Source organism: Dendrobates tinctorius, unplaced genomic scaffold (assembly GCF_039654945.1).
Source record: "Dendrobates tinctorius isolate UK_male_01 unplaced genomic scaffold, ASM3965494v1 ptg000065l, whole genome shotgun sequence".
In the NCBI taxonomy this organism is placed as follows: Eukaryota; Metazoa; Chordata; class Amphibia; order Anura; family Dendrobatidae; genus Dendrobates; species Dendrobates tinctorius.
The window spans coordinates 4,493,953-4,638,131 of record NW_027361733.1 but is presented as its reverse complement, the minus strand read 5'-3'; the positions used below and the strand labels follow the sequence as shown (position 1 = coordinate 4,638,131).

The following is a 144,179-nucleotide window of genomic DNA, read 5'->3' as shown; positions in this document are numbered from 1 at the left end:
CTGGATAAACCTGGCCACCCACCTATTGTTTGTCAGGTCACAGCTGAATAAGGCTGCCAGGGCTGAGACGTGTACTTTGAGGGTACTGACAGCTAACCCCAATCCTAAACCTTTCTGCAGAAAATTCCAGTATTGCCACTATTGGGACTTTCCCTTCCCGTATTGGGTCTGAGGTAGATAAGAATTTTCACATGTCCTCCTACAAAAATTTTTTGTAGTCACTGGTTTTCAGCTACTGAGTAAGGTGGATATTAACGCTACTGAGAATCCCTTTTCCTCTAGTAGTGACCTTTTAAATTTCAGGCTGTCAACTGCAGCCTAGATCTCTGAGGGACGCTGTGTTAGAGGGTCTTAGACCTCTGTCACTGACATTACTCTCAGCCAATAGAACCATGGCCTTATTGGCCAAAAAAAAAAGGCTATCAAAATCACTCTGGCTCTGTCCTCCCTGGTCTTCCTCAGAACCGCTGGTATGAGGCATATTGGAGGGAAGGCATACAGGAGACCTGATGTCCACTCTATCCTGAAGGCGTGTACTGCCAATGGTCTGTCCGCTGGACTTAGGGAGCAGAATTTCTGAACCTTCCTGTTGGCTTTTTTGAGGCAGAGAGATCTATACTGGGATTTTCCCACGTGTCCTATCCGTTGAAAAACGGATTCTTTTTGGTACTATTTTCCTTGCCTCAAGTGGTTCCTGCTCCGATAGTCAGCCTTCAGGTCGTGTATACCTTGGATCTGCAGGGCCGATAATGAGAGGGACTGGTGTTCTGCCAGAGACATGATCCGGCCTCAAGCTGTTTAGCGGAGGCCCTTTGACAAGAGCAGTCACCTTTAGCCTGAAAGAATGGGTGTCTCCCTGGTGGTTTATCTATACAACCACTGCTTAGTTGTTCTGATAGAACTCTCACGTGGTGTCCACTTTAAGTGTGGTAACAATTCCTCTGGCTGTCTTTTGATTGCTAGAAGTTCTCAATCGTTCGAGGATAGATTCTTTTCCTCCTGGGCCCAGGGGTCCTGGAGCCATAATGTGTCTAGATGGGCTCCACACCGCCAAGGACCAGTGTCCGTTGTGACCACCTTGGAGGCAGTGTGTGTGTGTGTGTGCCGAGTACTCCCCTCAGAGAGGACTATCTGTAACCACCACCTGAGTGACTGGAGTACAGCGTCCGGAAGGGTGACCTTTTGCTCTAACCTTCCCTGCAGTTCCCTGTTCTGCAGCACGCACCTTTACAGTTCCTTTTTGTGGAACTGGGCCCATTTCACTGTTGGTATACAGGAGGTGAGGGACCCCAACACGGTCCTCTACAGAGCTATCTCTAGCTTTTTTATCTCCCTTGTCTTCCTCTGGGAGGTGATGCTCCTGCTCCACTGAGTTCATTGTTAACCTCAAAAATTTCTAGATCATTGCTGGTTCCAGTTTGAATTTTTTTTTTTTTGAGGTCCAGTTGCCTTCCTAACATCTATAGTGTTTTTATCACTATTCTGACTTGATCTTGACAGTAAGGGAGATTTTTTTCCCCATTATCAAGAAGTTGTCCCGATAGGGTATCATCAGAGCATCTTTCCCTCTGAGGTGCGCTGTGATTTCTGCAATTAGCCCTGTGAAAACTTGAGGGCTATCACTACTACACAGGGCAGGGCCCTGTATTGGAAGTGACACTACTGAGACCCATCCGGACTGTCACTCTGAGACGTATATGGCCTTATTGCCGGATCTGGCGATAAGTCTTCATGAGATCTCGGAACTGTTATATAACATTCGAGGAAGGAGGAATTCTACTGCTGGCCTTATCGTCTCCACCGGGATTATCAGATACCTATTGAGGTCTTTTCAGAATTATAATTCACCTCCAGGAACTTATCTGGGGCTTCTATCAAAATCTTTTCCAGGACATGTTTGTCTAGGAGTGAGGTTGTTTCCCCTTTCAGACCGTCTTTTTTTGAGAGAATTGCATATGTCCTCTTGGAAGCCAGTGGTGGAACCTTAACTCCAGACCTGATCCCACAATTTGCCGGATCCAGGTGCTGGACGAGAACCTCTCCCATGCTGGGAGGAAGTGCACCTGAGAATGCCCGTCACTGGAAGGGTTTTTTGGTGTCTTTGGAGGGTTTGCTAAAGTAGAAGCCTCTCCCCACTATGGATCATTTGTCAGAGCTCTTTCTGTCTCGATCCTTATATTGCCATCTCCTGGATTTCCGGCCCTTCCCAAAGAATTGCCGAAAGAGGCCTGAAGATGGCTGTTTTTTGGGAAAATTTTCTTTTTTGTTGTCGGTTTTCCCTCATACGTCATCCAATGTCTGACCAAAATAGTAAATTTCCTTCACACGGTAAAGGGCAGAGTTACATCTTTGCCTGTGTGTCTCCCAGCCAACATTTAAGCCATCCTGCACAGCGTCCTATATTAGCTAAAGTTCTTTGCGCTTGCGGGCTGGTCTCCCCTTCCGGTCCCAGCCCAGCCTCAAGCTGCATTGTGGACGCCACCTGACGTATGCAGTCTCGCTCAGCCTAGAATGGCCAGTGGCCTAATTTGCTGTATAGCCTTGCTGAATCCTGCTGAAGTTTCAGCTAGGAATACTGCCGCTGCTCTTATGGCTGGTATTGCCTCTAGGATAGTTTCCCTGGGGATTCTTTGCTCTAGCTGATCCTCTAGGTTATTGATTCATATCTTAAGGGATTTAACCACACCAGTGGCCGCGATGGCCGGTCTAAGTGTTTCAGCTGAGGTCTCCCAGGCTGTTTTAAGACAATATCTGTCTTTCTATCAGAGGTTCTTTCAGGGAACCTAAATCCTTTAAGGAGCAGGGAGGACTTTCTGGCAACCTTTGATATCGCTACATCAATTTCGAAGCCTCATCCCAGGATGAGGATGCCTCTTCATCAAAAGGGTACCTCCTTTACAGGGAATTGATTATGGGACTTCCTCTCTGGTTTTTCTCATTCCCTTTTAATGAGTCATTGCCAAAAATAGGGAAGGCTTTACATTTTTCCTCATAGCAAGCTTGTCGAACATAAGTTCTATGGCTTTTGCATCTACCTGCCTCACGGTAGGTCAGACTGCTTTAATAAGCTTGTCCGTACTGTATCCTCTACTATGAACGCATCTTTCTCATCTGAGCTACCTTCTCAGTAGCGAGATTTAACAGGGTCCTCCTCTGATCCCTATGGTCTTCCTGAGAGATCAATGAGGGGCTGGTTTATCCCTTGCTTTGCTATCCATGTTTGTTGACTGCAAAGCCCTTCCTGATTGTAGACTTCTTACAATCAGGGATCTCCAGCTCTTAGCAGAGCGGGTGTCTCTTCCGCTACTGTTCTAACAGTACAGGTCTGACACAACCCCTTATTCCTAAGGGACTTTTTTTTTCTTTTTTTTTTTACATAAGGAATATTCCTTATTTCTAGCTTTTAATTTTCTGTATTTTTCGGACTATAAGACGCACCCCAATTTTAAGAAGGAAAATAGGGAAAAAAATAATGTGTCAAATGGGGGTCTGTCTTACAGTCCGAATTCAGCTTACCTGGGAAGGGATCCGGCACATGTGGAGGAGTGGTCACAGAGGTCATTCAGTGCTCCAGGCTGGTGCGGTGGTGGCGGCTCTGTGCTGGGGCAGGTGGGCTGTGCTGGGGCAGCTGGGCTGTGCTGGGGCAAGTGGGCTGTGCTGGGGCAAGTGGGCTGTGCTGGGGCAAGTGGGCTGTGCTGGGGCAAGTGGGCTGTGCTGGGGAAGGTGGGCTGTGCTGGGGCAGGTGGGCTGTGCTGGGGAAGGTGGGCTGGGGAAGGTGGGCTGTGCTGGGCTGGGGCAGGTGGGCTGTACTGGGGCAAGTGGGCTGTGCTGGGGCAGCTGTGCTGGGGCAGGTGGGCTGTGCTGGGGCAAGTGGGCTGTGCTGGGGCAAGTGGGCTGGGGCAGGTGGGCTGTGCTGGGCTGGGGCAAGTGGGCTGTACTGGGCTGCGGCACGTGGGCTGTGCTGGGCTGGGGCAGCTGGGCTCTGCGGGGTGAGGTTGCCGAGATTTGAATCTCTTCTCCCGAGATCTCGGGATGAGATCTGAACCCGCACATGCGCCGTCCCCGGACCGGCGGCCATCTTCCCGGCGTCCATGTTCCCGGAGGCCACCGCAACATGGCGGCGGCCAGCAACGGATATGCGGAGGCCTCCGGGCTGCGAGGAAATGCTGGCAGAGCCACCGCCCCTGCAGCGGAGCCCCGCCCGCTGCCACCACCGCACCGCAGAGCCCCGCCCGCTGCCACCACCGCACCGCAGAGCCCCGCGGCACCCGCACCAGCCTCCAGCCATGATTGGAGGTTAGTATATTGCGACCATAAGACGCACCCCCCACTTTCCCCAAAAATTTTGGGGGAAAAAAGTGCGTCTTATGGTCGGAAAAATACGGTACCCCTCTCTCGTGGTGCCATCATGTAGAATGGAAAAAATCCTCCTAAGGCCCCAGAGAAAAAAAATATATTAAAAAAATTCTGACACTTTTTTTTTTTTTTTTAACAATTCTTCTTCTTTTGAGTACCCTAGAATCTGCGGTTAGGCTGGTGATTATGTTATGATTGGGTCACCGAGGAGAGCAAGCCCAAGCTAAGCCACAGAAAACCAGAGAGGTTGGTAACTAAGCGGATTGCAGACCCCTGATCCTATCCACACATCTAGCAGTAGCCGTGGAGTGTGCCTACGATGATCCTAGATGCTTCGTCACAGCCGGAAAGCTAACTAAGCCCAAAGCAAGAAGGGGGAAATCTAAACTACCCCAGAGCAGACCCCAAAGGAATAGGTAGCTCCCAAACATATTGTCAGTGAGACAAGATGAAAACACAAACGCAGCTAGGAAAATAGACTGAGCAATCGATGGGGCCCACACTGACTAGACAGGACAGGAAAGGAAAGACACTGTCTGCAATCACACAAAAAACCCTGCAAAAAAGTCCAACACGTCTGCCGCAAAAAATACTGAAGTTGCACGACTTCGCCCACTATATCAGCACTCTGATATATTCTGAAAGCAGAGCAAAAAGAAGCCAATCTAATAAGGGACAAACAAAACTGGCACAAGCAGTAACATATGGATGGTGATTCAGCACAGCCCCAGCCGGAGCTGGCTGACCCACACAAAACTGAAATAGACAAAACCAGATCAAATGTAAACAGAATAGCAAATGAACATTTAGCTGAACATGCAGGGACTGAGCTGGAAATTAAGACCTCAGGAAGCAGGAAGAAAATCACCAGCAGGGATAGAGGGAGTCGGCTGTCTTAAATCCCAGTCAGAAACCCCAGATCTCCAATCGTCCTCCTCATTATCAGGTGGCAAGCCTCTATTAATCAGATCAGCTCCATTACCTCCAGTAACCACCAGAGGGAGCCCAGAGAGAACTCGCAACCCCTCTGTCCATTTGACCAGCTCCACTTCCTTCAGTAGTAACCAGAGGTAGGCCAGAAAGCGAATTCACAACAGCAGGGATTGACCAGCATCACCCCATCCTTCCGTAAGCAGGGCTTACTGCTAGAGTCAGGCAGTGTTTAGTGATAGGTGCAGAACCTATAAAGGGACGGTTAGGCAAACAGGGTGATTTTAGATCTGCCTAGAGGTCTCCACTCCCCACTTCCCTAGTGTTGGGCTCCCTTCCCCTCACCCGTTTGTGTTGCACTTAAGGCCCTTTTACATTTAGCGATGCACCAGCGATCAGACCAACGATATGACCCGGTCAGGATCGCTGATGCATCGCTAAATGATCGCTAGTGAGCTTTCATACAGAAAGATCTCACAGCGATGCAGCAGCGACACAGCGCACGATACTCACCTTTCACACACAGCGATCCTGACGTCCTCCCGCCCGCCTCCACGCGTCGCTCGTCGTCACAGCAGGAAGCCCCAGCAGGAAGCTGACGACGAGAAATGGAGCCGGACAATCTCGCACAATCAGCGATGGACAGCGGGGGAGCCGGTCGTTGGTAAGTATCACACATAGCGATATCGCTAGCAATATCGCTATAACGTCACAAAACCAGTGACGTTTTAGCGATATTGCTAGCGATATCGCTTAGTGTAAAACCCCCTTTAGTCTTTCCTACACTGTGCTAGACAGATCCTTTATCTGATCCTTGTAGGACATACTTTCCAGTCCGCTCACCATCATGGTCGCTCGTCTATGAACTTGCTCCAGCTTTTAATGTCTTTTTTAAAATGTGCTGCCCAGAACTGGACACAGTATTCCAGATGAGGCCTGACCAAGGAGTATAATTATTAATTACTTCACATGATCAAGACTTCAAGATACTTCACTCATTACATTCTAGAACTATTTGGAGAATTAAAGCAAGTAGGTAGTGATGAGGCATTAACTAAATACAGAAGATTAAATAAATTCTGTAAAAAGCAAATCAAGGCAGCAAAGATTGAGACAGAGAGGCTCATTGCCAGAGAAAGTAAAAATAATCCCAAAATATTCTTTAACTACATAAATAGTAAAAAGCTAAAAAATGATAGTGTTGGTCCCCTTAAAAATAGTCTGGGTGAAATGGATGAGGATGAGGAAAAAGCCAATATGCTAAATGACTTTTTGTCAACAGTATTTACACAAGAAAATCCCATGACGGATAACATGATCAGGGATAAAAATTCTCCGTTAAATGTCACCTGCTTAACCCAGCAGGAAGTACGGCGGCGTCTACAAATCACTAAAATTGACAAATCCCCGGGCCCGGATGGGATACACGCCCAAGTACTGCAGGAATTAAGCACAGTCATAGATAGACCATTATTTTTAATCTTTAACGATTCCATAATAACCGGGTCTGTACCACAGGACTGGCATATAGCAAATGTGGTGCCAATATTCAAAAAGGGGACAAAAACTGAACTTGGAAATTATAGGCCAGTAAGTTTAACCTCAACTGTGGGTAAAATCCTGGAGGGTTTTCTAAGAGATACTATACTGGAGTATCTGGAGAAGAATAACCTTATGACCCAATATTAACCCCTTACCTACAATTGACGTAATATTCCATCCATGTGACCATGGACCTAATTACCATGGACGGAATATTACGTCATCGCGATCAGCGGCGCCCACGTGGTGAGCGCCGCTGATCGCGGCCGAGTGTCAGCTAATTATCATAGCTGACACCCGGCACAATGTGTCAGGGGCGGTCACGGACCGCCCCCGACACGTTAACCCCTTGCACACCGCGATCAAACGCGATCGCGGTGTACCGGGGGTTAAAGGGAAGCATCGGCAGGGAGGGGGCTCCCTCCGTGCTTCCCTGAGCCCCCCACGGCAGCGCAATGTGCAGCGCTGCTGCGGGGGGCTCTTTCCCTACAGGCCCCCGGATCCAAGATGGCGACGGGGGCCTGCAGGGAGCTGACTTCCTCACTGCCTGCAAAGCGCAGGCATGAGGAAGTCTGCAGCAGTGCCTGTGACAGATCGCTGATCTGTCACAGTGATCTGTGATGTGACAGATCAGCGATCTGTCACAGGACAGTGATGTCCCACCTGGGACAAGGAAAAATCGCTAAATAAATCAGTAAAAAAAAAAAAATATTCCCCAATAAATCCATCTTTTCAAAATAAAAAAAAACAAAAACAATAAAAGTACACATATTTGGTATCGCCGCGTCCGTAATGACCTGCCCTATAAAACTGTCCCATTAGTTAACCCCTTTAGCGAACCCCTTAAAAAATAAAAATAAAAAACGAAGCAAAAAATAATGATTTATTATCATACCACCGAACAAAAAGTGCAATAACTCGCGATCAAAAAGACGCATATAAATATGCATGGTACCGCTGAAAACGTCATCTTGTCCCGCAAAAAACGATCCACCATACAGCATCATCCGCAAAAAAATAAAAAAGTTATAGCTCGCAGAATAAAGCGATACAAAAATAATTATTTTTTATATAAAATAGTTTTCATTGCAAAAAACCGACAAAACATAAAAAAACGACCTAAATGAGGTATCGCTGTAACCGTACTGACCCGAAGAATAAAACCGCTTTATCAATTTTACCGCACGCGGAACGGTGTAAACGCACCCCCCCAAAAGAAATTCATGAAACGCTGGTTTTTGTTCATTCTGCATCCCAAAAATCGGAATAAAAAGCGATCAAAAAATGTCACGTGCCCGAAAATGGTACCAATAAAAACGTCAACTCGTCCCGCAAAAAATAAGACCTCACATGACTCGGTGGGTCAAAATACGGAAAAATTATAGCTCACAATATGTGGTGATGCAAAAACTATTTTTACAATAAAAAGCGTCTTTTAGCGTGCGACAGCCGCCAAACATAAAAACCGCCATAAATCGTAAATCAAACCCCCCGTTATCACCCCCTTAGTTAGGGAAAAATAATAAAACTAAAAGAAAATGTATTTATTTCCATTTTCCCGCTAGGGTTAGGGTAGGGTTAGGGCTAGGGTTAGGGCTAGGGTTAGGGCTAGGGCTCAGATTAGGGTTAGGGGTGTGTTGAGGTTCGGGTTGGAGTTATAATTGGGGGTTTCCACTGTTTGGGCACATCAGGTGCTCTCCAAAGGCAACATGGCATCTGATCTCAATTCCAGCCAATTCTGCGTTGAAAAAGTCAAATGGTGCTCCTTCCCTTCCAAGCTCTGCCATGTGCCCAAACAGTGTTTTACCCCCACATGTAGGGTATCAGCCTACTCAGGAGAAATTACAAAACAACTTTTGGGGTCCAATTTCTCCTGTTACCCTTAGGAAAATAAAAAATTGGGGGCAAAAATATAATTTTGCGGAAAAAAATGTTTTTTTTTATTTTCACGCCCAGGCGTTATAAACTTCTGTGAAGCACTTGGGGGTTCAAAGTGCTCTCCACACATCTAGATAAGCTCCGTGGGGGGTCTAGTTTCCAAAATGGGGTCACTTGTGGGGAGTTTCAATAGTTTAGGTACATTAGGGGCTCTCCAAACGCAACATGACACCCGCAGACCATTCCATCAAAGTCTGCATTCCAAAACGTCACTACTTCCCTTCCGAGCCCCGACGTGTGCCCATACAGTAGTTTTCTCCCACATATGAGGTATCAGCGTACTCAGGACAAATTGGACAACAACTTTTGGGGTCCAATTTCTCCTGTTACCCTTGGGAAAATAAAAAAATGGGGACTAAAAGATGATGTTTGTTGAAAAAATACGATATTTTTATTTTCACGCCCGGACGTTATAAACTTCAGTGAAGCACTGGGGGGTTCAAAGTGCTCACCACACATCTAGATAAGTTCCTTGGGGGGTCTAGTTTCCAAAATGGTGTCATTTGTGGGGGGTTTCTACTGTTTTGGTACATCAGGGGCTTTCCTAACGCGACATGGTGTCCGATCTCAATTCCAGCCAAAAACGTCAAATGGCGCTGCTTCCCTTCCGAGCTCTGCCATACGCCCAAATAGTGGTTTACCCCCACATGTGGGGTATCAGCGTACTCAGGATAAATTGCACAATATCTTTTAGGGTCCTGTTACTTTTGGAAAAATAAGAATTGAGGGTGAAAAGATCATTTTTGTGGAAAAAATATGATTTTTTAATTGTACTGCTGTACGATATAAACTTCTGTGAAGCCCTTGGGGGTTCAAAGTTCTCACCACACATCTAGATAAGTTCCTTGGGGGGTCTAGATTCCAAAATGGTGTCATTTGTGGGGGGTTTCCACTGTTTTGGTACATCAGGGGTTTTCCAATCGCGACATGGTGTCCGATCTCAATTCTAGCCAAAAACGTCAAATGGCGCTGCTTCCCTTCCGAGCTCTGCTATGCGCCCAAATAGTCATTTACACCCACATATGGGGTATCAGCGTACTCAGGACAAATTGCACAATAACTTTTAGGGTCCTGTTACCCTTGGAAAAATAAAAATTGGGGGTGAAAAGATCATTTTTGTGGAAAAAATATGATTTTTTAATTGTACCGCTGTACGTTATAAACTTCTGTGAAGCCCTTGTGGGTTCAAAGTTCTCACCACATATCTAGATAAGTTCCTTGGGGGGTCTAGTTTCCAAAATGGGGTCACTTGGGGGGGTTTCCACTGTTTAGGTACATCAGGGGCTCGCCAAACGTGACATGGCGTCCGATCTGAATTCCAGCCAATTTTGCATTGAAAAAGTCAAACGGCGCTCCTTCCATTCTGAGCTCTGCCATGCGCCGAAACAGTGGTTCCCCCCCACATATCAGGTATCAGCGTACTCAGGACAAATTGCACAATAAGTCTTGCAGTCCAATTTCTCCTGTTACCTTTGGTAAAATAAAGAAAATTGAACCTGAATTATTTTTTTTGTGAAAAAAAGTTAAATGTTCATTTTTTTTTTAATATTCAAAAAATTCCTGTGACGCACCTAAAGGGTTAATAAACTTCTTGAATGTGGTTTTAAGCACCTTAAGGGGTGCAGTTTTTAGAATGGTGTCACTTTTGGGTATTTTCTATCATATAGACCCCTCAAAGTGGCTTCAAATGTGAAGTGGTCCCTAAAAATAAAATGGTGTTACAAAAATGAGAAATCGCTGGTCAATTTTTAACCCTTATAACTTCCTAACAAAAAAAAATTTGGTTCCAAAACTGTGCTGATGTAAAGTAAACATGTGGGAAATGTTATGTATTAAGTTTTTTGTGTGCCGTATCGCTGTGATTTAAGGGCATAAAAATTCAAAGTTGGAAAATTGCGAAATTTTCAAAATTTTCGCCAAATTTCCGTTTTTTTCACAAATAAACGCAAGTTATTTGAATGCAATTTTACCACTAACATGAAGTACAATATGTCACGAGAAAACAATGTCAGAATCGCCGGGATCCATGAAAGCGTTCCAGAGTTATGACCTCATAAAGGTACAGTGGTCAGAATTGTAAAAATTGGCCCGGTAGTTAACGTGCAAACCACCCTTGGTAGTGAAGGGGTTAACATGGGTTTACAAGAGACCGTTCCTGTCAGACTAATCTGATAAGCTTTTATGAAGAGGTAAGTTCCGGACTGGACCAAGGGAATGCAGTGGACGTCGTGTACATGGACTTTTCAAAAGCTTTTGATATGGTGCCACACAAAAGGTTGATACATAAAATGAGAGCAATGGGGATAGGGGAAAATATGTGTAGGTGGGTTAAGAGCTGGCTCAGAGATAGGAAACAAAGGGTGGTTATTAATGGAGCACAATCGGACTGTGTCACTGTTAGCAGTGGGGTACCACAGGGGTCAGTTTTGGGCCCGCTTCTTTTTAACATATTTATTAATGACCTTGTAGGGGGCATAGAGAGTAGAATTTCAATATTTGCAGATGACACTAAACTCTGCAGGGTAATTAATACAGAGGAGGACAATTTTATATTACAGGAGGATTTATGTAAACTAGAAGCTTGGGCTGATAAATGGCAAATGAGCTTTAATGGGGATAAATGTAAGGTCATGCACTTGGGTAGAACGAACAAGTTGTATAATTATGTGCTTAATTGTAAAACACTGGGCAAAACAGTCACTGAAAAAGACCTGGGTGTATGGGTGGACGACAAACTCACATTTAGCGGCCAGTGTCAGGCAGCTGCTGCAAAGGCAAATAAAATAATGGGATGCATTAAAAGAGGCATAGATGCTCATGAGGAGAACATAATTTTACCTCTATATAAGTCACTAGTGCGACCACACTTAGAATACTGCGTACAGTTCTGGTCTCCGGTGTATAAGAAAGACATAGCTGAACTGGAGCGGGTGCAGAGAAGAGCGACCAAGGTTATTAGGGAACTAGGGGGTCTGCAATACCAAGACAGGTTATTACACTTGGGGTTATTTAGTTTGGAGAATCGAAGGCATAGGGGTGATCTTATTACAATGTATAAATATATGCGGGGACAATACCAAGACCTTTCTAATGATCTTTTTACTCTTAGACCTGTGACGGGGACAAGGGGGCATCCTCTACGTCTGGAGGAAAGAAGGTTTAAGCATACTCACAGACGCGGATTCTTTACTGTAAGAGCAGTGAGACTATGGAACTCTCTGCCATATGATGTTGTAATGAGTGATTCCCTACTAAAATTTAAGAAGGGACTGGATGCCTTTCTTGAAAAGTATAATATTACAGGGTATATACACTAGTTTCCTTAATATTGCGTTGATCCATGGAGCTAGTCTGATTGCCGTATGTGGAGTCGGGAAGGAATTTTTTTCCCCAATGTGAAGCTTACTGTTTGCCACATGGGTTTTTTTTGCCTTCCTCTGGATCAACATGTTAGGGCAAGTTAGGATAGGATATGGGTTGAACTAGATGGACTTAAAGTCTCCCCTTCAACCTTAATAACTATGTTACTATGTTACTATTTGCCTTTTTAGCTGCTGCACCACACTGTTGACTCATGTGCAGTCTGTTATCTATTAGTATACCCAAGTCTTTTTCACACTTGATTTTGCTTTGTCTATTCCTCACATTTTATAGATGTAATTTTCGTTTTTCTTACCTAGATGTAGAATCTTGCATTTCTCCCTGTTAAATACCATTCTATTAGTCACTGCCCATTGTTCAAGCTTATCTAGATCCTTCTGAATACTTTTGCTTTCTTTAGTGTTCGCTATCCCTCCTAGCTTTGCATTGCCTGCAAATTTGATTTACTTTACCTAATCTATATAATTTTTAAAGATGTTGAACAACACTGAAGCCAGGACAGAGCCTTGAAACACTTTTTCCAATTGGATATGCAACCATTTATTACTACTCTTTGAGTACGATCACTGAGCCAGTTATAAATCCACCTAACCATAGCCTTGTCAATCCCGTACATGATCATTTTTTCAATAAGGATAGTATGAGATATTTTATCAAATGCTTTGCCTGAAGTTGATATAGTATATCTACCGCATTTCCCTGATCTACCCAGTCAGTGAGTCCAGCATAGAAGGAAACTAGATTAATCTGGCATGACTTATTTGCTGCAAACCCATGCTGGATCTGGTTAATTACTGTATTCTTATCAAAGCACTTCTATACATGCTGTTTAATAATTTGTTCAAATATCTTTCCTGGTATAGAAGTAAGGCTCACTGGCTGGTAAGCTCCAGGCTCCGTCTTCTTTCCTTTTTAAAGACAGTCACAACATTTGCCCTTCTCCAATCTTATGGGACTTCTCCTGTTCTCATGATTTTTCAAAGATTCTGCCTTGTGGTTCTGCAATTTCCTCTGCTAACTCTTTCAGTACCCTAGGATGTAATTCATCTGGATCAGGAGATTTAAATTCATTTAAAATTAGCTAAGTGTTCCCTCACCATAATAATAATAATAATCGTTATTTATATAGCGCCAACATATTCCGCAGCGCTTTACTGTTTAACAGTTTCAAAACACAACTTATAAGTAACATTAACAATACAATAATTAAAGCACAATAAGATGACCCTGCTTGTGAGAGCTTACAATCTACAATGAGGTGGGGGAGATACAAAGTACAGGTGTGTATTTACAATGGTGTATTTACAATAATGGTCCAGCCATCTTGAGGGAGTGAGGGATGGATGTAGATAGTGAATGGGCTACTCATGCACACTTACAAATAAAATGATTTTGATTAGTGAACGTCATAGGTCGCCCTGAACAAATGTGTTTTGAGGGAGCGCCTAAAACTATGCAAATTGTGGATAGTCCTAATTTCTTGGGGTAGAGCATTGCAGAGGATTGGCGCAGCGCGGGAGAAGTCTTGGAGTCGGGAGAGGGAGGTACGGATTAGTGCAGAGGTTAGTCAAAAGTTGTTTGCAGAGTGCAGCGGTCGGTTAGGCCGAGACAGAAATGAGGGAGGAGATGTAGGGGGGTGCTGCACTGTGGAGAGCTTTGTGGCTGAGAACAAGTACTTTGAATTGGATCCTATAATGAATGGGCAGCCAATGTAAGGACTGGTGAAGAGCAGACGCGTCCGAGTACCGATTAGCCAGATAGATAACCCTGGCTGCTGCATTAAGTATGGACTGGAGAGGGGATAGTCGAGTAATGGGGGGGCCAATTAATAGAGCGTTGCAGTAATCCAGGCAGGAGTGGATCAATGCTACGGTGAGGGTTTTTGTTGTTTCCATGGTGAGAAAAGGGCAGATTCTAGAGATGTTCTTTAGGTGTAAGCAGCAAGAGCGGGCAAGAGATTGTATATAGGATGTGAAGGAGAGATTGGTGTCAAGCATAACACCCAGACAGCACGCCTGCTGCCAGGGTGTTATTATAGTGCCACCCACGGAGAGGGAAATGTCAGATTTAGGGAGGTTAGTAGACGGCGGGAGCAGAAGTTCAAATTTGAAGAGTTTGCGTTTCAGATAGAGAGCAGACATGATGTTGGAGACTGCGGACAGACAGTCACTGGCGTTCTGTAGTACAGCGGGGGTAAAGTCGAGGAATGACGTATATAGTTGTGTGTCATTAGCATAAAGATGGTACTGAAAGCTAAATCTGTCTGCTGATAGTCTGTCCAATTGGGGCCGTGTAGAGAGAGAAGAGAAGGGGGCCAAGGAAAAAGCCCGGAGGTACCCCGACAGCGAGAGGAAGAGGAGATGACGTGGAGCCATCTCACCATCTCTTTTTATGAATAGAGTGGATTCTATTATTCCTTCGATGGTGCCGTGAAGATCTGTTATGTTACATTTGCTTTCTTAGATAACTCAGATGCAAAATAGGAATTTAAAAGTTAAGCCTTCTCAACATTTTTGACAACTTCACCCTTTTAATCCTGTACCACTCCTATAGCATCTTTAATATTTTTTTTTTTTGCTTTTGACATACCCCCAAAATCCTTTTTTGCTGCTTTTGGTCTCCCTTGCAAGCCTCACTTCGTTACTGGCTCTAGCTCTTCTAACTCTTGCCCTGCATTCCCAGCAAACAGCATTATCTTCTTCTTTAGATATGTACCCCCTCTTTGCATTTGATATACATTTCTTTTTTCCTTTTTAACAAGTGATTAAGTTCTATACTCATCCACCCCGATTTCCTTAAATGCTTCCAATTTTTGGGAGGATTGAGACTGATGCGGTGAGAATTTTATTTAGCAAAATCTCCCTTCCTTTTGGACATTTCTGTCCTTTAGAACGTCAAGCCATTGGACCTTCCCTATCCTCTTTCTGAGTCCATTAAAGTCTGCCTGTCTGAGTCCCTGTTGGTCTTCCTCCTCTTGTAATCCAAAATTCAAGGATAGCATGATCTCTGCCTCCTAAATTCCCAGCCACCTCAACCATTTCCTCCCTGTTGGTAAGAATTAGGTTCAAGATTGCAGATCCTCTTATTCTCTCTTCTACCTTTTGAAAGATAAAGTCAGCAAGAGAAGAACATTTTCTGGACCCAGTACTTTTGCCTGAGTGTCCCAACAAATAGCTGGATACTTAAAATCTCTCATGATCACTATGTTATACTTTTTTGAAAACAGACATATGATTTATAAAAGTCTTAGAAATGACTTTTCCTATAACCATCAACACATTTCTTACACCTTAGCTTAAATTTTGGACCACTCTTTTGCAAACTGCTCTAGATCTCTCATATTTTAAGGGTGCTTTCTCCCAACAGCAATTTTAAGTTCTCTCCACCGATGTCCAATGGGATTTATTTCCGGAATCATTGCTGGCCAATTCAGAACTCTCCAGCGCTTGGTGGTTTCCATCCATTTCTGGGTACTTCTTGAAGTGCCATATTTTTCATATTAAAAGATGCACTTTTTTTCCCCCAAATTTGCGAATATACCTTACCGGCCGCGGTGGAGCAGGGTCCCAGGGTTACTGCTGGAGGAGGCAAGAGTGGAGCGTTGCTGCAGACCACAGGCTGGGATGAGGGCATGCGCAGATGGAGATCTCGGCACCAAGATCTCGAGAGATGAGTTCTCAGCGCCAAGACCTTTATCTGCGCATGCGCCGCCTGGCAGCTATTTTCCCGGAGTCCACTGCATAGTAAACCATGGAAGTACAGGGGTTCCGGTTTTTCACAAAATGTCGGTGGTGCCTCCACACCACCGAACACCCCTTTTTCCCAGTCTGGGGTCCACAGCATCGCCCCACTCCTGCCTCCGCCAGCAGCGACCCTGGGACCCCGCTTCACCACAGCCACCACCCCGGTAAGCAATAAGATGCTAGGATTGCAAGAAGCACCGTTTTATTTAAAAAAGTTTTTTCCTATTTTCTCCTCAAATTTGGGATGTGTCTTCTAATCCAGTGCATCTTATAGACCACAAAATACGGTATGTTTGAGGTCACTATCCTGCTGGAAGACTCATGACTTAGGACACAAACCCAACTTTCTGTCACTGGGCACTACATTGTGACCCAAAATCCTTTTGGTAATCTTAAGATTTCATGATGCCTTGCACACAGTCATGGCACCCAGTGCCAGAGGCAGGAAAACATCTCTAAACTTCCACCATATTTGACTAGATAACAGCAGTATATTGAATAAGGAAAGTCCACTTGCCACATTCAGATGCACTCTGGTTAGACAGGGATCATCGCATGGAGCTTCTAGCTGAAACCTGTCGGTTATGTATTGTGGACTTTCATGTTGACCAGTGCATTTTTTCATTTTTTACTACAGGTTTTTTCACTTTTAATTGTATTTGTCTTCACTGGAGAACCACCCTCTTTTCTTTTGTATATTTGACTGCAGGTATTGTGTGCTTTGATTTTCAGGACTCATTCTGTTTTCAGTAAACAGTAGAATGATGTCCTTTACCAAACAGCTATGTCCATGTCTCATCTTTCCACAAGATGCTTTCTCTGAAGGACTGTGGCTTACTCACATTTTGGTAAACTGCAGTTGTAATGGTAATGTAGAATATGACGCAAGATTCCCCTGATTATCGCTATTTCTGGTACATTCCAGAATCTTCCATTCTCTACGCTCTCTAGAATGATTCATAGCAGCACAGAGCCAAGCGACCCCCCCTCTTCCCCCCTTGTCACCCATTGCAGCCTTGTGTTCTCTGCCTGCAGCATCATTTACAGCTTGTAACACTACACTCAATCCTTCCTGCTCTTTCCTCCTCCCTTCCAAAAGGAATGCTCGTGTCTAAGCACATGTGGTCGTATATATATATATGGGAGATAGCAAAATGGGCATAACTCGGACCCAATCAATGACAATAAAATGAAAATTACATTTCTGCCACGTGCGCCGACTCAGCTTCTTAGCCCATGTTTTCCGCAGTTCCAGCACCAACAGAACCAGAGAAATGGATTTTTCCTGAACAGTGTGGAATAACTAGTTTGAGTTTGGTTTTGGATGAATGCCAGCGACAGGTTTGAAAAGATGCTACTATGTGCATTTCTATATGAGGTACCCTCTGCATCACCAGACAGCCCCTTTGGTGATGTCACAAGCCCAGACTTATATGTCTGTAACTGAGCCCCCCCTAGGGAGTTGCTGCTTGGGAGCCGTTGCCACCGGCAATGACTGAGCGGGTTTTATAAGCTGATTGTGTGGCTGCGGCCAAAGCATTTATAACTCCCTCACTGCAAGCGGACCTAATACCCATTGCACAAGTAGCCGTCCGGTGTAGTTCTCTTACTGACCTGAGGGTAAGGGGGACGCTGGAGAGCTGCAAGTTCCAAAGGGGAACTGGAAACTGGGATATCCATAAATCCCAACAATTTGTAACATATTGTGACAGTGGTGGGATAACTAAAATAAACCCCCATGTGGTAAATTGTTAGGGAAAGACTAGATTGCTGTTTTTATCACATGGTGCCAGCGGTGGGATAACTAAGATAAGCCCCCTGTGCCTGTGATACCCGTGTACGGCCAAAGGTCACATCCCCGGTCCGTGACAGCAGTCTAACTTTTTAATTGTCTCTGTATCAGAAGTGGGCTTCTCCTGGGTGTCCTGCCATAGCTTGTCATTTAACCTCTTAACGACCGCCGATATGCCTTTTAACAGCGGCAGTTCAGTGTACAGTCATGGCCAAAAGTTTTGAGAATGACACAAATATATTTTTACATGATCTGCTGGCCTCTGGTTTTTATGTGTGTTTGTCAGATGTTTTTATCACATACAGAAATATAATTGCAAACATATTATGAGTAGCAAAAGGTTATATTGACAGTTGAATGAGTTAATGCAGCAAGTCAATATTTGCAGTGTTGACCCTTCTTCTTCAGGACCTCAGCAATTCTCCCTGGCATGCTCTCAATCAACTTCTGGATCAAATCCTGACTGATAGCAGTCCATTCTTGCAAAATCAATGCTTTTATTTTGTCTGAATTTGAAGGTTTTTGTTTGTCCACCTATCTCTTGATGATTGACCACAAGTTCTCAATGGGATTATGATCTGGGGAGTTTCCAGGCCATGGTCCCAAAATCTCTATGTTTTGTTCCCTGAGCCATTTAGTTATCACCTTTGCTTTATGGCAAGGTGCTCCATCATGTTGAAAAAGGCATTGGCGATCGCCAAACTGCTCTTGGATGGTTGGGAGAAGTTGCTCTTGGAGGACATTCTGGTACCATTCTTTATTCATGGCTGTGTTTTTAGGCAAGACTGAGAGAGAGCCCATTCCCTTGGCTGAGAAGCAACCCCACACATGAATGGTTTCAGGATGCTTGACAGTTGGCATGAGACAAGACTGGTGGTAGCGCTCACCTGGTCTTCTCCGAATAAGCCGTTTTCCAGATGTCACAAACAATCGAAAAGGGGATTCATCAGAGAAAATGACTTTACCCCAGTCCTCAGCAGTCCACTCCCTGTACCTCTTGCAGAATATCAGTCTGTCCATGATGTTTTTCCTGGAGAGACGTGGCTTCTTTGCTGCCCTCCTTGAAACCAGGCCTTGCTCCAAGAGTCTCCGCCTCACAGTGCGTGCAGATGCACTCACACCTGCCTGCTGCCATTCCTGAGCAAGCTCTGCACTGCTGGTAGCCCGATCCCGCAGCTGAAACACTTTTGAGACGGTCCTGGCGCTTGCTGGTCTTTCTTGGGCGCCCTGGAGCCTTTTTGGCAACAAGGGAACCTCTCTCCTTGACATTCTTGATGATGCGATAGATTGTTGACTGAGGTGCAATCTTTCTAGCTGCAATACTCTTCCCTGTTAGGCCATTTTTGTGCAGTGCAATGATGACTGCACGTGTTTCTTTAGGGATAACCATGGCTAACAGAAGAGAAACAATGATGCCAAGCACCAGCCTCCTTTTAAAGTGTCCAGTGGTGTCATTCTTACTTAATCATGATAGATTGATCTCCAGCCCTGTCCTCATCAACACCCACACCTGTGTTAATGGAGCAATCACTGAAACGATGTTAGCTGGTCCTTTTAAGGCAGGGCTGCAATGATGTTGAAATGTGTTTTGGGGGATAAAGTTCATTTTCTAGGCAAATATTGACTTTGCAAGTAATTGCTGCTAAGCTGATCACTCTTTATAACATTCTGGAGTATATGCAAATTGCCATTAGAAAAAATGAAGCAGTAGACTTTGTAAAAATTAATATACGGGCGGCACGGTGGCTCAGTGGCTAGCGCTGCAGCCTTGCAGCGCTGGAGTCCTGGGTTTGAATCCCACCAAGGACAACATCTGCAAGGAGTTTGTATGTTCTCCCCGTGTTTGCGTGGGTTTCCTCCCACATTCTAAAGACATACTGATAGGGAATTTAGATTGTGAGCCCCATCGGGGACAGTGATGATAATATGTGCAAAATTGTAAAGCGCTGCGGAATATGTTAGCGCTATATAAAAATAAAGATTATTATTATTATTATTATTATATTTGCGTCATTCTCAAAACTTTTGGCCATGACTGTACTTATGTCTCAGTGCCGCTTTTTATCGGCGATGAGAAATAAGTGCATAGTGCCCCCCATAGTCGGAATTTCTCTGGGGTCTTGGCTACTGGGGGTAGCTGAGACCCCAGAGAACAGGATTCGGGTCAGTTTTTACTGACCCCAGTGTTACGATCGCCGGCGCCCATACATCAGAGGAGAGAGAAATAGGGTCCCCCTATCCCCGCCTAGTAACTCGTGTCCCTGCATAATAATAATCTTTATTTTTATATACCGTTAACATATTCTGCAGCACTTTACAGTTTGCACACATTATCATCACTGTCCCCGATGGCGCTCACAATCTAGATTCCCTATCCCCCCATGAAGTCCCCTGGGCCCCCGGCGTCTTCTTCAGGAAGAAAATGGTAGGTTCATGTGCAGTACGCCCACTGAGATCTGCCGGCTGGCACCAGGCAACCATAGAAAATTTTTCCTATTGGTTCATTTTGTTCACGGTGCTAGACCCCATCACAGTGATCAAAATAAAAAATAGTAAATCAAACCCCCTTTATCACCCTCTTAGTTCGGTAAAAATAAATAAAATAAAATGTATTTATTTCCATTTTTCCGTTAGGATAAGAGTGGGGCTAAAGTTAGGTCCGCCCCTGCACAACCCTATCGCCACTGCAGCCGGTTCATTGAACGGGGGCCCCGGAGGAGAAGGCTAATTATTCAATTTACAAATTTGCCATGTGGAGCGCAGGAGAAGAGGAGAGCAGCGCCGAAGCGTTGGAGGACCTGTGGTGACATCATCATGTGACCAGGGGGCGGAGCTGATCACAGGCCTTCACCATTGATCAGCTTCGCCCCTGATCACATGACGATGACATCACCACAGGTCCTTTTAGCTGAGCTCACACAGGAGCTGCATCTTCCAGCAGGAGCGCAGCCAGGTAAGAAGAAAGTTTTATTTTTTTTATTTAATTATGTTTCCCCGCAGGATGGAGACACATGGACCATGTGTCTCCATCCTGCCAGGGCAGATTGGAGACATTGGGGTCAGGATGGAGACCGGACAGGATTGGAGGCAGGGGCAGGATGGAGATGGGGGCAGGATGGAGACATTGGGGGGCAGGATTGGAGACATTTGGGGGGCAGGATTGGAGACATTGGGGGGCAGGATTGGAGACATTGGGGGGGCAGGATTGGAGACATTGGGGGGGCAGGATTGGAGACATTGGGGGGGCAGGATTGGAGACATTGGGGGGGCAGGATTGGAGACATTGGGGGGGCAGGATTGGAGACATTGGGGGGGCAGGATTGGAGACATTGGGGGCAAGATGGAGATGGGGCAGGATTGAAGATGGGACAGGATGGGGGCAGGATTGGAGACAGGGCAGGATTGGAGACGGGGCAGGATTGGAGACATTGGGGCAGGACTGGAGACAAGGGGGGCAGGATTGCAGGTACAGGGGGAATGATTGAAGACAAAGGGGGCAGGATGAAAGACATGGGGGCAGGATTGCAGACACAGGGGGAATGATTGGAGACAAAGGGGGCAGGATTGCAGACACAGGGAGAATGATTGGAGACAAAGGGGGCAGGATGAAAGACACAAGAGCATGATTGGAAACAGGGCAAAATGGAGACATGGGGCAGGATTGGAGACACAGGGGGCAGGATCATGGGGCAGGATGGATACGATGGAGATGGGGATCATATATGGCACAAAGGATACTCATGAGGGTGAGATGGGAGAACATATGGCTGAAGCCAGGAATGACACACAAGGGGGGGCAGGATGGGGGATATTATTACCATAGGGGCTAATTAAAGGATATTACTGCAGTGATGTATTTATTTCATTTTTTTGAGTATACAGTTTTAAATGGGGGGACAGTCCTGTTACTGTCTAGAGTGATACTATGTTGCCTTTTTTTCTTCATGTGATGTAATGTATAAGTTGGGAAAAAAATAAGTAATGTGTTCTGCAAGTGGAGCGCTAGATAACTGTTATTTCCTGCAGAGACGAGCCCTGGCTGGAAGAAGTGATGGTGATCTGTGCTGGATGAAAGATGAAAAGCAAGGATGAAGGACTTTACCTAGAGGCCTCACTGGTGAGTTAGTGTGTTACCTTTACACTGACACTATATACTGTATACTATATACAGAGGTCATGTGTATAATGTCACCAGTGATCACTATTACCTGTATGTTATATACAGAGCTCCTGTGTATAATTTCAATAATCACTGTATTACCAGTACACAGACACTGGATAGTAAGTACAGATTCCCCTGTGTATAATGGCACTTATGGCGATAGTATTGTTTTTTTTATTACTGATAGTAGTAGTATTCAGTCACTATGTGGTGGTAATATGTGGTCTGGACATGGTGTTGTATTTGTCCCTTATATGTGCTATTATTTGGTCACTTTGTGGTGGTAATATGTGGTCTGGTCATGGTGCGGTGGTATTTGTTCCTTGTATGTGATATTATTCGGTCACGGTGGTAGTAATATATAGTCTTGTCCTGGTGTGGCGGTATTTGTTCCTTGTATGTGGTATTAATTATAGGTCACTATGTGGTGGGAATATTGTGTCTGGTCATGGTGCGGTGGTATTTGTCCATTGTATGTGATATTAATGGTCATTTTAAAAATTGAAAAAAAATGCAAATGTACCTAAATTGTATTGCATATTAACAAATATTTAATAGGTTACAGTAGAGTAGAGCTCGGCCAAAAGTGTCTACAGTGTTGTGATGGCGGCTTAAAAAATATTTTGGCGGAAAAAAAAAATCTGCCGGCTATATGTGTGATCTGGTGATGGGAACTGTTAATGTATGATTGGTCAGAAGTGGAGTTTTCCAAGAGAGGGCGGTGGGACTGTGGACAGTTTGAAGAGTGGAGGCGGGGCTGGAGTGGAGCCTGGGCGGAGTCTTACAGGGGCCCCAAAAATATTCCCAGTATGGGGCCCCGAAATTCATAGTGGCAGCCCTGCCCCTGCCCATATGCTGCAGCAGTTCAGGAATGTGCGGAGTGCGGACACTGTGGAATGGATGGATCCTCTTGGTCTGGCCTGCCCTGCCTGCTCCAGGTAACAGTACTACCAGAGCTGAGCAGGACTGAGGGACTGGGACCGAGGTGCAGGCATAATTTTGGGGGGCTCCTGGGGTGGGGGAGAACTGAACATGGCAAGCATGATTTTGGGGGCTCCGTCCAGGGGGAGAACTGAAGCATGATGGCCTGGCTGCTCATGAATGGGGGCCCCTGGCCTGGGGAGAAGGGAAGCATGGCCTTGGCTGCTCATGAATGGGGGGGCCCCTGGGGAGAAGCATGGCTGCTCATGAATGGGGGGGCCCCTGGGGAGAAGCCTGACTGCTCATGAATAGGTGGGGCCCTTGGGGGAGATGCTTGGCTGCTCATGAATGGGACGGCTCATGGGGGGTAGAAGAAACATGAATCGGGTGGCCCACATAGGGGGAGAAGCAGCATAAACTGGGGGGGCCACATGGGGAGAAGCAGCATAAACTGGGGGGGCCACATGGGGCGAGAAGCACTATGCCAAAAGTAGACCGCATATGGGGGAGAGCATTATGAAACAAAGGGAAACGGGGGTGCCTATATATATTACCTATCTATATGTTTACATAATTGTTTCCCTATGAAGGACGGGGGGGGGCCCGAAAAATTTCTTGTACAGGGGCCCACTACAGTCTGTCTCCGCCCCTGGGGTTGTGGTTATGGTTGTGATTACAGTTAGGGTTGGGATTAGGGGTGTGTTATGGTTGGGATTAGGGTGGGAGTCAGAACTGGGAGGGGGGGGGGTTCTACTGTTTTGGTACATCAGGGAGTCTCCAAAACGCAACATGGCGCCACCACTAATTCCAGCCAATTTTGCGTTCAAAAAGTAAAATGGTGCTCCTTCCCTTATGAGCCCTGCAATGCACCCAAACAGTGGTTTTTCCCCACATATGGGGTATTATAGAAAATCACACACAGAAGGTAAATCGGGGGGAGGACCAGCAATCAAAAAGTGTTTTTCCCAAACCAAGTGGTATTTACTGCTAGTACACGCACAGACTATATAATAAAACTATTAGGACAGTCAAATCGCTAAACAGAACGCAACACCAAAGAACACATTGACCATAAGTCGAAAGAATAAAAGTATATATTTTGTTTATAAAAAATTGGTTTAAAAACAGCAAAGCGTCAGTGTAAACAGAAAAACCTCAAGTATAGACGAAGGCTACGTGCCGAAATGCGCGTTGGGGAGGGCGTCTATCCAGGGAGACCAGGAGCAGTGTATTTTGTAAGTTATTACTTCATACTTACCTTACTTTGATGTCTTATGCTGTACTTTATATCTTTCCTTTTCTGTGGCATAAGTAATCCATATACTGACACCTTCTGGTGTCGTTGGGTATTACCCCTAGTGGTTTATGTGGCATACCTATGCAGTGACACCTATTGGCGACTCACTCTTTGCACTAATATTGCACTTTATTGGCTATTAATATTGCACTTTGTCTGTTTTTCATCTGTATAATTATTATGTGCACTTATATATGATTTTTAATATTGTTATCACCAACTCTCTATGCACTTTATGAAAGAACATTTATTATATTGCTGAACTTTTTTTTCAGTAATATATATTCTTTTTAGCACTATTTACTGTATTAGTATGCCCTTATAAATTGGATAGTACTGCCCCCTTTTCTATACTTATACTAGAGGTTTTTCTCCTTATACTGATGCTTTGCTGTTTTTAAACCAATTTTTTTTATAAACAATATATACTTTTATTTTTGGGACATATGGGGTATTGGTGTACAACAAATTTTGTGGTCCATTTTCTCCCGATACTCTTGAAAATAAAAAAAATAAAAAAAATTGGTTCCAAAAGTAAAATGTTCCTTTTTTCCTTCCACATTACTTTTATTCTCGTGAAGCACCTGAAGGGTTAATAAACTTCTTTAATGTGGTTTTGCGCACCTTGAGAGTTGCAGTTTTTAGAATGGTGTCACATTTGGGTATTTTATGTCATATTGATCCCACCAAACTCCCTTCAAATGTGAGGTGGTCCCTGAAAAAAAAAAAAAATGGTTTTGTAAATTTTGTTGGAAAAATGAGAAATCACTGGCCAACTTTTAACGTCCTAACAAAAAAAAATTATGTTTCCAAAATTGTGCTGATGTAAAGTAGACATGTTGGAAATGTTATTAACTATTTTGTGTGACACCACTTTGAGTTAAGGGTACACAAATTGAAAGTTTGAAAATTGCAAAATTTTCAACATGTTTGCCAAATTTCCATTTTTTTCAGAAATAAATGCAAGTTATATCAAAGAAATTTTACCACTAACATTAAGTATATGTCATGAAAAAACATTCTCAGAATCAGTGGGATAGGTTGAAGCGTTCCAGAGCTATAACCTCAAAGTGACAGTGCTCAAAATTGTCACTAAGGGGTTAAATGTCGATGGATTGTTCACGCTGACACTGATGCATCCTGAGCCTGCAAGACAGCTTGAATTTCTTTGGATGATGGATAAAAAGCCCCAATCAAGTTTCAAACTATCTTGCTACAGTGCCATGAGTTGTAAACTTCTTGATTATGTTGCGCACAATGGATAAAGGAACATCAAGATCTCTGGAGATGGACTTTAAGATTGTTTTGGTTCTCAAGTCCTCAGACAGTTCTCTTCTCTTTATTCTCCACACTTAGTGAGCACATAAAGACACACAATGCAGATTGAGTCAACTTCCCTACTTATTATCTAGCTTCAAGCGTTATTTTTCATATTGCCCACAACTGTTAATTCTGACATGTGAGTTTGAATGAGCATCACATGCTTGAAACAAAGTTGTTTACCCTTAAGGCCGGTTTCACGCTTCAGTTTTTTGACTTCGGTCAGAATCCACCAGTTTTAGAAAAAAACAGATCCGCCCATATTTTAGCGGATCCGTTTTTTCCCCCATAGACTTACATTAGTGGCGGATTTTGACTGATGGTCGTCCGTTGTATCCATTTTTTGACGGATCCGTTTGAATTGTAGAGTCTCCCGGGTGGAGCAGAAGGACCATATAACTGTTTTTGTAGCGACGGACCGCTATTTACAATTGCGCATGCCCAGCAGATTTGCTCTGACAAGCATGTTAACCCTCAATAGTGTTCTGGAAGCGGCGTAAAAATCTCTCTCGACCACGGTTCTTTTAAATTTCATGACCTTTACAACTTCAGGGGATCCGTCCAAAAAACGGTCCGGTGACATCAGTTTATTCAAAAACAGAAACAGATCCGTTTTTTTCTTCTTTGGCGGATTTCAACTGAAGACAAAAAACTGAAGTGTGAAAAAGGCCTAAGTTTTGAAAGGTGACAATGTTGTCCAGCCCATTTTGGGGTTTTTGTGGGAAATTATGTCCAATTTGCCTTTTTTCAATGTTGTTCCAATACACACAAAAGGAAATCAACATGTGTAATTGCAATAATTTTCTGGGAGAACTACGTAATTTTCTATTACAATTTCAAGGGTGCCAACATTATCAGCCATTACTTTATACAGTGTGTCCTTAGAAGTCATGGTGCACTTTTGACAAGTCACAGGAAAGTAACAAAAGACGATAGAAATGTGAGATCTGACACCCTTAGGGTATGTGCACACGTTTCGGATTACCCTGCAGATTTTTCCACGCAGATTTGGCTAAATCTGCAGGTCAAATGACCTGCATTTTACTTGCAGATTTCCCCTGCGTTTTGACACATGCGGATTCCTATAATGGAGCATGTGTCAAAACGCTGCCGATCCGCACAAAGAATTGACATGCTGCGGATTTAAATCATTTTATTCATTTCTCATACACTTTAATGGTACGGTACACTACAGCAGAATCCGCAACGTGTACACATACCCTTAGACTTTTGGGGTTATGAGAAGCAACATATGTACATTGAATGTATCAACGACATTAATCACTTAAAACAGAGAATCACAGATGTTATTCACCAGACGTCCTTACCCGTGTGTGGCAAGAACTTCACTATCGTTTGGATGTGTGTTGGGCAACAAATGGAGCCCACATCGAACTGCACTGAATAGGAATGAAACTGGGAGAGTTTTTCTTTTATTTGGAGCAGATTTCACATTTCTATTGTCTTTTGTGCTTTCCAGTGACTGGTAAAAAGTGCACCATGACTTTACGGACACACTGTATATACACTATTTTATATTTACATGTATAAAGTAGTGAACAACTACCAAGCAGAAACCTTCTAAAGAACGGACCATTCTCGTGTTTGCAGGTTTGGAAACCTGACATGGTTAAAAGAAGCTCAATAGCCTGAACATGTGAACAGTGAGTAGCTATTGCAGTCCACATGCCCATTCTTTTCAGGATTTCTATAACTTCAGAACCAGCTGATGTCGGTGATGTGCCTCTGAACCGTACATTGTTTGGCGCTCGCTGCTGAGTACTTGCAGTTTTTCCCATTCAATTGGTTCATCTGCCTGTTGCTGCTATCAGTTGATTGCTGGGGGGGGCACTGGATCCCCGCTGATCTCATAACAATGACCTAAGTACCGAACACCTGTAAGAAAAGGGTTTACAACAAGTGTGATGGAAGCTTAGTAGGAGTGTCCTTCTGTTATACATGTATCGGTCAAAGGCGTCTGTCCTCATACATATCCTGTGTTATATAGGACACAAACATTGGATGTGATTGGCTATCCGTCAATATACATACATGTACTATATATCAATAAATGTGTTATTGTGGCATGTCACCACTAGACAAAAAGATTCCAACATTAACAGCGAAACGGGCGTCGTTTCGCTTTTACCTGTATTATAACTCATATAGGTAACACGCCTAGATGGGACAGAGGACGTAAGACAAAGAGTGCCTTGGGTGGGAGTCCAAGAGCGTCAGTGATAAAGATAAGTATCCTAGACATACTGGCAATATAGTTTCCGAGAGAGGAAAGAAGATGCGGAACAGTGAGTTGAGAATAGGACTCTTGCTAACTGGACTGTAGCTCTGAACTGGGCTGTGGTGAAGTAGAAAGAACTGTTGAAGGTAGAGGACAAACGAGTAAAGAGGAAGGATTTGAAACTGTGTGGAAAATTCTCCGTATTGCAAAAGGATACGTTCAAGTTGTGCTATCTACTGTACATAATCCCCTCCCCCAAATTATCGTTAAGTAAAAAGTTCCTCACTGAACTGTCAAACATCTGGTCTTGGTCAACCAAAGTCATCAGCTACATGTGGCCTGCAAAGGCGTAAAGCCCCCACCCTGCCTGGACCCCCATGTTCATGTAGCTTAACGGGACGAAGAGTACCTCGCCCACAGCTACCACACCGCGCCACGTTACAATGGCTATAGCCATGGCAGCCAGGTGGTTGCTGAAGGCCCCCATATCGGTATGCCTGAGAAACCAAGCCATTGGCTGAGCTTTACAGGATACCATGATTTTATCTTTAGACTTGGAGTACAGTTATTTTGCAGTGTATATAGAGCAAGTGACCAGACAATCACAGTTTCAAGTACTGCAGAGTAATATTGAATTTTTTTTTTTTTTTGTACAAAATAGAAAAGTCGTGACTTATTTCTCCCATTAAAAATATAGAACAAAAAAATAATGTCTATGGATGTGTTCAGAAAAGTCCAATCTATGAAACTATACATTTATTTAACAGTTACGATAAACTTTGTAAAGCCAAAAACTAACAAAATTGAAAAGTCAAAATTGCAATTTTTCAGTCGCTGCACCTCACACCCCCTCCTCCCTAAAATGCAACAGAAAGAAATCAAAGAATTTTGTACCCCCAAAAAGGATCAATAAAAATGTGCACTTGCGATGCAAAAAAAAAAGCCTTGGCCTCACAGCTCCATCGATGTAAATATAAGAAGCAGATTGGTCCTGGAATTTTATTTTTTTAAATTGGTTAAAAAAGAGACACCATTTTGGAAAACTGTTAGGGGTTTCTATACCCCAAAGCAGTGTCGGACTGGGGTGCCAAGGGCCCACCAGTAACATTGACTTTGAGGGCCCACGTATCACCTGCATACAAGTATTACACAAACCTGGTTCACAAATTTAAATATATCTCTATATAATAATAAAGTGAGTAGTTTGGTTAATGAATGAGATCCAGCTTTTTTCTGTACAGAGTGAATAAAGTTAATTATGACAAGTACTGCCCATACAGTGGGGTTGGGGGCCCACCAGGGGATTCCCCTGCTCCCCTATGGGCCAGTCCGAGCCTGCCCCAAAGTAACTTCATCCCAGTAACATACCTGTAAAAATGAATCCCCTACCTCCATACCTTTATATTCTAAATCTAGGTCTCTGTTGTATTGCAAGCCAGTGGTGAAGTCTTATGGAAATGATTTTGGGGCTTGGTCTGCCTTGCCTGTGTCTCCACCCGGCATCGGCCTCCTGCCAGTGATTGATAGGTCACCCTAGCCAACATTTTGCACAGGCGTCAGTGCACACAATCTGTATTTGGTCAGTTTTTTTACCTCAGAATTTGTAAGCCAAAACGTATACTTTTCCTTTGCTGGTTTTGGCTTACAAATACTGAGGTAAAAAACTCAGCGTGTGGCACAAGGCCTTAACGTCCTGATGACATTGTGTGATCCATCTACACATGTGCTGACATCTCACAGAGGCGCCGTCATTCCTGGGATATGACACATAAGGATATACTGGAAAAGCCACCAGAAGCACTTAGCTATCGGGACACACGAGGACACAAGCCCAGTCATTTTATTTTAATTACGGTTATGATTTTTGTACCTCACCAACCCTTTTTTCTCCATATTGGTCTCTCCCACTCCCCCCTCTTTTCTATTACTATTTTAATTTGAATGGCACTTACCCATCTTTGAGGTCATCTACAGGTCATCAGTATCTGCTAGGAAAAAGGCAGGAAAGAAGGGGCCATTGGTTCCAGCGGGAATGTACCTTTGATCTGATTTGAGCAGGACTTAAAAGTGCAGGAAGATCAAAGGTCCTTCATCTGCGCACTCCAGGCAGTCCATGCAAGAAGGAAAAGTGGCCCTCCCTCCTGCCCTAAACATTTTTTTGTCACAATATTTTGTTGGAAGGTATAGTCACCCAGCTTATTTTTAAAGATCATATAAATTATTTGATTATTAGTTATTGATAAATTATATTAATGGTTTTATTTGGTTTATTATTAAATTATTTGGTATTGGTAACCCTTAATAAATATTGTGGACTATTTTATCCAAACAATTTGTCGCCATCTTTTGTTTTAGTTATCAAGCTATATATTGTTATATATTGAAGTTGGCCTTGTGTCTCCGTGGTTACTGCGCCTGCACCACCCCCTGAATGATGGCACCTACGCAAGATGATGACCTGGGGAAACAAGTCACCAAGAGGGAACTGCAAATCACTAGCAGGAGGCCGATGCCGGGAGGAGAAAGAGGACATAGGGCTGAAAGTGAGAATGGAGACACTTATTTGTAATATAAAGGTATGGACGTAATCATTGTAGGTACTTTACTGTGCTGAAGTTGGGGTCTACAAACCATCCCCTTTTAAGGGGAATCTATCACCAGGGTTTTGCTATGCAATCTAAAAGCACCGTAATGTAGGAGGAAAGTCACTGATTCTAGTGATGTGTCACTTACTAGGCTGCATTTTCCTGTTTCAATACAGTCAGTGTTTTATCAGCAGAAGATTGTCATTAGAGGATAACTTGGCACATGTAGGGTAGTCCACTCAAGCCACCACCACTGATTGTCAGCTTTCTGTGTACATTGTATAATGACTAGTGTTGAGCATTCCGATACCGCAAGTATCGGGTATCGGCCGATACTTGCTGTATCGGAATTCCGATACCGACTTCCGATATTTTTTCAATATCGGAATTCGGCATCGGAATCGGAAGTTCAGTTGATTGACGGCCTGACGTCATCATGATGCGCGGTGTGTGCGCATCATGATGCGCCGTCATTTCGGGCCTTCCGGGGGTCTCTGCCGGCCTGCCGGGGGGCTGTGCCGGCCTGCCGGGGGGCTGTGTGGACTGCCCGGGGTCTGTACCGGCCTGCCGGGGGGCTGTGCCGGCCTGCCGGGGGGCTGTGCACCCTGTGGGGGTCTGTACCGGCCTGCCGGGGGGCTGTGCCGGCCTGCCGGGGGGCTGTGCTGATGTCCGGGGGTCTGTGCAAGCATCGTCCGATGGGACTACAAGTCCCATCGGGCGATGCCTGCTACCATGACAGTGATTGACACATTAGCCAATGATGGGACAGTAGTAGTCCCATCATCCGGCTAATGTGTTAAATGTTAAAAAAAAAAAAAAAAAAAAAAAAAAAAAAAAAATACTACATACATACTACATGCTACATACATACTACATATATACTACATACATACTACATACATGCTACATACATACTACATGCATGCTACATACATACTACATATATACTACATACATACTACATACATGCTACATACATACTACATGCATGCTACATACATACTACATATATACTACATACATACTACATACATACTGCATGCTACATACATACTACATGCATGCTACATATATACTACATGCTACATACATACCACATACATACTACATGCATGCTACATATATACTACATGCTACATACATACCACATACATGCTACATATATACTACATGCTACATACATACCACATACATACTACATACATGCTACATACATACTACATACATACTACATACATACTACATGCATACTACATACATACTACATACATACTACATACATACTACATACATACTACATATATACTACATGCATGCTACATACATACTACATGCTACATACATACTACATACATACTACATATATACTACATACATACTACATACATACCACATATATACTACATACATACTACATGCATGCTACATACATACTACATGCTACATACATACCACATACATACTACATACATGCTACATATATACTACATGCATGCTACATACATACTACATACATGCTACATATATACTACATGCATGCTACATACATACTACATATATACTACATGCATGCTACATACATACTACATACATACTACATGCTACATACATACCACATATATACTACATACATACAATACATTCATACAATACATACATAGACATACAGTACATATAACATAGAGTAACATACTTACCAATACTTGTCACATTGTTCCCCGAAGCCATTGTCTTTCCGGAATAAATATTAACATAACAAACCACAAAAATACTCACCCACGATCCGAAGCAGTCCACGAGTGTGTCCCACGACGATCTTGGGTAGAGAACGGCAGCATCAGATGATGCTGCCGTTCTCTACGGGCTGCAGGAATCCAATGACGGAAGGTAGGTATCCTTCCGCACTGTATTCCTCCGCCACTTAAAAAAAAAAAGTCCCTAGTCTCACTTTATGCCATTGCTGTGTGGGAAATTCCCACACAGCAATGGCATAAAGTGAGACTAGGGACTTTTTTTTTTTTTAAGTGGCGGAGGAATACAGTGCGGAAGGATACCTACCTTCCGTCATTGGATTCCTGCAGCCCGTAGAGAACGGCAGCAACAGCTGATGCTGCAGTTCTCTACCCAAGATCGTCGTGGGACACACTCGTGGACTGCTTCGGATCGTGGGTGAGTATTTTTGTGGTTTGTTATGTTAATATTTATTCCGTAGACGACAATGGCTTCGGGGAACAATGTGACAAGTATTGGTAAGTATGTTACTCTATGTTATATGTACTGTATGTCTATGTATGTATTGTATGAATGTATGTAGTATATATGTGGTATGTATGTAGCATGTAGTATGTATGTAGCATGCATGTAGCATGCAGTATGTATGTAGCATGTAGTATGTATGTAGCATGCATGTAGTATATATGTAGTATGTATGTAGCATGCATGTAGTATATATGTAGCATGTATGTGGTATGCATGTAGTATGTATGTAGCATGTATGTAGTATATATGTAGTATGTATGTAGTATGTATGTAGCATGTAGTATGTATGTAGCATGCATGTAGTATATATGTAGTATGTATGTAGCATGGATGTGGTATGTATGTAGCATGCATGTAGTATGTATGTAGCATGTATGTAGTATATATGTAGTATGTATGTAGTATGTATGTAGCATGTAGTATGTATGTAGCATGCATGTAGTATATATGTAGTATGTATGTAGCATGCATGTAGTATATATGTAGTATGTATGTGGTATGTATGTAGCATGTAGTATGTATGTAGCATGCATGTAGTATATATGTAGTATGTATGTAGCATGTAGTATGCAGTATGTATGTAGCATGCATGTAGTATATATGTAGTATGTATGTTGCATGTAGTATGAATGTAGCATGTATGTAGTATGTAGTATGCATGTTGTATGTATGTAGCATGTAATTTTTTTTTTTTTTTACATTTAACACATTAGCCGGATGATGGGACTACTACTGTCCCATCATTGGCTAATGTGTCAATCACTGTCATGGTAGCAGGCATCGCCCGATGGGACTTGTAGTCCCATCGGACGATGCCTGCACAGACCCCCGGAGCCTGCACAGCCCCCCGGCAGGCCGGCACAGCCCCCCGGCAGGCCGGCACAGCCCCCCGGAGCCTGCACAGTCCCCCGGCAGGCCGGCACAGCCCCCCGGCAGGCCGGCACAGCCCCCCGGCAGGCCGGCACAGCCCCCCGGAGCCTGCACAGCCCCCCGGCAGGCCGGCACAGCCCCCCGGCAGGCCGGCACAGCCCCCCGGCAGGCCGGCACAGCCCCCCGGCAGGCCGGCACAGCCCCCCGGAGCCTGCACAGACCACCGGCAGGCCGGCACAGACCACCGGAGCCTGCACAGACCCCCTGGCAGGCCGGCACAGCCCCCCGAAAGGCCCGTACAGACCCCAGAGAGGCTGTACAAGGGCAGGAAAGGGTTTTTCTTATTCCGATACCGGAAGTCCCATAGACTTGAATGGGACTTCCGGTATCGGAATCGGCGATACCGATACTTTTTTTAAAGATCGGCCGATACCATCCGATACGATACTTTGAAGTATCGGATGGTATCGCTCAACTCTAATAATGACTGAGAGCTGCCAATCAGTGGTGTGAGCGGGGCTATACAGGGCTCAGAATTCTGAGCTCTGCTAGATCTGCAGCAGAGAAAACTGTGATCACAACTGCTCCACCCAAGTAAACAAACTGACACATAGCTTGAATCGGGGGTCTTTGTCCCTGCCTAATGATGCGGTCAGATTGCATAGCAAAAACCTGCTAACATGTTCCCATTAAAGACCCACAGCCTTTTTTTCTTCACTAAACCTGTGCAGTAATATACTCACCAATTGCAGTCTTTCCCGGGTGAGGTGACTGTGAGCAACTTCCGGTTCACACACAAGCCCAAGTGTGATCCAGTGAGTCGCAATGTCAGTGTAAGTGTACGGAGGCTCGTTCTGACGCTCCATAGACTTCCACTGTGAAAGCCACTTTTCGCAGAGTGCAGTGTGAGCCGGCTCGTCAGGATTTCAGTCTCAGAAAAGGAGTGGCGCTGGAAACCGGGGAGGGTGTTGATCAGTGAGTATATTAATGCGCATATAGTACATGTTTAGGGGATTTAAAAAAAAATTGTGGGAATGTCTTTTTTATAATACAGTACTGCCCTTATTTTTACATGGATTCTCCCAGAGACATCCATTCTTTACACTGCAGGTGTCATGTAACAGAATCTCAGAATTTGCTGTAATAGAATCTCATCCTGCAAATATTAGCGGCACGATTTTTGCGCAACTTTCCTATTGGACAATGTGGGGCGTGACAAAGTCGATCATGGTCTGCACCGAACACCATCAGGTAAAAGTCAATCAGTTATGAAACTTTATTATGTATCAAGAATTAACCACTGAATCACGGGTGAAGTCTCTTTGTGGTTTAATCCTGTGATCTCTCGTTGTAGCCAAGCGCTGGCGGCTATTTACACAATGTCTGTCTGTGCTATGGGAAGTCCGCTCCCATCCCAAGCTGTAGTATCATTGATTCCCCCCCCCCCAAAGTTTTTGTGGCGAAGAGATCAGGTATCACCTACACTGGTGAACGCACGGTCCTGGAAGTCTCGTCAGCTCCCGGCATTATAGTGGCGTTTGTAGGATCTTAACCGATCCGGCAACAGGAATGTATGAGGCAAAAAAAAAAAAAATTACTGGTGCAAAAGTGCAGTTTTTATAGAGGAATCTGCACCTCTGGTAGGTGATTAGTCACGTGTGTCCTCCGCAGACTATCTACTGGCAGGGCTCACAGTCCAGGAATCCTGAAGAAAGTCTTCCAAGCATTAACAATGCTTCAAGTTCATAGGAAGAGTCTTCTAGTGGGAGCGTTATCCTTCCCAGCCCTCCCATAACTGGTCTCTGCAGAATACAGAACAGACAGGGTCAGAGCCCGGAGCGTCACATCCCCTCCCCGACATCATATTCTGCATACAGGAAGCAAGGCAACAAGACAGGGGCTTATTTCGGCAAGGAGAGCGCATGGATGTATAAGCCTCTGGATCCTGAATCCAGGTACTGGGTCATTTCTAGACTTAAAGCACGGTGTTGACCAATTCATTACGCATATATTTTTATATAATATTGTAATATAGATATATCTCAGTTAATTAAAACTCATTACTTGGCTCCAAATACTCCAATTACCTCCTTCTGCCATAATTACAATCTACCTAAAGTCACCACTAGGGGGAGCTCAGGGCATACAGACTGATCCACATTTCCTGAAATCTGATTTGTATGCAGTGAGTTCCCCCTAGTGGGCTCTTCAAGAGAGCATTATGTAGCTATAGTCTAAAGTTATAGCAGTTATCCAGGTTTCGAGCGCAAGTCTGTAGTCATTCTATGTGACTGCAGACTTGGGAATCCTCATAGCGCGCAGTGTGTGAACTGTCAGGATTCTCCAGTGTCAGCATACATGTAGTCACGTGCAGACAAGACGTATGATGTCTCATTTAATACAAGTGTATGGAGTGAGGCCGGACATGTCTGGTCGAAAAGTGGTCGAAAGCGCAAATCGCATACTTGCATTCACATGAAATCCTGACAGTGAGCATGATGCGAGGATTCACAAGTCTGTAGTCACATAGAGTGACTGCAGATTTGAGCTCCAAGCCTTCACAGCTCCCTTTAAGCAGAAAGTTTGAAGCTTTTTTGTCAGTAACCTACACATCCGATAAACTAATAAATCATAGAACTGAAACCATATTCATGCTGCTGACTATTAACTAGTATTATTGCTGCCATAAAAGAAAGTAATATCTTGGTTAACTACATGTATAAATATCCCTGAATCTGCAGGAAGGAGGAGATATGGAACATAATGCGGTCTGTCCTAAAATGATGTGCGGAGAACAGAAGCCTTACATCTCCTGCAACACATCAGCCGCCATCTTTATCTAAGCAGAGCTCATGACTCCCCCCCCGTAGCGAAGGATTAGGCTGAAAAACCTGGCCCGTGACCGATACAGCATATACGTAGTTAAACAGGAGAGATATACTGTGTGATGTCCCAAAACTCACAAGGATTTCGATGACGGTCTCTTCGTCTTTGGCCACTTTCGACGCTGAAGTTGTCTGTTTCCAAGCAAGGAAGAAAGAGAGGGGGGAGAGAGAGGAAGGTAACCCATCACCAAGAAGAAACTGAGAACACACCGCACTACAAAAGATCTCCGAGCCTTGGCCACAGGTAACACATGCTACATGACCACCTATAAAGGCGGCCATGAGCTTCCCATGGAAAAGGCCAGGATTACACTGTGTAAGACGCTGATGGTGGCAGCCGCTGATCGCTCCCCTTACCCCACGCTCGGGATGACACTTACTTGAACTGCTCGAAACTTTCATCCTTCAGACCTGCAGGTATAAAATGAAGATTAGGCAGAGCTCAAGCGCAAGACGACCAGCAGCAGATATAGGAAGAACGACGATGTCTCCTCTCGGCATCCCAGGAGTTGTCGTTCTCTAAGGGGAACGTACCGAGCTCCACGTTCCGCGTGCGGGGGTTGCACTGTCGGGAGCCTCTACAGCTGCGCAGCTCCATCAGCTGGACGTGTAACTGGTTAAGGACGTCCCGATCTAACGTGTTCACCGCATTAATCAACTGCAAGAGATAAGTGTCCAGGAGGAGTCAGCCCGGGTAATAGGTGGCTCCTTCTGCTGGATGCATGAGGGTGACTGCTAATGTCCTCTGTTATCAGTTACATTGGCGCTTGTTACCTGATACGGGTCAGTGTTGAGGTCAAAATACTCCAGGAAGCCAGTGGCGAATTCACAGAACAGGAAGTTGTGGGTTTCGTTAATGGTTCTCAGGCACCAGTAAGTGTTGTTGTTGGCGCTGGTGCAGGCACAGAATGGCCCCACTGTGATGGGAGGGAGAGGAGGCAGCAGTGAGGAGAGGGGCTGACACCCACCCACCGATACAGGACAGCTCTATGTAAATGGCCTCCTGACGGACGCCTGTAATCTACACAGTACTGGGACCTTACATGTCCAGAAGGGGGCAGTCTGCCAGTGCTGGTTGTCGTGGGTGAAACAGGTGAGGCCGGGCATGCTGCACGTGTCGTTGTTCTTCAGCCTTTTCAGCAGTTTGCGCAGTTTCTTCTTGCGTCTCTGTTCCCGCAGGAGCGAGATCTTGTCGTGTTCTTTCAGCGATTTCCTGGGTACAAACCTCACAATCAGGACCCCTCACCACCACCTACATGCACTGCAGGCAGCCTCTGGGTGCACTTACTTAAAGGGGTGCATAATGAGACCCCCACTCGACAGCTTCCCCTTCTTATGTTTGAAGTGATAGCTGTGGTGACAGAGAAAGGTAGATAGGTACAGATGATTCTTCATGTGACCCTCAGCATTACACGCAGTGTCATGACCCAGACGTCCGGGAGGTTTAATTCACCCTATGGTCGTACTAAACGTGCAGGTGGAGATACCTCATCTTGCTGCAGTCACAATCCTCTGGACGCTTCTTCTTCAGGTGGCCTCGGACCTCTCTCAGGTTCTTGATCTTATTCTGTAACGTTTCAATCTATAATATAAGGGTGACAAGATCAGTTCTGCTGTGAGACAGAAGGAACGCTGACTTGTACATAATAGCACCCTGAATTATACTCCAGAGCTGCACTCACTATTCTGCTGGTGCACATGCAGTCATTGTGTACATAAATTACATTACTTATCCTGTACTGATCCTCAGTTATATAATACAGGATGCAACTCAGGATCAGTACAGGATAAGTAATGTATGTACACAGTGACTGCACCAGCAGAATAGTGAGTGCAGCTCTGGAGTATAATACAGGATGTAACTCAGGATCAGTACAGGATAAGTAATGTATGTACACAGTGACTGCACCAGCAGAATAGTGAGTGCAGCTCTGGAGTATAATACAGGATGTAACTCAGGATCAGTACAGGATAAGTAATGTATGTACACAGTGACTGCACCAGCAGAATAGTGAGTGCAGCTCTGGAGTATAATACAGGATGTAACTCAGGATCAGTACAGGATAAGTAATGTATGTACACAGTGACTCCACAAGCGGAATAGTGAGTGCAGCTCTGGAGGATAATACAGGATGTAACTCGGGATCAGTACAGGATAAGTAATGTAATGTAGGTACACAGTGACTCCACCAGCAGAATAGTGAGTGCAGCTCTGGAGTATAATACAGGATGTAATTCAGGATCAACACAGGATAAGTAATGTAATGTATGTACACAGTGACTGTACCAGCAGAATAGTGAGTGCAGCTCTGGAGTATAATACAGGATGTAACTCAGGATCAGTGCAGGATAAGTAATGTAATGTATGTACACAGTGACTGCATCAGCAGAATAGTGAGAGCAGCTCTGGAGTATAATACAGGATGTAACTCAGGATCAGTACAGGATAAGTAATGTATGTTCACAGTGACTCCACCAGCAGAATAGTGAGTGCAGCTCTGGAGTATAATACAGGATATATAATGCACTGTAGGCGCACAGTGACTGCGGTTTATAGAGATGTGGTTAATATGTGACCTGTATATTGGGGTCAGGGGTTGTAATCTCCACATAATGCTTTATAGATACATCTAGAACTGTGAAGGGGCTGTAGTTATGGAGAATTGCTCCGCTTACCTCATGGTCGATGTGCAGCTTGTGATCCTTCCAGGCCTGCAGAGACTTGTAGAGATCCAGGTCGCAGTTCACAGTGTCATTAGGAAGGATGTGGCACCTGTGTGTGGGACGGGACGTTATGCAGATGGAGACTCTGCTGCCCGGCCATACCAATGGCTGCAATGATCCTGACCCCAGACCTCTCACCTGTGAGTTACTTTTACAGCACTAGGAACGACCAGTTCATTTGTGATTCCTCCAGTGCCGCTAAAGTCATCGGCGTCCTTCTCATCATCATCATCGTTGTCTTCGGGCTCAGGCAGCTGCCGCTTGGTGAAGTTCCTCCTCAGCACAGGCTCATATTCCTGCTCTATGTCCATATTAATAACATCCCCTGACACTTCAATGGACACAGAGCGGACGGAGCGGTTCCTCATGTAATTTGCCTTGTACTCTGCAACAGAAAGGAAGCAGTGAGGTCAAAATGGAGTAATAGAAAAGAAAGGCAACTACCCTGTGACTACAGTTCAGCTCCTGTAATACCACAGAATAGCCACCAGATGGTGCAAGGAGGCAACTCTGCAAGGCTGTCTCCACCGCCTGCATGACACAGACACGAAGCCTTCTGCGACTGCACTGTATGTGCTGGGGAAAATCAGGCCTGAAGGCATTAGCTCCACTATCCCCAGAAGATACCTTCAGCCTCTCAATCCCCAGAAAACGAGCATGAAGGAAAATAATGGCATCACACCGCCTTGTCTTTTGACAGAGGATGGGGCGCCATCAGTGACATAACTCTGTGCTGGCGGGACTCCGCACATATTCACACACTCAGGGACACAAGCTGCCGCTTCTCCAGGACTCACTTTTCTTGGTGAGAAGCTTCTTGCTGCGGCCCAGTCGAGACATCTTATAGCCAACGACGTCACAGTTGCATTCATCGCTGTTGGTGTTATAGTAACTGGTCATGAGATTGGGGGACATCTTGCTGTCGGGGGCTGCAAACAGACTTGCCATCCCCTTACACTTGTGTAGTCGTAACTTTCCTGTGGGATCCTCCACACACTGCCACTTCTGCAGACAGGGAAAGATAAGAACAAGGGATAGGTAAGAGCATTGCACAGCTTGAGGCAGAAGCAAAAAGCGTCACATGACTAACAAAATATTAATCTACAGATTGATCATACAAGCCATACACTACAGACAGGAGGGCCACTGTGCTCATACAGGGGTTGGACAAAATAATGGAAACACCTAACATTTTGGCATCATAATCTTCGAACATGTTATAAACATGCAAACCGTGACATATGGTAATGTTTTATAGTTGATTATTTGTGTGATGTGATATGTGTATGTAAATTAACTGTTTGTTTTGCAGAATTGTAAGAACATTGATGAAAACCTGATACCAATGGCAGACCTCTCGGATTTTCAAAGAGGCCAAATTGTTGGTGCTCGTGTATGGCAGGCGCTAGTGTAACAGAAAGTGCCCGAATGCTTGGCGTGTCAAGAGGTACTGTCTCCAAAGTAATGACTGCGTTTGAAAGAGAAGGAAAAACCTCCGCAGCAAAGTAGAGGTCCAGCCGAAAGTCGAAGTTGACCGAGAGAGACCGTCGGACTCTAAAGCGAATTGTCAGAGAGGATCGCAAGACCACGGCTCCGAAAATCACTGCTGAGCTCAATGAACACCTGCAGAACCCAGTTTTCATGAAAACTGTTTGTCAGGAGCTGCACAAATCTGGATTCCACGGAAGAGCTGCAATTAGAAAACCGCTGCTCTCAATGACAAATGTTTCCAAGCGTTTAGAATGGTGTAGAAACCTCCAGAATTGGTCCCTCGAGCAATGGAAACGTGATATTCTCAGACAAATCATCGTTTACCCCATTTCTGACCTCCGGCCGAGTGTACGTTTGGAGACAGCCGAAAGAAGCATTCCATCCAGACTGCCTTCTCCCAACCGTAAAGCATGGCGGAGGTTCTGTGATGATCTGGGGTGCTATTTCATGGAGATCCACCGGGCCAATGATATCCCTTCATGGAAGAATTAACAGCCAAGATTATTTAGGCATTTTGGGCGACCAAATGCATCCTATGGTTCAAGCACTGTTCCCGGAGGGGAACACCATCTTTCAGGATAATAATGCACCAATTCATACAGCTAGAATCGTTAAAGCATGGCACGAGGAACATTCTAATGAAGTTGAGCATCTCATCTGGCCCCCACAATCCCCAGACCTCATTATTGAGCGTTTATGGTCGATTTTAGAGATTCAAGTTAGATGTCGATTTCCGCCGCCATCGTCGCTCAAAGAACTGGAGGGTGTTTTAACTGAAGAATGGGCTACAATTCCTTTGGAAACAATTCACACCTTGTATGAATCCATACCTCGGAGAATTGAGGCTGTAATCGACGCAAAAGGTGGACCTACACCATATTAAACTAACTTTTGTTTATGTTTCCAGGTGTTTCCATTATTTTGTCCAACCCCCTGAGTGACCTCCAGTATTATTCTTCAGAGCTGCACTCACTATTCTGCTGATGCAGTCACTGTGTACATACATTACATTACTTACCCTGTACTGATCTTGAGTTACATCCTGTATTATACTCCAGAGCTGCACTCACTATTCTGCTGGTGCAGTCACTGTGTACATACATTACATTACTTATCCTGTGTTGATTCTGAGTTACATCCTGTATTATACTCCAGAGCTGCACTCACTATTCTGCTGGTGGAGTCAATGTGTACATACATTACAATACTTATCCTGTACTGATCCTGAGTTACATCCTGTATTATACTCTAGAGCTGCACTCACTATTCTGCTGGTGCAGTCACTGTGTTCATACATTACTTATCCTCTCTACTGATCCTGAGTTACATCCTGTATTATACTCCAGAGCTGCACTCATTATTCTGCTGGTGGAGTCACTGTGTACATACATTACATTACTTATCCTGTACTGATCCTGAGTTACATCCTGTATTATACTCCAGAGCTGCACTCACTATTCTACTGGTACAGTCACTGTGTACATACATTACTTACCCTGTACTGATCCTGAGTTACATCCTGTATTATACTCCAGAGCTGCTCTCACTATTCTGCTGATGCAGTCACTGTGTACATACACTCACTGGCCACTTTATTAGGTACACCTGTCCAACTGTGTGTTAAGACTTAATTTCTAATCAGCCAATCACATGGCGGCAACTCAGTGCATTTAGGCATGTAGACATGGTCAAGACAATCTCCTGCAGTTCAAACCGAGCATCAGTATGGGGAAGAAAGGTGATTTGAGTGCCTTTGAACGTGGCATGATTGTTGGTGCCAGAAGGGCTGGTCTGAGAATTTCAGAAACTGCTGATCTACTGGGATTTTCAGGCACAACCATCTCTAGGGTTTACAGAGAATGGTCCGAAAAAGAAAAAAAATCCAGTGAGCGGCAGTTCTGTGGCCGGAAATGCCATGTTGATGCCAGAGGTCAGAGGAGAATGGGCAGACTGGTTCGAGCTGATAGAAAGGCAACAGTGACTCAAATTGCCACCCGTTACAACCAAGGTAGGCAGAAGAGCATCTCTGAACGCACAGTGCGTCGAACTTTGAGGCAGATGGGCTACAGCAGCAGAAGACCACACTGGGTACCACTCCTCTCAGCTAAGAACAGGAAACTGAGGCTACAATTTGCACAAGCTCATCGAAATTGGACAGTAGAAGATTGGAAAAACGTTGCCTGGTCTGATGAGTCTCGATTTCTGCTGCGACATTCGGATGGTAGGGTCAGAATTTGGCGTAAACAACATGAAAGCATGGATCCATCCTGCCTTGTATCAACGGTTCAGGCTGGTGGTGGTGGTGTCATGGTGTGGGGAATTTTTTCTGGGCACTCTTTGGGCCCCTTGGTACCAATTGAGCATCGTTGCAACGCCACAGCCTACCTGAGTATTGTTGCTGACCATGTCCATCCCTTTATGACCACAATGTACCCAACATCTGATGGCTACTTTCAGCAGGATAATGCGCCATGTCATAAAGCTCGAATCATCTCAGATTGGTTTCTTGAACATGACAATGAGTTCACTGTACTCAAATGGCCTCCTCAGTCACCAGATCTCAATCCAATAGAGCATCTTTGGGATGTGGTGGAACGGGAGATTCGCATCAGGGATGTGCAGCCGACAAATCTGCGCCAACTGTGTGATGCCATCATGTCAATATGGTCCAAAATCTCTGAGGAATGCTTCCAGCACCTTGTTGAATCTCTGCCACGAAGAATTGAGGCAGTTCTGAAGGCAAAAGGGGGTCCAACCCCTTACTAGCATGGTGTACCTAATAAAGTGGCCAGTGAGTGTATATTACATTACTTATCCTGTACTGATCCTGAGTTACATCCTGTATTATACCCCAGAGCTGCACTCACTATTCTGCTGGTGCAGTCACTGTGTACATACATTACTTACCCTGTACTGATCCTGAGTTACATCCTGTATTATACTCCAGAGCTGCTCTCACTATTCTGCTGGTACAGTCACTGTGTACATACATTACACTACTTATCCTGAGTTACATCCTGTATTATACTCCAGAGCTGCACTCACTATTCTGCTCGTGCAGTCACTGAGTACATACATTACATTACTTATCCTGAGTTACATCCTGTATTAAACTCCAGAGCTGCACTCACTATTATGCTCGTGCAGTCACTGTGTACATACATTACATTACTTATCCTGTACTGATCCTGAGTTACATCCTGTATTATACTCCAGAGGTGCACTCACTATTCTGCTGGTGCAGTCACTGTGTACATACATTACATTACTTATCCTGTACTGATCCTGAGTTACATCCTGTATTATACTTCATAGCTGCACTCACTATTCTGCTGGTGGAGTCACTGTGTACATACATTACATTACTTATCCTGTACTGATCCTGAGTTACATCCTGTATTATACTCCAGAGCTGCACTCAGTAAATACGTTACTTATGCTATACTGATTCTATGTTGGTTGTTCAGTGTCATTTTGCAATTTGTCGCTTTTTTGCAGCTGGGAATAGATCCGAGAGATGTTGGATTCTTTTATTTTACTCTGTCCCGACTGAGCAGTGTAATTGGGCTGTAAATCCAGAAGTGGCCACCAGATGTCACTGCTGACCTGCGCTTTTCCTGTAGGTGGTTTGGTATCAGGATGTTAAAAAGTCATTTTCCAGTTTAGCCATGAGAAGCTTTTCCTGTAGGGTGACACATATTCCTCACCTGCCCGAGCTGCTCGCAGGCCGTCTGATACTCCGCTCGCTGACACAAGTCTTTGACGCGCTGATACTTGGGCAGGAAGTTCTCCTCTTGTGGATTCATCTTGTCTGCATCCCTCTTATGCAGCAACTTTCTATAATTATATATGTACATATAGATGTAATATGATCTAGCCGGGGCCACTGTTCAGCACTTATGCAATGATGGCGAAGGACGGCACATACATACAAGCCTCAGGAGGTGACCTACGATGGAGTGCAGGTTTCCCCACTCTTCCCCTGTAAGGGCAGCAGCACTTACCCACGCTCCACCAGAAATGAATCTCTCCAGACTTTCACTTTTTTCTGAACTTGAAACCTGAAATAAAGAGAAATCTATCACACCCCAACAAGGCGATGAGAGAACATAGTGACGGGCACAGCGACAGCCACGCTGGACGCAATTTATACAGAAGCATCATTCTTTTATATGGGGATGTCGCTGCGGAGGATCCGGTGACAGCCGGCGCAAAGATGCGAAGACTCACAAATATGCTGATAACATGCAGGAAGAGAGTGTTGCTCATCAGACGTGGCAGCAATGCCAGGAAGGAGGCCAATTAATGGCTCCTGTGCGGGTTCCTACATCCGTTGCCATGGTTACATCATGTTGAATGACTAGTACGGACCTTTGATCTGTTGATCCGGTTAGATGTGTGTCACCGCACAACACATCCAAACGTAACCACGATTACTTGAATACATTACTATTTCTTCCACAAATAAGATTTATCACTTAACTAGAGGGTATGATCGCTGAGGGCCCCAACAATCTCTGGGCATGCAGCAGTAGTGTGCATGCGTCACCTTCACTCCATTCATCTCGATGAGAGTGGTAGTGCGCATGTGTCACCTCCACTCCATTCACCTCTATGAGAGTGGTAGTGAGCATGTGTCACCTCTGCTCCATTCTTCTCTATGAGAGTGGTAGTGCGCATGTGTCACCTCTGCTCCATTCATCTCTATGAGAGTGGTAGTGAGCATGTGTCACCTCTGCTCCATTCATCTCTATGAGAGTGGTAGTGCGCATGTGTCACCACCGCCCCATTCATCTCTATGAGAGTGGTAGTGCGCATGTGTCACCACCGCACCATTCATATCTATGAGTGGTAGTGCGCATTTGTCACCTCTGCTCCATTCATCTCTATGAGAGTGGTAGTGCGCATGTGTCACCACCGCACCATTCATATCTATGAGAGTGGTAGTGCGCATGTGTCACCTCTGCTCCATTCATCTCTATGAGAGTGGTAGTGCGCATGTGTCACCTCTGCTCCATTCATCTCTATGAGAGTGGTAGTGCGCATGTGTCACCTTCACTCCATTCATCTCGATGAGAGTGGTAGTGCGCATGTGTCACCTCCACTCCATTCACCTCTATGAGAGTGGTAGTGCGCATGTGTCACCTCTGCTCCATTCTTCTCTATGAGAGTGGTAGTGCGCATGTGTCACCTCTGCTCCATTCATCTCTATGAGAGTGGTAGTGAGCATGTGTCACCTCTGCTCCATTCATCTCTATGAGAGTGGTAGTGCGCATGTGTCACCTCTGCTCCATTCATCTCTATGAGAGTGGTAGTGCGTATGTGTCACCTCTGCTCCATTCATCTCTATGAGAGTGGTAGTGCGCATGTGTCACCACCGCCCCATTCATCTCTATGAGAGTGGTAGTGCGCACGTGTCACCTCTGCTCCATTCATCTCTATGAGAGTGGTAGTGCGCATGTGTCACCACCGCACCATTCATATCTATGAGTGGTAGTGCGCATTTGTCACCTCTGCTCCATTCATCTCTATGAGAGTGGTAGTGCGCATGTGTCACCACCGCACCATTCATATCTATGAGAGTGGTAGTGCGCATGTGTCACCTCTGCTCCATTCATCTCTATGAGAGTGGTAGTGCGCATGTGTCACCTCTGCTCCATTCATCTCTATGAGAGTGGTAGTGCGCATGTGTCACCACCGCCCCATTCATCTCTATGAGAGTGGTAGCGCGCATGTGTCACCTCTGCTCCATTCATCTCTATGAGAGTGGTAGTGCGCACGTGTCTCCTCTGCTCCATTCATCTCTATGAGAGTGGTAGTGCGCATGTGTCACCACTGCACCATTCATATCTATGAGAGTGGTAGTGCGCATGTGTCACCTCTGCTCCATTCATCTCTATGAGAGTGGTAGTGCGCATGTGTCACCTCTGCTCCATTCATCTCTATGAGAGTGGTAGTGCGCATGTGTCACCTCTGCTCCATTCATATCTATGAGAGTGGTAGCGCGCATGTGTCACCTCTGCTCCATTCATCTCTATGAGAGTGGTAGTGCGCACGTGTCTCCTCTGCTCCATTCATCTCTATGAGAGTGGTAGTGCGCATGTGTCACCACTGCACCATTCATATCTATGAGAGTGGTAGTGCGCATGTGTCACCTCTGCTCCATTCATCTCTATGAGAGTGGTAGTGCGCATGTGTCACCTCTGCTCCATTCATCTCTATGAGAGTGGTAGTGCGCATGTGTCACCTCTGTTCCATTCATCTCTATGAGAGTGGTAGTGCGCATGTGTCACCACCGCACCATTCATCTCTATGAGAGTGGTAGCGCGCATGTGTCACCTCTGCTCCATTCATCTCTATGAGAGTGGTACTGCGCACGTGTCACCTCTGCTCCATTCATCTCTATGAGAGTGGTAGTGCGCATGTGTCACCACCGCACCATTCATATCTATGAGTGGTAGTGCGCATTTGTCACCTCTGCTCCATTCATCTCTATGAGAGTGGTAGTGCGCATGTGTCACCACCGCACCATTCATATCTATGAGAGTGGTAGTGCGCATGTGTCACCTCTGCTCCATTCATCTCTATGAGAGTGGTAGTGCGCATGTGTCACCTCTGCTCCATTCATCTCTATGAGAGTGGTAGTGCGCATGTGTCACCACCGCCCCATTCATCTCTATGAGAGTGGTAGTGCGCACGTGTCACCTCTGCTCCATTCATCTCTATGAGAGTGGTAGTGCGCATGTGTCACCACCGCACCATTCATATCTATGAGTGGTAGTGCGCATTTGTCACCTCTGCTTCATTCATCTCTATGAGAGTGGTAGTGCGCATGTGTCACCACCGCACCATTCATATCTATGAGAGTGGTAGTGCGCATGTGTCACCTCTGCTCCATTCATCTCTATGAGAGTGGTAGTGCGCACGTGTCTCCTCTGCTCCATTCATCTCTATGAGAGTGGTAGTGCGCATGTGTCACCACTGCACCATTCATATCTATGAGAGTGGTAGTGCGCATGTGTCACCTCTGCTCCATTCATCTCTATGAGAGTGGTAGTGCGCATATGTCACCACCGCACCATTCATCTCTATGAGAGTGGTAGCGCGCATGTGTCACCTCTGCTCCATTCATCTCTATGAGTGGTAGTGCGCATGTGTCACCACCGCACCATTCATATCTATTAGAGTGGTAGTGCGCATGTGTCACCTCTGCTCCATTCATTTCTGTGAGAGTGGTAGTTCACATGTGTCACCACCACCCCATTCATCTCAGAGTGGTAGTGCGCATGTGTCACCACCGCCCCATTCATTTCTATGAGAGTGGTAGTTCACGTGTCACCTTCACTCCATTAATCTCGATGAGAGCAGTAGTGCGCATGTGTCACCTCCACTCCATTCATTTCTATGAGAGTGGTGGTGCGCATGTGTCCCCTCTGCTCCATTTATCTCTATGAGAGTGGAAGTGCGCATGTGTCACCTCTGCTCCATTTATCGCTATGAGAGTGGTAGTGCGCATGTGTCACCTCTGCTCCATTTATCGCTATGAGAGTGGAAGTGCGCATGTGTCACCTCTGCTCCATTCATCTCTATGAGAGTGGTAGTGTGCATGTGTCACCACCGCCCCATTCATCTCTATGAGAGAGGTAGTGTGCATGTGTCACCTCTGCTACATTCATCTCTATGAGAGTGGTAGTGTGCATGTGTCACCTCTGCTCCATTCATCTCTATGAGAGTGGTAGTGCGCGTGTCACCTCTGCTCCATTTATCTCTATGAGAGTGGTAGTGCACATGTGTCACCTCTGCTCCATTCATCTCTATGAGAGTGGTAGTGTGCATGTGTCACCACCTCCCCATTCATCTCTATGAGAGTGGTAGTGTGCATGTGTCACCTCTGCTCCATTCATCTCTATGAGAGTGGTAGTGTGCATGTGTCACCACCTCCCCATTCATCTCTATGAGAGTGGTAGTGCGCATGTGTCACCACCGCACCATTCATATCTATGAGTGGTAGTGCGCATTTGTCACCTCTGCTCCATTCATCTCTATGAGAGTGGTAGTGCGCATGTGTCACCACCGCACCATTCATATCTATGAGAGTGGTAGTGCGCATGTGTCACCACCGCACCATTCATATCTATGAGAGTGGTAGTGCGCATGTGTCACCTCTGCTCCATTCATCTCTATGAGAGTGTTAGTGCGCATGTGTCACCTCTGCTCCATTGATTTCTGTGAGAGTGGTTGTGCGCATGTGTCACCTCTGCTCCATTCATCTCTATGAGAGTGGTAGTGTGCATGTGTCACCTCTGCTCCATTCATCTCTATGAGAGTGGTAGTGCGCATGTGTCACCTCTGCTCCATTCATTCCTGTGAGAATGGTAGTGCGCATGCGTCACCTCTGCTCCATTCATTTCTGTGAGAGTGGCAGTGCGCATGTGTCACCACCGCCCCATTCATATCTATGAGAGTGGTAGTGCGCATGTGTCACCACCGCACCATTCATATCTATGAGAGTGGTAGTGCGCATGTGTCACCACCGCACCATTCATATCTATGAGAGTGGTAGTGCGCATGTGTCACCTCTGCTCCATTCATCTCTATGAGAGTGTTAGTGCGCATGTGTCACCTCTGCTCCATTGATTTCTGTGAGAGTGGTTGTGCGCATGTGTCACCTCTGCTCCATTCATCTCTATGAGAGTGGTAGTGTGCATGTGTCACCTCTGCTCCATTCATCTCTATGAGAGTGGTAGTGCGCATGTGTCACCTCTGCTCCATTCATTCCTGTGAGAATGGTAGTGCACATGCGTCACCTCTGCTCCATTCATTTCTGTGAGAGTGGCAGTGCGCATGTGTCACCACCGCCCCATTCATCTCTATGAGAGTGGTAGTGTGCATGTGTCACCTCTGCTCCATTCATTTCTGTGAGAGTGGCAGTGCGCATGTGTCACCACCGCCCCATTCATCTCTATGAGAGTGGTAGTGCGCATGTGTCACCTCTGCTCCATTCATCTCTATGAGAGTGGTAGTGCGCATGTGTCACCACCGCACCATTCATATCTATGAGTGGTAGTGCGCATGTGTCACCTCTGCTCCATTCACCTCATGAAGGTGGTAGTGCGCATGTGTCACCACCGCACCATTCATATCTATGAGAGTGGTAGTGCGCATGTGTCACCTCTGCTCCATTCATCTCTATGAGAGTGGTAGTGCGCATGTGTCACCACCGCACCATTCATATCTATGAGAGTGGTAGTGCGCAATGTGTCACCTCTGCTCCATTCATCTCTATGAGAGTGGTAGTGCACATGTGTCACCTCTGCTCCATTCATCTCTGAGAGTGGTAGTGCGCATGTTTCACCTCTGCTCTATTCATCTCTATGAGAGTGGTAGTGCACATGTGTCACCTCTGCTCCATTCATCTCTATGAGACTGGTAGTGCGCATGTGTCACCACCGCACCATTCATATCTATGAGAGTGGTAGTGCGCATGTGTCACCTCTGCTCCATTCATCTCTATGAGAGTGGTAGTGCGCATGTGTCACCTCTGCTCCATTCATCTCTATGAGAGTGGTAGTGTGCATGTGTCACCACCGCACCATTCATTTCTATGAGAGTGGTAGTGCGCATGTATCACCGCTGCTCCATTCATTTCTATGTTATAAATGATCCCGCATCACACGGAGCTCTCACCTATTCACCGGTCTCTCCGTGTCCAGCAGCTTCAGGATTGACTTCCCGTCCATATCCGGGGGAATATCCAGGCCGGCGATGTCCAGGATAGTCGGGGCGAGGTCGATGTTGAGCACAATGTGTGGGTTCCTGGAGATTGATGCAAGAAAAAAAAAAACCCACAAAACAAAAAATACAGGGTTAGTGATGATTGGAGATGCTGAATCCTCCATTCACACCCAGAGCTGCAGTCACAATTCTACTGTTACATCGTGTCGTGTTGCCGGTTCAGCGTCTCGAGTCTTTGGTGTGGTGCGTTGTGGTAGATGTGCAGTTGACGTAGAAGACAAGCACTCACAAGTAGCCGGCGTCCACGTTTGGTCCGCGGATATAGAATGGAACCCGGATGTCAAATTCGTACGGCATGGACTTTCCCTTCACCAGACCGAACTGGCCGATGTGGTAGCCGTGGTCAGCCGTGTATATGATGTACGTGTTGTCCAGCTCGCCCAGCTCCACCAACATGTCATAGATCTGGAAGATCACAGTCACCATTATACTATGAACACCTCTCCCCCCACAGCACATCTATATGGCCGCCCATCATCATCCTCATCCAGGAGAGTGGCAAAGGAAAAGGTCAACCTGAAGTCAAATATGGAACAGAAGCTCACAAAATAATAAAATAAAGAGAAAAATAAGTAATGCTGAGCAACTGTAGCTTATCTTCCACTGATTCCAAGTCAGAGCTGCATTCCTAATGCTACTGTTCCATTATATATTATACTCCAAGAACATCCAGAGCTGCATTCCTAATTCTGCTGTCCCATTATATCTTACATTGTAGGGAGATCCAGCGCTCCACTCCTAATTCTGCTGTTGCAATATATATTGTAGTCCAAGCACATCCAGAGCTGCATTCTGTCCCATTATATATTATACTCCAAGCACATCCAGAGCTGCATTCCTAATTCTGCTGTTCCATAATATATTATACTCCAAGCACATCCAGAGCTGCATTCCTAATTCTGCTGTCCCATTATATCTTACATTGCAGGTACATCCAGCGCTCCACTCCTAATTCTGCTGTTCCATTATATATTATACTCCAAGCACATCCAGAACTGCATTCCTAATTCTGCTGTTCCATAATATATTATACTCCAAGCACATCCAGAGCTGCATTCCTAATTCTGCTGTCCCATAATATATTATACTCCAAGAACATCCAGAGCTGCATTTCTAATTCTGCTGTCCCATAATATATTACTCTCCAAGCACATCCAGAGCTGCATTCCTAATTCTGCTGTTCCATTATATCTTACATTTCAGGTACATCCAGCACTCCACTCCTAATTCTGCTGTTCCATTATATCTTTAACTCTAAGCACATCCAGAGCTGCACTTCTAATACTACTGTCCCATTATAGCTTATATTTCAGGTACATCTGGAGCTGCACCATTATATAATACACCCCAAGTACATCCACAGCTGCACTCCTGATTCTGTTATTCCGTTATATCATATATTCCAGGTACATCCACAGCTGCACTTCTAATTTGCTGTTCCATTATATCAAATACTAGCTGAAGAGCCCGGCGCTGCCCGGGCATTGTAACTAACTGTGGTTAGTTATCACAAATTATAATTATCCTCCATCCCATAGTCGAGTGCCCATAAACCCATCACACACCCTCCATCCCATAGTCCCATGCCCATATACCCATCATACATATTCTCCATCCCATAGTCCCATGCCCATATACCCATCATACATATTCGCCATCCCATAGTCCCATGCCCATATACCCATCATACATATTCGCCATCCCATAGTCGAGTGCCCATATACCCATCATACATATTTGCCATCCCATAGTCGAGTGCCCATATACCCATCGTACATATCCTCCATCCCATAGTCCCATGCCCATATACCCATCACACATCCTCCATCCCATAGTCCCATGCCCATATACCCATCATACATATTCGCCATTCCATAGTCGAGTGCCCATATACCCATCACACATCCTTCATCTCACAGTCCTGTGCCCATATACCCATCGTACATATCCTCCATCCCATAGTCCCGTGTTCATATACCCGTCATACATATCCTCCATCCCATAGTCCAGTGCCCATATACTCATCACACATCCTCCATCCCATAGTCCCGTGCCCATATACCCATTATGACATCATCACCATGGCAACCGTTATGACATAACCGTCACCATTGCAACCTATGATGAATCAGTGTCGCCATGGCAACCATTGTGACATCATAATGAAGGGCGGGGCTTGATGCACACACTTTTTCCCCATTATGTAGATAGGGGCAAAATTGTTTGGTGAATTGGAACGCGCGGGGTTAAAATTTTGCCTCACAACATAGCCTAGGACACTCTCGGGGGCCAGATGTGTGACTGTGCAAAATTTTGTGGCTGTAGCTGCGACGGTGTGAATGACAATCCCGGACATACATACACACATACATACATACATACACACACACACACACACACACACACACTTGAGCTTTATATATTAGATTCCAAGTACATCCACAGCTGCACTCCTAATTCTGCTATTTCATTATATCATATATTCCAGGTACATCCACAGCTGCACTCCTAATTCTGTTATTCAGTTATATCATATATTCCAGGTACATCCACAGCTGAACTTCTAATTTGCTGTTCCATTATATCATATATTCCAGGTACATCCACAGCTGCACTCCTAATTCTGTTATTCCATTATATCATACATTCCAGGTATATCCACAGCTGCACTCCTAATTCTGTTATTCCGTTATATCATATATTCCAGGTATATCCACAGCTGAACTTCTAATTTGCTGTTCCATTATATCATATATTTCAGGTACATCCACAGCTGCACTCCTAATTCTGTTATTCCATTATATCATACATTCCAGGTATATCCACAGCTGCACTCCTAATTCTGTTATTCCGTTATATCATATATTCCAGGTATATCCACAGCTGAACTTCTAATTTGCTGTTCCATTATATCATATATTTCAGGTACATCCACAGCTGCACTCCTAATTCTGTTATTCCGTTATATCATATATTCCAGGTACATCCACAGCTGCACTTCTAATCTGCTGTTCCATTATATCTTGTATTCCAGACACATCCAGAGCATCACTCCGAATTCTGCTGTTCTGTTAGGTCTTATACACCTGTCATATCCAGAGATGCACTCACAATTCATTTACTTTCCTGGAGCCAAAAACTAGTGCATTATGGGAGCTCAGATGATAATTATTACACTGTCAGAGCAGAGGTCACACAACTGAGAATGAAGTGCAGAGAAACTGCCAGCAATTGTGAGCACGGCTCTGGATGTGACTGGAGTATAAGGTATAATATAAGCAGAATTGTGAGTGCAGCTCTGGATGTGGCCCAGTAGAAGACATGATGTCACTGGAGACATAGTGTACCTTGGGATCAGTACAGGATAAATAATTACAGGCTCTGTATAACAGTGAACGCTCTGGCGTCTGAGGCTGTAACACCAGGAGACATCACCCTCTCACCGTCCCGTAATATCAGGATTATTTTGGAAGCACACCAGAGGATGGCAGTATTCCCAGCGTCCGGCAAATTCTCACCATTTTCAAGAACTCTGCTTGATGTCGGCAAACATTATCACTGATCAGGGGCTAAAAACTGTCCAGACCTATTCATGCTCACAGCTGAGGGTTTGTTGTTTTGTATCAGTATAGACAATACTGCAGCACAAGTCTCTATCCTGTGCTGGACCCGCTGCACTGATACATTGTAACAACCACTCTCTCTAGTAGGTCAGGTGCAGGGCGGCTGGGGGATTCTGCCTACGTGTTCGCACCTTCTCCATAGAGTCCTCCACAGACATCAGGGTCTGTAGTCGCCGGCGCTGCAACATGTTGGTGAACTCCATGTGGATGGGCATCATGGGGCCCGTGTACCTCATGATCCAGTGCTTGTCTGGGTTCGGGGCGTAGTTGTAGCTCGGGGTTCTGAAAGACAAATCCGGGTCCAGTCGGTCAATGTCAGGGGTAGACAGGAGAGGAGTGGTTGACGTGGGGGCTGTACATCCCCCTGGATACTCACATGTGCTGGGAGGAGTTGGAGAACATGTGGGAATACTGGGGTGCAGAGTCTTCAGGGCCGTGGGGGGCGGCGTGGCTCAGCACCATCAGCACCGGTCGGTGGGGGTACATTTTCTTGGAGTTTTGGAAGAAGCTGAGGCTGTTGTTTGTGATGAGATCTGTTAGATAATCCTACAAGAAAAACAGCAGACAAGTGAGACTCCAGAAGATTCTCCGGTGGGCCCAGGCACTGACACCTGCTGGCATACGGGGCCAGCAGCTGCCTAGGGCCCCCTGATGCTCCGGGGTCCCAGCCAGTGGCGTGTCGCTAATAGCTGCTATGAGGGCCCCTGATGCCAGGGGAGTAACAGCGCGTGACAAGAGGCAAGAGCCGGCTGCTGCAGCTAAAGCCTGTCCTCGCTGCTAAAGAGAAATGAATATTCACTCTTCACCATGCCCCGAAGGGCGTGGAAAGGGGTGAATATTAATTTCGCTTTAATAGCTGGCAGGGTTAGCGGCAGGCTGCTACTAACACTGCCCACCAGGGCTGTGGAGTCGGTAAGCCAAACCTGCGACTCCGACTCCTCAATTTCCCTTACACCGACTCCAAATCCCACATATATTGCTTATATTTAAGTGAAAAATGTATTCTAGTACAATGTGAACATCAGACATTTAATCGTTTTTATGATACAATAATCAAGATATTTAGATAGAACATAATATTTATTGGAATACAACTTTAGAACACAAAAAACTGTAATAAATTGAAAACATGTAATACACTATGTAATATCGATTACATATACATAGTGATATATATATATATATATATATATATATATATATATATATATATATATATATCACTATGTAATAAACTATAAGTGGCAAAAAACAGTTTTCAACAAAAACATACTAAATAACATTTGTGTAGTCTTTGAATTTGTTCTAAGAAATAAAATTGCCTCCATCAGATCCTCCTTCATAGATGACCTCAAATCTGACCTAATAATTTTAAGGCCAGAGAACAACCTCTCTACACTAACTTGGGTTGGAGGCAAAGCCATAACCACATGGGCAACATCTCTAACAATTTCCGGGTATAAAGGAATTGCCTCATGCACAGTCAGTTTTGATGAACAGTTGAATATTTCTATTTCTTTGAGAACAAGTGAAACATTTTGCTGAAATATGGTCAATCTGCTGCTATAGGAGACAGAGTGAAATCTTTTTCCTTGCGGCAACGCTTTACCTGCTCCATGTCATCCAAAAACTTGTCAAAGTCAAACTCCTCATCTGATGAGGATGAAGATATGGCAGCAGTAGCACTGTCAGGACCCGAGTCCTCTTGCGCCTGGCAGTCCTCCTGTAGGCCACTCATCTTAACTGCTACCTCATTCAGAGCTTTTTTTCCTTTAGTAAGCAAGCTGTTGATCATCAAGCAGTATACGATGACTTGGGTCCACATAAACAGCTGCCAGGAAAATGTTATTTTCCAACAGCTGTGTCTCTCTCCGTTTCATTGAAGCAGAAATGCCATCTGCGATTAAACAGCAAAATAGCAAGTTCTTCCGCTCCCTCATGAAAATGCCAGGAGTTAAATCCTCAGCTTGTAATTTCTTAGTCACAGTAAATGGGTGATTAAGCAATTCCTTCAATTCAGCCACCTGTGTCCATTGACCTTCATTTAGGGTTACCTGAGGGTTCACCATATCTATAAGAAACGGTTTTAGTTGATCAACAATTGCCCCTTTCCCAGCAAGTCTCTTCAAGATGGAATCAATTTTAGGGGTTCTGGCGGCAATAACCAATTTCCTCACTTTTCCAATCAGATTTCCAGCATGTCCCTCTTGCAGACTATCTCTTATTGCCAGCTGCAGTGTGTGCACAACACAGTGCATGTGATGAATAGAAAAGTGTTTTGAAGCAGCTTCAACAAGATCATCTATTTCTACAGTATAATTTTGCTGTTCTTCTGTAGTAATATCTGTTTGTTCCTCAGTTACATGAACAGCACTGTGGCCTTCCATCTCAAACATACTGAATCCTAAATTTTCTTCTAGCTGTTGTTCATTACTCTCATTCATCAGTGTAATTGTACTTATGTTTGAAGCATTGTCCGTTACAACAGCAAGAACTTGTTCTTTTTTGAGTTTGTAATCTTGCAGAACTTTTTCCACTAAGGTCTGGAGAAACTGGCAGCTGTGATGAGCTTTAGTATCTTTTACTGCCAGTGTCTTGGTAACAATTTCTTTGATGTCACAAACATATCGAACATTGATGGCAAAATAGTTCACTCTGACATGTGCAGGCATCCATTTTAAGAAACATCAAGATCTTCCTTTTGTTTAAGGGTTTCTTCAATCACTAATTTTCTAATACTTTCTCTTTCCAGAGAAACACCAAGTTTGGGGGCCATTTCTCCATTAAGAGCTGTAAAAGCTGGTCGTGCAAATAATGTTAATGGTACACCGTCCTTCACAACAAGCTGTATGAGCTGTCTTTTAGACATATCTGCTGTCATTGTTACAGTAATTTTGTCACTTACAAAATATCTTGTTAATGATGTTTGAGACGCTCTTTCCTCCTCCTTTGCCTGGCAGGAAGTGTTAAGGCCCTTTTACATTTAGCGATGCACCAGCGATCCGACCCGGTCAGGATCGCTGGTGCATCGCTAAATGATCGCTAGTGAGCTTTCATACAGAAAGATCTCACAGCGATGCAGCAGCGACGCAGCGCACGATACTCACCTTTCACACACAGCGATCCTGCGTCCTCCCGCCCGCGTCCAGCGTCGCTCGTCGTCACAGCAGGAAGTCTCAGCAGGAAGCGCCCGACGAGAAATGGAGCCGGACATTCTTGCGCGATCAGCGATGGACAGCGGGGGAGCCGGTCGCTGGTAAGTATCACACATAGCGATATCGCTAGCAATATCGCTATAACGTCACAAAACCAGTGACGTTTTAGCGATATTGCTAGCGATATCGCTTAGTGTAAAACCCCCTTTAGTCTGTGTGCTACCCAGCTTTCATTCCTTTCATTCTTTTTGGTACAGATAAGATATGGAGACAGATATGGATAAATGGATAGATAGAGCAGATTTCTAATCTGCTTTTGCTATTGAAAACATTATCTATGAGCTCAAAAACCTTTCAGGTGATGCGGTTTTTTAAAAATCTGATCGGCTTTTGCAGCTGAAAAACGTATCCAGAAAAAACGCAGCAAAAATGCTGTGTGTGAATGTAGCCTTAGATCAGGCATAGAACAGCCATTTATAGGACATTTCATAACTTTCCCAAATTCCTATGAAAAAATATTCAGCACATTCTGCATTGAACTACTGTACCCAATTTATTATGTATTTTAGGAGTCGGAGTCGGTCCATTTTACACCGACTCCACCAAAATGAGCACCGACTCCACCAAAATGAGCACTGACTCCGACTCCACAGCCCTGCTGCCCACTATCAGGATTGGAAGATCAGGGTCCCTGCTCCCCCAGCCCATGCGGCGGCTATGGGCCGTATTTCCGGGGGGGGCCTGGTGCCAGCGCCACCACATTCAACTCGATCAGTATCATAGATGCCAATACAGTTGAAATCAATAATGGAGGAGAGAGCGTCAGATGACGCTCCCTCTCCCATCATTCCCCTCTGCCTCTGACACTGTGGGTGCGTGATGACATCACTTCATTGCATACCTACTGTGTGCCGGGCAGACGGCAGTGTAGCTGCTGAGACCAGAGCAGAGCCGGAATCAGAGTGGGAACCAGGAGGAGAGGTGAGTATTGTGTTTGTATTGTTGTATTATATCCTATGAGGGGGCCTGCATTATACCCTGTGAGGGGGCTGCATTTTACCCTATGAGGGGGCTATATTCTATTCTATGGGGGGGCAGCATTATACCCTATGAGGGGGGCTGCATTATACTCTATGAGGGGGGCTGCATTATACCCTATGAGGGGGGCAGCATTATACCCTATGAGGGGGGCAGCATTATACCCTATGAGGGGGCTATATTATATTCTATGGGGGGCTGCATTATACCCTATGAGGGGGTTATATTATAGTCTATGGGGGGGGGCTGCATTATACCTTATGAGGGGGTTACATTATATTCTGTGGGGCAGCTGCATTATACTATATGAGGCTGGCTGCATTATACCCTATGAGGGATGTACATTATATTCTATGAGGGGGGGGCTACATTATACTATATGAGGGGCAAACACTATATCCTATGAGGGGGGGCTACCCCAACTCCTGCTACATAATTAAGACTTGTACTACCTTATATTATACTCTGATATTAGCGCGTTTTACCGCATACCTGCTGGTCTTGGCCACCAAGAACGATTTTCTCTGGTGGGCCCAAAGTGCTCCAGTCAGACGCTGTTTCTTGGGCTTTTTTTTTTTTTCAATTAATCTGGGTGATGACCAATACACTCACCAATTAAGCTCACATATAAGTTGCCACCCAACTAAGGTCTCTGAATAAGAGAGGCTTTGGTGGCCATATTGGTTGTCGCCAGCTACTCTAGCATAGAGTTTTACACCTCGGCCCCTGCTCAGCAATTCATCCGGCTGACGCATCATTAACCTCTGAGAAGAAGGTCGCCGCTGATCAATGATGTGTAAATTGTTCTTCTCGTCAGCCCTGATCACACCGAGAATTTCTCCCTACAGGCTCTGTCGCCTGCGCTGAGACATCACCGCTCATGTCAGGTCTGCAGCACAGATCAATAATCCTGCTCCTTTATCGACAATCTGCAGAGAAGGAGCGAGGACGTCACCCCAGAGGACGGACCCTGGGGTTATTAATGTGCCAGGGTCCAGTCTTCTGCAGGACTATGGCAGCTGGTTCCAAAGTCTTAATTATAAATTGTTTGTGTGAAGAGTTTGGAAACCAGAAAAACACCTTCCTGACCCAGTTCTTCCACAGCTGAGGGTTTGCTACAGGGTATTCAGTGTAATGCGCTCTCCACTAGAACGGTTTCCATAAGTGGACCACACAAACCCCAGTGTGATCCCTCTGGAACCCCCACACACATGGTCACAGGGTGGCGCTCACCTTGGAGTAGTCCGACCCATGTTTCTCCTTCACCCCGTTCCGGCAGAGCGTGTAGTTATAGAAGCGCGAGTTCTTCACCAACCCGACCCACTCCTTCCAGCCCGGGGGGACGTACGAGCCGTTATATTCATTAAGGTATTTGCCAAAGAAAGCTGCAACATAAGACGGAGGAAAAGATGAAGTCACAAGACGAGAACAAGGACAGCGGTGTTCTGCTCACCCTGCGGGGCATGTGGCCGGGCGTCACCGACACCGGGCACCAGACACAGCGTCACATGTAAGTATCACCAGTGTGCATGTAGCCCCTGAACCTAAGACTAATCCTGCGTTACACTGCCTGCTGATGTATCTAATCCTATGTGTGATGATCTACTGTGGCTAATCCTATTCCCGGCGATACTGTCTGCTGAGCTACTATATCTAATTCTATCCTGTGTGATACTATATGCGGAGCTACTATATCTATTCCTATCCTGTGTGATACTATATGCGGAGCTACTATATCTATTCCTATCCTGTGTGATACTATATGCTGAGCTACTATATCTATTCCTATCCTGTGTGATACTATATGCTGAGCTACGATATCTAATCCTATCCTGTGTGATACTATATGCTGAGCTACGATATCTAATCCTATCCTGTGTGATGCTGACTGCTGAGCTGTGTATCTAATCCTCTCTTGTGTGATACTGTCTGCTGAGCTGTGTATCTAATCCTATCCTGTGTGATACTATATGCTGAGCTACGATATCTAATCCTATCCTGTGTGATACTATATGCTGAGCTACTATATCTAATCCTATCCTGTGTGATACTATATGCTGAGCTACGATATCTAATCCTATCCTGTGTGATACTATATGCTGAGCTACTATATCTATTCCTATCCTGTGTGATACTTTATGCTGAGCTACGATATCTAATCCTATCCTGTGTGATACTATATACTGAGCTACTATATCTATTCCTATCCTGTGTGATACTATATGCTGAGCTACGATATCTAATCCTATCCTGTGTGATACTATATGCTGAGCTACGATATCTAATCCTATCCTGTGTGATACTATATGCTGAGCTACTATATCTAATCCTATCCTGTGTGATACTATATGCTGAGCTACGATATCTAATCCTATCCTGTGTGATACTATATGCTGAGCTACTATATCTATTCCTATCCTGTGTGATACTATATGCTGAGCTACTATATCTATTCCTATCCTGTGTGATACTATATGCTGAGCTACGATATATAATCCTATCCTGTGTGATACTATATACTGAGCTACTATATCTAATCCTATCCTGTGTGATACTATATGCTGAGCTACGATATATAATCCTATCCTGTGTGATACTATATGCTGAGCTACTATATCTAATCCTATCCTGGGCTGTACTGTCTGCTGAGCTACAATATCTAATCCTATCCTGTGTGATACTATATGCTGAGCTATTTCTAGGCCTATCCTGTGTGATACTATATGCTGAGCTACTATAGCTATTCCTATCCTGTGTGATACTGTATGCTGAGCTACTATATTTAATCCTATCCTGGGCTGTACTGGCTGCTGAGCTACTGTATTTAATACTATCTTGTGCGATACTGTGCATCTAATCCTATCCTGTGTGATACTGTCTACTGTAGCTAATACCATCTTGTGTGATAATACCTGCTGATGTATCTAACCCTATATGTGATAATCTGCTGATCTACTGTATATAATAATTCTATCCTGTGCAATAATGTCTGCTGAGATACTATACCTGAACCTGTGTGATACTGTCAGCTGAGCTACTGTATCTAAAACCATCTTGCGCGATACATTCTGCATAGCTAATGAATCTAATCCCATTCTGAAACATACTAGATACTGTATCTAATCCTGTCTAGCTAGTATCACACATAGGAGTAGCTATAGTAGCTGTATGCTGAGCTACTGTATCTAGTCCTATTCTATATGATACTGTCTGCTGAGCTGCTCTACCTAATCCTTTTTTGTTTGATACTGTCTGCTGAGCCACAGTATCCAAGCCCATTACATAGGAATAGATACACAGCTCAGCAGTTTCATATGTAATAGTCTTCGATACTGCAGCTCAGCAGACAGCATCATGTATAATAGGATTAGATACAGTATGATACAGAATAGGATTAGACACAGCAGCTCAGCAGACAGTACGACACAGGATTAGATAAACAGGTCATGCGATACTATTTGCTCAGCTACTGTACCTAATCCTATTCTGAATTATAAAGTCTTTTAAGCCAATCTATCTAAGCCTTTAATTTGTGCTGAGCTGCAGTATCTAACCCGATTACATATGATACAGTCTTCTGAGCCACTGTATCTAATCCTGGGGAAGCACGCAGCTCTACATCATCTGTCATATGAATTCACTGCAGATTGCGCTGTATCTAAGCCTCAGATCATTAGATTGTGAGCTCCGCTAATCACCTGTCAGAGCGCGGCCAGGTCCACCACAATGGAGGGAACGTCTCATTGGTGATAGCTGAGAGGGGCCCTTGGGACATTTACAGGGGCCACACTATATGATGTACATGGATGCATTTGGAGTCATATCAGTCTCAATATCTGGGGTCTCTGCCATGCAGCATCTTATTTTCCGATTTTGAGACTTTTTTTTATTTTGTCCCCACAAATTTGTGGTCTCACAGACTCCAATTAGCATAGAGAGTGACACATTGAGGATGAGGCAGAACGGGCGCAGATGGTGGAGCGGGCGCAGCGGGGGAAGGGGGGCCTTTTTTTATTGTTCTCTCGCAGCCTCATCAATAAAACATGGAGGACAGACTCAAATGTGTCCCAGAATTCTCCAGATCTGTATGGGGATTTTTCCTGGATCATTTGCGGCTTGTGACACCGTTCACTTCTTGGGGTTGTGCATCTGTGCCGCCATAACACTGGACGGGGTAACCTGCGATTATGGGGTGGGGATATGATCAGATCCAGCTGACACGTGGCGCCGATGCCGCTAATTACTGTGCATTGTTTGCAGCCGATTAGAGTAATCCCGTCCGCCACCCCGATCATTTAGAGGCATCAATTTGTCACCATTTATGCTTATGAAAGGCAAAACAAAGCTGCCCCTGACCCGCGGAGCCACGGTTTCTGCCACCGCTGATTATTATTTATCTTCACTTGGGGATAACTGCGAAGCTGCGAAGACACGATCGCCTGTGATCAGCACATTCACCACATGTGATAGCATGATGATGAAGAGGACGGTCGCTGCAGTCCTATGTAAGCCAAGCTTCGTCGCCGGATCAGGAAACTTCTGATTTTTTCCAATAGACATTGGGACACAGCACCTGCACTGATACATTGTAACAAACACAGTACGAGAGAGATTTGTGCTGCTTCTATGCTCACCTCACAGAGGACTTTCCACACTGATACATTGCAACAAAGCCTCAGCTGTGCCACAAACTGTTTTACTCTAGAATTGTTAGATCTGTCCTAATGATGCCTCAGCCTACACTATAGACTGCGCAGGACGCCGCGGACTTACCAGTCCTGTAGCCGGTGTTGTTCAGGTACACAGAAAAGGTGTGCGGTTCGTGCTGCGCCTGCCATGATGGCGACGAGCAGTTCTCGTTGTTGGTGTAGGTATTGTGGTTGTGGACATACTTTCCCGTCAGGATGGAGGAGCGGGAAGGGCAGCACATGGGGGTGGTGACAAAGGCATTAATAAAGTGCGTCCCTCCCTGCTCCATGATGCGTTTCGTCTTGTTCATCACAGACATGGAACCTGTAAGAGAATAAGAAACATCATTAGCGCAGACTTCGAGAAAACATGGAGTCTGGATACATGATATAACACTACAGGACGGGCAGTATGATACCCCTATAATAATAGTTTGCAAAAGAGAAGACTGAGAGGAGACTTAATAGCTGTCTACAAATATCTAAAGGGCTGTCACATTGTAGAAGGATCAACTTTATTCTCATTTGCACAAGGAAAGACTAGAAGCAATGGGATGAAACTGAATGGGAGGAGACACAGATTAGATATTAGAAAAAACTTTTTGACAGTTAGAGTGATCAATGAGTGGAACAGGCTGCCACGAGAAGTGGTGAGTTCTCCTTCAATGGAAGTCTTCAAACAGAGGCTGGACAGACATCTGACTGGGATGATTTAGCGAATCCTGCTTTGAACAGGGGGTTGGACCAGATGGCCCAGGAGGTCCCTTCCAACTCTACGATTCTATGATTCTATGATTCTACAGGACAGGTGGTATAATACCGCTATAATAATACAGGACGGGTGGTATAATACCGTTATAATAATACAGGACGGGCAGTATGATACCACTATAATAATACAGGACAGGTGGTATAATACCGCTATAATAATACAGGACGGGTGGTATAATACCGTTATAATAATACAGGATGGGCAGTATGATACCACTATAATAATACAGGACGGGTGGTATAATACTGCTATAATAATACAGAACGGGTTGTATAATACTACTATAATAATACAGGAATGGTGGTATAATGCCGCTATAATACAGGTCAGGATGGGTGGTACAATACCACTAAAATAATACAGGACGGGTGGTATAACACCGCTATAATAATACAGGACTGGTGGTACGATACCACTAAAATAATACAGGACGGGTGGTATAACGCCGCTATAATAATAATAATATAAGACCGGTGGTATAACACCACTATAATAATACAGGGTGGGTGGTATAATACCACTATAATAATATAGGACAGGGGGCATTAATCAAACTATAATAATACAGGACGGGTGGTATAATACTGCTATAATAATACAGAACGGGTTGTATAATACTACTATAATAATACAGGAATGGTGGTATAATGCCGCTATAATACAGGTCAGGATGGGTGGTACAATACCACTAAAATAATACAGGACGGGTGGTATAACACCGCTATAATAATAATATAAGACCGGTGGTATAACACCACTATAATAATACAGGGTGGGTGGTATAATACCACTATAATAATATAGGACAGGGGGCATTAATCAAACTAAAATAATACAGGACGGTGGTATAATACCGCTATAATAATACATAACAGGTGCTAAATTACCACTATAATAATATAGGACGGATGCTAAAATACCACTGTAATAATACATAAGTGGCGGTATAATACATACGATATATAATAATAATATTAGAATACTACTATAACAATATGGTTCTGGATGTGACTAGTATATAAGGCCTGATAGAATTGTGGTGAGGAATACAGGGGGTTCTCATGTGTAGATCGGAGGTCCCAGCACTTTCACCTGTGCTCCATTTCAGGGGCTCAGCCCCCCATTCTGCCTTTGCTCAGCCTACACATTATCCCGGGGCGGCTCCGCAGCGACACTAAACGCTCTTCCATTAAGGCTCTCCGGCTGATTGGGAGGATGTGACAGGAGCATCTGTGCGGGCACGATCGGACGTGCGGCACGGCCCTGGGGAGCGCGCAGGACCCCGCCACCACCGATATGGAAACCCATGATCTAATATGAAGGTAATAGAGGATGACAGCGGAGGGGCGGCAGTCATCAGCAGCGCTCACACAACTAGGGCGAACATAAATATTTAAACTTACAGCCAAAACAACTTCAGATTTAAATCACTACAACCCCCAACAAACAAAACGTTACATTAACCCTCTCCATGCTCACCGGCGCCAAGAACGCCACCGCCACTCCTCGGGTGTACAGATACAGTATCATTACTATTAAGTAATGTCTTCCCTCCTTGAATCAATATATTATTATTATTATTATTAATCACTTCCTCTCTTGCGTCGCTCTATGTCATCAATATTCAATTCCTTCCATCTCATCAATAATAATGTATCCATACTCGAGAGAAATAAAGTAGTAATAATGTAGCAAAGCATTTTTAAATTTATATTGTTGTCAATAAAGCTTTTCCTGTTATTATTATATATATCGGTGGTGTGCATTTTTATGTGGTCTTCTTTCCTTTTTAGTTGCATTAACTCTTCATGTGACCATTTGCACCCCCAACATTAATTATTTCATTGAGTATTTGCAGTGCGCCCTTACATTCTTTTTCCAGTAATAATGTAGCAAAGCACAAGAGGAGGCGATTATTAATAATATATCAATATACCACAGGACGTGATGACTGTGGTGTAATAATCATCATCAACCTTTGGATATTGATATATTATTAATAATCACCTCCTCTCGTGTATAGATACATTTTCATTAACATTGATAAATTTCTTCCCTTCATATTGATACGTTACTAATCACTTCCTCCAATGTATAGATACTTTATCAATAATCACTTCCTCCTGTGTATAAATATATCATCAATTCCTCTTATACCGATAAAAGAACCAATACGAGAGGAAATATTATTATTATTGTAGCAAACACAAGAGGAAATTATTAATTGCATATCAATATATCAGGAGGTGATTATTAATAATAAAATAATAATAATAATAATAATAATAATAATAATAATAATAATAAACTCCCTCCTTTGTGTATTGTTATGTTATTATTCCCTTCCTCTTGTGTATCGATTTCTAATGATTATTAATTACTTCTACTCTTTCATAAATAATTATGTCCAATACGCGAGAGGAATTAATAATAATAAAAATTGTGATTACTCAAAACAAGACCGGAAATGATTATTTAGATCATCATTACACCCCTCCTATATTAATGTAATCTTCACTACCTCTGCTATAGTTATAGATCATTACTATTCATTAGTTTCTTCCTCTTGTAACGATAGGTTATCACTAATCATTATCTCTATGTAGCGATATATTATAAATCCGTTTCTCTCTTGTATTGAACCGATCTCATCAATATTCACTTCCTCCTGTGTATTGATAAGAATAAAGCATCGATACTGGAGAAATAAAAAAAAAAAATAATAATAATGATTATAATGTAACAAAACACGAGAGGAGGCGATCATTAATAATACATTAATATACCAGAGGAAGGGATGATGATTATTAATAAAATAATAACAATAACAACTCTCTCTGGCATATTGATATACTATTAATAATCACCTCCTTGTGCAGATACACTTCCATTCCTTAAAATTCCTTCCTCTCGTATAAATACATTATTACTAATAATTATTACTGATACATTATTATTGATACTTCCTCCCGTGTATCAATACATGATCATATTATTCATTTCTTCAGCTCATGTAAAATTCTCACCAATTGCTTCCTCTCCTATTCATACATTAATAATTACCATCTTTATTCTCGCCATACAGTGTATCGATATATTATTATTATATTGGTCCGGTCCCCTAGTGTCTGGCTGCCTATTCTTCATCTCCTGGACTGTGTCGGGTCCACAGATACATTGTTATTCGTGTTTTGCTCTCTCGTATCGATGCATCGAGGATTTTCGGCCGCCGGCTATTTACATTTTCTGGATGAGCAGAATAATAAATGATCCCCAGGGCAGGGACTGAACAATCTCCACCTAATTGAAGAATGAAATTACCCTAATGTCAGCTGCACGTAATGAACGCGGCGGCAGCGGCGGCTCCATCACTGGTGTTAGCACATCTGACAAGTCGTTGTAGGCGCTGCCGTCTGGGGATTTGATGGCTCGGTAACTCAGAGTTAATGCATGCGGTGGCACGAGCGCTGCTGATGGATTCCAGGCGCAGGGGATAATCTGCTGCTCTAAGCCCCAAAGTTTCCTGAGATTTGTCACTCTGTATGGATATTAGTGACAGGAAATGATGGCGAGAAGAACGCGGCCGACAAACACCTCCTGATACCTGCGGCTTCTTACTTCTATGTATACAGGCGCAGCTGAACACTAACCACGGCGCAACCAGAATCGCAGCGCCGGACACCATCTTTAGATTCACATGTAGCCTGTCTGACATTAGTCGCCATCTTTCTCTATCCGCCACTAGAACAGCCTTCACATCTCTCCCCTCCTCGCAATTTACATACAGACCAGCCAGTCATGACCATCGTGGCACGTACCCAGCTCCACATCCTGGTCGTCGGTCAGTACGAGGATGATGTTCGGGCGAATATTCCTGCGGTCCCTCTGGAATCGGCCCTTCAGTCGCTGCTTGGACAAGAAGGGAAGGCTTCCACTTCCCTCAATCAACGACAGGACAGACGCCATCAACAGGCCGAGCAGGAGAATTGGCCGCGCCATCGCGGGGCGATGAGGTCTTGACTCTTCGGAGGGAGTCACAAGTTCTGCGGAGAAAAGGACAACTTGTCAAAAACTGCCATTTTGCACTTGTACTATGCACTCCATCCAAAGCTTGAACATGTTGTCAAGTTGCCTGCATCCCTTTCACTGGAGAGTAGAGGTATACTAGGGACTGTGGACACCTTCCCGACACAAAGGTGACCTGCCGGGAGGCAGTAAAATGACCGCCCCTTCATGGCTGGAGGTACGAGGCAGTTTTCTGCTCACAATGGACGCCTATTTAACGAAGAATAATAATGCCATTTCCTACTAATCCCTTATTAATTGGCCTCATTCACAGTCACTAGGAGGACGCTGCATGAATCCGCCTCCGCGCTATGGATTATTAACCGCCATTATTCCTAGGTTCTGCACTCAATACTCAGTTATTCACCGTCTCATCGGGAACGTTGTGAACCTCACTTGAGCCGTGGGGTCACATGAGGTCGGAGCAGCCCGCTCGCCATCCCTCTGACAGCTGAACATTACAATCACCGGCAGCCCCCCATACATAATCACGGGCCTCCTAAATGGGGACGGTGAAGGGGAAGAGGTATAGGCGGAGGGGCTGCTGTAATTATACTGGCACTGACTCCATAGACTATTTTCCCCTTTCGAATCCCAGGTGTCTGATCCAGAATTCACAAAGAATCAAAAAGACTTGGAGGCAGAAAATGAAAGAAATGCTACATAGGGTGAATATGTATTTTAAGAGCCAAAACGGCAAACAAAAAATTAGAAACACTCACCTGAGACTGTAGAAAGTATGCAATGATGGTGGCATGAAAACCACTGGTGTCAGCCGAACGGAGTCCACCAGTGCCCCTATGATCCCCTACAGTATCGGTGGCCAATCTTGTTAAATGTGCCAAAATATGTCGAAAGGCTAGATCCAAGGATTCAGATAAGTCTAAAAATGAGGGAAAAACCTATAGGGTACAACTCAGCAACCAAACAAATATGAAAACGGGGCAGCCGTCCCCCGTTATGGGTTACACAACGGGGACGGCTGCCCCGCTATGGGTTACGCGACGGGGGACGGCTGCCCCCGCTATGGGTTACGCGACGGGGGGACGGCTGCCCCAGCTATGGGTTACGCGACGGGGGGACGGCTGCCCCAGCTATGGGTTACGCGACGGGGGACGGCTGCCCCAGCTATGGGTTAAGCGACGGGGGACGGCTGCCCCCGCTATGGGTTACGGGGCAGGGGACGGCTGCCCCCGCTATGGGTTACGGGGCAGGGGACAGCTGCCCATCTATGGAGTTAGGCAACGGGGGACGGCTTCTCTCACTGTGTTGGGGGCTGGCTGGAGACTGCACTAAACTCTATAAGCACAACCTCTGCTATCATGGAAGAAACAAAGTTCCAAGCATGGTGGATACAAGGTTTTTTTCAGCCATGAGAGTGTTGGGTTTGCTCCAAGTTGGACACAAAATTGAAATAATTACAATTTTAATATGTCGGCCTCGCCTTTGTCTGCCTGGAAAAAAGCCTAGAAAAATAATATATGTAAGAAGGACAAGGCACTGGATTCCAGAGCAGTTTACAGGCATTCTGTTTGCGGGAGAAAACCAACTACAACACCTCTAAAATGGTGGAAAAAATTGGTGGCGTTGTCCCAGCAGACAGGGGAGGAGGGCTCATGTGACTGTGATTGCTACAATTACTGGGAGCAGAGGCTTCTCTTACTCAATTCCTTCATCCAAGACGCCTAGAGAGCCAAAAACAGAGAAACGCAAACCAGAACTAGACAGAAGTGACAGTGATAAAGATAAGCATGGCCCAAACCAAGGACAATGGAGGCCTCTGGGCAAAACATTACTCAGAAATATCAAGCCAGAGGTGAAGGATGGAAATTATAATAAATCACAAAGAACAAATCACAAAAGTAACAGTCCAATGCAACGCCCAAATATGACTCATACAGTGCATAAATATAATACTACCATACAAGGCATAAAATGGCAACATACAGTGACAATAATAAAGCCATGGCATCCCAATGATAACATACAGCCCCCCCAACCAGCAAAGCTGGAATGTCGACCAACCACTACAGCCACCCGGCGGAAACCACTACAGCCACCCGGCGAGAAACCACTACAGCCGCCCGGCGAGAAACCACTACAGCCGCCCGGCGAGAAACCACTACAGCCGCCCGGCGAGAAACCACTACAGCCGCCCGGCGAGAAACCACTACAGTCGCCCGGCGAGAAACCACTACAGCCGCCCGGCGAGAAACCACTACAGCCGCCCGGCGAGAAACCACTACAGCCGCCCGGCGAGAAACCACTACAGCCGCCCGGCGAGAAACCACTACAGCCGCCCGGCGAGAAACCACTACAGCCGCCCGGCGAGAAACCACTACAGCCGCCCGGTGAGAAACCACTACAGCCGCCCGGCGAGAAACCACTACAGCCGCCCGGCGAGAAACCACTACAGCCGCCCGGCGAGAAACCACTACAGCCACACAGTACCTAAACAGCACAGGGATAAAGTATCAAAACAGTACAAACATACAGTGACAAAACAACCCTACAAAGCCCACATAACATCGCTACATGGTTTCCAAATATTACCACTATAGTAGTATATAAGGTCTACATAAAAACACCAAGGTCCTGAGATTTGGGTGATACCTGGCGATGGAACGTCGGGATCACAGTAACACGAGTTTGGGGTGATACTCGGTGATGGAACATCGGGTTCACATTAGTATGAGATTGGGTGATTCCAGACGATGGAACGTAGGGATCACATGGTCGGGGGGGGGGGGCAACACCTTCCCTCGATTCATGGTGCTTCTGAATTGGAGGAAATCGCGGCCAAGAGTAAGGCTGGGAGGGAAAGGGCAAGGCCATTTAAAAGACCACCAGACCTTTATAACTTCGAGGACCTCACCAAGTGTCTTTGATTACCAATGAATATCAATAAATGGGCTGCTGGGGCCGTTGTGTACCCATCGAAAAATGGTTGTCCTTTAATTTCCGGGGAAGAGGGCCGGGGGACCTTTTGGGAGAGGGGGATTGGGCAACTGGGTTGGGTCATGAGAAATCGACCTCTCCAGAGTCATGTGTAAATAAGGGAAACACTAATTGAGCTTTGGCTGTGTAACAGGAAGCGTGCACGGCCCAGAGAACTTCCTCAATTCTGCAGCTAATGAGCGCAGCTTCCGCTGATGAAAATGCTTAACACAAAACTTAAAGGGTCACATGTATCATGGAACATGGCCACCTCATGTGCAGAGAGACTAAACGTGAATGACGAGACCCCACATATACTGCACAATAAAACCTCACTTTACGGCTTAATTACATGTCTTATACTTCAGAGCTGCATTCAAAATTCTGTCACTCGTCTATCCAGCTCTCCGTTCTTAATCACATACAATAGTGAGATCCTCAGGGCACCGGAGAAGTAGATTGATTGACTTAGCTGCTATCCCTCCCTGGCAATAAACTATGTGGAATAATGAAGATATAATAGATATCTGCCACTGAAGCTTCTGTTAATATTAATTAAGGTTATGGCTCATAATGAGAGTCCCGATAGCTCCAAATAAGACATTCATCTCCGTTACTGCAAGCACATGGTCCAGTAATGGGATGTGAAGGGTGAAGCGCTCCCCTCTGGGTGCATCAAGTCATATATTATCAGGGTTAGGATCACTGGGAATGCCGTGACCATGATCTGCGTCTCCTGTAAGAGAAGAGACGAGAAGCCAGAACCACTATTACCAGCCAGCCGAGGCTGTGAGCAAGATCATTACGCACTCCACTTTAGGCCCTCCGAGATCCAGAGCAATTAAAGGTCCACTGTGAAGTGCGGCCACAATCAATCACGGATTTAAAGAATAAAGAAAACATTTAGTACATTCATCAGTAAACAATACAAGCCTGTGCAGCAGAGAGGCAGGTTACTGTATGGCAGATAATACAAGCCTGTGCAGCAGAGAAGCAGGTTATTGTATGGCAGATAATACAAACCTGTGCAGCAGAGAGGCAGGTTTCTGTATAGCAGATAATACAAGCCTATGCAGCAGAGAGGCAGATTACTGTATGGCAAATAATACAAGCCTGTGCAGCAGAGAAGCAGGTTACTGTATAGCAGGAGACACCGACCTGTGTAATACAGCAGTAGGTTACTGTGTAGCAGATAATCCAAGCCTATGTATGCAGCAGAGGTAGGCAGGTTGCTGTACAGCAGATGATACAGTTTAAAAGTATAACAGGTGCCACAAGCCTGTGTTGCAGGTTACAGTATAGCAGATAATGCAAGTCTGTGCAGCACAAAAGAGATGTCCTACTATACGGCAGAGGATACTAGACTGTCTCTCTCTTTATGCGGAACTCAAGTATAGCAGAAAATACAAGAATGTATAGCAAGTAATAGGCAGATCATACAAGTCCTTGAAGTGGCAGGTATTGCATAAAAAAGCCTATACTGCACAGAGGCAGTTTACCATACAGCAGATAATAACAGCCAGTGCAGCAGAGAGGCGGGTTATCTGCTGTACAGTTAATTGCCTCTGTGTTTTGCACAGATTTGTATTATATGCTACTGCAGTGTAGGCTTTTTTTATGCAATACCTGCAGCTTCATGCATCAAGGATGGTTATGATTTGCCTCTCACTTGCTTTTCAATCTTGTATTTTCTGCTGTACTTGTATTTGTCTCTTCATATCATCTGATACAGAGTGTACCATCTCTCTGTGCTGCAAAGACATATCTGCTGTACAGTAACATGCCTCTCTCTATTGCACAGACTTGTATTATCTGCTTTACCTGCCTCTCCACTGAGTAGACCTGTATTACCTTAGAGCAGATAAAAGAAGCCTATGCAGCAGAGAGAGGCACAATATTGAACAGCAGATATATAATACAAGCCAGTGCAGCACAAAGGGGCAGCTTACTGTACTGCAGATAATACAACCCTGGGTAGAATTAAGAGACAGTCGACTGTCAGCAGATCATACAAGTCCTCGAGGCAGGTGTTACATAAAATGAAAGCCTACACTGCAGCAGATAATACAAACCTGTGCAGCACAGAGAGGCAGCTTACTATACAGCAGATAATACAAGCCTGTGCAGCTCTGACATGGTGTTTAACAAGCAGTGATGACTGCTGTGCATTTGACTACATATCCTAAAAATATTGGTGGCCAGACAGAAAGACCGTAAGTGCGTCCGGAGGCACATAGCGCAGAACTGGTCAGTTTCTGGTGTAAAAAGTTGCAACTTTTTTTTGCACAAATTTTCATTTTTAAAACAAGTGGGAGGGGCTTATTGATTAAAAGATCCATTGAGATTTAACTCAGAGAGCGGCAGAAATTATAGCACAAATACATCCGATTTTGGTTCAGGAGTAGAAATTTATCCCGGCTCACTTTCGATTAAGGCTGACGTATGGAGTGAACGCAGCTAGTGTTGAGAATCCTTCCTGGTAAAACTTGTCGCTTTTACACATCCTGTCTGCTGAGGAGAAGATGGGTCAGGCCTCACCAAGCGCAGGCAAGAACCCCGAGCCCACAAGGTACACGCTAGGAGCCACAGCAGAGAGAACCTAAGATCCACCGATCAGTCGCTATTCCTCCGCCACGGCTGTCTTCTGTTTTCGGGGGTCACTCTCTGTGTTTGTTTACACTCCCCAAAGTCTCCAGAGACAAAATGTGAAGCAGCAACATCAGCACCCCGAGGGGATCTGCTCAGTGTAAACATGTAACGCAAGCCGGCACGCGTGATCTTATCCCCCCCCCCGGAGCTCCGCATCCTCCTCCATCTGCGTCCCTTAGAAGATTTAGGCTGGGCTTATTGCTCTCCAATCAGACCCATCACACAGATGACGAAACTACTTGACCGTCTCTACACCCACGGATATATTTTTAGATTGGAGGCAACTCTCATCTTCCTCATCAATTCTGGGGAAGAAGATTTCTGCCAGAGTTTCTGGTTACTTGTTTAACGCAATTCAGATCAATTTTCGAGCAGATGATACCGGATCTACTCGGATCAATTGTCGATTTTCTCCCAAAACAAAACTGAAGACCCTTTCACTGGGGGCTTATAGCGATAGGAACCGATTGTCGTCTATGTAAATATGCTCGAATGATTACATAGTTGTCGGCAGCACGTCCTCTCATGTCAACAGTGACGAAATTTAGGCAAAATGTATGGGACTGAGCGATTACGGTAACGATCGGTCTGTTCCGCTGTCTCGTGTAAAATTCGACAGTCGATCGGCGCTCATTTGGGCGATCCGATGTAAAAGATCTTGTAGATTAATTTCGGTCAGATTGGACATATTTTGCTTAGATATCTAGCCCCCTAATCTTAGGTACAGGGATGGATGATGGTCCAATGCCATCAGAGCTGATGTGACCCCCGCAGCTTAGTGATTTCTGAGCCTGTTAGGCTGAATAGACGGACATCAATGGGAATCTGAAAATGATGGGAGCTGGGGTGACGGCAAATCCAAAACCTGCACCATTCTCCATCTATATAGGGAGGAAGATCGGAATAAAAGAGCAAACGAAAAGTCGGAAAAGCGATTATTCTCCAGATATAGTCTCCATAATGGTCACATGGCATGCGGTAATATTTCACGTGACCCTGGATATGACCCCACGATCGCCGCTGCTGCCGGACAACATACCAGGCTCTGGGCGATGCTCCGTCTATGCGCTGTGCGAGGCTGATGCCCTGGTTTCAGTTTGGCACATCCACGGCAGCGCCGGTAAGAACCACGAGTGGATCCTGTGTGGCTGGCATCTGGCTTCTTGGAAGTGTGAAGGGAGGAGAATTAGGATTGAACCTGTGGCCAAGTCCCGGAGCCCATGTCTCAGCCCAAGCTTTCAGCAGTCTGAGGAAGACGAGGCAGCAGGGAGGCATCACCGCCCCGGGTCCTCCCAGTGATGTCATGGGCTGGGATTCCTCAGGGAGTCAGCGGCAGGTTTAAACTTCTGAGCCAAGTCATTCAAAGCTGCCAGACAGCTGCGACGACGGCGAGACCCTGCGTGCAAGGCGAGGAGAAAAAGCGGGCGCGAGGATACAAAACAAGGGCAGAGTCCCTTTAAATATTCTTCATTGTGAGCAGCAGGGTCATTAACTCTTTCAGAGAAGCTCTGGTGTCAGCAGCCGGCAGAGTGTGTAAGAGAAAACGCGCCGGGAAGAGACGACAGCTTCAGCGGAACACGGTGCAATTAGCAGAACGCTGCGTACATGACACGTCGGGGACAACAGATCGACTGGCACGCTCTCCGGGGTAAAGCCAACACTCAGCTTAATGGAGGGAAAATGACTCCGGTCTGTCCCATCCACTCAGCACAGATGAAAGGACAACTAATTGATCTCTCTGAGACAGCTGGCACACTCACCCCACTGGTGGGGGCCCCATGTACAAAAACACAATGGTGGGGGCTCAACATATCAAAATCATCCCACTGGTGGGGGCTCCACGTACAAAAATCACTCCATCGGTGGGGCGTCAGGTACAGAAATTCCAGCATAGTTGGGATTTGGGGGCTACACATACACTTGATTACACCCCACCCCAGGTGATGGCTCAATATACAGGAACTACCACCCACCACCGATGGTGGGGGGCTCCACGTACAGAAATCCTCCCCCGCTGGAGATGTGTTAACACTACTCTTGGCAGAGACCGTGTGCTCTACATGCTGCGCATTAACGTTTGGTAGAAATTGGTTTTGTCCTGTCGTTTCCAAAACATTGCACACAAACATAGGAAGCTGGGTGGATCCGCTTATACATCCCCCGGCCCAATCATCTACAAATCTGTCGGCACAAACCAGTGTGCGAGCAGAGCTGGCGCTGTGCCAGGACAGCAAACACCATGTTTACACATAGTGCAGGAGTGAGAAGAAACAGCGGAGGGTCACGTATCCGGAGGAATCAACTGTTTCCAATAGCAACTAGATTTCAAATCGTAACAAGCAAAGTATCATCCTGGTTGCCAGGGGTGATAACAGTTATTAACGATCAGACACAATGTTCGAAAATCACTGTGCATCTGTTATGTATAATTAGCACCTTATTTAAATGGAATCTGTCATAAGGTTTTTGCTACCCCATCTGAGAGCAGTGCGAGGTAGGGGAAGAGAACCTGATTCTAGTGATGTGTCGTTTCCTGAGCTTGCTTACTGCAGTTTTCTCTGCAGCAGATCTACCAGTTCTCTGTATAACCCCGCCCACATCACTAACTGGCAGCTTTCTGTGTGCACTGTGCATAGGCAGATAGCTGCCAATCAGTGGTGGGAGCAAAGTTACACAGGGCAGGTTTACTGTCCTCTAATGATTTTCTGCTGCTGACAAACTAGTGATTTTATTGAAACTACAGCAAAAAGATCATTATGGGATACATCACTGGAATCAGGGTTTCTATCTCTACGTTAGTCTGCTCTCAGATTAGGTGACAAAAACTGATGACAGATTCCCTTTAAGTTTCTACAGGAGTCACATCCTCAATATTCGTTAATCTACTTGGAGAGAGATGAACAATTGTTTATATCCTCAATTTCCCTGACTTGTGTTCCTGCGGCCTGAATCCGGGATTAGGAGACCTGGCAAAGGCAGGAAAATGATTATTTCTGGAGAATCACAAGAGACAAGTGTAAAATTCTAGCAATATATAAAAGAAAGAATTAAAGCTTCAAAGTGACAAGAAAACTTTGCCCAAATCACTTAGTTCAAATCTACAACGTACATCTCCCAAGGACTGGATGACCTTCAGCTCCTGGAGTACAAACATTAAGATCAGGTGAACCTCAACTCTTGGAGTTTAGATATCCATACAGGAAGACCCCCCCATGCCCTGGAGCAACACCACACATGAACCCAGCAGGTGTGTATTAGTGCATTTACATGCACATAGAGGCAAAGGTTTTTGGAGCCTGACTTGTGGTCAAGAAGGTTAGGAAAGATGCCGTTTCTATCAAAGAAAATCATCAAAGACCGACTGACGTTCTGCAGGACAAACAGGGATTGGACTGCGGAAGACTGGGGTGAAGTTAATTTCTCTGATGAAGCCCCTTTATATTGTTTGGGACATCAGGAAGAATGATCGTTCAGAGAACAAGTGGTGGGCTCTACCAAGATCGTGCCCACAGTAAAACATCTGGAGACCATTCATGTGTGGTGGCTTTTCATCCATGGAGGGGCTCACTCACAATTTTAACTAATAACACTGCCATGAATACAAAATGGGATCTAAATCTCCAATAGCAACTTCTCCCTACAATCCAGGAGTGATGTGATGATGAACAATGCTTTTTTCAGCAGATGGAGACCACGTCACAAGGCAAAAGTGATAATTAAGTGGCTTGCTGAAGAAAACATTTACATTCTTGGGTCCATTGCCAGGAAACTCCTCTGATTTCTATCCCATTAAGAATCCTCAAAAAGTGGGAGGACAAAAACACAGAAATTGTAAGAAACTCCAAACACTGATTAGGGAAGAATGGGCGGTCATCAGTCAGGATTTGGCCCAGAAGAGGATATCCAGCTGTGAGGCGAAGGGCTGAAGTGTTCAAAAATAAGGGACAACACTGTAAATATTGAGTCTTTACATAAACTTGATGTATTTGTCAAAAAAAAGTGTAAAAACGTATGAAATGCTGATAATTGAACTTCAGCAACCAGAGAAACATCTGACTAAAAGTGAAAACTAAAATTTTTGTCAGTGTTCAAATTTTCTTGGAGTATAATGTGAGGCAGTGAGGCGACTCATATGCGAGGGTCATTATGTGTCCCCCAGAATGTGAATAGGAGCATACTAAACCCGCTGGAGAGCATTGGAATTACAGCCACAGCTGTGGTTACAATGCAAAATAAAAGTGTGGATTTGTTAAATCTGATTTGGTCAAATAGTTTGAAGATAACCTGACATGGGCTTTTATTTCTTTAAGAGCTCTTTAGGATGGCAGTGGGACAGATCTCTCCCTACACTTAGAGTCTTGAGAGTGGCCCATGTCCACAATTCCCATTTAAACTTTAAGTGTGTCAGTTTTGGTTTGGAAGCATCAGAGCAGGAGGCTCTGTGTAGGCCAGAGTGAGATAGAATCATAGAATCGTAGAGTTGGAAGGGACCTCCTGGGCCATCTGGTCCAACCCCCTGCTCAAAGCAGGATTCGCTAAATCATCCCAGTCAGATGTCTGTCCAGCCTCTGTTTGAAGACATCCATTGAAGGAGAACTCACCACTTCTCGTGGCAGCTTGTTCCACTCATTGATCACTCTAACTGTCAAAAAGTTTTTTCTAATATCTAATCTGTGTCTCCTCCCATTCAGTTTCATCCCATTGCTTCTAGTCTTCTAGATAAAGCAAAGCCCATTGACATATGCAACAGTGATATGGTGGTGCAGTCGCCCACAGCAACAGATTTGAGGATGATCCGGCTGCGAATCGAAGGATAATGTTTGAGTTAGGTTTGTAAGTTGCCAAAATAAAGACGTTTAGGTTGAACTAAACTTGGTCACTGCCTCTTTACCGCACTGTTGTGAAAGCTGTTGCCTTACAATAGACAGAAAAACACAGTGACTATCATCTACTGAAGTACAGACATCAAGACCCAGTGACCCTCATCTTCTTTAGTATAGACAGCAAGACCTGGTGACCCGCATTTTCTGGAGTATAGACAGCAAGACCTGTTGACCTGCATCTTCTGGAGTATAGAAGTCAAAAACTGGGGCCTCATCTTTTGGAGTATAGACAGCAAGGGCTGGTGACCCCAATCTTCTGGAGCAGGGATGAGAACCTCAGGCCCGCAGACAATTTACAGCCCTCAATTACCTTTTATCTAGTCTCCATTTAGATTCCCGAGGACCACATTAATTTCTTTTTGCTCTGTAAGCAGGAGCACGCAGTGTTCATTACTGAACACTGAGGCATGTACAATGAAAGACTACGTTCCTGACACCAGTGCCAGCGTCAGGACGTACTTTGTGAGTGGAGTTAGCGCACAATTTGTATGGCCCCCGAAGGATGGTATAAATATTCAAATGGCCCTTGGCAGAAAAAATAGGCTCCCACCTGTTCTGGAGAACAGACAGCAAAACCTGGTGGGTATGCAGAAAGAAAAGATCCAGCTTCAAATAGAGATATAGAGATGTATAGAAGTAACATTTCTTCTTCCTTTAGTTAATAAAAGTAAGTATAAGAACACAGCGCTTTTGAAAAGTATTTTTTTTTCTCCCCTGCACCCCTAATCCCCAATTGCACTTATGCCTAGGTGACATACAGTGTTTCCCTTATATATACACACACACACACGTGTTTAATTATTAAAGGAATAAGAAATTTTACTTCCATGCATGTCTATTTGAAGCTGGATCTTTTCTTTCTGTATACTTACCTGACGTTCAATAGCAAACTGATCCTGTACTTCATTTTGCCAAAAGTTATCTGAATTATTCTCAAGGGTGAGTCGATTTCTTGTTTTTTTCCTCAAGACCTGGTGACCCAATCTTCAGTAGTATGGACATCAAGACCTGGTGATTCCATCTTCAGTAGTATGGACATCAAGACCTGGTGATTCCATCTTCTGGAGTATAGACATCAAGACCTGGTGATTCCATCTTCTGGAGTATAGACCTCATGACCTGGTGATCCCATCTACTGGAGTATAGACATCAAGGCTGAGTGACGCTCATTCCCTTGAGTAGAGTTCACAACTTAGTAACCCTCATCTACCAGAGCATAGACAAGAAGACTGGGTGATTGTCATCACCTTGAGTACAGATGTCAGGACCAGTGAAACATAGGCAAAACTACTGACACCCTGGACCACAATTGTTCTGTTGTACAGTAATAAATAGGTGTCTTATAGACGCCTCTCCATTACTAAGCCGTGGGCTTGATGTCACCGGACAATACAAAGGTGACATCAACCCCACAAATATTAACCCCCTTGCCACCGCTACAGGGCAAATGGGAAGAGCCAGGCAAAGCGCCAGAATTGACGCATCTAATAGATGTGCCCTTTTTGGGCGGCTGCGGGCTGCTATTTTTAGGCTGTGGGGGGCCAATATCCATGGCCCCTTACCTAACATTACCAGCCCCCCGCAGTCTGCTTTAGCAAGACTACTTGTCAAAGATGGGGGGGGACCCAACGGTTTTTTAGGGACCCCTCTATTCTTGATAACCAGCCTTGCTGAAGCTGACGGTTGCAGCCCCCAGCTGTGAATTTTGCCTGTCTGGTTATCAAAAATACAGGGGAACCCACGCCGTTATTTTTATTTTTTTTTAATTATTTACAGCGCAGGAGCTGGTTAATGAATACACCCATCAGCCGCTCCTGCTCTCGCTGTTATTAGCGGCAGCAGGCGTCAGACGATGGGAGCTGTAGTCCCATCAGCTGATGCCAGTGACCGGAGGTAAACTTTATACCTCCGATCACAGCTGAGGTGCTCACGCTTTCTTTTGACAGCATGGGAACCGCGGCTCTCAGACAGATGGAGATGATTTCACTGCCGATCAGAAGCGGTGTTTGTCGCGCTGTCATGCTCACGACAGCGCAACAAACACTGGATGTTCGGGCACCCCATTCAAGTGAATGGGGTTTGGGTTCGGATACTGTTCTGAAACCCAAACTTTTTGTAACTGTTCGGCCGAACCCAAACATCCAGGTGTCGGCCCATCTCTACTCTGTTGATATCTTGTTTTAAACCTACATAGATGTATGTGGGAAGGACCGCCTAAATTATACCTCTGCTAGAAGGAAGTACGTATCATATGGCAATGACATTCAGTACACTATGAGGCCCATGAGCTACCATTGCAAAAACAAAAAGATGTAGAAGGTTTACCATATGGCAAATATTTGCTTTTACTGTTTCCCTCTCTTTAGCAAAGCAGACGATACTACACTTTCTTATATGTTGATATATACTGACTCAGAGTATACAAATGGCTTATGTTAGGTTCCTATGGGCCTATGGACACACGATTGGGAATATCCTAAATATATACCTACGACACGGAAATAAACAAGATGTGGACTGGACACAGTGTAATGCTCATCCTCCTGGAGACACATCAAGTGGAGTATAAATCTATGGCAATCACGCAGAGATAAGCAGCACATTATATGTGACGAGAACATTGGCTCCATGTGGGAGACATCTGACTGGAGCTCAAAATGCATTGAATGTTTCCCCCCCCCCCCCCCCATCTCAAATACTTGGACGATCCTCAAAGATGCCTGGGGCCCTAGAACCATCAAGGCCTGATGAACCATATAGATGGCTGTGGCATGCTGGGAATTGTAGTTTTTCAGCAGTAGGAGATCCACAGGTTGCAGATAATTGAGCTATACCATCAGCCCACCACCATGTGCCCCATTACCTGAGCATCGCCAAAAGTCCAGGACCATTTTGCCGATAAACATGCCGTGGCATCTGCAGGCTTGTACTTTACTGCTGCAGCACAAAACTGTGATATGAAACCTAGAGAAGCTGCGGCTTTCCATGGAGATGTCTGCGTGTAACCGGATCCACACTCAGAGCGAATTGTCTATTAGTTGTGTTTATGTCTCCGCTTCGCCCACAGAAAGAATGTCACAATTCACTCCGCAATCAAGATAAGAGCCGGGGACACGATGCCTCCACGAAAAACAATTGCGTTTTATAGGAATTCAACAAAAGCTAGAAGGATGATTGCCAAAACGCGATCTCCAAACCTAGGAGAACAATGGTCACCCCCACATTGGAAAACCAGGCAGATTTATATGTTGTGGTCAATAGGGTGGCCTATGCTTATTCCGCATATAGCGTACTCAGGATCGCAATGTACAGTACAGCGCCAATCTGAGCTGAAAATCTGGGTGGGATGGGTGAGATCAATTACACCTGCCCTGTGACACGCTCTCTTACAATTTTGTGCCCCCCTCCCAGGCTGTTTTCTGTCTGACAGATATTTGAACAATTACAACATTACATATTGATAATGAGGGAAAGTGTAAATCTACAAACAGCAGGGAGAATTAGCATCCAGGAAGGCAGAGACCGGCCTGGCACCACCTGCAGATGCTTCTGCCAGCTTGTCTTCCATCTCTGCCAGATAGGTTGGCGTTCATGCTTTGGCATGCACGATCCCAGCTTGCTATGGAAAATGCTGCAGAAGTGTTAAAGACTGCAAAGCTGTGGAAGGGGAGCTGTAACCAACATTGATCCCCTACATTATGCCCAATTGTAAGCCGACTGAAGCATCCGATCAGAGAGTACAATATATATATATATATATATATATATATATATATATATATATATATATATATATATATATATATATATATACACACGCGTGTGTGTCAAGCCCTGCCCACTGCACGCCCACTCCACATAGCCCTGCCCTCTGGTGGATGGAGGGCGGGGCTGCGGAGGGAGAGAGCATGACGGTGGACGGAGATCTGGGCTGCGGAGGGAGACAGCGGGACGGCCAGCGGAAACAGAGGCTGCGGAGGGAACGTGCGGGACGGTGGATGGAGAGCAGGGCTGCTGAGGGAGAATGCAGGACAGCGGGTGGAGAGCTGGGCTTCGGATGAAGAGAGCGGGACGGCAGTTACTATGCCCGGTCAATGCCGGGCTCTTCAGCTAGGAATAAATAATGAAGTACATACGGAGTGGAGTGACGGGATTTAGACTAGATGCTCGCTAACACGGTATTCATCTCAATATAGATGCAAGATTTGTATGTGTAGAGTGTTGGGCGTAAGGTAGAGACATCAGGAATTCATTTTATTAAAATTCCATATATTATACATAACATTTTTATAGATGTAATAATATCCGGATCAGTGGATGCGTTACCTTGTCATGTACGATTTTTCTAATCCTCAGTGACAAGCTCGGCTGTAACTCCTGTACAAAGAGAAGGAAAACATTACAAAGAAATTCTAATACTGCCTGAGAAACTTTTCCCCTGAGGGTCAGCCTACCCCACCATTGATGATCCTAGCTATAAACATATAGGAAGTCCTCGCTCTGCCTGTGAAACTCCTTCCCTGAAAATCAGGTGATCCCACCCCCTAAGATCCTAGCTATGAATATCAGAAATCCTCACTCTGCCTGTGTAATTCCTTCCCTGAAGGTCAGATGATCCCAACCTGAGGATTCTAGTCACAAACATCAGAAATCCACACTTGCCTCTGAAACTCCTCTCCCAAAGATCAGCTGATTCCACCCTTGAAGATCCTAACTATAAATATCAGAAATCCTCACTTGTCTGTGAAATTCCTCCCCTGAGGATCAGCTAATTCAACCCTTGAAGATACTAGCTATAAATATCAGCAATCCTCTAAGTGTGTAAATCCTCCCCTGAAGATTAGCTGATCCCACCTCTGAAAATCCTAGCTATAAACATCAGAAATTTTCATTTGCCTGTGAAACTCCTTCCTTGAGGATGAGCTGACCCCACCCCCGAGGATCCTAGCAATAAATCTATAGAGTTTCTCCACTAACCATCACGTGTACGACACAATAGATCCACAGAAGACAGGCTAGTAATCCTTACAGTCCATAACTGATAACAGTATGGGAGCAAATATTCACACAAACAGTTGTAAAAGGCGATAGAGATACTTGACAAAGTAATAAGGAGTGAAAGGCAGGAAACACTACAGTCAGCCTCAGTGTGAAATCGCTGATAAAGGGAGGAATAGATAATACTCATCTATCCTAATGTCTGCTTTAAATAGCTGGTAACAGGTAGTAGCTAGAGGTGATTAATACTTCACAAAGCTGGTTACAGAGGACAAAAGATTTCATTCACTACAGGTTTAAAGTTTTTCACTTACGTTGTCTGCTGTGATCACTTGTGGATGACAAGTTACCCGTTTTTCACTTTTTCTCCCTCAGTACTGAATGCCGACAAAGCGTTTGGGGGGTCTCAAGCTCTGACCCACCTGAGGTCGTGATTTGCAGCAAAGTCCTAAGCATTGTCCACATGCAACCCCATTATTAACACACAGGTGTCAGCAGGTAAATACGTCGATAGAATGGCAGTAACACCTGTACTCTCTCCGCTGCCAAGTCGCCTCAGCAGTGCGCCCGCTGCAGAGCTGTAATTAGTGGCTATTAGAGCTGACAGCTCCCGCACCGCACCCGTTCCCTCAGCACAATGATTCCTGCTCCAAGGAAGTCCCACAGAAATGTTTAATACCATATTACTGAGGCTTCTGCATTCCTCACATACCGGCGTGCTGGTATTACAACACAATGGAGGCAGGGCTGCGGACCTAGAAAGGGAGGCAGAAGAGCTTACACCCCTCAACTGTGCAGGAACAATGACCCCAAGCCCCCAGATCTGCCCCATAGTCTGTGTTTTACCATTAATGAACAGAATGCAAGAAGTGCAGTGAAGACCGACACTTACACAGAAACAATGCTTGGGGATAGTGGAAGCAGGGGGATGAAACGTCCACAGTATGTCTGCAGATGGAGTGAGGAGGTTATATATGATTAAGATTGCCTTCAGCACTGTGCATCTAACGTGCTCCATCAAAAAGAGCGATGAGAACCTGAGGACCTGTGGATAAAAGGTAAAATTGATAACTACAGAATTAGAGTAGATACCGGGTTTATACGGTGCCTTGAAAAAGAATTCATGCCCCGTGAACTTTTCCTTTTTTATTTGTGAAGAGTAAAGGAAATGATAAATGGTTTTCTAAATATTTTAAGAATAAATCAATCTGAATATTGTGAAGTGCATTTGTGTTCAGCCACTTCTGAGGCAATACTTTGTAGAACTACCTTTCACTGCAATTGCTACTTCAAGTCTTTTGTGGATGTCTCTACCAGCTTTGCGCATCGTGAAGCCGAAATATTTGCCCATTTTTCCTTGCACACTTTTTCTTAGGGCCCCATCACACATAGCGATCTCGCTAGCGAAATTGCTGCTGAGTCACTAGTTTTGTGACGCAACAGCGAGATCGCTGTGTGTGACAGTGATCAGCGACCGGCCCCCCTGCCAGTATCGCTGATCGTTGATGGAAAGCCCTGGACATTTTTGGGGTCGCTGGTCTCCCGCTGGTCAGCACGCATCGCTGCGTGTGACAGGCGGGAGACCAGCGACCAGGAGCTGGTAACTAAGGTACACATTGGGTTTCTAAGGGGGCGCGCTGCGCCTAGAAACCCGATGTGTAACTTGGTTACCAGCGCGCTGATGCAGGGAGCTGGTAACCAAGGTACACATCGGGTTTCTAAGCGACGCATCCATTGTAGCTCCAGCAGTATGTTTAGGGTCGTTGTCCAGCTGTAAGGTGAATATACGTCCCAGTCTCAAGTCCTTTCCAGTCTCTAACAGGTTTTCCTCCAGAAATGCCTTGTATTTAGCTCCATCCTTCACATCAACTCTGACTAGCTTCCCTGTCCCTGCTGAAGAAAAGCATTACCACATCATGATCCTGTCACCACCACATTTGACAGTGGGGCTGGTGTTTTCAGGGCGATGTGCAGTGTTTTCTGCCACACATAGCGTTTTGCATTTAGCCCAAAAAGGTCTACTTTGGTCTCATCTTACAAAAGCACCTGCTTCCACATGCTCGCTGTGTCCCCTATATGGCTTTTTTCAAACTGCAAACGGGACTTCTTATGGCTTGCTTTAAAAAATGGTGTTCTTCTTGCCACTCTTCCATAAAGGTCAGATTTATGGAGATTATGACTTAGGCCGGGATCACACAAGCGAGAAACACGGCCGAGTCTCACATGTTAAAATCCCCGCACTGCCACCAGCACTCGGATCGGAGCGTGCGGCCGCATAGCAATACATGGAGCCGCATGCTCCGCTCCTGAGTGCTGGCAGCAGTGCCGGGTATTAACATGTGAGACTCGGCCGCGTTTCTCGCATGTGTGTTCCTGGTCTTAGGCTCCTTTTACACTTCCCGTGATTTTTGCGGCTGCATTGCTGTGATTTTCACAGTCTCCCGCAAAAACGGGCCACAAAAAGCCTTCTCGGATTGCAGTTTCTCCCTGTTTTGACAAGGTGGTGGGAAAAAATACGGCGTTCCGCAAATATGGTGTACCGCAAAAACAAGCTATAGTTTTTGTGGCACCATTGAAATCTATTGTGGTCGTGTCCGTGAAAAATATCAAGCAAGCTAGATATTTTTTCACCGCCGTATATACGGCACTCACGGCCATACGGTGCTCCGATGAATTTTTGCGGGCCGTTTTTGCGGTCCCAAAGAAATCTATTGGGGCCGCAAAAATGGCACGGTAAGTGTAAAAGAACCCTAAGGGTGTGTGCACACGCTGCGGATTCTGCTGCGGATCTGCAGCAGATTTGGACCTGCGGATCTGCAGCAGTTTCTGCTGCGGTGTACAGTACCATTATTATCAATGGAAAACTAAATCCGCAGTGCACACGGAGCGGAATTTTCAGCGCGGATTTGCTGCGGTTTCAAATCCGCAGCATGTCAATTCTTTGTGCGGATTCCGCTGCGGTTTGGCACCTGCTCCATGGCAGGTGTCAAACCGCAGGGGAAACGCGCAGGCTAAACCGCACAAAATCTGCAGATAAACCGCAGGTCTTTTGACCTGCTGTTTTACCTGCGGATTTAGACAAATCCACGTGGAAAATTCCGCAGCGGAATCCGCAGCGTGTGCACACACCCTAATAGTTGTTCTGTGGACAGATTCTCCCACGTGAGCTGTGGATCTTGGCAGCTCCTCCAGAGTGACCACGGGCCGCTTGACTGCTTCTATAATTAATGCTCTCTTTGCTTTGGGTGTCGGTTTAGGTGGATGGCCATGTCTTGGTAGGTTTGCAGTTGTGATATACTCCTTCCATTTTTGGATGATGGATTGAGCAGTGCTCTATGAAATGTTCAGAGCCTGGGCTAATTTTTTACCTCCTACTGCTTTACTTTTCTCCACAACTTTATCCCTGAGCTGTCTAGTGTGTTCCTTGGTTTTTATGATGCTCTTGGATCCCTTATATTCTCAATCCTCTGAGGCCGTCCCAGAACAGAAGTACTATACTTAGAATAAATTGCAGACAGGTGAACTCAATTTACTAAATATGTGATATCTGGGGGAAATTGGTCACTCAGGATTTTATTTAGGGTTATCAGACTATAGGGTGCTCACTATAAATGCACGTCACAATTTGACACTTCATAAATACCTGCTACTTTGTGTTGGTATATCACATAAAATCCCAACATAATACCTTCAAGTTTATGGGTGTAACATGAAAAAAGGTGGAAAAGTTCAGAATACATGAATACTTTAAGGCACTGTATATACAGAATAATACAGATACTGATAATTACATACAGAATACAGGACAGGAGAAGTGTTACTGTGCAGTATGTATATACAGTGGCTTGCGAAAGTATTCAGCTCCTTGACTTTTTACCTATTTTGTTACATTACAACTTGTGCCTAAATATTTTATTAACCCGATTTGTGTGTGATGCATCAGCACTAAATAGTCTAAGTTTGTGAAGTGAGAAAAATATAGGTATAAACTAAATTTATGAGATCAAATAACTAAAAATTGGCATGTGTATATGTATTCACCCCTTTTGCTATGAAGCCCCTAAAAAATTTCTGGAGAAAGCGATAACCTTCATAAGTCACATACTTCGTGAAATGAAGTCCACCTGTGTGCAATCAAACTGTCACACTGTCTGTAATATATAGACTTTACTGTTTCTGAAAGGCCACAGACGTTACACCACCATTAAGCAAGAGGCATCACTAACCAAACAACACCATGAAGACCATGGAGATCTTCAAACAAGTCATGGACAAAGTTGTTGAGAAATACAAGTCAGCACCATCAATTCAATTATCAAATGGAAATACAATGGTACCACAACAAACCTGCCAAGAGAAGGCCTACCACCAAAGCGCTCAGCCTGAGTTAGGAGAGCATTAATCAGAGAGGCATCACAGATACCAAAGGTAACCCTGAAGGAGCTGCAGAGTTCCCAAGAACAGACCGGAGTATCTGTCCATACGACCACAATAAGCCTTACACTCCGTAGAGGTGGCCTTTAAAGTGGGCAAAAAAAGCCTTTACTTGCAAAAATTGGAAAGCTTGTTTTGAATTTGCCAAAACACATGTGGGAGACGCCCCAAACGTAAGAAGGAAGGTGCTGTGGTCAGATGAGGCCAAAATTGAACTTTTTGGTCACCAAGGTAAATGCTATATCTGGCAGCAAACCAACAGTTCACCACCGCAAGAACACCATCCCCACAGTGAAATATGGTGGTGGCAACATCATACGCTGGAGATGATATTTGGCAGCAGGGACAGAGAAAAAGGTCCGAATCAAGGGGAAGATGGATGGTGTGAAATACAGGAATATTCTTGGGCAAAACCTGTTCACCTTCCAAGAAGACAATGACCCAAAGTATACTGCTAAAGCAACACTCGAGTGGTTTAAAGGGAAAATGTGTAAATGTTTTGGAGTGGCCTAGTCAAAGTCCAGACCTTAATCCAATTGGGAATCTGTGGTCAGACTTTAAGATTGTTGTTCATTAGAGGAAACCATCTAACTTAAAAGGAGCTAGAGCAGTTTTGGCTTGAGGAAGGAGCAAAAAATCCCAGTGGAAAGCTCAGAGAGACTTATCCAAAGCAACTTGCATCTGTAATTGCAGCAAAAAGGAGGATCTACAAAGTACTGACTTTAGGGTAGTGAATAGTTATGTACACATTAGTTTTAAGTTATTTTGTTCGATTTGTTGTTTACTTCACAATAAAAAGAAAGCCAAATGTTTAAAGTTGCAGGCATGTTCTTTACATGAAATGATGAAAACCCTCAAATAAAAACCGTGAAATTCCAAGTTGTGAGATAGCAAAAAATGCCAAAGGTGGGTGAATATTTTTGCAAGCCACTGTACAACAGGACAATACAGATACGGAGAACTGCCCCCAGTATACAGGATAGAAGAAGTGGTTCTGTGCAGTGTATATATACAGAATAATACAGATACTGATAATTACACTCAGTATACAGGACAGGAGAAGTGGTACTGTGCAGTGTATAAATACAGGATAATACAGATACTGAGAATTACACCCAGTATACAGGACAGGAGCAGTGGTGCTATGCAGTGTATCTACAGGATAATACAGATACTGAGAATTACACCCAGTATACAGGACAGGAGAAGTGGTACTGTGCAGTGTATATACAGGATAATACAGATACTGAGAATTACACCCAGTATACAGGACAGGAGAAGTGGTACTGTGCAGTGTATATATACAGAATAATACAGATACTGAGAATTACACCCAGTATACAGGACAGGAGAAGTGGTACTGTGCAGTGTATATATACTGGATAATACAGATACTGAGAATTACACCCAGTATACAGGACAGGAGAAGTGGTACTGTGCAGTGTATATACAGGATAATACAGATACTGAGAATTACAGCCAGTATACAGAGGACAGGAGAAGTGGTACTGTGCAGTGTATATATACAGGATAACACCGATAATGAGAATTACACCCAGCATACAGGACAGGAGAAGTGGTACTGGTGCAGGGTATATATACACAAGATAATACAGATACTGAGAATTACACCCAGTATACAGGACAGGAGAAGTGGCACTGTGTAGTGTATATATACAGGATAATACAGATACTGAGAATTACACCTAGTATGCAGGACAGGAGAAGTGGTACTGTGCAGTGTATATATACAGGATAATACAGATACTGAGAATTACACCCAGTATACAGTACAGGAGAAGTGGTACTGTGCAGTGTATATATATACAGGATAATACAGATACTGATAATTACACCCAGTATACAGGACAGGAGAAGTGGTACTGTGCAGTGTATATATACAGGATAATACAGATACTGAGAATTACACCCAGTATACAGGACAGGAGAAGAGGTACTGTGCAGTGTATATATACAGGATAATACAGATACTGAGAATTACACCCAGTATACAGGACAGGAGATGCGGCACTGTGCAGTGTGTATATACAGGATAATACAGATACTGAGAATTACACCCAGTATACAGTACAGGAGAAGTGGTACTGTGCAGTGTATATATATATACAGGATAATACAGATACTGAGAATTATACCCAGTATACAGGACAGGAGAAGTGGTACTGTGCAGTGTATATATACAGGATAATACAGATACTGATAATAACACCCAGTATACAGTATAGGAGAAGTGGTACTGTGTAGTGTATATATACAGGATAATACAGATACTGAGAATTACACTCAGTATATAGGACAGGAGAAGTGGTACTGTGCAGTGTATATATACAGGATAATACAGATACTGAGAATTACACACAGTATACAGGACAGGAGAAGTGGTACTGTGCAGTGTATATATACAGGATAATACAGATACTGAGAATTACACCCAGTATACAGGACAGGAGAAGTGGTACTGGGCAGAGCATATATACAGGATAATAAAGATACTGAGAATTACACACAGTATACAGGACAGGAGAAGTGGTACTGTGCAGTGTATATATACAGAATAATACAGATACTGAGAATTACACACAGTATACAGGACAGAAGTGGTACTGTGCAGTGTATATATACAGGATAATACAGATACTGAGAATTACACCCAGTATACAGTACAGGAGAAGTGGTACTGTGCAGTGTATATATATACAGGATAATACAGATACTGATAATTACACCCAGTATACAGGACAGGAGAAGTGGTACTGTGCAGTGTATATATACAGAATAATACAGATACTGAGAATTACACCCAGTATACAGGACAGGAGATGCGGCACTGTGCAGTGTATATATACAGGATAATACAGATACTGATAATAACACCCAGTATACAGTATAGGAGAAGTGGTACTGTGTAGTGTATATATACAGGATAATACAGATACTGATAATAACACCCAGTATACAGTATAGGAGAAGTGGTACTGTGTAGTGTATATATACAGGATAATACAGATACTGAGAATTATACCCAGTATACAGGACAAGAGAAGTGGTACTGTGCAGTGTATATATACAGGATAATACAGATACTGATAATAACACCCAGTATACAGTATAGGAGAAGTGGTACTGTGTAGTGTATATATACAGGATAATACAGATACTGAGAATTACACTCGGTATATAGGACAGGAGAAGTGGTACTGTGCAGTGTATATATACAGGATAATACAGATACTGAGAATTACACACAGTATACAGGACAGGAGAAGTGGTACTGGGCAGAGCATATATACAGGATAATAAAGATACTGAGAATTACACACAGTATACAGGACAGGAGAAGTGGTACTGTGCAGTGTATATATACAGAATAATACAGATACTGAGAATTACACACAGTATACAGGACAGGAGAAGTGGTACTGTGCAGTGTATATATACAGAATAATACAGATACTGAGAATTACACACAGTATACAGGACAGGAGAAGTGGTACTGTGCAGTGTATATATACAGAATAATACAGATACTGAGAATTACACACAGAATACAGGACAGGAGAAGTGGTACTGTGCAGTGTATATATACAGAATAATACAGATACTGAGAATTACACACAGTATACAGGACAGGAGAAGTGGTACTGTGCAGTGTATATATACAGGATAATACAGATACTGAGAATTACACCCAGTATACAGGACAGGAGATGCGGCACTGTGCAGTGTATATATACAGGATAATACAGATACTGATAATAACACCCAGTATACAGTATAGGAGAAGTGGTACTGTGTAGTGTATATATACAGGATAATACAGATACTGATAATAACACCCAGTATACAGTATAGGAGAAGTGGTACTGTGTAGTGTATATATACAGGATAATACAGATACTGAGAATTATACCCAGTATACAGGACAAGAGAAGTGGTACTGTGCAGTGTATATATACAGGATAATACAGATACTGATAATAACACCCAGTATACAGTATAGGAGAAGTGGTACTGTGTAGTGTATATATACAGGATAATACAGATACTGAGAATTACACTCGGTATATAGGACAGGAGAAGTGGTACTGTGCAGTGTATATATACAGGATAATACAGATACTGAGAATTACACACAGTATACAGGACAGGAGAAGTGGTACTGGGCAGAGCATATATACAGGATAATAAAGATACTGAGAATTACACACAGTATACAGGACAGGAGAAGTGGTACTGTGCAGTGTATATATACAGAATAATACAGATACTGAGAATTACACACAGTATACAGGACAGGAGAAGTGGTACTGTGCAGTGTATATATACAGAATAATACAGATACTGAGAATTACACACAGTATACAGGACAGGAGAAGTGGTACTGTGCAGTGTATATATACAGGATAATACAGATACCGAGAATTACGCCCGGTATACAGGACAGGAGAAGTGGTACTGTGCAGTGTATATACAGGATAATACAGATACTGAGAATTACACCCAGTATACAGGACAGGAGAAGTAGTACTGGGCAGTGCATACTGTATATACAGGATAATACAGATTCTGAGAATTACACACAGTATACAGGATAGGAGAAGTGGTACTGCGCAATGTATATATACAGAATAATACAGATACTGAGAATTACACCCAGTATACAGGACAGGAGAAGTGGTACTGTGCAGTGTATATATACAGAATAATACAGATACTGAGAATTACACACAGTATACAGGACAGGAGAAGTTGTACTGTGCAGTGTATATATACAGGATAATGCAGATACTGAGAATTACACCCAGTATACAGGACAGGAGAAGTGGTACTGTGCAGTGAGTATACTCTGAAAAATACAGATAATTACACCCAGTATACAAGACATGAGAAGTGGTACTGTGCAGTGTATATATACAGAATAATACAGATACTGAGAATTACACCCAGTCTACAGGACAGGAGAAGTGGTACTGTGCAGTGTATATATACAGGATAATACAGATACTGAGAATTACACCCAGTCTACAGGACAGGAGAAGTGGTACTGTGCAGTGGATATATACATGATAATACAGATACTCAGAATTACACCCAGTATACAGGACAGGAGAAGTGGTACTGTGCAGTGTGTATATACAGGATAATACAGATACTGAGAATTACACCCAATATACAGGACAGGAGAAGTGGTACTGTGCAGTGTATATATACAGAATAATACAGATACTGAGAATTACACCCAGTATACAGGACAGGGGAAGTGGTACTGTGCAGTGTATATATACACAGGATAATACAGATACTGATAATTACACCCAGTATACAGGATAGGAGAAGTGGTACTGTGCAGTGTATATATACACAGGACAGGAGAAGTGGTACTGTGCAGTGTATATATACAGAATAATACAGATACTGAGAATTACACCCAGTATACAGGACAGGGGAAGTGGTACTGTGCAGTGTATATATACACAGGATAATACAGATACTGATAATTACACCCAGTATACAGGATAGGAGAAGTGGTACTGTGCAGTGTATATATACACAGGACAGGAGAAGTGGTACTGTGCAGTGTATATATACACAGGACAGGAGAAGTGGTACAGTGCAGTTTCCATAAATGCAGAATAAGATAATTGGTACTGTGTAAAATCTACATATCAGAATTAGCAGATACTGAAAATTAAATTATTTTCTCTGTGCTTTGTTTTGATGTCACTGCACTGACATTCTACTCATGAATCTGGAGGCTCAGGATGAACACAGTTATAAATATGTCTTTCTTGATGCTCAGTGTTATTTCTCTTTATATGATGTGATATCTGGATGTAACAAGAGACTCCAAAGCTTTGTATTAGGAGCCGCCAAGCAATGAATCGTTCTTGCCCATCATTTTGGCACCATGTGGACTTGGCAGGGAACTCAGATTGTGCCAAGCGATAAACATTTTTGACAAAGTTCCATGAAGCCGGATTCTGCCAAGAAGGAGCCAGAGATATGGTGGGAATGTGGCTGTGAAATAAAGAGAAGAGGGAGGGGGCAAAAAGGCAGCCATGGAGAAATAACACCGACTGCATACAAGTCCTCTGGACCACCCTTAGTTACTCAAGGAGGCTGAGATCTCCATCTTTAGGGGTTCAAGGAAGCAGATTAACTCTTTATACACCAAGTCCAGGACTACTGTAATTATTAAGACATACCAAGATGAGGGGCTCAACAAGGGGACCACACAATTTGCATAGTATTGAATAGTCTGAAAAAACTCCCAATGTAATCCAAAAGGTTCTGGTCTGGTTCTGCAGAGAATAGGGCCACGGTCTGATTACACTGTGTGATCTAGAGAACTGTGGTCACTAGGACTGCTCGTCCTCTGTGACCCCACAAGTATTGATCAGCGAAGCTCGCTGACTGCAGGGATGAGCTACTTACTGGCATCTGTCAGTCACCCTGCACCGATCCTACGCCCAGGACAATGCAGACGCACCATCATCGATCACACTGTGTCTAATGGACTCCATGTTTATTTAATGGACAACAATGTCACATACATACTGTATATACTGTACACTGTATAAATTGTACTTGGATAATGAGCACGGGCAAACCATAAAGGGGGAAACCAGCTGAGGCCGCAGTCATTTCCCATACATTCCTCAGACATGACTATCCCATTAAGAAGTGGAAAAGAAGGAATTATAAAGTCATTTTTCCTATTGTTTTCCTGGATGGAAACTACCTTCCTTTTCGCATCTAATTGCAATGACAGCAGCAGAGTGGCTCAGTTGTTAGCACTGTAGACTTCCAACGCAGAGTTCCCGGCGAACACATATAAATATGATTGAGCAGGTCCTGGGTAGAGCATTCCAGAGAGCTGGTGCAGCAAGAAAGAAGTCTAGGAGACGGGAGTTGGAGGATTAGATCATGGAAGATCTTGGCCTTACATCAATGGCAGAAAGGAGAACAATGGACTGCAACGAGGGAGAAGATGTAGGACAGTGCAGGACTGTGGAGAACTTTGCTGGCGACAGTGATAAATTTATATTGTACTCTATAGTCGATGGGCAACAAGTGCAGTAAGGGACTACGACCAGCCGCCTCAGACAAGGGAAATTATTTGATACATTTGCAGCAGAAAATGTAACAAGAATGTTTCCAGGTTTTCTTTCTACCTTCACTACTTCTCATTTTCTCTCTGATTAGAGACCTCGGGGATTGAGACAGAGAGGACAAATATTCAAGGAGAGAACTAAAAGCAGATTAAAAAAAAACAAAACTTTGCAATTGAAACTTTCTGCTGAAAGAACAAGACTCCGAGGAATCACGAAAGGATGAGATTATAGGATAAGATACAGGAGGCAGCAGAGGAAGACATCAAGAGTAGCAGAGAGAAGACAGGGAATAATGCGGGAACACAACTGCACATAGGCACACTCCTCTCCCTACAGGTCATTCACTAGAGATCCGAGAGGATCAGTGCAGGATCTAGAGAGACGGAGACACAAGGCAGCAGCGGAGTACCTCTATACAAGGGAAACATAGTGAATAACGACCACAACATAGCATAGACTCATCAACCGGAAGATCATTCACTAGAGATCCGAGAGAACAGTGCAGGATCTAGAGAGACGGAGACACAAGGCAGCAGCGGAGTACCTCTATACAAGGGAAACATAGTGAATAACGACCACAACATAGCATAGACTCATCAACCGGAAGATCATTCACTAGAGATCCGAGAGAACAGTGCAGGATCTAGAGAGACGGAGACACAAGGCAGCAGCGGAGTACCTCTATACAAGGGAAACATAGCGAATAACGACCACAACATAGCATAGACTCATCAACCGGAAGATCATTCACTAGAGATCCGAGAGAACAGTGCAGGATCTAGAGAGACGGAGACACAAGGCAGCAGCGGAGTACCTCTATACAAGGGAAACATAGTGAATAACGACCACAACATAGCATAGACTCATCAACCGGAAGATCATTCACTAGAGATCCGAGAGAACAGTGCAGGATCTAGAGAGACGGAGACACAAGGCAGCAGCGGAGTACCTCTATACAAGGGAAACGTGGTGAATAATGACCACAACATAGCATAGACTCATCAACCGGAAGATCATTCACTAGAGATCCGAGAGGATCAGTGCAGGATCTAGAGAGACGGAGACACGAGGCAGCAGTGGAGTACCTCTATACAAGGGAAACATAGCGAATAACGACCACAACATAGCATAGACTCATCAACCGGAAGATCATTCACTAGAGATCCGAGAGAACAGTGCAGGATCTAGAGAGACGGAGTCACAAGGCAGCAGCGCAGTACCTCTATACAAGGGAAACGTGGTGAATAATGACCACAACATAGCATAGACTCATCAACCGGAAGATCATTCACTAGAGATCCGAGAGGATCAGTGCAGGATCTAGAGAGACGGAGACACAAGGCAGGGAATAATTCCGGGAACACAACTGCACATAGGCACACTCCTCTCCCTGCAGGTCATTCACTAGAGATCCGAGAGGATCAGTGCAGGATCTAGAGAGACGGAGACACAAGGCAGCAGCGCAGTACCTCTATACAAGGGAAACGTGGTGAATAATGACCACAACATAGCATAGACTCATCAACCGGAAGATCATTCACTAGAGATCCGAGAGGATCAGTGCAGGATCTAGAGAGACGGAGACACAAGGCAGGGAATAATTCCGGGAACACAACTGCACATAGGCACACTCCTCTCCCTGCAGGTCATTCACTAGAGATCCGAGAGGATCAGTGCAGGATCTAGAGAGACGGAGACACAAGGCAGCAGCGGAGTACCTCTATACAAGGGAAACGTGGTGAATAATGACCACAACATAGCATAGACTCATCAACCGGAAGGTCATTCACTAGAGATCCGAGAGAACAGTGCAGGTTCTAGAGAAGTGGTCCCCAACCTTTTTTGCACCAGGGACTGACTTCAAGCAAGACCATTCTTCCATGGCCCGACAGGGCGGGGATATAGGTGTGGCAGGGGCGGGGCTATGGATAGGGTTGTAGTTTAGTAGTGCATACTTATTTAATTATAGCATTTATAATGTGAACGTGATTCAACTCACCATAGGTTTTGAATGAGTGGGGGCATCGGGCTTGTTTCCCTGTATCAGTGGGAGCACTGGGCTTGTTTTCCTGCAACAAGATGGTCCCATCTAGGGGTGATGGGAGACAGCGACACCCTTGTGTGCATGGCTCCACTCCCACCCTTAATAATAATAATCTTTATTTTTATATAGCGCTAACATATTCCACAGCGCTTTACAGTTTGCACACATTATCATCACTGTCCCTGATAGGGAATTTAGATTGTGAGCCCTATCAGTATGTCTTTGGAATGTGGGAGGAAACCGGAGTACCGGGAGGAAACCGGAGTACCCAGAGGAAACCGACGCAAACACGGGGAGAACATACAAACTCCTTGCAGCTGTTGTCCTTGGTGGGATTCGAACCCTGGACTCCAGCGCTATCCACTGAGTCACCGCCGTGCTGCCCTTGTATACATGGCTCCACTCCCACCCTTGTATAACATAGGGGCACTCCTCTACCTAAAGGTCACCCCCTATAGACCCAAGAGAACAGTGCAGGAACTGGAGAGATGGAGAAACACTGAGTAGTGGACTACAGTAGTACATGGAGAATATGGGGAATAATGACAGTACCGTAATGGCACATAGGCACACTCCTCTCCTCTCATTCACTATAGACCTGGGTGGACAGTGCAGGAACTAGAGAAATGGTGATACAATTTAGCAGCGGAGTACCTCAATACAAGGGAAACAGTGAATAATGGCTAACAAAGTATAGGCACACTCCTCTCCCTTTAGGTCATCCATGGTAAATCCGAGAGAACAATGCAGGATCTGGAGAGATGGAGACACCTGGAAGTACATTAATATAGCGAGTGCACGAGGAATAATGGTGGTAACAGCAGCACACGGTGTGACGGGAGTATTCTCCAGAGCAAGGAGGGACAACAGGCCTGGGAATAATCCAACAGATTTATTGACCAAAAAACAGGAACAACACGAAGGTAATTTGCAGAGTCCCAAAATAAGTCCACAGGAAACTGATTCGGGGGCACCTCCCGACAATCCTTGTGCCAGATCACAAAACCATAGTCCTTTAAGAGTCCCAGAAATCCACCACGATCACACAGAGGCCGAAGCTTCCTCAGACAGCCTCGTCCTTCTCTTTTAGCATCCAACTCACATCTGATCTTAAAGCAAGAATGTATTGTCAGGGCTCCTGGGATCAGTCCATCTGAAGGGGGGTAGGGGTCACACCTACTATTCAATGGTTTGGTCCATCAGAAGATTCTAGAAATGTAAGGGCTCCACTTAAGGGGGTTTTACACTAAGCGATATCGCTAGCAATATCGCTAAAACGTCACTGGTTTTGTGACGTTATAGCGATATTGTTAGCGATATCGCTATGTGTGATACTTACCAGCGACCGGCTCCCCCGCTGTCCATCGCTGATCGCGCGAGAATGTCCGGCTCCATTTCTCGTCGTCTGCTTCCTGCTGGGCTTCCTGCTGTGACGACGAGCGACGCTGGACGCGGGCGGAAGGACGCAGGATCGCTGTGTGTGAATGGTAAGTATCGTGCGCTGCGTCGCTGCTGCATCGCTGTGAGGTCTTTCTGTATGAAAGCTCACTAGCGATCATTTAGCGATGCACCAGCGATCCTGACCGGGTGGGATCGCTGGTCGGATCGCTGGTGCATCGCTAAATGTAAAAGGGCCTTTAGTCTACAGGATGTGTATTGTAGGTTATCTTATGCTTAGGAAAACAATAGCCAAAGTTCCACTAGCTGTTGACACAAGCCTAAATTAGATTATGGTCCAGGTACATCACAAGACATTGCAAAGTATTGGGGGAAGGAGACATGGATAATTTACAGCAAATGAACCAGAGAAAAGTTAAATGACATATTTTACCAAATTCAGGACAGGGCAAAACTACAAATCATGACACACGGGTACACTCCAATCCTTACAGGTCTCTTATTAGCTTCAAAGCTCTAGAGAGCCACAGTTCTGGTGACACAATTGTACCATTAGCCGCGCATCAGAGGGACCCATAGATCAAAGCCGTAACTGTGGAACCCATCAGTATCAGAGCTGCATCCCCTCTTCCCATAATGCAACGTCCAGGGTGGCCATTAAAGGTGAAGGCTTAGTTGTGCGACTACTGCTTATGCACACTGGGGTCAAGCCAGATTAACCCTTCATATTGGGTTAGCCATTAGTGGATGGTAGAGCTTACCCTCTTCAGCCATTAATGTCCTATGGGACTACGTCGGACACTGGGGAGAATAAGTTAATGCCCCTTTAACGTCAAGACATTTCTCTTTAACCCCCTCTGGGAGTTTAAGGGTTAATCCTTTTTTTTTTAGCCTGGAATTCCCCTTTAATACAGGATGCTATCGCCTGCCAAGGCCAAGGAATTAAAGGGCATTGAGGAAGAAATCTTCGCAGCCTTGTAATTCCTCCATGGTAATGGCCGGGGGGCACTGAGCGCACGGTCGCGGTTTACTCGCTGCTTCTGCCCCATTAATAATGCATCATTAGGCCTTCTTAGGTTATTCTAATTGCCTTAATGTGTGAAATTTACACCCAGCCTGGTGCCAGCAGCGCTAATGACCCCCAGCCTGGACTCCCTGTGTGCTGCCTGCATCACATCCACAGGAGGGGACTCATCCAGCTTTCCCAGAGTCCTGAATACAATAGGTGGTCATTCAGGAATCCGAGAGCAGTGGCGGGAGCCATATTGGTCGCAAGGGTTTACTATGGAGCGCGATGCGCAGGAGGCGGTTACATTAGCAGATGAATGGCCTACAAACAAGATGTAGGCCATACAGTATATAGGAGTCGCTCTGACCGGCGGGATATGCCCGGTGGCGCTGTGTCTTTATAGCGGTACCTTTCCTTTAAACAGCAAAATTCCAGCCGGATCCAGTCCCCAGAAAGAAAGCTAAAACCGAAGGATCTTTAAGAAGCACTTGAGTTAATTCCGTGCCCCCCTCCCTCCCGGCATCGGCTGACATTAACTACATGACATAACATTGATTATGAGGTTTTATTACAAGGAACGTGCATCCCCCTCGCTCTCCCGCCGCCCTTGAAACGTCTCGTAATGAAAACCAACCCCGGGCAGTGCGAGCGAGAGCCCAGCGTTCCTGAATTACCAATAACTTGTGGCCGCCATTTCTATCAAAGAGTGGAAAGCTGATCCCCCGGCGGCGGCCCTCACTGCGGCTCCGGCAGAACACAAGACGCTTTGTTGCAGCTCGCTTCCTTAGATGATCCGGAGACAATTTCCATTTTTTCTTTCTTCCTTTCATGAGGATTCTCAAGGAAGAAATCCATATAAAAACAGCGAAAACCAAAACGGAAAACGCGCAAACGTCCACGGAAATCAGTGACTTAGACCGTCAACCGCGCTTAACCCCCACAATGATAAGACCCCTAATTTCCCCCAAAGTACCATCTTCAGAGCTGCCTTTATAAAAAGTATTCCAACCTCAGTTGTCACACGACTATGTGCGCTTACACAGGAAACGGAAAGCAACAAAGGGGCGGAGCCTGACAACTATTCCCTGGTTTGTGGGAAAATCGGTGTCAAGGATACGCGGACACACTGCACCACAGGTAATGGAGGCACTTTTGGCTAAAGTTCCCCTTTAATTCACACACATAGGATCACCCGGTCACCCATCAGCACAACCTGTGGGTGGGAGGACTGTAAGTGTGGGGTCTACCACAATGAGATCACCACATAACAGCCCACATACAACCAAATCACGTATTTGGCAGCTCAGATGACACACTCGGATAATCCCTTCATTTCTGTTCAAGTGCCGAGTCGAGGAGAAGGCGCAGGGGGATGGGAAAGATTTCCTGCAGCCATTAACCTATGCGGAGAATCCGTGACCCTGGCAGGATAATCCGATGGCGCTGTAAATGATGGCGGATAACGCAGCCGGCGACGCGTGCACTGCACAGACGGTGCCTGGGTACATCTGTCACTTATACTAATACTTCTCAGCTTCTACACAAGTGTGATCACAACACGCACACAACATGTCTCCGTGCCATGTACTGGAGTGCAACCATTCAGGATGCAGTACCACTTACAACCTAATAAACTGAATGTGGCACTGTAGAGCTCTGCCTCTTCATTAAGGGGCGCCATAAAACACCAAGTCATGTGAATCACCATAAGGTAGAAATCAACTCTCACCGGAGGATCACCACGCAACAGTAGATTATTATACAGTGTCCTCTATAGTTAAAAGGGGTATTGCCATTTCCAAAATCCTATCCCATTATGCAGTAAGTGCAATAATAATATTCACAAATACCTCCAATTAGGAATGTAGTATAGTTCTTCTGATTCACCATGTCACTTACCCCATGTGCAGGACATTGCATTAGCTTAGTTATACATGGTCACGACCACTAACAGATTACTAACTGACACTATATGATTGGTCGTAACCATGGATACCCAAGCTACTGCAATTCCCTGCACATGGGGTAAGTGTAATAGCAAATCAGAAGAACTACACTACATTTCTAATTGGAGGTATTTATTAATATTATTACACCTACTGCATATTGTAATAGGATCTTGGAGATGGGAATAACCCTTTAAAAGGCAAATTAAGAGGCAATTTGCATATTAAAATTCCCAGAGGAGCATTGCAAGGCGAATAAGCCTCCTTACCTTGACAAGTCAGAGCTGGTATGTCACTCTCCACAAGGGGAAACCTTACCCCTTTAAAAATGAACAGTTCTTTTTTTGTTTTAATCAGTTTGATAACAATTGAGGAGGCTGACAACCCTGTACTGACAACTGCTCATAAACTAAAGCAGGAAAGGATCCATCAGCCACAGTGGTAATAGCTGCCATGCCAGCATGGAGGGCGAGGGGAAAAAGGGGGCAAGGCATGAAGAAGAAGCATGCATGATTATCTAGTTGCTGCTATTTCTCTCTCGTCAGCCATTTTTGGCAGGGTGTGGCCGCCTGTCGGACAGGTGAATACCATTTACGGTTTCTCTCTAAATCAGCCAGTCCAGACTAGGGAGTGTCCAGGAGTAGTGAAAACAAGGCTGCTCACGCTCAGAAACAGCACCACCCATGTGTTCAGGTTGTCCATGGTACTGCTGCTCAGCTCCATCCACTTTACAGGGCTCAGTTGCAATGCAAGACAACGTGTAATCAAGGGTGCCGCCATTTTTGAAAAAAAAAAAAAAAAAACTGTCTTGATAGTGAAGAGCCACCTTGACATCTGCAGTCGGGGGATTAGTCGCCACAGCCCACTACACATTACATGGTCGACCACTCCATGGAGTCCTAACCTATGCTACATGGTGCTCCTCATGTAATACAGAATGGTGACCAGCCCCTTTAAGAACAGTAATAAAATCCACTCACCGCTGTCAGCGGCAGCTCATGGAGTCGGCTGCATAGACCGCGACGTCATATCAAATCTCCGATTCTGAAAAACACAGAGGAAGTCACATCATCATTATTTACTTCTTCCAACATCACAAATGGCAGATACGATAGATGGACGATCCATCATGGAGGATCTAATAAGTCACCAGGATCTGTGATCGTTGCATTGGTCGGCTTATCTCCTTATGGCCACCATTACAATGCCTATGCCCCAGCTTTCCGTGGCTACTGACAGTTCGGAGTTAATGTATGCGCTTTCACGCTGCCGCTCACTCTGATTTATTCTGCTATGCTTTGTGTGACCGGGCAGCGATGCGGATAAATCACGGATAACGCTCGGCGCTGCCGCCTGACCCGTGTTTACTGCTCGCTGCAGAGTCTTAATTACAATCCGCGGGAAGCCGACGAGAGCGGCATAATAATAATAACGAGGCGTCAGCGGAGATAGGACATTAGCGCTAATACAAATGAGCCTCATTACAAATAGGGGAGAAAACAGGAGCGCCCGGGGCCATCGTCTGCACCCCCGCCACATGGAGTTTAATTAGTGGGAAATCAAATGCTCCATTTCTGTCAGGACGATAAATGGAGGAAGGTTCGAGGTGGACCACGGCGGACAATCGCTTAAAGAGCACTTCACGCTAATAGTCGTCTCACCAACTGCTGGCGGAAAACATCATATAGGCCCAAAATGTCTGACAAGCGATAAAACGCAGCAATTTCATTCTAATGGCGTATTTATCTTTGTACATGGTCGTATGCAATTTCCCCATGCCAACCCTTCCAGTCTTACTATTAACCAATGTATGGATTAAATCATCCATGTACGGATTAAATCATCGCGCCTACCTAGTGGATGGGTATTTTGACCAAAAGAAGATCACCATGAAAAATCTCAATCGCTATGGCCGGAACTAAAATTGTTGATGTTGAAGGGGCTATGTCTCTGCGATATGACTGACCAAGGTCAGAGAGCAAAGATCAGGAAGTGTTGTCATGGGGACACTGATGAAGAAGATCTGGACATAAATCGAATAACTTTTGGGTTAACGGCTACAAAATAGTCAAATCTGCAGTGTCAGAGCCAACGTGGGACGTGCTTGAGAAAAGACTGCTCTAAATCCCACCACATTGGCGGGAGAATAGGATAATTCCTGGAAAGGTGTTAAGGCCCCCATACATTAGACTAATGCCAGCTGATCCCACCGTTATCGACAGGTTCGGCTGATGATCTACTGTGTATGGGGGCGCCGGCCGACTGAAGGTTAGGAGCAGGTATGGACTCGGGCTGAAATTCAGCCCTGGCATTTGAAATCACACAGGCCCATGTTGTCTTTGTCCCCAAGCTCCAGAACAATATTTCTAATGATTCCTGTGGCCTGCTGGGGTAAGTGATAGCATCAGCGACTTTGTGCTCTGTCACAACTCTTAACAGTATGGGTGTCTTGAGAACACCAATTTTGCCAACAATGTAGCAGACAAGGCAGCCCGCAACCAGACAGGCCCTTCTGGCATTTGCCAGAATTGGCAAATAGCCAGTGCGGCCCTAGTTGGGAGAGATGTTGATTGCACATGTCCGATTTCAGCTTGCCAATCGCAGTGTTCTCTCGGAAATAAGCCGCCAGCCGACGCATTTCTCATAGAGAACACAGGAGCGCTGGGTCGCGCCAGGGTTCCGTGTATGGTGGAGTCAGCTCAGATGGCTGTTGGCGGCTTTCTCAAAGAACGAGCTGAGCGAGCGCTCCTGTGTATGGGAGTGTTGGCTAAAATTACTGTCGAAGCTTCTTTCTCCCAAAAGCCATCTAATGTGTATGGGCGGCTTTAGAGTCCACGAGAGGAAGACAATCACACCACTGATCACGGATCCGGAGGAGGATCCTTTCTGATGGTGATAAGCGGCTTTGCCCTCCTCCTTCTGGAGAAGCTGATCTTCCAGTTTTTATCTAGTTTAGAAAAGATTCACTGCAGACTTAAGGGAAATGTAAAATCACATATCAATTTGGTCTGTAATATTGGTGATGACATGACATTGGGACACGACAGTAGCAGCGGTGCCTTGGGATGAATATGGCACCAAACTGTTACCTGACAGGGTACAGTGCCGCCAGGATCTACCATCATGGGGCTATGCGGTCAATCGCGCGACCAAAAACATTTGTGCAACTTGCTGTCACGCGACTATTTTATTTTTCTTTGCTGTAAGTAAGACAGCCCAGGTTGCAGACAAGTCAACGGCACTGAAGTCTATGGCAATTGTGTAGTGTGCAACTTGCAACAGGAAACGTGTGTGATTGTGTCGCAAGTTGCAACGTGACACCATAGAAAATCATCATCAACAATGTAGCCCCAGCATACAGAAGGCAGACTAGCACGACCATGTGGTCTTTTCTCCTGTCAATCTTCTATGCTATGATAAGTCTCATCATCCTTGATTCCAGGAGCTAACAGTCTAATCTGCAAGATATCACCCCCATCATCCTTGCCGCTACGCGATCACAATCGTTAAAACCTCCCATTCACACTCACAATGTATCAGCTTCCATCATCCTGAAGTCAAGGGGGCCCAAGAATCCAATCTGCATTATATCACTGGCAATCTGTCCTCTCACAATGTATCACTCCCATCACTGGCAATCTGTCCTCTCACAATGTATCACTCCCATCACTGGCAATCACTCCCATCATTCCAGCTACTAAGAGTTCAGCCTAATTGGCAACAGCCCATAAGCTGTATCGGTAGAACTAGGTCCACCATAGGGGGTTCAGAATACTATTTTTGTCAATTTACGGACAGCAAATTGAGCTTTTGACGACGCCAATGTACCAATAATTTGGAGGAATTTGCACCAATCTGAATGTAAAGACAAGAGAATGTCCAGTCCTGGCTCTGATGATGGGGGAAGATTACAAGCTCCTGGGTATCACACTCCTGTACCAAACCAGGAATGCAGGGGTGCACATCCCCCCTCTGGATGCCGCTGCCAAGTATTCTGCAAGAGGCTGCAGCCCCACAAATGATCTCATTCCACTTTGTCTCTTTTGACAAATTAGACCCCTTTCTTCATCCAGCAAGTGTCTTTACAGACTTTTTATAACACAGAGGAGCCGACTGTGCGCACAGACGCTCCCACCGAGCAGCTGCAAATCTACAGGGAAAGTCTGGCTAAGCATGTCATTACAGGGTTAATGGAGATATGCCCACTGATTGCGCCATTGAGATGTAAATGGCAGGATAGGGGATAATTCAGGGGCAGACAATAGACCTGGACTTTCCTCCTTGTCATTAGTTGGGGGGGGTAAAGTCAACCTCCCAGGACCACGAAAACCACAGGGGGGTAAAATGTAGCGTTCACACATTGAGAATCTTATATCGATTTTCACATCAGCATCAAAAGGAGACGTCAGATCCAATCAATCACATATCCCCTTTATCGCAAAGTTCGCACGGAACATCCAACATATTTACAAGAAGTAGATGGGCCAACTCCTCACATAAGAAAATTGCACATTTGAAGCAGAAATCTGTGCAAAATGACGGCCTTGAATACGAACACAGTCCTGTAATAGGATTCCACCCTTGTAACCTACTACTGACTCAGTCAATGCAGAGTTCAAAACTCCACTGACAAACATCAGCACAAAAAAAAAAATGCCCCTGCCGGAAGCATCACGGTGTGACTTTTCATGGACGAGCAGCCTTACATCACCAAGCACAATGAAAAGCATCAGAAGCAGTGGTGTAATGCCGCTGGGACTTGACTTTGCAGCAGTAGAGAAGTGTTTTATGCAGTGATGGATCACACTTCTCTATCTGGCATTTGATGGACGAGGCTGGTTTTGGTAACTGCCAGGAGATCGTTACCTGCCTCACGGCATTATGCCTGCTGTAAAGTTTGATGGAGGAGGGATAAGGATATGAGCTGTTTGTCAGGGGTCGCCCTTGGCTCCTTATTTCCAGTGAAGCGAAATCTTAATGCTTCGGCAGAAAACATTTTGGATTATTGTACTGTACACTTCCAACATTGTGGGTAGAGATTGAGAAGCGATGGGGGGGGTGAGAGGGACACTTTTCTGTTCTACATGACTGTGCTCCAGTGAAAAAAAGTAAGGTCCATAAAGCCATGGTTGGGGGGAGTTTGCCGTTAAAGAACATGGTCAGCCTCAGAGAGCATGGACCTCAACCTCATCTGACACCTTTGGGATGAAGAACAAAGATTGCGAGGCCTGCAATGTAATCCAACTTCACCAATGGTCTTCTGGAGGAATAGGCAAAAACTGGCATAGATACCCACCTGTTTAAGCTGAAATTAAGGGACCAACTACATATAAATGCCAACAGATGTAGAGTGTATACAAAAAAAAAAGCTACTATAGGTATAACGTAGAGGAGTCTCATTCCCTTTTGCACATGTAGGTGTAACGTGGAGTCTCATTCCCTTTTGCACATGTAGGTGTAACGTGGAGGAGTCTCATTCCCTTTTGCACATGTAGGTGTAACGTGGAGGAGTCTCATTCCCTTTTGCACATGTAGGTGTAACATGGAGGAGTCTCATTCCCTTTTGCACATGTAGGTGTAACATGGAGGAGTCTCATTCCCTTTTGCACATGTATGTGTAACGTGGAGGAGTCTCATTCCTTTTGCACATGTAGGTGTAACGTGGAGGAGTCTCATACCTTTTGCACATGTAGGTGTAAGGTGGAGGAGTCTCATTCCTTTTGCACATGTAGGTGTAAGGTGGAGGAGTCTCATTCCTTTTGCACATGTAGGTGTAAGGTGGAGGAGTCTCATTCCTTTTGCACATGTAGGTGTAAGGTGGAGGAGTCTCATTCCTTTTGCACATGTAGGTGTAAGGTGGAGGAGTCTCATTCCTTTTGCACATGTAGGTGTAAGGTGGAGGAGTCTCATTCTTTTTCCACATGTAGGTGTAACATGGAGGAGTCTCATTCCTTTTGCACATGTAGGTGTAACGGGGAGGGGTCTCATTCCTTTTGTACATGTAGGTGTAACGTGGAGGGGTCTCATTCCTTTTGTACATGTAGGTGTAACGTGGAGGGGTCTCATTCCTTTTGTACATGTAGGTGTAACGTGAAGGAGTCTCATTCCTTTTGTCCACGTAGGTGTAATGTGAAGGAGTCTCATTTCTTTTGTCCACGTAGGTGTAACGTGGAGGGGTCTGATTCCTTTAGCACTTGTAGGTGTAACGTGGAGGAGTCTCATTCCTTTTGCACGTGTAGGTGTAACGTGGAGGAGTCTCATTCCTTTTGCACATGTAGGTGTAACGTGGAGTCTTATTCCTTTTGCACATGTAGGTGTAACGTTGAGGAGTCTCATTCCTTTTGCACATGTAGGTGTAACGTGGAGGAGTCTCATTCCTTTTGCACATGTAGGTGTAACGTGGAGGAGTCTCATTCCTTTTGCACATGTAGGTGTAACGTGGAGGGGTCTCATTCCTTTTGCACGTGTAGGTGTAACGTGGAGGGGGTCTTATTCATTCTGTAGGTGTAAAGTGGGAGGGGTCTCATTCCTTCTGCACATGTAGGTTTAACGTGGAGGGGTCTCATTCCTTCTGCACATGTAGGTGTAACGTGGAGGGGTCTCATTCCTTCTGCACATGTAGGTGTAACGTGGAGGGGTCTCATTCCTTCTGCACATGTAGGTGTAACGTGGAGGGGTCTCATTCCTTTAGCACGTGTAGGTGTAACGTGGAGGGGTCTCATTCCTTTAGCACGTGTAGGTGTAACGTGGAGGGGTCTCATTCCTTTAGCACGTGTAGGTGTAACGTGGAGGGGTCTCATTCCTTTAGCACGTGTAGGTGTAACGTGGGGGGGGGGTCTCATTCCCTTTTGTACATGTAGGTGTAACGTGGGGGGTCTCAATCCTTTTGCTCACATCATATATAATCATTTTAAAGATATCTAGTTGCTGACATCCATGAGGGTAGAAAATCTGGGTAACTGGGGCCATATTGTTACCGAACTTTCCCAGAAATAGATATTGTATAGTAGATATGCTGCAGGAGGGGGGAGTTATATATACTGTTATATGCTGAAGTCATCATAAGATGTGATATGCTGTGGAGAAAGGAAGAGGATTGGGAGATTCGTATATTTTTCCTCTTTCCTGCAGATTTGATGGATTAACATATTTTTTTCTTTTTTGTAGACTTGATATAGGAGTAAAGATGCTGCAGTCTGGGGGATTTATGTAGTTTTCTTTTTTTTTGAGGCTTCTGATAAGATGCGATGTGCTGCAGTGAGCTGAGCGGCTGTGTCCCCGAGTGTGAAATTACTGACTGAAGGGAGATTTCACAGCGGCTTAATCACAGAGAGGAGGTGTCACAGGGGGGAAAGATGGACACAAATCCCTCGTCCTGGCACAGCAGCAATAACAAGAGTCTCAAGTATTTCACCAAGTGGAGAAGGAGGAATAATCCTCCCCACAATCTCCAGACACGAGATCAGCGTCGCAAGATAAACCAGGACCAGAGCGACAGCGGAGAGGTCCGGATATAACGCTACAGTGGGTTATATTATGTTGGTGTCACGTCTATTGCTTTCATTTCACAAACCGGGAAAGCTAAATTACAGGGACTTGCAGTGATAACGGTTATAATGCTACATAAAGGATACAGCAGCTTTTAATGATGCAGGGCAGATGCATCAGAAAAAGAGATGAGTGGGTCGATTCATGGGGCTCTGGTCCAGGTCAGTGGTACCTGGTCGCTAGATGGGAGGCCTGCAAATCACTTACCTTTTGACATGGCTTCTGATTAGCTGGAGCAATGTCTTCTGTGTGGCACATCGCAAAGACATCAAACCAGTCCCAACAAATCAAATCCTGTCCCGGGGACCCCAGAAAGTAAGATTCGCAGGCTTTCCATCTAGCATCCAGTTGCTACTGACCTGGACCAAAGTCCCAAGAATCGAGCCAATCATTTCTAGTCAGAATCTAAAGATGAGGAAGATATTCCAGAATTCGATCCTCACACTCTTGACTCAACACTTTTCTCGTGCTGCGCCATTTCTTTAGACTGTACCAACGCAGGCAGTCAAGTAAAATTCCCAGTTTTAAGCGTGGCCTAAAAGCGTTCAGTTACACTCTGCACACTCGGTAGCACTTCGTATCAGGGTGTATACAGATGCTGACTGGTGAACAGTTCATGCAACTTTACTTTAATACCCTTAAAAAAAAAAAAAAAAAAAAAAGCCCCAGATGAAGCCAAAAAGGTGAAACTTGAGACCGGCTGCTGAGTTATTGAAGATATGCAGTTTTATCTATGCCATTTTAGCACAAACAGGTAACTATACACTTATGGATCGGGAGCAGATAATGTGATTTTAAAGAGTACCTGTTTCAATTTTTACTTCATAAATGAATAATACACGTGAACATAAGAAACTAAGAACCTTTGTAATATATCTTATCAGAGAAATCTGCCTCTTTCTCCCCCAGGACTGATTATTCATTCTCAAAATTCTCAGTTCACAGGTAACATCTGTATTCAGTGAATAGATTTACATTACAGAGACAGGAGATGACATTTGGTGCTTCTAAAATTCCATGTAGAGGGAAGGAAGAGGGAGGAGCACTGCCTCTAGCTCCTCCCTCACCTCTAGTCAGCACTTTATGAGCATCAACTCAACTGCTATCTCCTATATTAGTAATGTGAAAATAAGTCTCCACTGAATACAGATTTTACTCATGAATTGAGAATTTTGAGAAAGATCAATCAGTCCAGGAGGAGACTGAAACAAATTTTTCTAAGGATAGATTACAAAATTTCTTATATTCACATGTATTATTGATTTATGTAATAAAATTTTTAAAAAATGATAGTCTTTAAAGAAGAAATTTGCCTTTGAAAGAAGAGTGACAACAGGAGAGAAGTTCCAAATGTGTGCATAACGTTTTATATATTATTTTAATACCCATATTTATTATAAAGATGGCTGGAGCATACACAATCAGCATTTTTACCTTACGCGTCTCTCCCTTTTTCTTATAGATTGTAAGCTATTGCGAGTAGGGCCCTCACTGCTCTTTTTTAAATTGCTGAATCCTATATCTGACATTGATTGTACATGTGACGCTAAGCGTCCCGTCACACTAAATGATGCACCAGCGATCCCGACAACGGTACGACCTTGTCAGGATCGCTGTTGCCTCGCTATATGATCGCTGGTGAGCTCTCAAACAGGCAGATTTCACCAGTGATCAGGACCAGCGAGGACGCTGGTATCCAAGGTAAGTATCGGGTAACTAAGCGCTCGCGTCGATTAGTTGCCCGCTGTGTACCTTGGATACCTGCATGCTCGCTCTGGGAGCTGGTATCCAAGGTAAATATCGGGTAACTAAGCGCGCGCATCACTTAATTACCCGTTGTGTACCTTGGATACCAGCTCCCAGCGCGAGCATGCAGGTATCCAAGGTACACAGCGTGTAACTAAGCGACGCACGCGCTTAGTTACGCGATATTTACCTTGGATACCAGCTCCCAGCGTCTGCTTTCAGCGCTGAGAGCTCGCTGATCGTTGCTCTCCCGCAGCCACACGCAGCAATGCATGCTGGCCAGTGGGAGACCAACGATCATAAAATGGCCCAGGACATTCCTGCGCGATCAGCGATACCCGGCGGGGGGGCCGGTCGCTGATGCGTGTCACACACAGCGAGATCGCTGATGCGTCACAAAATCAGCGATCTCGCTAGAGATCTCGCTCTGTGTGACAGGGCCTTAAATCACTTCTTCTGTGAGACGGGATAGTCAGGAGTCGGAGGTCAAAAGCCAGGAAGATATGTCATAAACAGAAGGAAGAGACAAAAAGGTACAGTCAGGTAACGTTCCAAGGTCAGAATACCAGGAGGAGAGCAGATCAGAGCAGAAAGGGTTAAACAGACGCATGGTCAGAACAAGGTCCAAGGTCAGGCAGCTAAAGATCTATAAACAGAATCCAAGGCACAGAGAGACAAACCACACAGTAGCTGATTGTATGTCTGGGAGTAATAACCCAGTTAAGTATCCAGGCAATCACCTGAGATAATGAACACTTGGACACACCCAGTGCCTACCAATCTCAGTGTGTTGATGGATAGGTCAGCCATCCAATCTGACAGATCGGCACACCCCTGAACCAGACTGGACGACAGAGCTGTCATTCAAAGTACTGACAACATCAGCATGCCCTTGTATTAGACTGGATGGCTGGGCTGACAGTAATGGCATCGCGGACACACTGTGCGGTGGAAACCTGAAAGTACATTTATTTCTGTCTGAATTGTAAAGTGCTGCAGTATATTCAGGCGCTACCTAAAATACAATTATCATCATTATTAGAATATAATTATGCGGGGCAGACATATTAGGCTGTATAATAACGGATGGCTACTCCAGGTTATAATAATGCAGAGCAGATAGGTCAGGTTATAATTCACCATGTTGCAATAGATGGCATATGGCAAGTTGCAGGTTGTAACTATATGGGGCAAATACAGAATATATTAATATTTGGGCAGATACACATGTAAACCCTCCCCAGCGCTTATCTTCCATTCACCATCATGCCTAATAACACACTGACAGTTCTGATTTTTGACCTCCATAATGGACACTCATCATATCGTCATTTTACTTTTTTGTTGGGGGGGGGGGGGGGGGGGGGATGAGTTTGCAGCCAGCATCATTTCCAAAGCACAATTCTAATGATAATGAGAGATGTGACAACAATCACGTGGTGAATATAAGAGATGATGGGGGGATGGGAAGTATCAGATACGTATCTGTGACCATCAATACGTCCCGCGCAGCCCCCCCCCCCCATGGGTCCTGGAGGCTGACAGTCAGTGGCATTGTTTTCAGCCTCTGTGACGGACAACCCCTCAGCTTTGTTTCTGGGAGACCTCTAGGTGGGGGTTTGATAGAGACCACCCAACTCTGTCCAAAGCTAACAGACCCTGACAAGACAATCCGGATTTCTCAGCAGGACGCAGCTCGCCCCTGACGGCCCTCGCTGCTCATTCTGGAACTAATCCTCTTAGATATAAAGCCTTCCTGCTGAGATTAGCTGCTGCCTCTTTAAGAGTCGCCCCAAGCGCCGATCTACAGACCTAAGGTTATCCAAACGGCCATGAACCCTAAAGTATCATGAGTGATCATATTGTTCACAGTGAACCACACAGAGATAAATGTCCAGGCAAGAGTAAAAGTACCTACATGTATATACAGTGGGTGCGGAAAATATTCAGACTCCTTTAAATTTTTCACTTTGTTGCATTGCAGCCATTGGGTAAATTCAAAAGATTTCACTTTTTTTTCTCATTAATGTATACTCTGCACCCCATCTTGACAGAAAAAAAAACAAATGTAGAATTTTTAACAAATTAAAAAAATAAAAACTGAAATATTACATGGTCATAAGTATTCAAACCCTTTGCTCAGACACTCAAATTAAGTCCATGTCCTCGTGATCCTCCTTGAGACGGTTCTACTCCTTCATTGGAATTCAGCTGTGTTTAATTAAACTGATAGGACTTAATTTGGAAAGGCACACACCTGTCTATATAAGACCTCACAGTGCATGTCAGGCCAAATGAGAATCATGAGGTCAAAGGAACTGGCCAAGGAGCTCAGAGACCGAATTGTGGCAAGGCACAGATCTGGCCAAGGTTACAAAAGAATTTCTGCAGTACTCAAGGTTCCTAAGAGCATAGTGGCCTCCCATAATCCTTAAATGGAAGGAGCTTGGGACCACCAGAAGTCTTCTTAGACCTGACCGTCCAGCCACACTGAGCAATAGTGGGAGAAGAGCCTTAGTGAGAGAGGTAAAGAAGAAACCCAAGATCACTGTGGCTGAGCTCCACAGATGCAGTAGGGTGATGGGAGAAAGTTCCACAAAGTCAACTATCACTGCAGCCCTCCACCTTTATGGCAGCGTTGCCCCACGGAAGCCTCTCCTCAGTGCAAGACATATGAAAGCCCACATAGAGTTTGCTTAAAAAAAAACACACGAAGGACTCCCAGACTATAAGAAATAAGATTCTCTGGTCTGATGAGACGAAGATAGAACTTTTTGGTGATAATTCTAAGGCTAGGTTCACATAGCATTAATGCAGTACGTTAACGCATTGCATTGACGGACTGCATTAACGCTACTGTCATATTGTGATCACATTTACCAATCACGCTAGTGCAGCTTCTCTATCTGCGCTAGCTGTGACGGACCCCCGAACGCTGCAGACCGTGTCCAAGGGTCCATCAAAAATGACGGCACACTGCCAACGCATGCCTCTTAGGACATGCATTAGCGATGTGCTCGGTAATGGGAGTGAATGGCAGCGTTAACAGATGCGTTACATCACGTTAATGCCACGGTGTAAGGCTATCCAATAAACGGACCTGCCAAACGCTATGTGAACCCAGCCTAAGTGGTATGTGTGGAGAAAACCAGGCACTGCTGATCACCTGCCCAATACAATCCCAACAGTGAAACATGGTGGTGGCAGCATCATGCAATGGGGATGTTTTGCAGCTGCCGGGACAGGAAGACTGGTTGTAGTCGAAGGAAACATGAATTTGGCTAAGTATACAGATATCCTAGATGAAAAACTCTTCCAGAGTGCTCTGGACCTCAAACTTGGCCGAAGGTTCAACTTCCAACAGGACAATGACTAAGCACACAGCTAAAATAACAAAGGAGTGGCTTCAGAACAACTCTGACCATTTTGACTGGCCCAGCCAGAGCCCTGACCTAAACCCAACTGAGCTTCTCTGGAGAGACCTGAAAATGGCTGTCCAACAACGTTCACCATCCAACCTGACGGAATTGGAGAGGATCTGCAAGGAAGAAAGGCAGAGGATCCCCAAACCCAGGTGTGAAAAACTTGTTGCATCATTCCCAAGAAGACTCATGGCTGTACTAGCTCAAAACGGTGCTTCTACTCAATACTGAGCAAAGGGTCTGAATACTTATGACCATGTGAGATTTCAGTTTTTCTCTAATAAATTTGCAAAAATTTCTACATTTCTGTTTTGTTTCAGTCAAGATGGGGTGCAGAGTGTACATTATTGAGAAAAAAAATGAACTTTTTTGAATTTACCAACTGGCTGCAATAAAAGAGTAAAAAATTTAAAAAGGGGGTCTGAATACTTTCCGTACCCACTGTATGTGGTTACAGGAGCTCGGCCCAGGAGAACAGTCCGCAGCTTTTTAAGAAACTCAATCTAACCCAACTTGATCTTACTATGTATACTGGGTGTGTTCTTTGAGAAAACCACCACTTAGCGAAGACCCCTTCAAATGGAGTTTTTAGTGGTGGTTGCAAAAGTACCTGATGCCATTTTCCTGCACACCGGTTCCTGTATTTCAACACGGACAGGTCTTCATAATAGGGAAGAATTAAAAGGTTTTTTAGAAAGCTTCACCCTTCTCCGAACACTCTTTAGTTACATGGTCATTAAGGGCGAAGGCTCTGCAGTTGGTCTCACACATACTGTTGTGTTCCATATGGCAACTATAATTAAGTGTCAAGTCATCATCATCATCAGATTGCCCAAAAATTTTGGAAAAACCCTTCTGGCAGAGGGTCTTTCATTTGCTGTTTCTGCTCCGTCTTTTCCCGCTGGATACATTAAGCATTCCGTGCATCACTTTCCCCTGTTTTTCCTCTTTTCACAGCGCAAGGATCAACAGTGACAAAAAACTCATTCATGGAGATGGTTAGAAGGCATCAAGAGGTGGGTGAGGGGCTCATTCCCATTCTGTGCCCTGCTCTGGCTCTTTCCTCACATAATAATGGGGGCCAAGCTTGTTTGGGGGGGTGCTCTCAGCACCTTTTCCCAGGACACCGGGACACAAAGGCTGAACCCAGGGGTTAAAAGGGTCCTTAGCGGGAAAACAATGGAGTTCACTGCACATTTAATTACATCCCAGTTTTACCAAAAAGCGAGAACAAAAAACGAGCAGCCGGTTCTCACAGCAGGAAAACAAGACTTACCAGCGCAAGCATGTACCCAGGAGAAGAGGGTGACGGCGGCGGCCAAGAAGTACTGAAGCCACTCCGCGACTCGTTAACCCAACAAGTGGAGGGGCAGCAGATGATATAAAAAAACGAAGGGAAGGGCCAGGAGGAGCAAAAGAGCAAAACGACTCACACGCTGCAGAAATTAGCCACAAGCATGGGGACCAGTGGTCAGCCTCCCGAGTGCAGCATCGTTGGGCACTGGATGCTGAGTGCAGTTTTCATATTCATCGCTCTAAACACAGCAACGACACAAAACTACTCCAAATCTTCAATGTATCCGTGCAGGTGTAATGGATCTGCCTTGAATCCAGGGAAATATTTGTTCCTTTGCTATAAATTTTTTCTGAGGCAGAAAGCAACTGTAGACATTATTAAAAAGACACTAACTTGTGTAAGCAGGAGTAGATGAGTACACGGCCTTCACCTAAAGAAAATACAGAGTTCTCAATGAGAAGGGATTAAAATACGAAACATCTTTAGAAAGTTGTAAATCTTTATATGATGATTGAAGGAGTAGTACTTTCTTATATAACCTCCTTAAAGAAAAAACACACAGTTTTCTGGCCCTTCTCCTACTGGATCATGTGCCGTCATCTGACACGTAATCAGTTCTGGTCAGAGTCTACCACGAACGTGTGTGTCATGACTGATAAGGCCATTTACACAGGCGACCATCAATATCTAAATGAAAGCCATGCATGAGCCGTCTAGAGCTCACGCCAGACAGACTAAGCTGAGAAGTAAAGCATGTAACAGATGTACGTTGTATGCCACCAACAAGTGTAGGAAAAGGTCTCGTGGATTGTTGCAGGAGAAAAAAAAAAAAAAAAACGGGCACCAACGTGGAGGTCCAATTAAAAAAAAAAAATTGTTATGTAAATTCAGTTTGTTAATTCAAAGCAGGAATTAAATAAACTGAGTTACATCGTGGACAACCTCTTTTTCAGCAGAAGATGGGACAGTCCCTTTAAAACAACTTTTAACACCTCCATACTCATTAAATGAAAGTCGGCAGAACCATCCAATTTCAGCGAGACCTGGTGTGTATGCTGGCCTCTAGAATCTCCCCCGACAGATGAAAATCTGGGAAGTGAAAAATCGAATTTCAACCCCCGAACCTTTTGTCTCACAAGAATCTCTCTTCTCTCCCCCTTTGTCACTGAAAATATTCTCAGCAGAGTCCTGCGCTCATACGGGGAAGTCCGTTGAAATCTGTTCAATGATCCACCGTTCATCTGACAACCATCGCAAGGGTATCAGAACGCTCCATGGTGAAGTCTTGTTGATAAGAACCTGGCAAAAGTAGATGTAATCTTCTCACCTGGTGGTGTGGTGCTGATCAGGCACCACTCTGATGATAGTAGTGAAGTGGTATTCCTGGTATAGACTGCTGCTCCAACCATTGATGCCGAGTCGCTGACAGGACGGCTCATTAAAACAAATGAGAGTCAAAAACGGAAAAAAGATAAAAAGAAAAAAACACGTTGTGATGGGCGCTGTCACAATTAAGAAAAGGATGAGAAGGTTTAGAAAAACAATGAATATTTATTTAAAAAAAAAAAAAAAAAAAAAAAAAGACAGCTACTCGATCGGATTTCTTCCTCAGGATATTATTTAAAGAAGTACTGTATTTTTCAAACTATAAGACGCACTTTTTTCCCCAAAATTTTTTGGGGAAAATGGGGGTGCGTCTTATAGTCAAAATATAGTTACAAATAGTGTGGCGATTCTGTGGCGGTCCGACGCTGCAGGGCGATTATCACACTCCCTTCCCAGGCTGGTGCGGCAGGTTTGACGGTGCTCTGTGGTGCGGGGGCCTGCGCCGGCATCTTGTGAAAGCCCGGAGGCCCCACACATCCATTGCTGCGATGCAGAGGCCTCCGGGAAAATGGCCACCGCATGCTCAGATTGAGATCTCGGGAATGAGATCTCATCTCCCAAGATTTTGGGACGATATCTTAATCTGAGCATGCATCGGCTTCGGTGGCCATTTTCCCGGAGGCCACCGCATCACAGCAATGGATGTGCGGGGCCTCCAGGCTTTCACAAGACGCCGGGCAGCACCGCCGAACCTTGTGCACCCGCCTGGGATGGGAGTCATATCACCGGATCACCGAATACATTTGACCACGTTTCACCAGCGCTGCTGTTTCCCCCTCCCTTCCCGGTAAGCTGAATTCGGACTGTAACACGGACCCCCATTTGACGCATTAATTTCCCCCCCCCCCCATTTTCCTTCTGAAAATTTGGGGTGTGTCTCATGGTCCGGTGTGTCTTATAGTCCGAAAAATACGGTATTTAAGAAAATTATAAAAGGAAGCTGAGATCCAAGGAAATTGTGTGTCCAACCTATAGGAGAGTATCAAAATCCGGACACACAAAACATACCAATAATCATAACGCAAATAAAAAAAAAAGAGAAGATTATATACACAATCGCTGAATTAGAAAGTACTGTAAATAAATTATGAAAAAAATATAAAAAATTCCCCAAAAATTGGGGATTTTTTTCTTCAACTTTTTTCTTTATTGTATATACTCCTTTAAATAAATAGCCTGAGAAACAAATCTGATTGATTTTGAATCACGTTGCTATCATAGTAAATATTCATTGTTTTTCTACACCAGCACCCACCACAGTTTTTTTTCCTTAATTTTTTATTTGCATCTCAAGGGAATGTCAGCATTTAGAAACAGTACAGGCCACGTTTGACGCGGTAAAAATCCATAAATGTCTTATGGACTCTGTGGCCCCCAATCCCTTAAAACCACATTCTCCTTCTGACTGGCTGGAACAGACAGTGAGGGCATCATAACGGGTCATATACTTTAGTCCAGAGTTAATTCCCATGTCTGGTGACTCCACAGATAAGAGATGATACAGGTGACCATATTGGCAATTTTTAGAGGTGACATTCGGGTTCCCGTACAGTGTGAACAGCAACACAATGTGGGGCTACTCCGGCCTGATCTGGCCATTCTGCAAAACTTTATGGGGGGGGGTCCAGACAGTATTGAAAATTAGGTGTGCTCAGCCCCCCGCAACCTCCCTGCAGAGTTGTCATTCATTTCTTGGGAGTTGTTCTCTACAGAGGTAACAAGAATTAAGTATGCTGACTTCAGACAGGTGCATGGTCCCAGTTGAGCCCCCCCATTTTCTTCCATGACTGTGTGAGCTTCAATAATGGTTGCACACCTCATGGTTAATACTTCTGCTCCTTTCTGCAGGGACTTCAGCAGCCGCCATTAGTAGAAGGAGATCAAAGTGGAGCATAAAGTGCAAGTCTCGACCCAGATTCCAAGCGCTGAAGAATTCTGTGAACTCACTGTGAACCAGAGGCCTCAGTGCGGATCCTCTGCTCACCCACATCCCAAATAATGAGAGTTGGCAGGATGGCAAAGCGACGTCATCCGACGAATGCATCGGAGCACAATTTTGATATTTTTGATCCTAAATATCTGCTAGGAAGATGATCCCAGCGATGCACAACAGCCGATCAGACACTGATGATCTTCATCCATAACGCTCACACGAGCAGCTTTCCTACCACCAGTCATCAAAGTCTGGATGTAATACTGAAAGGATTCAGACGAGAGATGAGCCTCCAGAAGACAAACTTTTCCCACATGTTCCTCTTCGGGACTAGTCGCCGCCTCCTTCCATGATTCCTCCCTGTGACAACATGAAAACCACAAATATTTCCAAAATTCCTGTAGAAGCCGCTCCACCCCGGACACTATATGAATTTCAGCTGCCCAGATGTCTGTCCCGGGAACAAGGTAAAAGCATATAAAAAGTCCGGCCAAATCAAATAGCGCAGCAACAGTCACCTCAACTCCATGAACGCTTAAAAATTGGGCAATAATAAATATACACTGTATGGACAAAACTATTGGGACACCTGCAGGGGCTTTTATGTAAATTGTAAATTCATAACCATTAATGTGGAGTTGGTCCAACCTTTGCAGCTATGACTACTTCCATTATTCTGGGAAGGTCTTGCAGAAGATTGTGGAGGGGTCTGGGATTTTTTGGGAATTCATCTAGGAGAGCATTTATGGAGGTCAGGCAATGATGTTGGGGAGAGGTAAAGCTCACAATCACAGTTCTAGTTCATCCCAAAGTGTTGGATGGGTTAACTTCAGTGCTCTGTGGGGCTGGTCATGTTATTTCACACCAAACCCAACCATGTCTTCATGGACCTTGTGCACTGAGTACAGTCATTGGGAACAGAAAAGGGCCTTTCCCAAAATGTTCCCACAAAGATGGAAGCTAATAACTGTCTAAAATGTCTTGTGCTAAGCATTAAGATTTCCCTTTACTGGAACGAGGCCGACCCCTGAAGAAAAAAGCCCATATCATTATCCCTCTTCCACCAAACCTTACACAATCAGGCAGGTAAAGTTCTCCTGGCATTCACCAAACCCAGGCTCGTCCTTCAGATGCCAGAGACAGAAGTGTGATCCGACACTCCATAAAACACGTTTACACTACTCCAAAGTACAGTGGTGGCGTCTTTACACCATTACAGCTGACATTTACCATTGTGCTTGGTGATGTAAGGTTGCATACAGCTGCTCGGCTATCGAAGGGCCGGATATTACACACATGGGGCAATGGGATTCAATGAAGAACCTGAATTCAATGATGAAGAGGTATCTCAATACAATCTATAATGGTTTTCTACACCTCTGTCACAACCATCTAAATATGCAACAATACCCCCAATTCCATACTGTAGTCCAAATATCGATCCTAGCTAACATTATGGCTGGTATTATGGTTTGTGCAAGAATGGTAACACAACTTTTCTATAATCCTACACCGCAAATCTGCTGTGCAACAATGATGCATCATTATACGAAAACACTTGTGATGGCTCCAAGCAAAGGAACTTGACTGTATGACAGATGGGACAGAGGACAGTACCAACTCAGCTATCACACGATGAGTTGGAGCACTATGGCGTTATTCTCCGGAGAGTCTGTCCCGATAACTCACAGGAAAGACTGCCAGGTGTTCAAAAAGGAGACGCAGAGGACCTGGAGTGACATCTGAAAGCAGTGGCAGGTGGCGTCAAGCGGTGGGATCTCTGCAACAGCGTGTGAACATAAAGAGAGATGCAAGGTCAGCATGGGGCTGCAGCAGCAAGTGGGTTAAGTTCACATGCAGCGTTTTTGCTGCATTTTTTTTTCCAGCCAAAATCTATTCTCTTGACAACAAAAACTCTGCGTTCAAAATGCAGGTTTTGCAGCTTTTTTTGGGTGCGGATTGCATGTGTGATTTGTCCACTATACATGTTTAATAAAGCTAGTTTTATTCGCCACAAATGCTGCAAATCCTGTTTGCTGCATTTTTTGCACTCTCATTGCTGTCTGAGTGAAAAAACAATAAACAAAACACTGCATGTGAACACAGCCTTAATACTGGTCTAAGGTTCTCCCTGGCATGAGAGCCAATTCACCAGACTGATGCATTGTAATAAAGTCCGCACAGGAGAAAAAGTTGTGCCTACATGGTATACAACGGTAATAAATCCTCAGCTGTATGTCCATATGTAACATCTTTGCACCTATTTTCTAAGCAGAAAAATTTCCTACACTTGATTTCTAATATCTCATTCACACTCTGCATTTTTTCCCTTTTTGATTTTTGAAATCTGCATCAAAAGAATAGAAAAAAAAAAAAAACATGTAAAAACAGGAACGAGGTAGGATTTTACTTGCAAACTCTCTGGTTTTTGCTGCTGAAAAATGAGCAGCAAAAACACTGTGTGAACTTACCCTAATAGATCAGTACAGGTTTTCAGCCTCTAAAAGTAAATAAATCTCCCTACTCACCGTCAGCAAGCGGAGAACTTAAAATGCTAAAAAAAAAAAAAAAAAAATATTAGAACTAAAATATATATCTTTTAGATAGTTGCTTGCGTGTTTATTTGCCAAGGCATTATAAGGGCTTTAGGACTCTCAATTCTAAATATTCTTATAAAGACTTTAGCAACACTCCGAGCTAAGAGATGAAGAAGCGAGTGACCTCCTCCCCGTTGGGTTTATCTCCGCATGGTTCGGTCTCAACATGTTGGCCGCAACAAGTGTTTTATACGATTAAAATGAAGTCAAGCGGCGGCGTGGCGACTTCCACGGAGCGAGGCTGATAATACAAGCCCTCGCCGGCGACCTCCTAAAAGAGATCACACGAGGAGTTAATTGGAAATCCCGCGCTCTTTCTGCTCTTCTCTGCTGGAGCGTCGGCAAAACAAAAAAAACAATCTTAAGAGCCGACCGCGTCCCCCCCGACAACAAGCGCAGAATAAGCCCCCGCTGCAGCTCTACAATTCACAAACGGACTTCCTGCTGAATGAGGGAAATTACTGGTGAAAAGACGGAGTTTATAGTGGAGACGGATAAAAAAAAAAATAAAAATCCTGCATAACCGGGGCTCCGGAAACGTCGGCTTTCAAGCTACAGAGTTTTTGAAGTGGAGCCACGTAAAAAAATTAAACACCTGGTGTGAATATAACCTAGAAGTTCCCACCAAAACCTGCAGCATTGCACCCACATTACATTGAGAAATCAACGGATACATCACAACTCGGCGTCATAAGCAAATTACAGAGAGAATATCCCTAAATATACCACACCCTACCTCGTTAATACAGAAAATATCCTCAGTTATATCAGAGCAGCGTTGGATGCAAAACATATTCCCGGATGTATCACATCATGGCGTCATATCCACATTACACAGAAATATCACTAGATCTGTCACAACACCGTGTCGTATTCTCATCATACAGGATATCCCCAGATGAAGCTCATGGTGTCATACCCACATTATATATAGAATAGCCCCAGATACAGTACAGGGTGTCATACCCACATTATATATAGAATATCCTCAGATACAGCACAGGGTGTCATACCCACATTATATATAGAATATCCCCAGATGAAGCTCATGGTGTCATACTCACATTATATATAGAATATCCCCAGATACAGTACAGGGTGTCATACCCACATTATATATAGAATATCCCCAGATGAAGCTCATGGTGTCATACCCACATTATATATAGAATATCCTCAGATACAGCACAGGGTGTCATACCCACATTATATATAGAATATCCCCAGATGAAGTTCATAGTGTCATACCCACATTATATATAGAATATCCCCAGATGACGCTCATGGTGTCATACCCACCTTATATATACAGTTGTGGTCAAAAGTATTGACACCCCTGCAATTCTGTCAGATAATACTCAGTTTCTTCCTGAAAATGATTGCAAACACAAATTCTTTGGTATTATCTTCATTTAATTTGTCTTAAATGAAAAAACACAAAAAGAATTGTCCTAAAGCCAAATTGGATATAATTCCACACCAAACATAAAAAAAGAGGGTGGACAAAAGTATTGGCACTGTTCGAAAAATCATGTGATGCTTCTCTAATTTGTGTAATTAACAGCACCTGTAACTTACCTGTGGCACCTAACAGGTGTTGGCAATAACGATATCACACTTGCAGCCAGTTGACAAGGATTTAAAGTTGACTCAACCTCTGACCTGTGTCCTTGTGTGTACCACATTGAGCATGGAGAAAAGAAAGAAGACCAAAGAACTGTCTGAGGACTTGAGAAACCAAATTGTGGGGAAGCATGAGCAATCTCAAGGCTACAAGTCCATCTCCAAAGACCTGAATGTTCCTTCTACCGTGCGCAGTGTCATCAAGAAGTTTAAAGCCCATGGCACTGTGGCTAACCTCCCTAGATGTGGACGGAAAAGAAAAATTGACAAGAGATTTCAACGCAAGATTGTGCGGATGTTGGATAAAGAACCTCGACTAACATCCAAACAAGTTCAAGCTGCCCTGCAGTCCGAAGGTACAACAGTGTCAACCCGTACTATCCATCAGCGTCTGAATGAAAAGGGACTGTATGGTAGGAAACCCAGGAAGACCCCACTTCTTACCCCGAGACATAAAAAAGCCAGGCTGGAGTTTGCCAAAACTTACCTGAAAAAGCCTAAAACGTTTTGGAAGAATGTCCTCTGGTCAGACGAGACAAAAGTAGAGCTTTTTGGGCAAAGGCATCAACATAGAGTTTACAGGAGAAAAAAGAGGCATTCAAAGAATAGATCACGGTCCCTACAGTCAAACATGGCGGAGGTTCCCTGATGTTTTGGGGTTGCTTTGCTGCCTCTGGCACTGGACTGCTTGACCGTGTGCATGGCATTATGAAGTCTGAAGACTACCAACAAATTTTGCAGCATAATGTAGGGCCCAGTGTGAGAAAGCTGGGTCTCCCAGCAGGACAATGACCCAAAACACACTTCAAAAGGCACTAGAAAATGGTTTGAGAGAAAGCACTGGAGACATCTAAGGTGGCCAGCAATGAGTCCAGACCTGAATCCCATAGAACACCTGTGGAGAGATCTAAAAATGGCAGTTTGGAGAAGGCACCCTTCAAATATCAGGGACCTGGAGCAGTTTGCCAAAGAAGAATGGTCTAAAATTCCAGCAGAGCATTGTAAGAAACTCATTGATGGTTACCGGAAGCGGTTGGTCACAGTTATTTTGGCTGAGGGGGCTAATACTTTTGTCTGGCCCATTTTTGGAGTTTTGTGTGAAATGATCAATGTTTTGCTTTTTGCTTCATTCTCTTTTGTGTTTTTTCACTTAAGACAAATTAAATTAAGATAATAATACCAAAGAATTTGTGTTTGCAATCATTTTCAGGAAGAAACGGAGTATTATCTGACAGAATTGCAGGGGTGTCAATACTTTTGGCCACAACTGTAGAATATCCCCAGATACAGCACAGGGTGTCATACCCACATTATATATAGAATATCCTCAGATACAGCACAGGGTGTCATACCCACATTATATATACTGTAGAATATCCTCAGATACAGCACAGGGTGTCATACCCACATTATATATAGAATATCCCCAGATGAAGTTCATGGTGTCATACCCACATTATATATAGAATATCCTCGGATACAGCACATGGTGTCATACCCACATTATATAGAATATCCTCGGATACAGCACATGGTGTCATACCCACATTATATATATATAGAATATCCTCGGATACAGCACATGGTGTCATACCCACATTATATATATATAGAATATCCTCGGATACAGCACATGGTGTCATACCCACATTATATATATAGAATATCCTCGGATGCAGCACATGGCGTCATACCCACATTATATATAGAATATCCCCAGATGAAGTTCATGGTGTCATACCTACATTATATATAGAATATCCCCAGAAGAAGTTCATGGTGTCATACCCACATTATATATAGAATATCCCCAGATGAAGGTCATGGTGTCATACCCACATTATATATAGAATATCCCCAGATACAGCACAGGGTGTCATACCCACATTATATGTAGAATATCCCCAGATACAGCACAGGGTGTCATACCCACATTATATGTAGAATATCCCCAGATGAAGTTCATGGTGTCATACCCACATTATATATAGAATATCCTTGGATACAGCACATGGCGTCATACCCGCATTATATATAGAATAGCCCCAGATGAAGGTCATGGTGTCATACCCACATTATATATAGAATATCCTCGGATTATTATTATTATTATTATTTATTGTTATAGCGCCATTTATTCCATGGCGCTTTACATGTGAGGGGGGTATACATAAAAACAAGTACAATAATCTTAAACAATACAAGTCATAACTGGTACAGGAGGAGAGAGGACCCTGCCCGCGAGGGCTCACAATCTTCAAGGGATGGGTGATAATACAGTAGGCGAGGGTAGAGCTGGTCGTGCAGCGGTTTGGTCGATCGGTGGTTACTGCAGGTTATAGGCTTGTCGGAAGAGGTGGGTCTTCAGGCTCTTTTTGAAGGTTTCGATGGTAGGTGAGAGTCTGATATGTTGTGGTAGAGAGTTCCAGAGTAGGGGTGATGCGCGAGAGAAATCTTGTATGCGATTGTGGGAAGAGGAGATAAGAGGGGAGTAGAGAAGGAGATCTTGTGAGGATCGGAGGTTGCGTGCAGGAAAGTACCGGGAGACGAGGTCACAGATGTATGGAGGAGACAAGTTGTGGATGGCTTTGTATGTCATGGTTAGGGTTTTGTAATGGAGTCTCTGGGCAATTGGGAGCCAGTGAAGGGATTGACAGAGGGGAGAAGCTGGGGAATAGCGGGGGGACAGGTGGATTAGTCGGGCAGCAGAGTTTAGAATAGATTGGAGGGGTGCGAGAGTGTTTGAGGGGAGGCCGCAGAGCATGAGGTTGCAGTAGTCAAGGCGAGAGATGATGAGGGCATGGACTAGGGTTTTTGCAGATTCTTGGGTGAGGAATGAACGGATGCGTGAAATATTTTTGAGTTGAAGTCGGCAGGAAGTGGAAAGGGTTTGGATATGTGGTTTGAAGGAGAGATCAGCATCAAGGATTACTCCGAGGCAGCGAGCTTGTGGGACTGGGGAGAGTGGGCAGTCATTTACTGTAATTGATAGGTTCGTAGGGGGGGTCACGTGAGATGGGGGAAAGATGATGAATTCTGTTTTGTCCATGTTGAGTTTCAGATATCTAGTGGAGAAGAAGGATGAAATAGTGGACAGACATTGAGGGATTCTGGTTAGTAGGGAGGTGATATCTGGTCCAGAGATGTAGATCTGTGTGTCATCAGCATAAAGATGATACTGAAAGCCATGAGATTCTATGAGCTGTCCCAGGCCAAAGGTGTAAATAGAGAACAGCAGGGGCCCTAGGACTGAACCTTGTGGGACTCCGACAAATAGGGGGCGAGGTGAGGAGGTGGTGTGTGAGTGGGAGACGCTGAATGTCCAGTCTGTTAGGTATGATGAGATCCAGGAGAGGGCCAAGTCTGTGATGCCGAGGGATGAGAGGGTCTGTAATAATAGGGAATGGTCCACTGTGTCAAAGGCAGCCGACAGGTCCAGGAGGAGGAGGACAGAGTAGTGTCGCTTGCTCTTGGCAGTTAAGAGGTCATTGGTGACCTTAGTAAGGGCAGTTTCAGTGGAGTGGTGTGACCGGAAGCCAGATTGTAAGCGGTCGAAGAGGGAGCAAGAAGAGAGATGGGAGGACAGTTCAAGGTAGACGTGTTGTTCCAGTAGCTTGGAGGCGTATGGGAGAAGTGATATAGGGCGATAGCTAGATACAGAGGATGGGTCAAGAGAGGGCTTTTTGAGGATAGGTGTGATGGAGGCATGTTTAAAGCTTGAGGGGAAAACACCAGTTGTTAGTGATAGGTTGAAGAGATGGGTTAGGGTTGGGATGAAGACTGTGGTGAGGTTTGGGATGAAGTGGGATGGGATCGGGTCGAGTGCACAGGTGGTGAGATGTGATCTTGAGAGTAGAGTGGAGAGTCGATCTTCTGTAATGGTGGAGAAGTTGGTTTTGAAGGTGGAGGGCTGGGAAGTCGGGAGGAAGGGCTCTGGGGGTTGTTGACCAAAACTGTCCCTGATGTTATCAATTTTCTGCTTGAAAAATGAGGCAAAGTCTTCAGCTGAGATGAGTGGGGAGGGAGGAGGTGCTGGGGGGCGGAGGAGAGAATTGAAGGTGTTGAATAACTGTTTAGGGTTGTGAGACAGGGAGGATATGAGAGATGAGAAGTAGGTTTGTTTAGCTGTGGCGAGTGTGGTCTTGAAAGTAGTGAGGGACTGTTTGAATGCGATGAAATGCTCGTTGGAGTGGGATCTTTTCCATCTGCGCTCAGCAGCCCTGGAAGCTCGCCTCAGCTCTTTGGTCAGGCTGGTGTGCCAGGGCTGTCTGTTGATTTTGCGAGTTTTGGTATGTGTAAGTGGGGCAGCGGATTCCAAAGCTACAGCTATTGTGGTGTTATATAGAGCGGCAGCGTCATCCGCATTGTGTAAGGAACTTATATCTGTAAGAGGGAAGAGGGATTCGGAGAATGAGTGTAGGTCAAGGTGTTTAAGATTCCTGCGAGGGTGTGAAAGTTTGTGGGGTGGGGATTGTAGACATGGAGTGAAGAGGGAAGAGAATGTGAGCAGGTTGTGGTCAGAGAGAGGAAGAGGTGAGTTAGAGAGGTTAGATAGGGAGCAGAGGCGGGTGAAGATGAGGTCCAGTGTGTGGCCATCTTTGTGGGTGGCTGTAGAAGACCATTGAGTGAGGCCGAAGGAGGAAGTGAGAGATAGAAGTTTAGTGGCAGCTGAGAGGGAAGTGTCAATGGGGATGTTGGAAGTCGCCCATGATGATAGTAGGGATGTCCGCGGAAAGGAAATGAAGTAACCAGGTGGTGAAGTGGTCAAAGAAGGTGGTGGCTGGCCCTGGGGGGCGGTAGATGACAGCCAGTTGGAGGTTGGAGGGGGTGTAGATGCGCACAGAGTGCACCTCAAAGGAAGGGAGGGTAACAGAGGGTGGCAGTGGGATTGGGGTGAAGGAGCAGGTATCTGACAGGAGAAAACCAACTCCTCCACCATGTTTGCTGCTGGGGCGGGGGGTGTGAGAAAGGTGGAAGCCGCCATACGAAAGTGCAGCAGGAGAGGCTGTGTCAGAAGGGGTGAGCCAGGTTTCGGTGATGGCGAGGAAGGAGAGTTTGGTAGTAACAAAAAGATCATGGATGTAGGAAAGCTTGTTGCAGACAGAGCGAGCGTTCCACAGAGCTCCTGTTAGTGGGACTGGGGAAGCGGGGGCTGGGTGAATGGGTATAAGGTTGGAGAGGTTACGGAAGGTTGTGATAGAGCGTGGATGGGAGGTAGAAATGACTGTGGGAATGTGGTGAGGAGGACCAGGATTTGGAGAGATATCACCAGCAGTGAGAAGGAGCAGAGAAAGTGTTAGCAGGTGGGAGCAGGAGAGGGCATGAGGGGGCTGTCTGTGTTTGGAGACAGAGGATTGTATGTTAAGGAACAGTTTTGAGGCGGAGGTGAGGTGGATGGGGAGGATTGAAGAAGAGATGAACAGTTCCTTACTAGGAGTAGGGATTAGGGGAATTAGCAGAAAGTGAAGGATTATTGGGGTGAAAGTGAAAACAAACAGAAACATTGTTTACAGTGACTGTGTCCAGTTACCTTCAGTTCCCTTCTGGTTCAATTCTGGTTTTAATTCTTAAATTAATCTTCACACTTCTAGCACACAATTATTGGAATCACTGCAGACTGAAGTCTATGCAGACTTGTACTCTGCAATATATGTACAACTAAGTGCAGTCAGGTGTGAAGCAGAGAGGAGTGGTTTCTGCTCATCTTGGCCAGACAATTAAGAGTGGACCAGATGTATATGATCAAGCCAGAGTAAACAAGGTCATAAATAACGCTGGGGTTAGCTGAAAGACATACCATGTGAATGCTAGGTGCAGAGGCAAGTCTATGTGCAAAGCTGGGTGACGCACTGTGTGTCCTTCATAGACAGACAGCAGGAGAGCAGGAGAGCTGGGTGGATGGACATACCATGTGAATGCTAGGTGCAGAGGCAAGTCTATGTGCAAAGCTGGGTGACGCACTGTGTGTCCTTCATAGACAGACAGCAGGAGAGCAGGAGAGCTGGGTGGATGGACATACCATGTGAATGCTAGGATGCAGCACATGGCGTCATACCCACATTATATATAGAATATCCTCAGATACAGCACAGGGTGTCATACCCACATTATATATACTGTAGAATATCCTCAGATACAGCACAGGGTGTCATACCCACATTATATATAGAATATCCCCAGATGAAGTTCATGGTGTCATACCCACATTATATATAGAATATCCTCGGATACAGCACATGGTGTCATACCCACATTATATATAGAATATCCCCAGATGAAGTTCATGGTGTCATACCCACATTATATATAGAATATCCCCAGATGAAGCTCATGGTGTCATACCCACATTATATGTAGAATATCCCCAGATACAGCACAGGGTGTCATACCCACATTATATATAGAATATCCCCAGATGAAGTTCATAGTGTCATACCCACATTATATATATAGAATATCCCCAGATGACGCTCATGGTGTCATACCCACCTTATATATACAGTTGTGGTCAAAAGTATTGACACCCCTGCAATTCTGTCAGATAATACTCAGTTTCTTCCTGAAAATGATTGCAAACACAAATTCTTTGGTATTATCTTCATTTAATTTGTCTTAAATGAAAAAACACAAAAAGAATTGTCCTAAAGCCAAATTGGATATAATTCCACACCAAACATAAAAAAAGAGGGTGGACAAAAGTATTGGCACTGTTCGAAAAATCATGTGATGCTTCTCTAATTTGTGTAATTAACAGCACCTGTAACTTACCTGTGGCACCTAACAGGTGTTGGCAATAACGATATCACACTTGCAGCCAGTTGACAAGGATTTAAAGTTGACTCAACCTCTGACCTGTGTCCTTGTGTGTACCACATTGAGCATAGAGAAAAGAAAGAAGACCAAAGAACTGTCTGAGGACTTGAGAAACCAAATTGTGGGGAAGCATGAGCAATCTCAAGGCTACAAGTCCATCTCCAAAGACCTGAATGTTCCTTCTACCGTGCGCAGTGTCATCAAGAAGTTTAAAGCCCATGGCACTGCGGCTAACCTCCCTAGATGTGGACGGAAAAGAAAAATTGACAAGAGATTTCAACGCAAGATTGTGCGGATGTTGGATAAAGAACCTCGACTAACATCCAAACAAGTTCAAGCTGCCCTGCAGTCCGAAGGTACAACAGTGTCAACCCGTACTATCCATCAGCGTCTGAATGAAAAGGGACTGTATGGTAGGAAACCCAGGAAGACCCCACTTCTTACCCCGAGACATAAAAAAGCCAGGCTGGAGTTTGCCAAAACTTACCTGAAAAAGCCTAAAACGTTTTGGAAGAATGTCCTCTGGTCAGATGAGACAAAAGTAGAGCTTTTTGGGCAAAGGCATCAACATAGAGTTTACAGGAGAAAAAAGAGGCATTCAAAGAATAGATCACGGTCCCTACAGTCAAACATGGCGGAGGTTCCCTGATGTTTTGGGGTTGCTTTGCTGCCTCTGGCACTGGACTGCTTGACCGTGTGCATGGCATTATGAAGTCTGAAGACTACCAACAAATTTTGCAGCATAATGTAGGGCCCAGTGTGAGAAAGCTGGGTCTCCCTCAGAGATCATGGGTCTTCCAGCAGGACAATGACCCAAAACACACTTCAAAAGGCACTAGAAAATGGTTTGAGAGAAAGCACTGGAGACATCTAAGGTGGCCAGCAATGAGTCCAGACCTGAATCCCATAGAACACCTGTGGAGAGATCTAAAAATGGCAGTTTGGAGAAGGCACCCTTCAAATATCAGGGACCTGGAGCAGTTTGCCAAAGAAGAATGGTCTAAAATTCCAGCAGAGCATTGTAAGAAACTCATTGATGGTTACCGGAAGCGGTTGGTCAGTTATTTTGGCTGAGGGGGCCAATACTTTTGTCTGGCCCATTTTTGGAGTTTTGTGTGAAATGATCAATGTTTTGCTTTTTGCTTCATTCTCTTTTGTGTTTTTTCACTTAAGACAAATTAAATTAAGATAATAATACCAAAGAATTTGTGTTTGCAATCATTTTCAGGAAGAAACTGAGTATTATCTGACAGAATTGCAGGGGTGTCAATACTTTTGGCCACAACTGTAGAATATCCCCAGATACAGCACATGGTGTCATACCCACATTATATATAGAATATCCTCAGATACAGCACAGGGTGTCATACCCACATTATATATAGAATATCCCCAGATGAAGTTCATGGTGTCATACCCACATTATATATAGAATATCCTCGGATACAGCACATGGTGTCATACCCACATTATATATATATAGAATATCCTCGGATGCAGCACATGGTGTCATACCCACATTATATATATATAGAATATCCCCAGATGAAGTTCATGGTGTCATACCTACATTATATATAGAATATCCCCAGAAGAAGTTCATGATGTCATACCTACATTATATATAGAATATCCCCAGAAGAAGTTCATGGTGTCATACCTACATTATATATAGAATATCCCCAGAAGTAGTTCATGGTGTCATACCCACATTATATATAGAATATCCTCAGATACAGCACAGGGTGTCATACCCACATTATATATAGAATATCCCCAGATGAAGTTCATGGTGTCATACCTACATTATATATAGAATATCCCCATAAGAAGTTCATGGTGTCATACTCACATTATATATAGAATATCCTCAGATACAGCACAGGGTGTCATACCCACATTATATATAGAGTACCCCCAGATGAAGTTCATGGTGTCATACCCACATTATATATAGATTATCCTCGGATACAGCACATGGTGTCATACCCACATTATATATACTGTAGAATATCCTCAGATACAGCACAGGGTGTCATACCCACATTATATATAGAATATCCCCAGATGAAGTTCATGGTGTCATACCTACATTATATATAGAATATCCCCAGATGAAGTTCATGGTGTCATACCCACATTATATATAGAATATCCTCGGATACAGCACAGGGTGTCATACCCACATTATATATACTGTAGAATATCCTCAGATACAGCACAGGGTGTCATACCCACATTATATATAGAATATCCCCAGATGAAGTTCATGGTGTCATACCCACATTATATATAGAATATCCTCGGATACAGCACAGGGTGTCATACCCACATTATATATACTGTAGAATATCCTCAGATACAGCACAGGGTGTCATACCCACATTATATATAGAATATCCCCAGATGAAGTTCATGGTGTCATACCTACATTATATATAGAATATCCCCAGAAGAAGTTCATGGTGTCATACCCACATTATATATAGAATATCCCCAGATGAAGGTCATGGTGTCATACCCACATTATATATAGAATATGCCCAGATATAATGTGGGTATGACACCCTGTGCTGTATCTGGGGATATTCTACATATAATGTGGGTATGACACCCTGTGCTGTATGTAGAATATCCCCAGATACAGCACAGGGTGTCATACCCACATTATATATAGAATATCCTCGGATACAGCACATGGCGTCATACCCGCATTATATATAGAATAGCCCCAGATGAAGGTCATGGTGTCATACCCACATTATATATAGAATATCCCCAGATGAAGCTCATGGTGTCATACCCACATTATATATAGAATATCCTCGGATGCAGCACATGGCGTCATACCCACATTATATATAGAATATCCCCAGATGAAGCTCATGGTGTCATACCCACATTATATATAGAATATCCTCGGATGCAGCACATGGCGTCATACCCACATTATATATAGAATATCCCCAGATGAAGCTCATGGTGTCATACCCACATTATATATAGAATATCCCCAGATGAAGCTCATGGTGTTATACCCACATTATATATAGAATATCCTCGGATGCAGCACACAGCGTCATACCCACTTTATATATAGAATATCCTCGGATGCAGCACACAGCGTCATACCCACTTTATGTGCAGAATATCCCCGAATGAGGCACACAGTGAATACCCTCGTTATATAGAAAATATCCCCAGACTAAGTACACGGTGTCATACCCACATATGTACAGAATAGCCCAGAATAAAGCACGCGGAGTCATACCCACGTTATAAAAGGAATATCCCCGAATGGCAGACGGTGTCATATCCACGTTCTAGACAGAATATCCCAGGATGCAGCACACAGAATCATACCCACATTATGTACAGAATGTCCCAGGATGGAGCACACAGTATCAAACTGACATTATATACAAAATATCCCAGAATAAAGCACAAGGTGTCAAACTCACATTATGTGCAGAATAGCCCAGGATGAAGCCCCAGCAGTTCCATGGTTTTCTGTGCGGTGGACTCCGGGAAAATGGCTGCCAGGAGCGGTGCATTCGCAGATGGAGATCTCGGCACCAATATCACGGGAGAAGAGATCTCAGCGCAGAAATCTCCGCTTCACCGCAGCCACCCCTACCAGTAAGCAATAAGACGCATGGATTATAAGAAGCACCACCATTAAAATTTTTTTTTTTTTTTTCCTATTTTTCTCCTCAAAATTTGGGGTGCGTCTTATAATCCGGAGAGTCTTATAATCCGAAAAATACGATATGTTACTTGTGATTTTTCATTGCATTCTTATTTTGTTTTTGACTGCAGTTTTTGTCTCGTTTTGGTATGTCATGTTTTAAATTATAGCCGCTTTGTTTTTTATATGTCCTGATATTTGGCTTTGACAAAACTCAATTGTTACAGTCATGTATGGATTATTTGTGTTTTTTACCTGCAAATTTTTCGCATTTAATGCAAGTCTACTGGGAAAATAAACACATAAATCTCGTATTAAAAAAAAAAAAGAGAACTTGACATGTTGCGGATTCGAAACTCGCACCGCAAATCATATTACGCGGAGTAAAAAAAAAAATAAAATAAAGACAGGACATGAGCGTTCTATAAACCCCATTGACTTTACTGGAACTGTAAACACAGTATATAGAGACTATCCCTGGATATATAAGGGTACGTGCACACGCTGCGGAATCCGCTGCGGATTAATCCGCACGGATTTTGCAAAAACTGCAGATAAACCTCAGGTCAAAAGACCTGCGGATTATCTGTGGTTTTGCCTGCGGATTGGCCCTGCGGATTCACCATCTCCACAATGGTGGAGATAGGAACCCGCAGCGGATTCCGCAGAAAGAATTGTCAATTCTTTCTGCGGATTCAAAACCGCAGCAAATCCGCGCGGATTTTTCCGCTACGTCTACACAGCGGTTTTTTTATACCATTCATTTGAATGGTACTGTACACCGCAGATAACACTGCTGCGGGTCCGCAGCGGCCAAAACCGCTGCGGAAACGCAGCGGAATCCGCAGCGTGTGCACGCAGCCTAACAGCTCGGAGTCGTACACATCCACCATTTGTTCGCCAGTCTAGATGAAAAGCGTCCGGGAGTAAAATGCGCCAACTTTATAGAGACGTATCCTGAGCTGCCATGCTGTACCGCAGAAAATAGACTCCTGCTGGTGACTGGGGTACATTTCTGGACCTACATATGCAAAATATGATGGATTTGGGCAGTCCCCACCCCAGTTCTGCCCACTTTTCAAAAAGTTTGTGGCGCTGGCTGGGATTGAATCTCAGAACTTTAGCGCAAAAATGTGTGTGATGTTTTAGATCAGCAAAATGGTGTAAACTACTTAAAAAGGTTATCCAGGACTATTTTTATTTTATTTATTTATTCTTTTTACTGTGGGCCTAAAAATTAACAGGCAGGTTGATGTTAACTACCTGCCTGTTCTGCCTGGCGCCGGCTCAGAACAGTCATTGACCTCAGCTGACCCAGTGATGCTACTCCTGCTGCAGACCAACAGGGCAGTTCTTCCTCTAATGCTGCTCTGCCGACATGATGCTGACTGACAGCCGGCTCCCCGCAGTTAGGCAGTGGGGAGCCAGATGTTAATCAGCATGATATTGGCAGTCACACCCCGTCAGAAGTTGCTGTACTGTTGACGTGATGTCAACGGATGCCGTAGAATTGCTGCCACGAGCAGTCTGTGACTGCTCGGACCAGCCAAATAGTTAGCAACTATTTGATGTCCTTTATATTAACTGAGTATATAGAACAGGGCGGTCGTATAAAGTATATACGGTATGATGTTGCCGCATGTATGACAGGAAGGTGTATGGAGGATCTCACTGACGGAAGGCTTCACAGAGGACGCCACCTAACGTATACATGACGCAGTGGTGCACAGAGGATGTTACTAGGAGCACATACGGCAGGACAGACAGTGAGCATGCAACGGGACAGACATCACCAGGTGTCTGCATGACAGGACAGACATAAGGTGCATATACAAAAAGATGAAAACAGCATCGATGGTCTCCCCTCATTGTTGCATTTTTACCTTTTTTCTATAGTTTTTGGGGTTTTTAGACACTTTTTGATTTGCACCTTTTTTAAGCTTATTTTATGTTTTATGTTTTGTTCTTTTTTGTAAATGATCCCCATTGTGGGCAGAGTCTTTGTTTTCCAGATATTTGAGACCGAGTCATCATCTGCGACTTGACATCAGTTGAAAAGGATGGATAGCACCTGGTGTACACTGGATAAGACGTACAGTATATCGCCCGGGACGTAGCTACGACAGGATGATGTACAAAGGAAATTTATACAGGGCACAGATATCACTCCTTGTAGGAATTATATAGAATATATCAACACTATACATGAGCGTGAGGTGTAAACAGGAGATCAGGATGCGAGAGAGATATATATATATATATATATATATATACACACACACACACACACTGTACGAGCCACATGCAGATATCTTCACACGGAATTTGCTTCAATCAGTGAGGTTATTAATGGTTGTCTGAGGAATGTTCTGTCGTGCTAAATTCACTTGGGCAAATCATCAAGATGCGCTGCTGGCAGCTCCTTTACAATTGCCAAACAATAACATCCCAGATGTGCTTGATGGGAGACAATTCCGAAGATGATGCAAGACATGGTAGCAAGTTTATGCCACACAGGCTGCTCACAGGAACACGCATCCTGGTATTGTCATGTTAAAAACGGCTCCTGGGGCACTTTTAGGGAAATGGCCATTGCACTGGTTCCACAAATCATTGTAATACACTGACCTGTTAGTGCACCTAGAATGAAGAATAGAGGAATCCTGCTACTGTACAATGTGTCACCCCACACCATAGTCCCAGGAGTAGGAACAGTGTGATGTTCCCCTGTGAAGGCCTCTCCATGGCGTTGCCCACCTAGTCTTGTCAGATATGAATAATGGCGCATATTTATCCATTCTGAACTGCAATTGAAATTAGACATCACATAACGAGGAGAAGGGCTCATACTCATCGGTGTTAATAAAAATCGGTCCGATGTTGTTCCTGAACGTGCAAAGTGATTCTTCTCACCTAGCATCCACAAGCAATGCGATTGTAACATTAGAGAATTACTCTATGTAAAAGCCATGTCATTTATCTATAGTTTTCTGGCAAAATATTCTTCAATGCATTGATATTTAGATAGGTAGAAATATGTGCGTGAGATATATAATCATTGCTTTGCGTGTGTAGCTTACAGTAAATGTATTTAAGTCATAACTTACAGAAAAAAAATGGTGTGGGGTCCCCCCATATTTTTATTAACCAGCTGAATGTAAGCCGACAGCTGTGAGCTAATGTTTACAGCTTGGGAAGGGGATAATAAACATGGCGCTTCCCAGGCTATTAATATCAGCTCACAGCTGTATAATTAGCCTTTCCTGGTTATTAAAATGGGGGACCCCCCAAAAAAATGATGTGTGGCCCCCAATAATTAATAAACAGCAAAGGCAAGGCAGACAGGTGTGGGCTAATATTAATAAGCTAGGAAGGGGCCATGGATATTCGTCCCCTCCCAGAATAAAATCATCTCTCAGTCGACCCAGAAATCCAATTCCGACGCTTAGTCTCCACTCTTCCCACTTACCCTGGTGCGGTGGCAAGGGGGGGTAATAGTATTGGGGTTGATGTCAGCTTTGCATTGGTAGCTGACATCAAGCCCAGGGATTAGCAAATGAGACCTGCCTGCCTAGTCTTTGCTGGTTAATAATTATATTTGTTTTCTTTTTTTTGGGGGGGGGGGGGGGGGGAGTGGATTCACTCATTTTAATCAATGCTAAGTATACAGCTGTGGGATGATATTAATAGACTGGGAAGCTCCATGTTTTTTGTATCCCCCTTCCCAGGATAAACATCTGCCCACAGCTGGTTATTAAAAATGCAGGGGTGATTGAATTATTAGCTAAATACCTGATCATCAAACTACACGCGCTGCACTAATTTTGTCACTGACATCTTTCTATCATTCTATGTAGGCTCACCATACTCAGCTGATGAAATGTCGGGTTTTCTAGGAGATGAGTGCGTAAAAATCGGACGGCACTCACATGGTCCGTGTACCATACGCTTTTTTTTCCCCGCACCACATGTGCCACAAAGAGGTCTCCATGAGGGAACGGGAAAGTGTCTCAGAAGCCGCTTTTCCATATGACGATACCAGGCCACATGTTGCTCATGCTACCTGTCCTAAACGTGTTACCAGGGCCTGCGGCGTCTCCCACAGAGCTCATCTGGGACATCTAGCGGCAATGACACAGGAGCTGCCAGCAGCGGATCTTGATGACTCCCCCAGTGCTGCAGCTGAAGCTGTGGGTGCAGCGAGTTCTGTACCTGGAGCTTTTACAGATCAATTTTGGGTAACAAATGTGCTTCATCCTGAGCAGATCAGTTGTCTCCATCGGACACGGCTGAGAAATACAGATCCCGTATCTATATACCTTTCACAGATGACAGGGCTGTGCGCCGAGCCTGGCTCCCGGTGTACGCGCCGTGCAGGTGCCGGGGCCGCCGGTGCAGCTCGCTCTCAGGACAGTTGCGCTTCACATACGGGGGACATTGCCGGTGACACCCCGCCTGCCCTCACGTACCTGTCATGCTCCGGCTGCCGCTCCCCTGGTCACTCCGAGGCTCCAGACCCGGCTGCAGGTGTCGGCACCCGCTGCCGCTTCACCACTGATCCGCAGTCAGCGCAGACGGCGGCTTAGAGCTCCGCCCCCTCCCGCCGAACCCCGCCCTGGCGCCGCCCACTGCCTAGCAGCCCCGCCCAGAGCTGGCGCTTCATACCTGTGATGTCGGAGATCCGGCCGCACGGTGTAGGGGTAGGAGGAGGATAGCACCGTGCGGCGGGAGACACCGGAGCGCCTGGGGTCAGTCACACAGACGTGAGGTAATCCTCAATGATGGCGTCGTAGTGCAGGTAAATTACTGTCACCATGGTGATTGGAGTGGCGCCAAAAGGACCCCGATTGACTAGAACGGTGTCCATCGAAGTTTCCGTCATTTCCTCAGGGAAATGTGAATGGAGCCGATTCCTGAGAAGAAACATGGTGGTGAGAAAATATCAGGGTGTTCCCACCGTAAAAACGCGTCTCTGTGGGAAATAAAAAAATAAACGCTTGTCTGAACTGTGCCTACTGCCAACATTAGGCTGTGTGCGCTTGTTTGGACTTGTCCTCACATAATGGAAGGCGCAGGGCTTCCAGCAGCACAGAGTATTGTCAGGGGAGGACCGCTCTTGTGAGGGAACCACAACTCCCAGCATACCCCTGGTAGCTGCAGAGCCGCAGGAGATAATATCCTAAGAGTTAATGTAATCTTTAGGCTCTGTGCACACGCTGCGGATTAGGTGCGGATTCATCCGCGCGGATTTTGTAAAATCCGCAGGTCAAAATACCTGCGGATTGCTCTGCGGTTTTGCCCTGCGGTTTTTCATCTCCACAATGGAGGAGATGGCAAACCGCAGGGGAATCCGCAGAAAGAATTGTCAATGTCAATTCTTTCTGCGGATTGAAAACCGCAGATAATCCGCGCGGAAAATTCTGCACCGTCTGCACTGCGGTTTTTGATTCCCATAGGGAATCATGGTACTGTACACCGCAGCAAAAACTGCTGCGGGTCCGCAGCGGCCAAAACCGCTGCGGAACCGCAGCAAAATCCGCAGCGTGTGCACACAGCCTTAGGCTCTGTGCACACGTCGTTTTTAGGTTGTGCGGATTTTGTGGAAAAGTCCGCAGGACAAAAGCCCTGCAGATTAGCCTGCGTTTTATCTCCTCATAATGATAAGGTGTGAAACCGCAGCGGAATCCGCACAAAGAATTGACATGCTGCGGATTGTAACCCGCAGCAAAACGACGCGGAAAAGTCTGCAGCATGTGCACAGCGTTCTTTTATTTCCATAGGAAATGTACTGTGCAAGGCAGCAGAATCCGCAGCGTGTGCACATACCCTGACAGCATTTATTATTTATGTAACCTCTTCATGACCGGAGCTTTTTTCGTTTTTGCGGTTTCGTTTTTTGCTCCCCTTCTTCCCAGAGCCATAACTTTTTTGTTTTTATGTCAAAATGGCCATGGGAGGGGTTGTTTTTTTGTGGGACAAGTTCTTTTGAATAACCCCATTGGTTTTAACATACCGTGTACTGGAAAAAAAAAATCCAAGTGCAGTGAAATTGCAAAAAAAAAAAGTGTGTGGCATTTTTGCTAGGTTCACTATATGCTAAAACTGACCTGCCATTATGATTCTCCAGGTCATTACGAGTTCATAGACACCAAACATGTTTAGGTTCTTTTTTATTTAAAGGGAATCTGTCACCCTTTTTTAGTGACATCATGTAAAGCAGTGGTCCCCAACCTTTTTTGCACCAGGGACCGGTTTCAAGCAAGACCATTCTTCCATGGCCCGGCAGGGCGGGGATGGAGGTGTGGCAGGGGCGGGGCTTTGGTCATAAGGGGGCGGGGCTATGGACGCGGTTGTAGTGTAGCAGTGCATACTTATAATTAAATAACATTTATAATGTGACTCAACTCACCATAGGTTTTGAATAAGTGCTCCATCACCCCCTTCTCCCCATCATTGCCTTCACCCCATCACTCCCTTCTCCCCATCATTGCCTTCACCCCATCACTCCCTTCTCCCCATCATTGCCTTCACCCCATCACTCCCTTCTCCCCATCATTGCCTTCACCCCATCACTGCTGTCTCCCCATCATTGCCTTCACCCCATCACTGCTGTCTCCCCATCATTGCCTTCACCCCATCACTCCCTTCTCCCCATCATTGCCTTCACCCCATCACTCCCTTCTCCCCATCATTGGCTTCACCCCATCACTGCCATCTCTCCATCATTGCCTTCACCCCATCACTGCCATCTCTTCATCATTGCCTTCACCCCATCACTGCCATCTCTTCATCATTGCCTTCACCCCATCACTGCCATCTCTTCATCATTGCCTTCACCCCATCACTCCCCTCTCCCCATCACTGCTGTCTCCCCATCATTGCCTTCACCCCATCACTGCTGTCTCCCCATCATTGCCTTCACCCCATCACTGCTGTCTCCCCATCATTGCCTTCACCCCATCACTCCCCTCTCCCCATCATTGCCTTCACCCCATCACTCCCTTCTCCCCATCATTGCCTTCACCCCATCACTGCTGTCTCCCCAACATTGCCTTCACCCCATCACTGCCATCTCTCCATCATTGCCTTCACCCCATCACTGCTGTCTCCCCATCATTGCCTTCACCCCATCACTCCCCTCTCCCCATCATTGCCTTCACCCCATCACTGCCGTCTCTCCATCACTCCCCCCATGGCCTTCTCCTCATGTCCCCATCTCCTCCAGGGCCAGGCTACACAAACACAGACCAACACACACACACACACACACACACGTACATACACAGACAGACATACATACACACACACATTATACATACACACAGACACCACCTCTCACCTGCCCGCCGCCCGCGCTTCCTCGCTCTGACACAGCAGCGGCGCGCTCTCCTCTCTGTGTCAGTCAGAGACAGGAAGCGCGGGCGGCGGCCAGGAAGCTGGACGGGTCCTTGCAGCTCCGCTCCTGCTATTCCCTCTTGCAGGCAGCGGAGCTGCTTGGATCGCTCCCTGGCCGCCGCTAAGAACTGCTGCGCGCCGCCCCAGCCCCCGCTACGCCACTGACCGCCCCTGGCTCCCCTTGTGTCCGCGGACCGGCAAGGGCACTGCAGCGGCCCGGTGCTGGGCCGCGGACCGGTGGTTGGGGACCCCTGATGTAAAGATATCACCCAGTTGTGCATCCCCCCGACCCTGCACCTTGGATGCGTAAATACCTTTTTTATCTTGGTGGAGATGTATGGAAATCGCTCCGGTCCGGTCCGATGGGCGGGGCTTATTCGCCTCCCCCCACCCCCCCTCCTCGGCTTGCTTAACGTAATCTTTATCTGTGAATATCACAGATGACGTTTTCCGTGCTTGCGCATTGAAAAGGCCTCCAGCGCTTGCGCAGTATGCTTTGCCCAACTGTGGGTGTAGGGAAGGTGACCTGACGGACAGACTTGTCAGAATAGAGAAAGGAAGGTTTGCACAGTTTAGACAGGTGTCAGTTAGTACAGTGGGGAAACAGCTAGGAAAGTGTAGTGGACGTGCAGTACCTTGGGTTGACCATTAGAGGGCAGGGAGGAGTGTGAGCAAAGGACTTGACATCAGCTTAGGAAACCGTTGGTCATGGGGGGCGGAGTTACAGGGAACCGGGAATTATATAAATTTGACAGGAGGGTTCCAGAAAGTTCCAGTCCCCAGGGGGAGCTACAGTGAGAGGAGGACTATGACAGTTTGTGCACTGTGAGGAAAACCAAACCAGGGGGACTGAGGAGAGAGAAAGTCAGGGGGGTGGTCCTGACAGGAAGAACCGCAGTATAGACGAGACACCGGGTATAGGACACCGTATTTGACACGGCGCCTGACCAGTGAAACTACTGTTGGTTTACAGGCCTACGGCAGCCACAGTGACGGAGCTGACAAGAGCGTCGAAGAGTGGAAAAGGTACAGGACGTACATGTACGTCCCAGGTGAAAAGTACGGTGTGTGAAGCGGCCCTGGACACGGAGGGCCGTGAGGAAGGTACTATGTTGTATTGTGAGGACTGTCAGTCGGACGGCGAGAGCACGAATAAACTTGGACCTGTTGCACCCAAAACCTGCCTCATCTTGTGTCTGTACGTCACTGTGCGGTATACAGAAGGACCACCCCCCAGCCCGGCCCACTGACCCTACACTTGGTGTAGTCGGCAGGATCGCCGCCGCTAATACGTCATCTTCTGCGGCAGGCCTGCCCTAAAGACTTGGACTGCACTGCTTGGATTACAAACACCTGTGGAATACATATTACTCACCTGTGGATTACAAATTGGAAGCGCAATCTGCGTCGCCTGCAGAAGATCCGGGGAGGTACCAGGACTGGTGCAAGATGGCGGTGCTGCTTCAGCGCAGAGGAGAGATCCAGGTGTTTGCTGTAGTTTCCAATGGACTGGGGCCCCCTCCTACGTACCTCGGGGGCCAGCGCTATGTACCAGGAGGCCGATGCTCCCACATACTGGACCCTGAGAAGTGGGTGAAAAGGCCTGCCATTGCCCCACCCAGCAGAAGGAGTGGCACAGGGAAAAAGTTTGGCTGCGGCTGTCTGGCGCCATTCGAGTGCTGCCCATTGGACGATATGAGATGCTGTGGATGTCGGGGCATCGGGCGCCTGGAGTGGTGGTGGCGCTGGGAGGTCGAGTCACGCCAGGAAACGTTCCCTTCAGAGTCACGAGCAGGCAGCAGGACGGTGAGTGGGAAAGCAGAGCCAGTGCGGAACCAGTAGGAGCGGCTACAGAAGTTGCCAGCGGAGAGCCTCCCTGTGGAACCCCTGAGCCCGGAGGTTAGCCCCGCCGGACGGTTGGGTGAAGAGAGGAAACTGCGGAAGGAGCCGCGTGATGACGTAACAGAGGCCGCGGCGCCGGGGGAGGTGAGAGTTCCTCCGGGCCCAACAGTGGCTCCATAAGCGGCCCCCACCATTCGGCTTCAGCACGCGGCAGCCTGTGTATCCGAGAGATCGGTCACAAGAGGCCCTCCCTTCTATGCTGAATTGAGCGGGACCCCCGCTCCAAGTCCTGCACTACCCCGCCCGGAGACACCACCCATGGTGCCGCTGGAGCGGAGCCTGATCCCAGAGGCAGCTGTTGCGTTTCCCCTGCCGCTGGTGACCCCATCTCTAAAATCGATCACCACCCCGGCTGAAATGTCAAGTGCGGCCTACCCGCCGGCCACGGTTATGCCGGTGCTGGAACAGGCTGCATCCTATTTGGCCTGCCCTGTGACCCAGCCTACCGAGAACACGGCTGTTCCCATCCGCCATTCGGCTTCAGCGGCTGCTGGGCCGCAGAAATCATCGGCTGCCTCTGCCCTGCTCTCTTCTTCGGCGGAGCCCCGCCCATCGGACTCTAGAGTCTGCGCTGTACCCTCCGTTTGGGTTGAGGAGGTTATTAAGAGGAAGAAGGCACGGGAGCAAGAGATATGGAACCTGCTTCATGAAAAGGGAGAGGCAGGTATGGCGGCTAAGAGATTGAGGGGACGGCTGGTGTACACCAACATTGCAAAAGGTTACGGCTTCATCCGGGATGAGACTTGTCAAAAAGTCTATATAAATGTGACCTCCATACGTCACGTCCGGGCTCTGCAAGAAGGAGACGTAGTGTCTTATCACAAAGAATACTGCCCCCGCGGTTATTATGCGGTGGCTGTAATTGCAGAGCCCGAAGAATGCGAACCCCCATAGAAGAGGACTTATGTGGACACCCCTGGTATTCCAGGAGCTCCACGGCTGTGGAGCCCCTCACTTCTGTCCACCAAAAGTGGATTAGACTGTCGGGAGTTTAAGGCACCGTTGTGCAGTTCACAGGACAGTTCTACGTCCATGTTAATAGAAAATGTGTTTTTTTTACTCTTCGCCACGACAGCACCCACTGGAGGTATCGGATCCGCCCATTTGGAACAGGAAACCCTACAGGAAAGATAAAAGGGGCGGTCCGCCTTTCCTCCTCAGTTTTTGGTTTCCTGTTCCAAATGGAGCAGGATCCTGCAGGATCTTACCTGGGCCATGCATCCGCCTGTGCGGTCTCTTCGGGAACGGCAGGGGCTGCGGTCCGGAAGCAGCGTCGGGGGAGACTCCGTTTGACGGCTCCCCCCTCGTCTGGTGGCATAGTGGTAATGGCCGGGTCCGGGGAGGGCCGCCCGGTCTTACCAGGGAGCGGGGCCGGTCTGGCATCCGGGAGATTTCCCCCCCCCATCCCCATCGGTGGGGGTATAACGTGGATGGTGAGGCCATGAGCGCGCGAGCCGCGCGTGTCAATAGCGGTGGCGCGGGAGCAGGCCGGCGCCCGACGCTCCTATACCCCGGAAGTAATGGTTGAACTTCCGGGGTAAGATGGCGATGACGCGGCGCATGCACCCTGTGCGACTTCTGGGGGTACGATAAGTATACAGATAAAACAGCGCTGCAGCGCTGCAACGTTGGAACATGTCGTCCCCCGCAGAGTCGCAGACCCCAGCAGGGGATTCAGCTGGGGGCAACTCCACCAGGGACCGCAGCGCCAGGACAGAGACTGCCCGCAGGAGCGAGGCAGCAGAAACCCCATCCGAACCGGTATTAAGCTTCACTGGGTGAGTGTGCAAAGCATATGCTCTACCTATTAAGCTAACCTCCTCT

At 45.1% G+C, this 144,179-nt stretch overlaps 1 protein-coding gene across 9 annotated transcripts; it reads right to left on the bottom strand.

Moving 5' to 3' along the window:
* Positions 1–34,587: 34,587 nt before the first annotated feature.
* SULF2 (sulfatase 2) lies at positions 34,588–137,671 on the bottom strand. 9 transcript variants are annotated; one of them, XM_073580539.1, is made up of 25 exons: positions 137,528–137,671; positions 101,986–102,049; positions 83,931–84,083; positions 82,367–82,417; positions 68,294–68,454; positions 67,325–67,549; positions 62,820–63,059; positions 59,280–59,431; positions 54,230–54,399; positions 53,985–54,135; positions 50,460–50,635; positions 50,123–50,251; positions 44,440–44,496; positions 44,143–44,272; positions 39,742–39,949; positions 39,083–39,329; positions 38,897–38,993; positions 37,708–37,802; positions 37,509–37,571; positions 37,264–37,433; positions 36,995–37,137; positions 36,755–36,878; positions 36,601–36,631; positions 36,299–36,352; positions 34,588–35,137 (listed from the first exon to the last, which is right to left on the bottom strand). In XM_073580539.1, the coding sequence occupies exons 6-25, from the start codon at positions 67,503–67,505 to the stop codon at positions 35,107–35,109; spliced, it is 2,649 nt and encodes an 882-aa protein (XP_073436640.1). In that variant the 5' UTR covers positions 67,506–67,549; positions 68,294–68,454; positions 82,367–82,417; positions 83,931–84,083; positions 101,986–102,049; positions 137,528–137,671; the 3' UTR covers positions 34,588–35,106. The 9 variants fall into 9 exon arrangements, with proteins under 9 accessions (XP_073436640.1, XP_073436639.1, XP_073436638.1 ...); XM_073580538.1 differs by lacking the exon at positions 68,294–68,454; XM_073580537.1 differs by lacking the exon at positions 83,931–84,083.
* Positions 137,672–144,179: the final 6,508 nt, after the last annotated feature.

Coding starts and splice junctions, on each gene's coding strand:
- SULF2 (XM_073580539.1), bottom strand. CDS start 67,505: ATGGCGCGGCCAATTCTCCTGCTCGGCCTGTTGATGGCGTCTGTCCTG. Junction 39,330..39,741: donor GAAGCTTCTCACCAAGAAAA/GTGAGTCCTGGA, acceptor TTTCTGTTGCAG/AGTACAAGGCAAATTACATG. Junction 36,879..36,994: donor TCAACACTGACCCGTATCAG/GTAACAAGCGCC, acceptor TATCTCTTGCAG/TTGATTAATGCGGTGAACAC.